This window comes from Garra rufa, chromosome 6, assembly GCF_049309525.1.
Source record: "Garra rufa chromosome 6, GarRuf1.0, whole genome shotgun sequence".
NCBI lineage: Eukaryota > Metazoa > Chordata > Actinopteri > Cypriniformes > Cyprinidae > Garra > Garra rufa.
The window spans coordinates 28,593,212-28,703,732 of NC_133366.1; the positions used below are offsets into that span (position 1 = coordinate 28,593,212).

The window sequence follows — 110,521 nt, forward strand, 5'->3', positions numbered from 1 at the left end:
GACCTTAATGATATTAATAAGGGAAAGAACTGCATTGCAAATGACATAATCAAAATAAAAGCAATGTATAAATATGAAATTATTGATTTAATGATATAGATTTCACTTATATTAAAAAATATACAGTATATTTGACATTTATGGCAAAATATGAGTGTTGCATCTGAAATCTCGTACTTCTCTACTATATAAAGCAAGCAATAAATAAATAACAGTATGTGAAGAGAAGTAGTATGCCCAAATGTACAGCATCCATTAAATAATATGCAAAAAATAGCCAGATGACTAACTACTCAAGACAAGAATCTAAAGTTCATCTGATAAAGAATTTGTGAATGACAGTAAAGCAACACAACTGATGCTGGTACGTCACTTGTCAATGACAACATGATGAATGTAGTATGTCTGGATTACATTCATACTAAACTTAATCACATACTTTTAACAGTCACAAATAGTTATTCATTTAAGTACCTACTCAGAGAGTATGCTATTTTGGATGTAGCCAGACTATATTATGTCATTTTTATGATGTTGTATCACAGTGATTCTTGGGAATGGTATGGGTTCTTTTGTTGTGATTTGCTTGTTTCGATTCTCTAACTGGTGGAGATTTCTTTGCAGAATCATGGGTAATGTTGTTTTTCACATGGAATTCTGCTGTTGAAAACTTGAACTTATTAAAAATAAGTTGAAACAATTCAGACTGATGACTTCAACAAAAATCATATAACATCGATTAAATACCTCTGTGACCAACTTTATAGTAGTTCTGTCTTTAAAAGTTTAAAATCAATTCCACTATATGGGGAAAATGAATGGCATTTTTACTTCAAGAATCCAATTGTTACACTATAAATTACATTCTCACACATTCATGGCAAACATCAGCTTATTAAACAAAGCCCACTTAGGCTTTATTCGACAGAGTCGAATGAATGAACTATAAGTTATGTAACAGAAGCCCTGAGGAACTAGCCATTAATATACTCTGCTCAAACAGCTATTGACAGATTCTGTGGCATGCCTGAATTTGCACTTCATTTAAGCATCAGCCTTTAGCATTTCTCGTTTTTACTAGGACAGGAATGCTTTTTTATCCTTGTATATGACATGATGTATAATTGATTGGCTAGAATGATCTAATATGTAGCCTAAAGCTCATTTTTGATTAAGATCTTAGAGGGAATGGATACAATGGATTAAGAGAGAGAGAGAGAGAGAGAGAGAGAGAGAGAGAGAGATGGTGAGAGGTGGGGGAAGAATTAGAAAGAGAATTAGGAAGACTTACAGATGTAGAAGAGCTTTATGAATGTATCTGCTTGTCATGTCACTGACATATAATGGACACAAACACGGAAGTCTGTCACTTCCAACCAGTGCTTTTCCTAAGAGATTAATACAGTATTAAGTGTAAATGACTTAACACCAATCCACTTACAAGAACACATGCTAAAATCCTGGTTGTTAGAGTGCTGACCACAGTTCTACTGTAGAGAAAATCACCAGAGAATGAGTTGCTTGTTCTACCAAGGAAGTTGTGGCTATTTTAATTTCACATTAAGAGGAAACACTATGCCCACTGTACTCTTTAATTAGATGCATACTTAGATTGTCCATGAATACAGGAGAGTAATGATAGTAATAACAGTTATGGTGTGGATTAACAAGTCTAAATATTATTGAGACAAGCTGATTGTGATTATTCAATGTCAGATATAGCTAAAATGGTTTCACTTTTGGTTTCACTGATATCTACTGTACTGCATGTACTTTTTACTTGTAACTTTTGAGGTTGGTTTTATACCTATTGATATATGGAATCTGTGTCACCATGCTAATGTAATTAGGTTTCAGAGGCAACACTAATCCATGGTGCAGGAGGCAGCTTTAGAAATCCCCACCACAATAGATCATGATCACAAGCTAGTTGCATAGTAAGTGGATGAAGGATGAATATTCACACAATGCATTCTCATTGAACTTGATCTATCTTGCATAAGGCCAAATGACAACAAATTAAGACTAAACACAAGAAAATCCTGATAACAAAGTTTTTTTATTACAACAGTTTCAATTTTCCATTATTGATAAATGGTTTGTGGCAATATAACATGGTTGCTGAGGTTTATTTCTTTTACAAAACCCAAGAAAAAAAACTGATCTACAGCTGAAAGCGATCACATTGAATTTACATTTTGAAAGGTGATAACCGCCATACAACAAGACAACCAAGACAGGGTGCAACACATAGCAACCCCAAAACCACATCAATAAAAAGGGCACAATCAATTAAAATACAACACCAGGTCCTTAGAAGTGTTTTCACATCTAGACTGAATTTGCTTTTTTTTCTTCCTCTTTCTTACCAATTAAAAAAGCATTTCACTGAAGCAGCACTAACAAGAAGGTGTTAATCATTACCGACAAAAAAAACAAAAAACAAAGATTGTGCAGTGTATCCTAAAATTTGAAATAAAAAAATATGATGCCATAACTTTGTGAGCTGGTCACTTGTCGACAAAAAGCCACGCCTCAATCGGATGATGAGAATTTGGGGATATCCGCTAGGCCACGCCCCCTTGTCCTATGGCAACAGTAGAAACCAATGCAAAACAGCCCACGGTGGGCACCAGATGAATCCATGCCACATGCTCCTGGAATTAGAAGCATTCTGTTCTTCTCATCGCTGGACTGGACAAGGGAGGCGGTCCGGATGCATCTAGGTGTTGCTAGAAGGGTCGGCTCATCCCATCTGACAGTGATGCAGCTTTTTTTTTTCTTTCATATTTTCTTTTTTGACATTTTGGTTACAAAGTTATACTGCTAAAAGAAGTGAATGAAAAGAAGGCAATGCAGGGAAGGGAGTGTGCACAGTGCATGATGGCAGCTTCACGAGGCCGCCTGCTTCTCCTGTTCAATGGCTGCAGACAAAGAAGAAAGAATAGAATTCACTCAGATTCTGTGTAAATTTGATAGCATTCTAGGAGAAAACTACAAATTATAACCTAAGGCCACAGATATCACAGCTTATTGTAGTTATGTAATAACAGACAGAAAAAGTACAGTTTTATGCTGCAATACTTACTTTCTTTAGATGGCAGTGGGTTTTTCTCCTGAGTCTCAGTCTTCTTCAGCTTGCTTTTGTCAAAGCTGGTGACCTCATCAAGGTTTGGTTTGTCAGACATGATTGGTTGTTTTCTCAAGGAACAAAAGAGAATACAAATGTCATTTCTTTTCCCTCTTTTTTGTCTGCAAAAGCATTTATGCAATAGCGAGGGTTGCTCCTCTAAAACACCCGAGGCTCTAGAAATCTATTGTTCATTTAGAGAAGATTTGCATCACATCCCGCTGATGTTCATGACACTGCCACACAGAACTGAACAAAACCGCACCCTTTCTGAATGGCGTCTGAGGCAGCAAAAATTGAATATTTACATAACAATAGCAGTTCCCACGCTGAGGTTACAATATGAATAATTAAACGCGACAGTATTTGTGTTTTTCTTTTAGTTGTATTTTTTCTATACTAAAAATCCTACATACTTTTGCTCATGATTCCATTTCTTTCGAGTGCACGGTCAGGCAAACCATTCAAGGCTGCCTTTTGCAGAATGTGATTGCATTCAGGAAAACCACCGCCCTGTACTGACTGCTTTATCACTCTCAGCACACAATGCTGCCGTTTCTTTCAACGCCCTCTTCACCAATCACACGTTATAACACATTAGCCAACTGTGCTTTTGATACAAGGCAGCAAATGTGCCAAGTGACATAACGAGTCACATCCTTATTAATGCATTTGCAGCACAAAGAGGCTTAACAAAGGAAAATAGGTTAACCGCCTTGATCGCCTGAAGGTATCGACTTTAAAGCAACATTTGCCTATTCGTTTTTACTATTTGTAACATTCTAAAGATGTTTGAACACACCGCATTTTCAAATAAGGCATATGCTTTGTATCCCAGTATTATTTGGAAAAGATTTCACGTTCAATAAAAATTGTGATATAACGGTTTGCATTTTTACCAATTGTTAACACTGTACCAACAGCATTATTAAATATGCGTAGCTCTAAAATACATACCTTTGTAGACGGATTAGAGTTTGAAGTCTTACGCTGAATAACGTTGCAGTACTGTGGCGCGCCAATGCGCAAGCATGAAATATATAGAGGGAGATATGCTAATCAAACGCTGACGTCACTTCTCTCGTTCTCTTGGAGAACAGAACAGGGTTCAGGTAAAAGGAATTTAATATTATCCAAAGTATTCGTTTTAATCAGAGACATTCACAAACTGAAAGAAAGAAGTGACGTGGTTTATGGCAAGGAGGTCAATTCATCGATCATTTATTTTTATTTTTGAGTTTTGAGTTTTGCGTTGAAATGATTTCAGTATCGTGCCGACACCATCTGGTGGACATGTTGGACTGTAACTTTTAATTTCATGCAAACTCTTTATTTATTTATTTAGTTAGTTAGTTAGTTAGTTAGTTAGTTAGTTAGTTAGTTAGTTAGTTAGTTAGTTAGTTAGTTGTCAGATAGCAAAATAAGTTGCATCGCGTTAGATATGTGTATACGCGTTTTTTAATAAATAAAAAAGTAGTTACTTAGCGTCTACAAATGATATATTAAAATTAGGAGTGAAATTCATGTTCCATATGCAATGTAAACATTGAATCTTTATTTTTTTGTCCACCGTTTGTACTTATTTTTTCAATATTTTTATTTTATACCTTTCGCAATAACTTTGGGGAGATTTTTATGTGCCGATGCTGGGTGCTTTTAATTTGGTATTGACCCGGAAGTGTTTTTGAACCCATGTGCGTTCATGTATTTAGAATTGTTCACGTGTGGAACGATGGATTTGTGATGTTATTGGATATTTTGTAATATAGCATCTCAGAAAACATGAAGTTTGCATACAAGGTACTACAGACACTATTTTACTTTTGATGCTATTCTCGTGAATAATTGTATTTTTTGTTAGACATTTATGTGAGACCTTACCTGCTGGTTATCATATAAGCAAATAAACCTGATCGTTTGTTTGTGAATATTTTAATTTAACGTGTTCGTGTTTTCTTCTAGTTTTCCAACTTATTAGGGGCATTTTATCGCCATGGGAACCTTTGTTTCTCTAAAGATGGGAATTCTGTCATTAGTCCTGTTGGCAACCGCATCTCCGTATTTGATCTGAAAAAGTGAGTATAAGGCCATTTCATAATAACACTGATTTAATTGCCAGGCTAACTACGTTTGTACGTTGAAAATGCTCACTGAGTTAAAAATCTCATTCGCAAATTTTACTGTTTTAACTGACGAAATGTTGTGTTTTGTATTTCTTCAGTAACAGATCAGAAACCTTACCAGTGTCCACCACAAAAAACATCAGCTGTTTGGGAATCTCTCCTGATGGGAATCTTGCCATACTTATAGATGAAGGTATGGAAAAGTCCACCATTCTCCATTGCATATTTTTTTCTGTCATAAATACTTGGAGACCATTTTAAAAATAATTGAATCTAATTTAAAGAGTTAAATGTTGTGATGTAAAATCTTAATCACAACAACAGAAATGATAATTGTTGATAAGTGGAGTAATTTTTCATTATGAATTCTCACCAACAGTGACATTTCAGGCCATATGGCTCTTCTTCAGACAATAAAAATATTAAAAAGTAGGCACATAAATGCATCATTTTATGTGATTGTTTTTTGTGGTTAAGCTCCCTCATTGAGCTTTTTTTGCCTGCTGAATGTGCACACTTTTTGTCTCATTTTTGCTAATGCAAATTCAATTTCATATTACAGATCCCATACCTTTTCTGTGTCAACTTTGTGACACATGCCATTTTAACTTTGTACAGAAGATCAGATTTCCTTGCTTCCAGTGAAGCACACTTTGCTGTATTAAGATGATGGCACTACTGTCTTCTGTAAAGCTGCTTTATAGCTGAATCAAATTTTTGCAACATCAGCACTGTTATTGAACTTAATTAAGCTAACACTGAATATTGACACTGTTGTTTTTAGAGCTGCTTTACAGCAAAATTTGAACTGTTTCCGTTGATGAATTTCCATAATTAATTCTGCTATTTTCCTGTTTATCACTGTGAAGATTGCTTTGACACAATCTGTATTGTATACAGCATATAGCAATAAAGATGACTTTTTTTTTTGGAACATGCTGGATATCATGGGTCCGCAGTTTTTTTCACAAACTTGTGGCTTTGAAATGTTGTTTAAGTAAATGCTAATGGGAGATTTTGAATTTAATGTTAATATTTTAATTCAACTTTCATCTGTAAAGGAAAACAGATAATGAAATAATAAATGACAATAAATGAGAAAACAGAAAGATTTTACAAGTGGATTTTTGAACCTCACTTTTTAAATTGCTATTTTTTTTTTTTTTTTTTTTGCTGAGAGAGTTTTAGATTTAACACTGTTAAATAAATGTGTTTCAGATGGAGCAGCCATACTGGTCAGTTTGGTCACTCGGGCAGTACTTCACCATCATCACTTCCACAGTCCTGTTCACAGCGTGTCCTTCTCCCCTGATGGAAGGTCAGCTATTACACACAGCACTTATTATCTTTGTAATATGATTTTATTACAGCTCTTATTACATTTTCCCTGGTCTTGTTTCTTTGTTTTTAAAGGAAATTTGTGATAACAAAGGAAAACGTGGCTCTAATGTATCATGCACCTGGAAGAAACCGAGAGTTTAATGCATTTGCATTAGACAAGAGTTATTATGGACCATTTGACGAGACAACATGTATCGACTGGACAGATGATTCCAAGTGCGTAACAGCTTTTTTCCTCTATCATTTGATGTATGAATGCTGCTAAAAAGAGCATTCTCTTTTTTAACAGCATACTGTGAATTTTAGACTTCCTTGGACTCTTAAAGGAATAGCTCAGCCAAAAATGAAAATTTGCTGAAAATGTATTCACCCTCAGGCTGTCCAAGATGTAGATGAGCTTTGTTTCTTCATTGGACACATTTGGAAAAATTTAACCTTAGATCACTTACTGGATCCTCTGCAGTGAACGGGTACCATCAAGAGTCCAACCAGCTGATTGTAAAGTAAAAAGCTGTATGTTTGAAAAAAAAAATGCATCCATCATTTGATGTTTTAACTTTAAATTGTTGCTTATGGCCAAGTCCATCATAAATTCATCTTAAATAATAAAGCTTCCTTCAGTGTTTTCCTCTCATATTAAAATCCACCACATATTTGTTTAGAACTGTTGTACCTTGTAAGCAGTGCTTGATCTGTGCATATTTCTTTCCTGATTAAGATGAGGCATCTTTTTCACTGGAGAAAGTAATGTTATAATAAGATGACTGGAAATAATGGTTAAATGTTAAAATGTCTTAATGATGGATGTTTCTTAAGCTTCACAAGATGTAAATTCATTGACCATGTGGATTGCTTGTGGATTATTGTGATGTTTTTATCAGCCGTTTGGACACTCATTCTGATGCCACCCATTCACTGCAGAGGATATATTAGTGAGCAAGTGTTGTAATGCTAAATTCTCCAAATGTGTCCAATGAAGAAACACAACTAATGTACATCTTGGATGGCCTGAACTGTTCCTGTTAGGGATCTTCATAGAGCATGTATAAAAATTTGTTTAATGTATTAATATAAACAAATCACATGTTCAGTGTTTGTTCATTTTTAATACTGATTTCCCACATAATGCTTTAGCCCTGATTTTTCTGTGAATTTCTGTAGTAATGTGTTTGAAATTTAATGAACTGCAAACAGTGCAGATGGAAATAATTAAAACATTTATCGGACCATTTTTTACTACTATGTGACTGATTAAACTCTCGCTCTGCTGATAACTAGGTGCTTTGCTGTGGGTAGTAAGGACATGACAACCTGGATCTTTGGAGCAGAAAGATGGGCGAATCTCATCTACTACTCGCTTGGTGGTCATAAGGACATCATAGTGGGCTGTTTCTTTGAGAAGGACAGCTTAGATGTACGTACACATTTATGTAGCTCGGGTGAATGTTTTTGCATTGCTGTAATGACATACCTGTGCTCACATATGCCACCTGTAAGCTGTTTCCTTTGTTTTCACAGATGTACACAGTGAGCCAGGATGGCACTTTGTGTGTATGGGAAAGTGACACTAAGCTTGAGGAGTTAGTTAAGGGCCCAAAATACTCTGAGAGAAAGAAGATGGAGGAGGAGAAAAAAGGGAGAGAAGAAAGAGACGGAAATGAAAATGATGATGTTGAAGATATTGTAGGGGAAGATGAAGAGACCAGAGGAGATGTGATTAAAGGAAGTGCAGATACACCCAAACAAGTGGAAGGCATCAAAAATGCCCGCTATTCACAGAGCAGCAAGTGAGTTTTTTCCTCTCTGAAACCATCCTTATTTCTTCTATCTATAGGACTATTCTTAAGACTTGTTCACACCAAGATCATTATTCTTGTTATGAAACATGGCAAACGCTCTTATGTCTCTGTAATTAAATTTAAAAGCTGTCTTTTACTGCAGACACTATTTTAACAAGGAGGGTGATTTCAACAAGTTGACAGCTGCAGCTTTCCACAAGAAAACACACATCCTTGTGACAGGTTTTGCATCTGGAGCATTCCACCTGCATGAGCTGCCAGAATTTGACCTCATTCACTCACTCAGGTTTGTCGCATATTTCCAGTGAATCTTGTATTTGTCAAAAATCTCCAACAGGGCTGGGAGTCAAAGCTATTTTTTTGTGAATCAGACTTCACTGTTTACAGTGTATGTTATTGTGTGCAGCCTGTGAGGTTTTATGTCTTTTATATAGAGTGAAAGATCTTGGGAGTTGTAATTGTAAAACATTCAGATGAAGATTGCTACATTTTTGCCTAGCCCTAACAAGCAGAGTATTGTGTATTTAATGTATCTTCAGTCTTAGTAACAAGTTTTTGTAACTACATTGCTGTGGCTTTATTCCATGCTGAATATTGAATTGTAATGTAGCATAATATCGAATCTAGTATTTCAGATCAGAGGATTTCTGCCATTGCTATGAATCCCACTGGTGACTGGATTGGCTTTGGCTGCTCAGGTATTGTTCTCAACTAGGTTTGTTCCACAGAGCACAACAGCATGCTGCCCTTACTGTAATGCTTTGTTTCTGTCCTGTATTAAAGGTCTGGGCCAGCTGCTGGTCTGGGAATGGCAGAGTGAGTCCTATGTGTTCAAACAGCAGGGACACTTCAACAACATGAACTCTTTGGCTTATTCACCTGATGGTCAGTATCTTGTTACTGGAGGAGATGATGGGAAGGTAAGTGTTCTAACACTAGGTTTTTGTCTAAGGAATAAAGAAGAGAGATATAGTTAAACTGTTGCTTTCCAGGTTAAAGTGTGGAACACCAACAGTGGACTGTGTTTTGTGACGTTCACTGAACACTCCAGCAGTGTCACCAATGTTGTCTTCACCTCCAGTGGCTTTGTGGTGGTCAGCGCCTCACTAGATGGCACTGTTAGAGCATTTGACCTGCACAGGTATCAGCTGTTATCCATTTTAAACTATGTACTCATGGTTGCACAATACTTCATGCTTGAGTTTCCTCTGTAATGTTTATTACTTCAGCCCATATTCTTTTGTCCTTCTCCTATGCCATATTATAAATATAATCTAAAAGTATAAATATAAATGTTACTATAAATAAGATAAATATGATTGTTTAATTAACTATTAAATAAATTGTATTCTCAAGTTTGGTATTGGTCCAAATGAAAACTTGTTTCAGTTTAAATGTTTAAAAAATGTCTATTTTATTCATCACTAATAAAAAAAAAAAAAGTCAGCCTGGTTTTGTTATTCAGCCTATGTTCACAAATTAGGTGTTGAATCTATTCATTGTGAGTCAAAGTAGGCTGCTCAAAAAATGATTTGCCAATTTCTCTAGTTAATAGCTCTCTTTACTTGTACACTTATGCTTGTAGAGATATAGCTTGAAGTGAATGTTTTGTATGCAAATTTTGCATTGCTAAACACCGTTCTATCTTTATTCTTACTTTGTTCTCATTCTCAGGTACCGGAACTTCCGTACCATGACGTCTCCACGTCCGGCTCAGTTCTCCTCTTTGGCAGTGGATAGTAGTGGGGATTTGGTGTGTGCAGGTTCTCAGGACTCTTTTGAGATCTTCCTATGGTCCATGCAGACTGGACGACTGCTAGAGGTCAGATACCACCTAATTAATGTCCTCGTTTTTGATCATGTGACAAGTGCACTTAATTGTTTTTTTTTTGTCAATAAACAGAATACTAGAAATTACAGTTATTGGCGAACTTAAAGGTAGATTTAGTATTTAGGATTTTCTTAAGGTTTGGCTTTTGGCCCAGTTGGTCTATAATTTTCCATTTCAGCCAAGAATAATCATTACAGTGCAGTTGTCATTGCTGAGCCTTAAAGTTGATATGTAATTGAGTTCTTTGTCAATCTTTACTGTTGGAGCAGGTGCTCAGTGGTCATGAGGGTCCTGTCAGCAGTTTGTGCTTCAGTCCAGTCAAGTCTGTGCTCGCCAGTGCGTCATGGGACAAAACAGTCCGTCTGTGGGATATGCTGGACAGTTGGCAGACCAAAGAGACCTTGCGGCTCACCTCTGATGGCAAGTTCACAAAGTGACCGTTTATGTAAAACTGTTTAGAGAGAAATGGAGCAGGTGGTTTGGAAAGAAAAGGATGTGTTATTTAAAGATGTCTTGCACCTGTTTTTATTCAGGACTTGCTGTAGCATATCGTCCTGATGGTCAGGAGTTGGCAGTTGCCTCTCTGAATGGTGAGATCACATTCTGGAACCCTCAGAGTGGAGGACAAGCTGGCTCTATTGCTGGGCGTCATGACCTGCAGATGGGTCGTAAAGAAACTGAAAAGATCACTGCTAAACAGTCTGCCAAGGGAAAGTAAGTTACAGCACAGATAGCTATATATACACTGCCGCTCAAAAGTTTGGGATCTGTACGATGTGTACGTATGTTTTTTAAAAAGGTATCTTATGCTCATCAAAGTTCCATTTATTTGATCAAAAATACTGAAAAAAAGTAATGTTATGAAATATTATTGCAATTCAAAATAATAGTTTTTTTATTTATTTTAATATACTTTAAAATATCATTTATTTCTGAGGTGCAAAGCTGAATTTTCGTCAGAAATCATTCTAATATACTGAGTTCTTACTTTTATTGTCAGTGTTGGAAACAGTTTTGCTGCTTAATATTTTTTTGAAACCTATAATATTTTTTTCAGGATTCTTTGATAATTAAGATGTTAAGAAGAACAGCATTTATTAAAAATAGAAATCTTTTCTAACAATAAGTCTTTACTATCACTTTTTGTCAGTTTAACCCATCCTTGCTGAATTAAAATATTAATTTCTTTCAAAGAGAAAGAAAGAAAAAATGTACTGACCCTAAACTTTTTACGTTACTTCCAGTAAGCCTAATTTACCCTACTGAACCTAGATGTGTATGAAACCGACATTAATCACTTATTTCCTCCAACTGATTTGTAGGTCCTTCACCTCCTTGTGCTACTCAGCAGATGGTGAATCAATCCTTGCAGGTGGGCAGTCAAAGTTTGTGTGCATTTATAACATCAAGGAACAAGTTCTGATGAAGAAATTTGAGATCTCCTGTAACCTCTCTCTGGACGCAATGGAGGTACATACACTCATATTAAGCAAACTTATTTGTTTGTATTCACTGCAGACATAAAAAATCTATAACGCAAAACTTACCATTTTGATAATGTTAAGACTATTTCTTCATAGCATATTCTAATTATTTACTTATTAAAAGGGTTATGAACTCATTATGTGACATATAATAGAAACATACTATACATTTCAGAACTCACAACATCCTCATTAGTCCAAAAACTTTAGCTTTTACTGAAACCAAGCTTCCTAAATGACTGATTTAGTAATTTGAGTTTTTATTACGATAAAGAGGTAACACAAATCAACATCTAAATCCTACTAACATTGTACGTGCACCTAAGGAAACATAAAAATGAGAAAACTCTAGCTTAAGTAATTCTGCCATGTTCTTTTTTCAGGAGTTCCTTGACAGGCGTAAGATGACTGAGTTTGGTAGTCTCTCTTTAGTGGATGAAGGCGCAGGGGATGGAGACGGAGTGGAGCTCAGTCTTCCTGGAGTCAAGAGAGGTGAGTCCACATCTGCCAATCAGTATAGCTGAGCATTTTGTTTTTAAAAGAATTGAATGAATTATTAGCTAATGTATACTGGCTTTTGGATGCAACTCTCATGCCTGTCTCTCCTCATCTATAAGGTGATATGAGCTCCAGACACTTCAAACCAGAGATCCGTGTTAGCTCTCTCCGCTTTTCTCCTACTGGTAGAGTTTTTGTCTTTACAGCACAACACACTGATAGAGATTTCAGTATATTGAACTATTCTGAATCATGTTTATCCAGACTTCCTAATATTTTCATTCAATACGGAGCGGAATGATGATGTTTTGGCCTACTTCTCCATTCAGGACGCAGTTGGGCGGCAACTTCCACTGAAGGGTTGTTGGTCTACTCTCTTGATGCCTCGCTGGTGTTTGACCCCTATGATCTAGACATGGATGTCACGCCGGCAAGCATACGGCACCAGGTGAAGAAAAAAGAGTGGGCATCGGCCATTTTGCTGTCTTTTCGGCTAAATGAAATGCCACTCATAAAAGAGGTTCTGGAGGCAGTTCCTTATGACCAAAGTATGTTCCCTCCTAAACTTGTCAATACATATTCAAAATACATAATTTTGTTGTCATTCCTTTCATGTTATTGTTTGATATTTCAGTTACAGTTATATGTAGCTCACTGCCAGATGTGTATGTGGATAAGCTTCTGAACTTTGTGGCCTCAACATTGGAAAAGTCCAACCACCTACAGTTCTACCTCAGCTGGGCGCAGTGTCTGCTTACCTTACATGGACAAAAGCTCAAGAACCGGTCAGCACCATAACTTTTTTTCAGAATGAGTGTACAATAGTTTTGAGTTATTGAAATTATACTATATTTGCTGTCTTTAAATTGCCCATTTTTGCACTTAAAGGGATAGTTCACCAAAAAATGGAAATTCTGTCATTACTCACCCTCATGTCGTTCCAAACCTGTAAGACCTTCGTTCGTCAGAACACACATTAATGGCGCTTTTCCACTACACAGTACCAGCTCGACTCGGTTTGGTTTTCCACTGTGTAAAAGTTGTACCTGGTTGTCATAGCGACGCTGCAAGAAACTGCCGTGATGTAATCTTCTACGCGACACACACCCGCTGTCTGCACCTCCTCGTTTGACCACGGCGTATTCTTCCGAGTTGCCATAATATGTAATGGATTGGATATGTCACGCAATCTCTGGCCAAACAGCAGTCTGCTGTGTTTTCACGTCACATTTTAGTATCGCCTTAGCTCGCCTCAGCTCGCTTGGAACCTCGCCGGAGGTGGTACGAAAAAAAGTACCTGGAAGCCGGTACAGGTACAATTTTTACACAGTGGAAAACCAAACAGAGCCGAGGCGAGCTGGTACTGTGTAGTGGAAAAGCGCCAAAAGATGCTTTTGATGAAATCTGAGAGCTCTCTGGCCTTCCATAGACAGCAAGGGTCCTACCATGTTCAAGGTCCAGAAATGTACCAAAAACATTGACAAAGTAGTCCGTGTGATATCAGTGGTTCAACCGTAATTTTATAAAGCTACGAGAATGCTTTTTGTGCGCAGAAAAACTAAAATAACAGCTTTATTCAACAATACTTAAACGTATATGTGTGGTGCTGCTGATGTATAACATGAATGCGCTGCGCCTTGTTTGCGTTCAGAGGAATGTTTGAATAAATTTGTTATTTTAGTTTTTTTCCCATGCAGAAATGTGAGGAGAAATGGTTCATGCCCTATTTTGCAGTGTTTTAACTGTTGTTGAGCACTGTTAGACTGTTAATGTGTCTCATTTTCAGATCTGGAGCTGTATTGCCTACTGTACAGCAGCTGCTGAAGAGCATCCAAAGACACAGTGATGATCTGTCCAAACTGTAAGCTTTACATAATTCTATAAAGAAAGCAATGTTAGTTTTTCTTTATGGGTCAAGTTTAAATATAACTTTTGCTTTCTTCCTAGTTGTGACTGGAACATTTACAACATTCGTTACGCCGCTGCGCTGTCTAAACAGAGAGGGATGAAAAGAGCAGCAGCAGAATCCCTTAGTGATGAAGAGGAGGAGGAGGAGGCAATGGATTCTGGAGGTGATGAGGAGAATATATCGGATGAGTCTTTAATTGTGGAAAACTGATCATGAACACTTCAACTGAAACATAACAGCCACTTTAGGGCTTGGACAAGCAGTTATTGTGCAGATTTATGTATTTTGTCAGTGTAAACATGGACAGACAGCATTTACAAACTTGTAAAACATGATATGAAACAGTTTAGATTTTTATATGTAACAAATAAACATTGGCTCAACTATTGATAAACGTGTTGTTGATACTTTTTTATTCTTGTTTGATGAATGATGTGGAAGCTAGTTTCTGCCGCGGAGTGAAAAAACAAATAAGGTAATTGCAGCATGTTTGAAAATTCTGACTTTTTGTCCTGGCAATTCTGACACGGTTAGTTCTGTTTTAGTTTATAATTGCAAGGAAAATGTCTCAGTTTTGAAAACTTGCAATTACCATTTTATTATTTTTTGTTTTATCTCTGTTTTTAATTGTGGTGGAAATAAGCGTATATAGAAAGAAACGATTTTTGTCTTATTATAGAGAAACTGTTGATTGAAATATAGAAAGAGTGTTCACAGGGTTTGTTTTGTTGGATTGTTTTCAAATATGAATAGGCCACCGCAGCTTCTTTACATGCCTAATAATGAGCACAGTGTCTCCCAAATTATTTATGTCCCATTTGGCTGTAGCTGTGATGGCAGACTGACCATAACATTTGCATAGAATTGTATGCACAGTATTGTTTCCATAATGTATGCTTAAAATTTTCGGTGTAACAGTATAGTGCTTGAAACATCAATCCTTTCCACAACCATTCCACATTCATGAGGACTGCTGATGGTGAAGTCTCTATCAGTGTTTTTTTTTACATTAGTCTTTTATAAGGGCTGCACAGTTAGGGAAGAGTAGGGTAAGTTGTGCCACTAGGCACAGAGAATAAACCGCTAACCCCCAAACCATACTATGAGTTACTGTGAATACTATGGAATCAGTTAATCTCTTTATGATTTTAAGTGTTAAAGGGATAGTTCAAAATTTGATGTTTATCTGCTTACCTCCAGGCATCCAAGATTTAGGCGAGTTTGTTTCTTCAGTAGTACACAAACAAAATTTTTTAACTCAAACCTTTGCAGTCTGTTAGTCATACCAAATTTTGAGAGTAAAAAAACAGACAGAACCAAATTAATCCCTGTGGCTCGTGACGATACATTGAGGTGTGTGACGTAGTGATTCTAGATAGGCCTGTAACCCCAATCACGCTTCACAGAACAATACAAATATACAAATACAAAATAAGCTCACTTTTACAATTGAAAAATTTCTTTTTTAATTTAACTCAAAATGGGGACTTGTTTCTTTTTTTCCTATAGCTTGCTTATTCAAAGCATATCAAAGTGCAAAATCAATTACAAGAACAAAAAAAAATTATCTTATGACATAATCATCATATGAGCAATCATTAGATCACAATCATCTTTTTTCAGAACAGATAGAAGAATTTACGAGTCTTCAAAGATAAATGACTAGAGATCAAAATAATGTTGGTCAATATTCAGACAAAATGCTTATCCAGAAGTCCTTTTTAGTTCAAAGTCCATAATGGAAGCAAACCAAACAATGCATTTGAAAGTTTGTGTTCTTAAGCAAAGGGTTCAAGAGAAGGATGTTTGTGGGCTTGTGTAGATGTGTGTGAATGTGCTGTGTGTAGTATGGGATAAAAGTCCGCTAAACCCATCTTTTCCAAGAGTCAGTGGTGATTTAAGGCTCCATTTAGGAGCGAGGATGAACTGTTCAAGGCCTACCTGAAGTCCAACGTACAATCAGAATATCTGCGGCCTGTCCGAGACTAGACGAAACTCACTCACGGTCACAGCATTTCAACCCCATGTAGTTCAAAACACAGCTGATAAACGAATGGCATCGCGAACATCCGAACACTCGTTCACTGTGTAGCTGGCGTAAGCCTTGTGACCCGAAAACCTTCAGTCTCGTTGATTCATGATCAGCATCATACTTCACAGTGCTTACTGTCTGTTGATTAAGCATTTGTGTATCTCAAACACTGCTATGGAAAGGAGCAGCTTGCTGGAACCTTGATAGTCGACACACTCTTCCGCAGTGCAGCAAACAAAGCTTTTAAAACACAGTAATATCAAATCTTGTCTAAATTCTGGCACATTTTAAACGTCTAAAGACTCCAGGCAGTTCAAACTGTTTCAACTTTGGCACTTGGTGTAGTGGAAAGAAGCCTTCAACCACATGCACACACACACCTGCATCTAAATTAACCTGATTCCATTTCCTTCTGGTTGCTGACTCCTCCTACTTGTTGCAGTGCATTATGGGTTCTGTAGTTTTTTTCCGTCACAGGTGTTAAGACACAAAACGATCGGTCTGTACAAGAAACTGAACAGTATTTATATAATTTTTTTACCTTCTGATCCATGTCAACATTCAGCTGTATTGAGTGCGTTCACAACAGCCGGCGTGTGACGCGGCAACGTGATCTGCCATGGTAGATGTGTGCGTGGAAGTGATCTATCTCGTGTAGACATTACTTGTGCTTATCCTGATTCTAGCAACTGATTAAAAACTAAAAGATTACGTTTCCTTGTGCAAACTCATCCAGGAGTGTTGACTTTTCACCAACTACATTGCCAGAGCACGTTGCTCAATACAGTTCAATGTTCCGGTGGATCAGAGGTAAATAATGATATAAATACTATTCCGTTTCTTGCACAGATCATTTTGTGTCTTAAGTTTACACCTCAGTGTATCACCACAAGCCGCATGGTTTTATTTGGTTTTGTCTGTGTATGTTTTTTTTTTACTCTCAAAGATTTGGTGTCCATTGACTGCCATTATATGACAGGTCAGACTGCAACAGCGAATTTTTGCTTGTGTTCTACTGAAGAAACAAAGTCACCTACATTTGGGGGTAAGCATTTTTGGGTGAACTATCCCTTTAAGATAAAATCTACAAGACACGTCTTCAGAATGTTTGAATCTGTACTGAAAAGTTGAATCTCTTTAAGATCTCTTTTGTATGCACAAAACTTCAGCAGGTTTCTGTATTTACTGTATGAACTAACACCTTATCTATCTGTGATATCAAGCCATCAGAGTGTGAAGATGTTTTTGAGTGACTTTACAAGTCTCTTTAAAGGGATAGTTCACCTAAAAATGAAAATGTAATTATTTACTCAACCTCATTGTTCTTAAAGCCCATATGGAACATGAAATGTGAGCTTTTGAACCAATTTTTTGGCCACCAGTTTCAATATTTGTTAAAATAAACATATTTAAGCTGAAAATGTTGATTTGTAATTAGAGAAGTAGTGATTAAGTCAGGTGATGGAATTCAAAAAAACAGCCTAAATGAAGATGCAAAACCTTCCTTTTTTAAAAGGAAGTTAAAATGGACAGTAATCAATTGATCTGTAATATATAATGGAAAGAAGCAGGCTATGAAGTATTATCATCAATGAATGTCTATTTGAAATCTATGAGAGTCACGAATTTCTGCTAGAGAGCAAGAACCAGTCAGTTCATGATTTAATTGTACGTTTGGAACACTTATTCTGATGTAAAGCAGACTGTATCATTCAATTCAATTCAGTTTCATTTATAAAGCACATTTAAAATCAATGTAGTTGGTCAAAGCGCTGTACATAAAGTTGCAATTGAAATTATTCCACCCCCCAGAGACTGCATGGCTTTCATGTTGGGGCATCTTGCCGAATGAAGAACATAAAACGCTGACTTGATTATACTAAAATGAATTTAGATAGATAGATAGAGAATAAAAAGAAAATGAATGTTTTGTGTTTTGTGATGTGACCAAACTGAAACTTTTTGGACCCATGGATCAGCAGTATGTCTGGTGCAATAAAGGGCAAAACTTATGAGCAAATGAACACCATCTCCAAAGTCAAACATTGAGGTGGACCAATTCTGTTATATGGTTGTTTTACTGTAGCAAAATTTGGAAATCCTGACTGTATGAAGGACATCATACATTTTTTTTAAGTATCCGGCCATTTTGGCAAGAATTGTGATGCCTTTAGTGAAAGACTGAAGCTAATAATCAATGGACTTTCCTGCAGGACAAGTATACATCCAAATCTACGAATGCTTGGTTCAGGGATCAGTCATAGAATATTCTTAAGTGGCACGTTCAGACTCCTAATTTAATTCTCATTGAAAATATTTGATTGAATTTGAAGAAAGCAGTGGGCAAAGTGAAAACCAAAGATGATTTTCAGGTGAGGAATGGCCAAGATTGCAGTAGAGAGGTGTCAGAAGCTTCTAAGTGCTTCTAAGCAGTGTTTATTGGCGGTTTTAAAGAATAAAAGATTTTTCACCAAATTTGGGGGTTGAATAATTTTGGACATGAACGTTTAGAACTAATTCGATTTTTTTGTTATTATTATTCATCAACTAGCGTTTTCAGAATTACTCAAATGTGTATTAAACTTTCTCTAATAGTGTACTGATGCCTTTGTTGAATGGTTTGTACAAAATGTTGTTCTCTGCCACAAAATGCCTTGCAGGTCAAGGGGGTTGAATAATTTTGATGGCAACTGTAAAAGTGAAAAGCAAAATTAAAGCATGAAAACATAAACAAGTACAAATGATTAAAAAGCAAACGAAAAACCATGCGTTTTTAACATGGATTTGAATTCAGCTAACATAGAAGCAGTTTTGAAAGGTAATAATGCAAAGACTTGTTTCCCCAGTGTTGCAGGCGAGATTGTGGTACCAACAAAAGATGCCTATGACCTGGAGTCAATACTGTACAGTACAATACAATACAAGCTTGGTCTTGGTTTATTTCCAAGATACTTATACTTGGTTTATTTTCTTTGTGGTGTTAGTTGTATTGTTGTGGCTTTCAGTTATTAAAATTGTTTGGAGAGGAATGTTTGGATGAATTTAATATTGCCCAAGTGTACAGACAAAGCTCTCTTTTGTATTATTTGTGTAAAGAACAAATATCATGAAATAGATTGCATAGTAATGTTTATTATTTAGAAAATTGTATTCATTAGTACATTTTAAAAAAAGCAAACATTTTAAACAAAATAAATGTTATGATCCCTCTTTTTAAAAGCCTTACATGATAAAACACAATAAAAGTTTTAAGAGTTATGCACTCAAAACTAATCTAAAATGCCAAATCTTCTACAGTGGATTTATTAATAAGCAGAAAAATCATAGGCTATAAAAAGGAATTTATTTTGGTGTGCTATAGCTTTAAATTACGGTGACGCATTGCTGCCGCACACTTATTTTTTTTCCCACTCAGCTATGTCGTTATAACGACATCTTTTCTCGTAAAAACGACATCTTTTCTCGTAAAAACGACATAATTTTCTCGTTAAAACGACATCTTTTCTCGTAATAACGAGATCTTTTCTCGTAAAAACGACATAATTTTCTCGTTAAAGCGACATCTTTTTCTCGTAATAACGACATATTATGTCATACGATCTGATATGATTAATAATAACAATCATTGATTATGTTATGAGATGTTATGTTATAAGCGTTTGTCCGCGCTGCCTTTACCACAGTCCTGACATAAAGGAGGATGCACGCTGCTGGAGTTAGAATACACTAGCAGCTATATATAGAAATAAACTGTTTTAATAATTTTAATGTAATGGTTTCAGTTGTAGCGGCATGTTTATTAGGATTAATCTCCAATCTGCCCTCAGACCCAGAGGATTTAAGATGATCAGATCAAAACTGTTATTTCTGAATAATCAACTCTGAGCTTGGAATATTATTTGGATGAAAGTTTGATTTCACAGAAAATTGAAATAGGGCCTACGATTATAAAGAAATAAAATAGAAATGACAAACGGTTTGATTGTATTATGATAATAATAATTTCGTTCTGTTTCAAAAATGGACAAAATGAATGAAAAAAAAAATTAAGTTTAAAAATAACTACCTTTTAGTATTTTTGTCCGTGGGTAAAAAGAGAGCTATGCTTTAATTATAAGTGGGCGGCAATGAAAAGCCATTTTTCAACTCATGCAGAATAAATACAAATACAAAAATACAAACAAATCTAGCTTAATTTCGTTTTTCTGTTTCTCAAACAAAACGAAATAATAATAATAATAATAATAATAATAATTATAATATTAATATAATAATCTATTATTATAATAACCTATTATTATTATTACTATAATTATTATTAGGCCTATTATTATATTTTTCTTATTATGAATTCTATTTATTTCTGCTCGTATTTCGATTTGCTGTTAAATCAATCAAAAATGTGATTATTCAGAATTAATAGTTTTGATTATCTTAAATAAGATTTTATAATAAAAAAATAATACGCCTAATAATAATAAGCACAATAACAATTTGAGTTATTTGAGTTATTAATATTAATAATAATATTATAATAATAAGCATAATAACAATTTAAGTAGGCTACAATTTGAGTAGCCTATTATTATTATTATTATTTCATTTTGTTTGAGAAACGGAAAAACGAAAAGCTTGATTCTTCGTATTTTTGTTCATGGGTAAAACACATGAGCTTATTGCTTGAATATTAATTTAACATGCCTGGGCTGTCTTGATACTTAGTATGATTATATACACAGTATACATTATTTATTATATATTATTAAATTTTATCTTTAGCTGAATCAAGCCACGAATCCGGTTTTTCATCTGGATTATACTGTGGAAATATGCTGCGCTGGCTCTGAGTGTAAGCACAATGGTTACAGATAATGAACTCACACGGGAAAGACTGTACATTACTACCTACCTCTTGTTGGATTTATACGAATTAAATAAACACAATTTTGTTTTCGATTCTTTTATTGAAGTAGACCTTTCAAGCTGCATAGAGAGACATAAATTGCGAGAGCGCACCCTGTATTTTTACAAAGGCAATTTGTAACGTTTTGTTGTTATTGTGGAAGTACATAAAATAAAGCAGACATTTATATTTCTTTGCTCTGTAATCACAATGTAAGGGATCGCGCTGGTACCGCCGACCCGAGAAGTGCAGTGCGCTTTATATATGAGACTTGCAAAGAAACGTTATTGTGACTAATTTGCAGAGCGGTACATCAGACGAACATTATTCTGCATGATGGGACAGACCGTAAAGACAGGCTGAGTCGAAAAGTGGCTTTTCCGGGCTGCTCACGCACAAATATTAAAGCATAAGCACTCTTTTCATGAACAAAAATCTGAATGGCTTTATTTATTTATTTTCATTTTTTAAACAGAACGAAATCATCATAATCATAACACGATCAAACCGTGTGTCATTTTTTAAATTTATTTTCTGATACTATTTAAATTTTTTGTAAAATCAAACTTTCATCCAAATAATATTCCAAGCTCAGAGTCAGAAATAACACTTTTGATCTGATCATCTTAAATCCTCTGGGTCTAAGGGCAAATTAGTATGGAGATTAATCCTAATAAACAGCTGCTACAATTGAAACCATTACATTAAAATGATTAAAACAGTGTATTTCTATATAACTCCAGCAGCGTGCATCCTCCTTTAGGTCAGGACTGTGGCGAAGGCAGCGCGGACAAACGCTTAGCTCCCTCACATAACATAATCATATCATCTATAACAGGAACATCAGATCGTTTTTATGACATATTATGTCGTTATTACGAGAAAAAGATGTCGTTTTAACGAGAAAAGATGTCGTTTTAACGAGAAAATTATGTCGTTTTTACGAGAAAAGATGTCGTTTTAACGAGAAAATTATGTCGTTTTTACGAGAAAAGATGTCGTTTTTACGAGAAAAGATCTCGTTATAACGACATAGCTGAGTGGGAAAAAAAATAAGTGTGCGGCAGCAATGCGTCACCGTATTAAATACAACTGTTTTGTTGTATTATATAAATCTCTCTGTTTGCTTTCTCACTCAGAGGGTTTTCTCGCTACAAGATGAAAAACGGCCTCAAAGTCAGACACAGCGTTGTTCTGCCTGTCTTCTGCAGGCAGTATAGTAAACTCGTTGATTGAGAAGCCTAAACCACTGAGCACTTCCTTAATATTATCCTGACTCAGTCTAAGACAAGAAAAGAGCTGTTCATCCACCTTGTAGAAGCTTTCACCCAGAACACCTATCATGACCAAAAGTCCACCAGGACGCAGAAGTTTGGTCAGCCCATGTAAAGCACGACAGTATGTTTGGATGTCTTTACATGCTGCTTCCAGACACAGAGATGTAATGACACAGTCAGCTTGTTCCAGTGTGTGAGGATAGAATGGATTTTCCAACCGGACATCACATTGTAACACTTTTTTGATTCGTTTCTTCAGTGTAGCCTCCAATTCAGACGGGCTGCCATAAAATAAATAAATTAGAACAAAATACGAAAAAGTTTTAGGAACTTGGTGTGTAAAAATGTAGGCTCTCATATTTATAAATAGGTGTTTCTTTACACAGTTTTACTAGTGGAATTAGTCTTAGCAAGACAAAGTTTAAAATGTTACATTGTTTGATATATAACAGAAATGACTGTTCTGAACAAAAAAAAACTTGGTTATACAGTGCTATTAATCAATTAAGATGTTTTGAGAGTGAGTGTTTTTCTAAAAAAAAAAAACAAGGCCAACATAGTTTGGAAGTCCATTTCTGCCACAAAAAAAATCCTAAGTATAATTCTGAGAAACTTTATATAAATATAAGATTTATAATGCAAGAAACTCTAATAAAACAATCAAAGAAAGGTAAGTTTGTATTGTGAGATGTAATTGTGAGGAAAAATGTAAACTTAGGATTTATTTTTACTGGACAAATAAAAAAAAAATGCTCTAAATTATAGTATTTCCCATTAATTTTATAAAGGTGCACACTTTTGTCCATGGAGAAATTAAGTTTTAATTTAATTTAAAAAAATATATTTTTTTTCAACCACATCCTTGCACCGCTCAGATTAAGGAAACTATTCAAAATAAAACTAAAAATGGTTTTGCCCAAATTTGTCCCGAAGGATTCTTGAGGATTAAACTGAATGTACAAAGCAAACAGTTAGCTGAAAAATCTAAAAAAACAACAACAACAACAACAACAAAAAAGGTCAGTTCAGTCAGTCAGATACTGTTCGTTACAGCAACAGTAGTGTTTTCTTTCAGAATTATCCTGGGTCCAGTTCGATTTATATTAAAATAAAGTAATTTTAATTTATTAATGAGACACCCAGCGCTCTGATGCTGCTGTAAAGTTGTTGGTCTATAAAATCAAAATTGTGCAATTACTGTCTGTTAAACATACTAACATTAGAAAAACTCTGTTAATGGAGTATGAATATGTTGGCTACCATAAGCTTTAAATAAAGACTTTTAATGACATGAAACTGCGGTCAAAGTTCAATCATAAATGCTAAAATAATTGGGTGGTTGGGCGCTGGGTGTCCACGCCAATGTCAAAAGCAATATATAATATAGAAATATACCTTTTCCCCTCAAGTTCACAGACGTACTGCAGCACAGGTTTCCAATCTAAACTGTCTTCTTGATTTTTTAGCCACTTTTCAATTTCTCTGCAATTGGCACTTGAGAAATCAGACAGCACGATCTCGTCATAATGGTCACACGCACTTAGGACGCTGTGGATAGATGGACCACTGCCCACATCGACCAGCAGCTTGCCTTTATGTTCTCCTTCAAAACAAACATTTGTGCCCAAATTATTTAGGAAAAATAGAACATCTAGACATAGAACATGTGTTATTGATTGATAGGGGTTGCTTACCCGCTGAGAAAACTCTGCTAAGGCATCTCAAAACGAAAGTAAGTAAATTATTCTCGTCAGCGTGACCGCTTGAGCAGGAATAAAAATTCTTCACATACGCTCGCGAGTCAAAATGCACCTCATAGAACTCTCCCTCAGTGAAGGTCGTGAATTTACTCATAATTAGCCAACAACACGTATTATATGAATATAACTTTAAATAAACTACGACTGTGCTGTAAATATTGTAAGAGCAAACTATCCTGTTGTTACTGGAACAGCGAAGGCGCAAATATGGTTTCCAGCCTTGCGCAACCGGTAATCATCGGTGTTCAAGCAAGAAACGGTCATTCACTGCTAAAGATTAGGTAATACAATTTGAATCTTATCTTAAAAGTACGGAGCCCCTTACGTCACCTGTAGGAAAAAAAATAATTAATCCGTGGGGACGGTTTTGCAATTCGTTCCCTCAGTTTATAAACCGTACTCACGAATTCCTAAACTGTTCCCTCGGTTTAACAAACCGTGCCCACGAATTTCCAATCCGTGCGCTCAGATTTTGTAAACCGTACCCTCGGATTTTGAATCCGTACCCACAAAAATCATAATCCGTGCGCACGCTTTCGCAATCCGTTCCCACAGTTTGTAAACTGCTCTCACGGATTTGTGATTATGATAAGCTTTTCACCCAGAGTTAGATGCATGCTGCACTATTAATGTTATTATTAAATAAGGCCTATTATTACATTGCATTTAGTTTGAGAGCAAATTAAGGAATGGCAACATAACCTGTACATTATTTGTTTTGTATTGCTCCTCTCCAAAACTCGTTTTTTTTTTTTGTTTTTTTTTTTTTAAATTCAGGTAATTTTACATTTTGAAAAATATTATATAAAACAAAGCCGTTTAAACAGCACTCTTCACTTATTATTTTATTTTGGTACCATGACCGCACTTACAAAACAGGCTTCTTTTTATCGTTTTACATTAATAACCAATAGGTTAAAACACATGATGTTTTGGCAGCTAATCTATTGGTGATTAATATAAAATAAAGCTAAAAACTCTGTTTTGTCAGTTGCATAGTCTCATATAGCCTACTGAGAAATAAAGTTTAATAAATGCAAAACAATGCATCCAGCATATAAACAGGTGTCCTGGTTGAATTTGGGGGCGGGGCCACAAATCCGTGAGAGCAGTTTACAAACTGTGGGAACGGATTGCGAAACCGTGCGCACGGATTATGAATTTGTGGGTACGGATTCAAAATCCGAGGGTACGGTTTACAAAATCTGAGCGCACGGATTGGAAATTCGTGGGTACGGTTTATTAATCCGTGCGCACGAATTGTTAAACCGAGGGAACAGTTTAAGAATTCGTGGGTACGGTTTATAAACTGAGGGAACGAATTGCAAATCCGTCGCCACGGATTGTTTTTTTTTTCTCCTGCAGGTGACGTACGGGGCTCCGTAGTACGGGGCTCCGTATTACGGAAACATAATAGTTTCTTGAATTTAACTGGGCAATAGGCCTATATTATATTTGGCATGTTGACAGACTAAACAGGCTTTTCTTTTAATCCTCAGAAGCATTTTAAAGACAGTGAAGTACTAAAAGTAAGAAATAGACATTTTATTGATGTAAATTTACTGGAAAATCCTGGGGAAAAACTGAAATGCAAGATGTGCTAATGAACATCAAAGCATCACTCATACATGTAATTTGTGAAAGCATGCATTTTGATATCTTGATTGTTGAACGAGCATTCAAAATAAAAACCATATACAATGAAGAAAACGAATTACTTAAGTTTAATACTGGCTACTTATGTAAAACATTTTTTAAACATCATTTTGTGCATTTCAAGTATTCATGTACACAAATCAAAGACAAATCAAGGAAGTACCATTCAGAGTTCATGACACAAATATGCTTGGCTTTTAAAAATGCAAACTTATGCATTAAAGAAGACCACTAAATTGGCAATTGTATTATTAAAATTAGCAACAAAAAAAAATCTGTTTATGTTTACATCTGTTCACAAATTGTTCATTGTCATGGAACTTGTGACACTTCATTACACAGACATCAATATGATAGAAAACCAGGTGCCAACTATTTCATTTTAAATTTAAGTTAGATATTTGAACAGAAATCAGTTTGTGGAACTGAAAGGAAATACTTTTATCAAATTAATTTTATATTTTAACATCATTGTTTCCTTGAGCTGCACAGTAATGTAATTTACACGCACATTTTCAAAAATGAAATTACAGTGACTTGACCAAAAATAAGACAAAACAGTGCTCTACAATTGATAACAAAACAGTATGTTTGTTCAAATATAATTACACAGACATTCTCAGTAATTTTTCAGATGTTGACTCAATACTACTCAAGTGACATCCCATTTAATGGTCTCTCTTACAGGAGGCAGAAGCAATGCAGTAGTGCAACTTCTATCAGGAGGGCCACAGTGTTTTTGGACTGGTTAACTTGGTTTCTATGCACAGTATTTTTGTCAACAAAACGACAAACATTTCCAACAGGCATATGAAATTGTAAAAGAGGAGGAAAAACATCACAACATTATGTACATGAGATTGTTCAGTTCCCTTGCTGTTACACATAACAGCATAATACATTATAAAGTGCACTAAAACTCTTCCTGAATAAGTTTGAGAAGTAACTAAATTGTACTTATAGTACATCTTGCTATTTTAAACTTCAAACTAAAACTTCACCACCATACACAGACACTCATCTGTTGATGTCTGACCATTAGTGCCATTAAAAAAAAAAAATTAAATTAACAATAACTGATTTGCACAGCCGAGTTGCTTTGACAATTCCATTACAATGTACCGTACATGCAAAATACCAGAAACACCAAGCCACAGCAGCTTCAGCACCGGTATGTAGTATGGATCCAAGTATGGAGCTCCTTCTAGAGAATAGTGTGTGAAAACTACAGTAATGAGGATGTGAGAAATAATGATGTCATCATACCAGATATGGTCAATAAAACTTCCTGCTGCATGGCCAGAAAGGTCTTAATCTATCATTTTGAGGTACCATGTCTGCAGAATGCATTAACAACTTTCAGTTGGAATGTCTTTTGCCAAGGGCACTCTAGCACATCTTGAGTTTGAAGGGGTAAGCCATGGACCTTCTAAAGACTTCATCTCCCATCTTCTGAAATGCAGAAAGGTTCGACTCTACTTCTGCCCTGCTGTAGTGAGGGGAAAATAGAAATGTTAGAAAAATGTTACAATAGCAAAAATGACATGTTTGGTCAACCGATAAGCAGAGAAGTTTTCAGCATGCACACAAATGTTTAAGATAGCGTGACACTGGATGGAAAGAGAATAATGAAAACTATGAAGAATGGAAAACCAACACTGAATAGAAGTGACAGCAAAGGCTTGGGACAGACAGGGAGATTCTTAGAACAGGTACCTATCCCCCCCATCAAATTCATCAAACCAAGCCACAAAATTGCAAACTGTGGATTTTTTTGTTGTTGAGTATATCCCATCACACATGAGCAGGTCCTGTTCTATAATTTCCTCTTTACAGACTCACATAGAATGCTATTCTACGCCATTCATTCACACTGCTACAAGACATCCACTAAAAGAAAGCTAATGCGTGGTGGTTACCCTGTGAGCACACTCATGTTCACCACTCTCTCAGGCCGATGGACTTTAAGCAGGACACATACAAAAACATGCATCTGTCTCTTTCACCATCTCTCATTCTCTTGCTCTCACACTGACCTGCAATGTACTTTGCTCCAATTAACATAAACATGCTACCCAGAATGTAAAAGCCCAAGGGAACACTACTGAAGATACTAGTCTCCTCTGTTGATTGTCCAGAACACAGGTCCATGTCACGCAAGACAGTAGAAAGAAAGAGAAAACAAGTGGGACAATTAAGAAACTACTGATTTTGTCAAACCAAAAATACTTTATTCTTCGCCTGGATATTTATTTTACTACAGTTATGTTTTACCTGAACCAGATAATAAATAACTTATATAACTTATATAAATAGATATCAAGAAAAAGGACTTTGTACCACTGCTTAAAAAAAAAAAAAACACACTTGCAAAACATCCCTTCCCCCTGACTTTGGACATTCTGGGTCAATACCTTTGGTTATTGATTACAACAAACCTACATCAATCTTTGACTACAGTTGTGGGCCTGTTTTTTTGTTTAGTTTTTTGGGGGGAAATGAAACAAACTAATTTAAGCAAAAAAGATTATTTTTTTCCAGATTAAAAAAAAAAATTTAAATATAAAACAAGAACATAATTACATGTAATGTTTTGTTGTTTATTGCATTTGTATAAGCTGGTATAAGAGGTATTGCTCTGATTAGCTGATTAATTGGTCAATTGAGTCAAATCAAACAAACAAAAAACAACAACACACCATTTCCATTGTTGACTGGCTCTGTGGTTTCCCAGTTCATAGCCCTCTGAACAGCTTTCTTCCAGCGAGCATATCGCAGTTCACTCTCTGCACAGAGGAAAAAAACTGTCACATTTAATCTGCAACTAGAGTGCTAAACAATGGCCAGTTTTTGGGATTTAGAAGTTTTAACTTGATTAAAGTCATCGGATGCAAAATTTACTTTTACTTGTTTGAACAATGCCATTTAGTTTTAGTCATATTTTAGTTATCTGAATAGTTTTACTTCTGTGTCTAGTTTTAGTCGACTAAATATCATTCTACAGTAGATTTAGTCGGCTAAAATCTAATGGGTTTATTTACAGTGTAATGGCTTTATTAAGCATTACCCTAAAATTGTCAAATGCTTTGTATAGATTTGAAGTTAAGGTTTTATCATGATAGGCACAGATGCAACATGCCTTTATTCTAAAATTACATGAAACCACTTCTCATAAAGAAACAAGAAATACAAAAAAGACTGTAAATTGACTATGATGCATTTGCTGTTTTGGCCCAGCTCAAAAGAATCAAACTACACACCCTTAGTTATGAACACAATGTTATGGCCTGACAGAATCTGAAAGTTTGTCAGTATTACACTGAAACATGTTGCAAATTTAATAATCTCAGCAAGTGTTAAGCAAAACAAATATACTGTACATACAATTTACATTAGTTATGAATTGGAGTGTGGTGCACTTTAGATTCTTTTACCCTCTGGGTTAATCTGGGGTTCAAATTTTTCTGAAGTGACTTCTGTGAGATCTTCTGGGTTCAGGCTCCACACACTGACCCCCTCAGCTGCCCCTGCTGCCATGGCAGCACCCAGAGCTGTGGTCTCAGGCATGGACGGCTTTACTGAAAATAAATATAAATTACATCACATTTCTGCCCATTTACAAACACCAGTAAAAATACATTTATGTGCATCTTACCGACTGGGATACACAGTATGTCGGCCTGCAGTTGCATCAGTAACCGGTTGGACGTCATGCCTCCATCAACCTGGAGCTGGGACAGATGAATACCACTGTCTTGGTTCATTGCATCCAGAATCTGAAACAAATTTGAACATCCTTTAGCATTTTACAATTTTTGCTTGTGACATACTCAAATTTAGAAAGCACCTCTATCCTTAAGAATGTAAAAATAAATTAAGGGATAATATACAGTGAACTGACCCTGCAAAGTAACCTCAACAGGGCAATCAGTAAATTAACTGGACTGTATATTATCCTGCTTATTAAACATCTATTTATAAAACAAATGAACATAAAATTAAGATTTGAGTAGAAATGATGTATTCGTTTGCAGAGACCACAGATGCTATGTAGAACACAGAAACATTTCCTTCAACAACAGAGCCATGTAATAAGAACTTATAATCATGCAGAGGCCAATTCATGAAGGTATACCTCTCGTGTCTGGAAACAGACAGCTTCAAGTGCTGCGAAAGCCAAATGACTCTTATTAGTGAACTGTGTTAGACCGCAGATGATTCTGTTGTAAGCAAGAGACAGAGGTTCATTGTTGTATATTTCACATGTAATAACTCAAAAGGTGCAAATGGACTTCACATAATAATTGAAAATTATTATGAAATTCACAATAGAATCTTGTAAAACTCTACTGCCTTTTACTAATGTGATGCTCACTCTTCTCAAGCTTTAGAGTTTATACATGGCTTACATCAAACAAAAATTATTTTAAATGGATGTGTCAGTCACTAACCCTCTAGCACTTGGTTCCCAGTATGGCGCATATAATCCAGAGAATGCAGGGACAAAATAACAGCCATATGATGTGCCAACATCAGCAGCTAGTTTCTCTGGGATGAAAAGTGAAATGTTTAAAATGAAATATTCCAAACTCGGATAAATGCGCTTGTATCAGGGTATAAATATACATTTTACACAAACACACCTAGTTCTGTAGAGGTTTGGATAATTCCGAGATTATCCTTTAGCCAACGCACAACTGCTCCTGCAATGGCAACAGAACCCTAGGAGAAAAAAGAAAAAAGAAAAAAAAAACAAACAAAAAAAAACGCCAGATGAGCAAGGGTGAAAGATTGGCTACATCACTCCAATTTACAAAGTAATTATGAGAACACTCTTCATGTTTTGGAAAGATGGAATAGCTGCCACATGAACAAAACACAAACATTGCTTTGGTAAGAAATGCTCTGTCAGGAACATGCAATAAGCAATGTCAACATTCAACAACATTACCTCTAGTGCATAGCAGGCTGGCTTGTCACGCCCTAGTTTATATGCGACTGTTGTCAGAAGTCCATGGTCCGACATTACAGGCTTCAAGATACAAAAAAGACAATATAGATTAAATAAAAAAATACAAAAATACAAAAAATATTTTTGAGGCTATATGCATGTTCAATACCTTTGTTCCTACATTCTTAAGCAAGAAACAACCGGTCCCATAACTGTAATTAAAACACTTAAGTTACACATTGTAATCAAATACACAAATCACAACATCCTCATTTAGTCGAAGTATACATTTTTGCATGTTGACAAATTAGGCTATGTGGAGAACAGCAGAATACGCTCAGTGATACTACTGCATATGAACTGAGAAGACAGATTAACAAAACAAAATCATACGTATTTTTGGCTTGTCCGTCCTTGAAACACATCTGTCCCACCAGCGCAGCAGACTGGTCACCAAGACACTGTAAACAGAAGTAAAGGTACTTTAAAGACATCAGAAAGTATGTGAATTTCTGTATTATATTTAATGATCTGAAGACATTATATTTCATGTTCATTATAGTCAATTTAATTGTCCAACTCAACAAATTAACTCAATGACACAATGTATTATATACACATACAACTAAAAGTTAGCTAAATAGGAGCAAGACAGAAAAAAAACGTAGTCATTCTAATAATAATCTAATGATCTTACCCCTGATATGGGGACACCAGTTAAAGGGCCAGATTTCTGTAAGAAAACAAATAAATATTAAAAAGTAAAACATTAGGGGAAGAATTTAATAATATACAAATAAATGGAATAATTAACATGCATTATACAGCCCCCTGCTTAAAGCCAAAACTTAAACACTTGAGTCAGATTAATAATTATCAAGTCTAATATTTTAGTGGACATGAGCATCTTTGGCAAATTATCTGCTGCGGTATGCTGCAAGTATTTGCTTCCACAGAAAGGAAGAATCAATGACTCTACATGTTTGAAAAAAAGCTGGTTCATCTTTACAAATCAAGATGGTGCGGCTTCAGCCATAGTGAATAAATACAAACGAAAAAAGGCAACAAAGAAAAGGACCATAGCCATAAAATAAAATAAAAAAAGTTTAAGAACTTTAAGAACTGTTGGGAAGAACAGGCAGTGCATCGGGTGTCAAGCCAAAACACAATGAAAAACAAAGACAAGATCACCCTCCGGTACATTTCCAATAAGACCTTAACTCAAGAATATATAAAATGCACTTACAACCAAAATATCAAAAACATGTTTGCCCCATATTGGAAATGTACCTATTTCTGTGATGACAGCATGACACAGTAAGGTTTTCCCAGACATGACACTATGGACAGCTAGAGATACTCACCAGATTAGAGCTGATTTTCTAGCAGTTAGCCCAAAGAGATCACAGGACACAAAATATAATCAAGATAAAGAGGGACACACTAAAAATCTCCAAATGGTGTAATGACTGCTCCACAGTAAATTTAACTTTAGATGGAAAGATGTTATTGGGGATTTTGTGTATGTACTGTTAAAGAATAAACAGTTACTGTTTAACAGGCTCTGCTCTGGAGCAAAGATCATTTCTCTCTTGCCGTGCATTCAAAGTAATACTTATATTGCACACTGAATACGACACATTAACAGCAATGTGAAAATTTACCACAACAGAATCCTACCAATGCATTATGTAACACAAGTACAAAAAGCAATTCTCTCTTTGCAGTAAAACACTTACCATTAAACCATAAATCTCTGAAGAACTTCTCACTTTTGGCAGAATTTCCATTGGTATATCAAAATATCTGTTTAGGAAATATATGTTATAATAAATATATCTTTAAAAACAGTAAAGGCTAGAATACACTACACAATGTCAGTCAGAGTTTTTATAAAGAAAAAAAAATGATAGACACAGACAAGACTTTTTAGCATCAGACTACTTCACAGAGTCAGGGGATGTCTAACTAATGTATGACGTTTGACATTTTGGGCAAATTTTAGAACAATATTGTTTTCATTTGTCAGGCGTCTCCTAGCTATAAGGTGCATGCTTCTGCAGGAGTTTATTATGACCTAAAAAAAAAGTCTGGTAGTGTTTGATAGTCAGTCATTTAGTGTATGATGGTCAGTTTTTTTCTGTAACCATTTACAAATTGGCAAGTGTGTAATGTGTAGCATAGATTTAAAAGTCAAGAAGCATATTCAGGTCTTAAAGAGATACTTTATATCCAAAATGAAAATCATCTCATAATTTACTCACTATCCTGCCGTTCCCAATGTATGACAAGTAAATTTCAAAAACCACACACACAAAAAAACATGGTCAATATGTCCCCAGTTTATGTCTTCTGAAACAAAACAAAAGATTTATACAAGAAAAATATAAAATTTTAAACATTTGTTTCTGTTTCAGAAGGAAAAACGTCATTTAGATTTAGGACGGCATTAGGGTGAGTAAATGATAACAGAATATTTTTTTTCGGGAGGAGTATCCTACATTCTTTTTCATATTTGAATATGCCAATAAACATTGGTCCAGAAAAATATATATTAAAAAATTTTATGTATGCACATTAGTACTTACGTGCAGAGCTCTGGATCCCAGTCCATTGTGTGAATATTAAAGAGCATTGTTCGGCTGGCATTGGTCACATCTGTGCAATGAACACCTCCCTTCTTCCCGCCCGTCAGGCACTAAAATGTAGTGGTTATCATAGATCATTTAAACAAGTTAAAATGTTTACATCATGATCACTTCATACTGAAGACAGCAGTGGTTTCCAACCACATTCCTGGAGCCCCCTCAACAATGCACATTTTTCATGTCTTCTTTGTGTGACACATCCATTTCAGGTCTTAGAATCTCTACTAATAAGATGATGAGCTGAATCAGAAATGCTTCATTAAAGATACATGCAAAATGTGCAGTACTGGGGGGCTTCAGGAATGTGGTTGAGGCCCACTGGATTAGAGCATCTGAAATCAATCCATGACCAAGTGAATGAGTTTATTTTGCAGTATCTGCAAGCATTAGTGTTATCATTAAGCAGTCTGACAATCTTGGATTGCCCCTAATCCATGCACTGATTTCTTCTTTTCCCCTTAAACCTCAAAAAACGTATACACAAACTCTATAGAGACGCAAAAGTGAAATCACACTGGCACTGCTCTTACCCAGATAAGCCAGGAGTCCACTGTTCCAAACATGGCCCTGTGAGAAAGCACAGCTTCATGGACCTTTTCCACATTATCCATCAGCCAGCGTAACTTCACTGCGCTGAAGTACGTGCTGATGGGTAGGCCAGTCTTGTGCTGTTTGAAGCAAGAAAAGTAAAAAATACGATTCACTTTTGACAACTTTAAAATAACAGAAATAAAAATACCTTAATACAGTTAGAAATGGCTTGATAAGTGCCATTTTTCTCATTGTTTTGATATATTTTGGTTTTAAACAAGAAATCAGGGTGGGACAGGGCTAAAATAGCCAGACTTCAGCCGAAACATCAATTTTGATTTCATGGGGATTTAAAAAAACTTCCTGTCAGACAAAACTTTTTAACAAACTAATGGATTATGGATGTAAGTGTTCAAGACAATTTCAGTCTTATTTACAAAAAGTCACTCTCACCTTGAGGTGGTTTTTGTTTCTGCCTGGAGTTTTGTTGATTAGCCTTTCCACTGTTGACTGGGTCCGCAGATCAAGCCAAACTAAACGCAACCAAACAAATCAGGAATTTTTTGGTTATTTTATTCCAGACTTTAAAGCAGTAGATTTGATTACTCATATACAAAATTATGGTCATATACAGGGGTTGGACTTGGACTAACTGAAATGTTGCATAGAGCTTTTTTTGTTTTATCTGAAATAAAAAAAAGCTTAATAACATGAATGACTGACATTATTTTTTTTAATTATAATTTAATAATACATGCCAAATAAAATAATTTGTACACAGCTCATTTCTATACAGGGTCACTAAAGTTGAATTACACTATAAAATCAGCCCATATAACAAAATGCTCTTGTATGGTTTCAGAAGATTATGAATTGAATAAAGTGCAGAAGTCATGTGGACTGTCTTTATAGTGCCTTTCTAGAGGTTACATTTGTTCTTTTTGAAGCTTGACAGTCCCTGCTCACTATTTCCTATGGAACAGAGAGAATTATTTTTTTTATTTTATAAAAAAACTGCCACATGTGTTTGAAATTATGTAGGGTAAGTAAATGTTGACAGATTTATCATTTATAGGTGAATTAACCCCTTAACTGGAGGTTTCCTTTCAAGTACAGACCTGAAAAGGACAAACCCAAAATAAAATTGCTGCAGTTCATGAACCCTGGTCTTTTCTCAAAGAAGATACTTGAATTTATTTGGTCCAAAATAGAGACAATAGAGTAAATAAATACAGTAAATAGTTGAAGAACACTTATTTACAATAAAATAATGCATTTGAACAATTTGCAAATATTTTTTTTTATTTTAATATATGACTGTCCAAAGAACAACAAGCTTGAGCGAAAGCCACAAGTTTCCAAGTTTAAAGATGATAACTCTCCCACTTTGAGTTCTATGAATAGTTTCCTTAGACAAGTGAAATCACCAAAAGGCTACCACAAAAGCCAAATAACATTCACAATATGCAAACATTCACTCTTTATCTTACACCTGATATGCTGAAAATGGCTATGACTCTGTTATTGCTCATTACACACAATTAAGAATTACACAGTGTGATAATTAACATTAATGACATTAAAATTGGAAAAATCTGCCAAAGGTAAACAACATTAGTTTGCATCCCTGGATATTACTCTTGGTTTAACATTTTTTTATCGTAATCAGTCAGCCAATATTTCTAGATTTAGCCTCATTATATTCAGCTGCTTACTGTTCTGGAATTCCTGCTCTGTTTATATGAACAATGTCAATCCCACCTTCTTTAATTTGTTTGGCCATCTCAATCATTTTCACATTGACAAGCACTGTTTCACTGCTGCACTGAGCCTGAGCATGCTAAATAGATAAATAATTTTAATTTAAGTGTGCTGTGCGGGCATTTGCCTGGGTCAACTAAGGATACGTAAATGTATTCCAATTTATTCTTTATGCATTTGCGTAGCACGGGACAGCTCACATTGTCTAGCAGCCCACCAGGAAAACTCCCAGTTGCCCAGTTGCTTCCTGGAAGAAGGTAATGTTACTTACCTATAGCATTATAAAGTGGTTCTCCTGTTTCCTTGTCCCAAACAAGGGTGGTTTCCCTCTGATTGGTCACACCAACAGCTGTAGACAGATTAAAACACGTGAAAAGAAAAGAATGAAAAGAAACAACAAGCAAGTAATAGAAGGTGAATGAAGAAATAATCAGTTGTCTTGATACCTTTTATATTTGAGATGTCAATGTTGAGCTGGGTCAGTTTCTCACAGGTTCTGTCCATGCACTCATACACAGACTGAAGAATCTCTTTTGGATCCTCCTCCACCCAGCTGAGGGAAGACAATAAATTTGATACTTTTATATAATTTTATTTTATAAAATATTTCTTATTTTCATTTTCTTTTACCTTAACCTACTAAAAAACTAACTAAAAATTAATAAAAACAACAGACAATGACAACAACAACAAAAAATCTAAGAAACTTTACAAAAAATTCAAATTCAAATTCAAAAATTCAAACTATTAATAAAAACCATAACAGTATCTCAATGATACTAAAACAACACTGGTTCCCACTTCAACCAGCCACATGAAATTCGCATGATTCTTAAATATAGCACACTGTGCATAACTGAACACAGCTGACATCTTTGCAATCAATGTGAATGGAAGAAATCCAACTCAGCTATGAACATTATGAACTTGTGAGTTAAATCACAAGTTGTACTCTTACTTTATTGCACAATGCATTGCCCCATTGAACCGGCGTGTCAACACAAAGGACATAATACTCACCCTTCTTTAGGAAAGCTCTGTTTGATCTCAACCTGATGGTGACTGAGAAGCTCTGCTGTTTTTGCATTGAAAACCTATAATTAAAAGCACAAAGAACTTTTAAGTTATCAAAAAAGTTTACGTTTTTCATAATATAAGAGTCAGTTATTTGTTTTTTCCACCCAATCTGCTTCTGTTCAATGTACAGTATTAGAATACCAGAAATCACAGGTATAAAAAAAAAACAGGAGTTGTGTTTCTTTGACTTGTACCTGCGGCATATCAGCATAGTACTGCAGTGAAATGTCAGTGATGTTGAAAACTGGAATTTCCATAAATTACTTACAAAGGAATTAACCAATGTTTGACATCATTCTGAGCTTTTTTGTTGAGTAACAATTCTGTCTGCAACATTTTAACAATATCAGGAATGTTTGTCAGGCCCTGGAATTACAAGCACACCCTCTTTTAACACAAACATGCATTCTTATATGCATTTTGTCTTCCTATTGGACACACAAACAGAAGATATTGAATTGTGTTGTCCACTGTTAGTGGCACAACCTTGTCAGATCTAAAACATACGACCCACAGTAGCCAACAGTGACATTTCTAACAGAGCATCACAAGCAGGATTTCTGCAGGTTTTATGAAGGTAAACATCTCAGACCTTCTTAAGAAAGTTTAAGGAACACACATTGTATTAGCAATGCTTCAAGGTTTGAAAACACAACTTCCTAGAGATCTCCACTACTATTTTTAAAATCATTTTACAAAAGAATATATTAAGGCTTGAATAGCTCTGCTACCAAATACTAGAATATGGAAATAAATGTACTGTACCTTCTGATCACACTGCAAAAAAGTTCTTGCTTAAGTAACCTATATCTGTCCTGTTTAATTTGTGGAATGGCAAATTAAAACTTTTTTTTAAGCAGCAGAAACACACACTAGACAAGAATAGAATCACAACACCTACTCCCTACCTGGACAATGTATTTTACACTGTATGGAGAAACTGTCATTTAAAAAGTTCCAGTGTTCACAACAAACATCAAATAGCAAACATTTGAACTTTGTAATGCTGCTCAAATCCAAACATTGTGTAACTAGGTAAAACAAAGATTATTCGTGTTCACTCGCCTAGTGTCAAAAACAGCCCGTAACAACAATATCACGTCCGGTATATTAAAATAAACCTTGCATATATAGATATTCTGAGACACAAGCACTGAGTAAATAGAAAGCTACCTATAAGGATTAGTTTAGCGTTCAACTGTCAACGTGCAAACAAGCAGAATCAGAAACTAAAAGTAATGCACGTGGGTAACTTGTATGACAACTCCAGCTTAACCGGCTTCGATATATTTACCCGCACATGTTGGCAAGGGCACGGAGGACTCTCCAATCATTGTCTGAATGAGAGCCACTTAAGCTCCGCCACAACACGATGACATGTCTTCAAGATGCGACTTACCAGAAAACGTGTGGAACTCGTGCCTTGGTCGATAGCAGCTACGAGGGGGCCCAGCATGATCCTGTTCGACGATGCAGCCATTGTACCGTTCATTGAATCAGTGAATGACCACAGCAGCCAGATATATACGACTGGACACTGGCCTCACCGCTCTGCGCTCCGCCCTTACTCCCGCTTCAGACGTCTGCGAGTGCGCGGCACTGACGGCACGTGATGACGTAAACACACGCCCCGCTGCAGTAGGAGGGTTTTCCCAAGAAACATCATGGGAGTACGCTATTCCAAGTACTGCTCACTGCAGAGCCAAATGGCATCCAGCTCCACCTCTCTTGATGTCCAGCTCCACCTCTGATTGAACAAATGGGTGGAGTTAAGGTTAGGGATAGGGTAAGGGGTAGGGTTAGGGTGTGGTTAGGTGTCTATCTCAACCCCTTACCTCCAGCGAGCGCTATTCACCAGAAGTAGGCTATCACACGTTGGAATCTAACCTTTGGAGTTTAAACTTTTTTATTATAGAGAAATGTAATAAAGTTTGTAATCAAAATCTACAGATGCAATAAATTATGTAATGTGATGTTATGATGGGTATTATGTTTTCGTGATTAGTAACACAACGTTTTATTATCATTTGCTCATATTTTTAAATTCTAAATTAGGTATCATAATTTATGTTTTATTTTATTGTTGAATATAAGATAATGTTGGATTAGTATTGGTTCTACATAATTTATGGTTAATCATTTTATTAATACATTTATTTAATATTTGGACCAATGATGATTCTGAAATAAATTCTGAAAGAAAAAAAAGCACCATTTTCACTGCATAATTTAGAAACGCCCACTTTTGTTCTGCAAAAACTTCATACTCTTACGAAAATTAACAATGGTTTTACTACAAATAAGTCAAAAAACATGGTTACTATAGTTGAACCATGGTAATCACAAACTGACCATGGTTTTGCTACACTAACCATAGTTTAACCATGGTATTTGTAGTAAAACTGTGGTTATACAAAAGGTAATCAATAGCCTACCCTAAAACATGGTTACTACACCTTTACTGTGTTTAAAACCATGGTTAATTTTAGAACTGTATCTTCATATTTACAAGTAAAGCTTCAGAATATTACGAATGCCCGTCCTTAGCAGGGTCACTGTAGTCACCTGGATCAAGTCCGTATCCAGATCAGCACCTAGATATGACCACAACAGCCCTGAATGTCAGCGGAGGCCACAACAACTAGGTGAACCCCAGAGACAGATCCCGTGCAAAGACCTTGTCAGTCATTGGCACAAATCCAGACTATGAAAACCAGAAGAGTCCTTTGCAGTCTGACTTGTGTTGCAGCCACACCATGCTGGTTTTGTCTAGCCATAGGAGAACATAGGAGTTTCTCCAAAGGTTTTTTCTCCATTTTTGTCACCGATATATTTTGGTCCCTTGCCACTGTCAACTTTGGTTTGCTTAGTTGGCAACAACTAATTGTTGTTGACTTGATTCCAAAGAACTGAACTGCTGGATGATGACATCACTGAATCAGCAATGAACTGACTTGACTATTGTCCTCTTTTTAGAACTGCTCTACAACAGAATTGAATTTTGTTTGCATTATTGACACTATTTTCTTGTTTAACACTGTAAAGCTCCTTTGACAAAATCTGTGTTGTATAAAGCGCTATATAAAAAACTGCAACTTAAGTTGACTTGACGTGTCTTCAGCTACTATTTCAAAGTTGTTCTGGCCTCAGCAGTTTGGGTGAAGGTTGGAAGAGCATTCCAACATAGAGGAACAATGAAGGTTTTGGAAAGTGACTTTTTGCCTCATTGTGTAGGAACATCTAGACGCCGCTTATTCAGTGACCTGAAGTGACAGGAGGAAGAATATGCTTGAAGTAGTAATTGAGGTAGGGAGGTGCTGTTCTAGTGGCAGTCCTGAAAGGCAGTGTCAAAACTGTATTTATTTATTTATTTAAATTCTGGTCACAACTGGCAGCCAGTGGAGTGAGATCAGAAGGGGTGTGACTTGGGTTCTATTTGGCAAAAAAATACCAGTTGTGTTGCTGCATACTGGAGTGAAAATATAAGCTTATTTGACTGAACTGCTGAGAGGCCAGAGGGAGTTGGTTGTTATCAGTCTCATTTTTGCCTATAGAAAGCAGAGCAACAACAGGTTTCTAATTTCTAACTGATTCTGATGTTGGATTCAAGGGCATCTCTTCCATCCATGTTGTCAATGACAATATGAGCACCTTCTTATAGTTGGATTCCATTACTGTTTTTGACTCGCTACAGTATTTCATTCACTCAGATGAGAATGGAACATTACTTCCTGCTGAGGTCATTTTGTGTAAAAGCTGCGATTCACAATTTGTACTCATGGTGTTGCTATTGGTCTACCACAGTAATTACAGCGATAGCGGCACATGGAGCACTGAGGAGTGTTGTCTGTGCTGTCAATTACTTTTTTTTAAGTAGTGCTGTTGGGCATGTTCTCACTAAATGATTCGGTTTGACTGGAATAACGAGTAATATGAGTAATATTTCACAAGCATTCAACATTTCCCGTCAATCAGATGGCTACATAAATCCATTTTAATATCCACTTGAATGTATAAATGCACTGCACTGGTTAATCAAATAATGTTTCTTGCTTGAGCCAGTAATGAAAAACTTACTGGTGCATCAAATTTGGCTGTAAACTTCATAGTATATATTTCACATAAATCAGTCAATATTCACAGCCATTTTTATTACTGGGTTCATTTATTCTTGCCTGCTGTTTGCCAAAAGTTAACTACCTTATCTGGTATGAATGAGGAATAGTAGGCTGTTTGTTACTGTCTCTTGGCTCTTTAAATCTGTCTTACATTCCAGAGTGTTCTAAGCATTACTGTACATCAGAGAGAGACCCAGCTGTTGTCACATCTTGTTTACAGAGGAGATCTAACCCAGCAGCTGACAAGCTCAAGGCATCATCCCTGCTCAATATGCTGTATTGTCAAAAAGTAATTTTACAACTATCCTCCTCGTGACAACATCAAACCTCAGTGAGTAGTTATACAGTTTTTGTCTTTGCAGGTCTAAAAAAAGTTTGTAATTTGTGCTTAAGGCCTTATAAAGGTCTTAAATCAGAGCAGAAAGCCGTAAATTCATGACATTAAATGTTGCATGCATTGCAAAAAATCTTGCTCAGTGTTTTGTTTGCTTTCCAATACAAATACCCAAAGGTCCAAGATACATATCCACCATTTTCCCCGAACGCAAAGTCACATCTACCTCATAACAGAAAGATGCTTTACATTTCTGGTCTCTGGTGTTTCTAGTCAAATTAATGCACAGCTTAACCTTAAAAAGTTTTAGTTTGATCAATTCAGTAAATCTTTTTACCTCGTTTTAACATGGCTTTCTATGGAGGCCAGAACATGAGAGCACCCAAACGGAAGTTAGAATCCATCATGGGGGCTCTCATCATTTCCCTTTCAGGAAAAAGGTGGATACGAGGTCTTGTTTTCTGATAAAATAAACAAAACCGAGTTTATGCTTAAGAAAAGAACAAATATCTGTCAATGGGAATGGGAAATGAAAACTTTTCAAAGTTTTCCTCTTGAACCAAGTAGATTTTTCTGACCCCATATGCAGATATTTGTTCTTGTTAATCTCAAACGTACTTAATTTTGATCAATTTCTTATAAAACAAGGCTTATTTAACAATTTTGCTTTACAAGTAAAAAATCTTGATGTAAGAAACTTTTTTTGCAGTGTAATCTGAAGGTACAGTTTTTTCCATATCCTAATGTTTGGGAGCGGAGTTATTTACGTCTACTGCATACTGTTATTTATCAAAAAAAAGTTAGGAAAAAAGAAATATTCTCTCACTTTCAACTGCTTTTATTTCCAGCAAATTTCTTAGCACATGTAAAACACTTGTCTTAACATAATATGTTAAATAACTGTACTTCCTGTCTCTCTGTAGCCCTGCCTTAGGTGTCATACATTACAGACATTGCAGTTTATTGCAGTAAATTAAAATACAGTATCATAAAAAAAATGGATGTTTCTTTTTTCACTGAGTTTATTTGGCACTGATATTTTACATTGGTAACAACATTTGTTTTCTTGTAAATGTGTGTAATCCAAATACTTTATCAGCTTCATCAATTTTTTGCAGGTTTTAAAATAATTAGGGATATGCACATAACATTTGCATTTGAAAATAAATATTACACTGATAATGATAGTGATTGACACAAATACTGGGAGCAGGTACCAGGAATTTTAAACATAGAACAAATAGAACATCCTAGAAAGATCATAGTCAGAATGTTCAGCAAGAGGATGAATTTTCAAGTCTCTTATGTTACTGGTTGTCAGAGCTCTTGGTTGCACCTTTCTCATTCCTAGGTTGACTGAGCAGCTCCTCTATTCGTTGAAGATCATTATCAGTGTCCTGATGTTTCTCACACTTCATTTCTCCAATGAAATCATCTGTAAGCTTGAGACGAGCATTCCTGTAATGGAGACAACAGCTCAATTTTCTGTTCAAAGTGACCAGTTTATCAATTTTGTCCAAGTACGAAAATAATCTATTTTGCTGGTTAAACTAACCATTCAGCGACTCTCAGCTCATGTAGTTCTCGTCTTTCCCGTTGTCTCTTGTCATGCAAGGTCTCGCCTCCCAGCTTCTGCAGACCAACAATTAAAACTCCAGCCGGCAGCCTGTTATAACATCACATAAACTGCTGTGAATATCAGCACAGACATATAGTAAATATCAGGAAAGATGTAAACACAATGTGCACAGGTAATCACAGTCATGCTGATATTCAGAACAACAGCAAAAATTATTTTTCTTTTGTTCCTTAATTTACATTAATGACTCAAGACAACAGCAGGTATAATATCTGGTATATCTGCTGTCACTTTAAAGAGCAAATGCGTGGATCACATATTTTCTTCCAACTGTTCATGTTGATTTTAATATTAATTTTAACTTAGTTACAAATGTGCTTACAAGGATACTTACCAAAAAAATGGGTATTTTTACTTAATTTTGTACATATGTCCTTTATACAACACAAAAGAGAACTTTGAACAGAAAACAGACCAAATAATAATTATCTTTCATGTCGTCTTATGCTTGAATGATTTCAACTCATCTGAATGCTCAAACATTCTTGCTGTTTAAAGTGATACTCTACCCAAACATGAAATTTCTCTCATCATTTACTTACCCTCATGCAGTCCCAGATGTATGTGACTTTATTTTTTCAGATGAACATTTTTTTTGTTTATACAATGTAAGTGTAACTACACAAAGTGAACACTACTGTAAAGTTTAAAATATTTAAATATTTTTCTTACACATGCCTATAATTTCACTTAAAACATCGATTAACCAAGAGGGGTCGTATGGGTTACCGTTGTGTTTACTTTGTGTAATTTTAGAGGTGTCATCTTTGGGTGTTCTGTACACTTGCATTAAACTTTGTATCCATCATATACATATGGAACGGCATGAGGGTGTAAAGGATGGAGTATTCCTTTAAGGCCAGGCGTTTTTCTGTTCCACTGTGCTAGATAGATGTTTTTGACCTTTGCCATTGCATTTCATTTTGCTCTTACCCTTTAACCAAACCTTTGCACTTTTTTGTATTTTACTTGGTATTGAGAAGATGATTCAACATGATGAAACAAAAATCTACTTAATTTTTGCTAGAAATTTTTTAAATACTTGTACTTTTTACTTATACTCAAGCATGTTTTTGGCCAGATACTTGTATTTTATGCAAGTAAAATTTTCCATTCAGTACTGTACTCTAACTTAAAGTGCACATACTGAGTATACAACTATATACTAGCTGAGCAACAACAGGTTAGCTGAGGTAAGGCAAAAAAGGCATAATTTAGTCTGGCTTTAATACAGAATTGAGTCTAAGCAGGCACAGAGCAGCTTTAACTGTTGAGTCTGCAGCCTATTCAATCAAATTAGACTGTTGTAAATACAAATTCAATATGACTCATTATTATTAGTAGTAGTAGTAGTAGTATTGTTTGTGTGTTGTGTTCATTAATAAATTGGCAAACTTCTAAAACATGTAGCCAGTAATAGGTTTGGAATCATTAAAACTTAATGTATGTTTTCAGTTTGTTTGTTTTTTTTTAGATTAAAATCAATAAAACTGATTAATTGCTTCATGGTCTTTTACAGAACCATTTTAAGTCCAATTATAGTGAGCATGTTAGCGTGTAACAATCTTCACACTATGTAGAGCATAATGTACTATAGCCTTTTTTCACTTTGTTGCACCTGACTGAGGCATTAGGGTCTGTCTGCAGGCACACTGTGAGCTCCAGGTGTGTGTTAAAAAGCCATGTGAGGCTCTTCTAACTTATGCATCTCTGCTAATGAGGGGAAGAGAAAGTAGCAAAAAGAAAAAGAAACTGAACAGGAAAATTGAAAAATAAGTAAATAAAAAGAAAAAAGGAAGAAAAAAAAAACAGCACAGCTGATAGTTCTTCAGATCAAAGACCTCTGTTCAGCATATGGGTACCTCTGGTAATGAGTAAGGAAGAGAGAAAAGAGGAGGAATGGAGGAGCAAAAGGGGGGAAGGGAGTTGTTTTGGCTGGGGGATGCAGATGTAAGACAGAGGGTTACAGGGAAGGCCACAGCTGACTGACAGAATGCCCTAAGAGAGGGAGGGAGATGGTAGTGTGAGGGGGCAAAGAGTGCAGTGTTGCTCCAGGGTAGACACATCTCTCCAGAGATAGTAACGGCACTGATACTGACTGACTGAGATGTGTGCGCACACACACAGACACACTCTCTCTCTTTCTCTCTCTCTCTCTCTGTTCTACTCACCCCAGTGCAGCTCCTATGGCTGTGCCAGCCAGCAGCCCTCTTAATCCCAGATTCAGCCGGAACACTCCTCCTGTGAGAGCTGAACACAGTCACATGTGAATATTGTCGTTCTTTCCTGTCATCTTAGTATGACAAGCAAAAATGCTTTTAAAATCACAGGCCGACTAAAGTACCATCATCCATAGACCCAAAGGATAAGGAGTTTGTGAACTTACCTCCTGCAACAGCAAAATGGCTCATAGCATGTTTGTCTCTGTACACTGTCAATCCAGTACTTACAGTGCTGTAAAAAAACAGCATAAAGTGTTTTTTCATAATTGGGGGAACTGACAGGCTATTAACTCTTCTGCAGCAAATCCTAGTACTGTACTTCAAATGTGCTGCTCAAATAATGCTGCTCACTGGAAAGGTGTAGTTTGTAATTTGCAAACTAGCAATATCTAAAGAAATTGCAAAATAATGACTGTTTCCAAATAGGTTTCCCAAAACAGTTCTACCACCCTTTTCAGCTTTTCCTAAAATCACACCATTGGGTGAATCAGTAGTGGCTTTCAAAAGGAGGAAAAAAATAGAGAGAGACTGATATCGGCAGTCACTCCCATAGACACTGTATTAGAAACACCCGTACAGCAGCATATTTTTTGTAATTTCATGCAAAGATAATTATAATACAAAGTGCTATAGATGTACATAAGTTATTTTAAATGAAAATATAAAAATTACCTAAATTGTAACATTATAGAAATAGTTCACCCAAAACTAACATTTGAGAATGTCCTGATGAGTTTGTTTCTTCAAATGAAATTTAGCATTAGATCACTTCACAGCAGTGAACTGGTGCCATCAGAAAGAGAGTCCAAAAGACTGTTAAAAACATTACAATAATCCACAAGTCACACAACTTACATGACAATCTTTCAAATAACGTCTTGTGAAGTGAAAAGCTGCATGTTTGTAAGAAACAAATCCATCAATAATTTTAAATTGTCACTTTTGGCTAAAATAAGATTCCAAAATCTATAATATTTTTTCTCTAGTGACAAAGTCAATCCCCTGTTGTCCTCTCAGATCAAAACCCATCAACATATTTGTTTAGATTTGTTTTGGCTTAACAGAGCTTGATCTGTGCACATTTCTCTCCTTGTTCAGACAAGGTACCCTTTTCACTGCAGAAAGCAATATTATGGACAAAATGTAAGACAAAACAGTCCAGAACAGTTCTAAACAAATATGTGGGTGGATTTTAAAATGAGAAGGCAACAAGGGATGGACTGGAGGAAGCAATATTATGAAATATGGGTTTGTATTTTAGCTGGAAGCAATGGTTTAAAGTTAAAAAAGTCTTAATGATAGATTTGTTTCTTACAAACCATTAGCTTTGCTCTTTACAAAAAGTTAATTGATGGACTGCAGCCATGTGGAATACTTGTGGATTACTGAATCAGTAGTTTGGACTCTCATTCTGACGGCACCCAGTCACTGCAGAGGAGGCATTGGTGAGTATATGATGTAATTTTAAATTTCTCCAAATCTGTTCTGATGAAAAAACAAACTAATCTACATCTTGAATTTGATGAGGGTAAGTACATTTTCAACAAATTTCCATTTTTAGGTGAACTATATAAGACAAGTTTATTGAAACATGTAATTAAACGTTTCTCAAATTAAAACTTCACATATCTAAACTTACTTAAACATGGTCACAAAAGCTGCTATCCTCCAGCTCCACCTCCAGCCAAAGCGCACAAACCCACGAATAGCTGCATTGTGAGCGGAGCGCTGGAGAGGCAAAATACACAAAGCATCACTGTATACACAGTTCAGTCCATAAAATAATAATGCGCTTTTCTCAGCTATATGAAATGTAAAAACAAAAGCAATTCCAGCATCAAAAAACATGTTTACAGTTGAGACAATGAGAGCAGATGTCTGTGCACTTGTCTACAGAACAGACATATATGATACTGATATTTTCAGCCTCTGTCCTTTCTGTCTTACCACTGCATCCACTCTGTTTTGGTAAATTTCAGCCTGGTTGAGCTGGATGAATCTCTCACGGGCATGTCTTGCTCCTGGTAGGCCTCCATAGACCATCCCAACCATGGCTGCAGCAATGCCACTTTTCACTATATTTCTTAACTCCTCTGAGTACATCTGACCCTCGCTGTGTGGAGAGCAGAGCAAAGTCAAAAAGAGGCAAATGCACCATGACCACAAATATTTCATTAGTTAAGTGTCTTTGATATTGTGTTTTACAAATATGGCATATCATGTAGCCGTGGTTAGTTTATTGTTAAATAAATGTATGTGTATCAAACAAGACCAGTGAATAGTTAAGAAAGACATATTTAAAGCTTAATTACAACTGCAGAGCAACACAACAATGTGTTGTGCATTCCAGACACATCACTGATACTTACCCCCTGTAGAAAAGATCTTTGATACGATCCCATCCTGTGTCAGGGAACTCTGGTTTGCTTAGGTGCTGTGGTAAGGGCTGTGTGGAGGTGCTATCAGATGCATGGACACTAGGAAGACTGCACCCCAGAAGACTCAGATGTGAGCCCTCAAGTCTATGTGCATCTGTCCCCCCACATGTGGGTGATGAATCTTGCCGGCCTGCAGTACGCATCAACAAGCTGTTCAATCACAGAAACACAAGGCCAGAGGTATAAGAGCGTGTTTATGCATGTTCATCCACACTGACACGCATGCCCTATGGTTAAACGACAGAATCATACAGACAGGCTGTATTTAACACCTGAAGCAACACAGCTGTCAAAAAGAGTTTCTGCATCACAGATGAATAAATTATGGAAGCTTGTTTCCGCCACGGGATAAAAAAAAAAAGTTTATATATTACAATTCAGAGTTTATTTCTCACAATTCTGAGAAAAGGAGTAAAATAAAAAAATATATATATTTTTTTACCTTTTTCCTTGCAATTATAAGTTTACACAGTGCCGATCCTAGACTTCTGGTTTAGTGTCAAGCCAGAGACTATACGACATTATGATTTGACTGATTTTTACACAGAAAAGGCGAGAGCGCACCGCATAAAAAGAAATGAACATGAATGTTTTCATAACCGCTGGCCAAATTCAAAAACTAAACTAAAATTATACCCCCCCCCCCCGATATTTCGGGGGCCCTACGCAGCTTGCGTATTTTGCATATAGGGAGGATCAGCTCTGAGTTTACATCATAAAAAAATTATAGAAATTGCGAACCTCCCTGGTGAAAAAAAATACAAAAAAATATTTTAGATATATATATGTATGTGCATCTCAGAACAGAGTGGCTTTACATGTGTGGAGCGTCTCAAACTCTATCTCTGCACAGTGCTGAGTCTTGGTTTCTTACAATGTACTTCTGGGAACTACTTTTTAAAGGCTATTGTTCGCTTAGATTAATCAATTAATCGATTATTCAGAATAATCGACCTATTACTAAAAAAACAACTGGTATACTTAAAGAGAAATTTTACTAATTACTTACTAATTTTGTGCTTAATGCACTTTAATTGTGCAGAAGTAGTGCTGAGGTCCAACTAAAGATATACATAGGTATATTTGATTGTTTTAAAGTGAAACTATTGCAAGCATACTTCACACTTTATATATCTTGCATTATAAGACTGATATTATAGAAATCATACATTAAAACACATTTTAGGCATATTATTAAGAAATGTTTATTGTGCAATAAAGAAATACTCCAAATAAAATTTTATTATAATTTTATATCAGTAAATCTTAAGTGATATCAATACATATGTTAATGGATTTAAAGTAAACTTAGTATAAAATAAATGTATTTTAAATCAATTATACCATACCTTTTTTATTTTTATTACTAGGGTTTTTATCTCACAATTCTCTTTTTCTCAGAACTGCGAGAATTGTCAAACACAAAGTAGAATTCAACATATTTTAAACAAGTGCAGAGAAGCATGTTTAACGAAGCACAATATAACAATATTCTCCATTCGAAACAAGCACTAAATAGAATTCTAGTCGTACGTACTCTAAATTACTGAGCATATTTTGACATCGCTTGATAATTTAGGGTCATTTGTAAATTCCAGAAAGAGTAACGTTAGATTTTCTTACTGTAAATGACAGTATATATACAGCAGCCAAACGTAGCATAAATCTATACGGACTAACTCACAAACTCCAACATATCTCACCTGCTTTCATTCAATGCTCCTTCAACGACCATTACAATGTCAACATGTTCACTTCCTTACACAATGGCCCAGTTGCGCCATCTAGTGGTGGAGGACCCATCTAATTGTTAAATCAGATATATTTTTAAATCAGATCTTACCTGATTGTTTAAAAGCTTAAAATTAATAGAAAAAAAAAACGTGTTTTAAATTAAAGTGTGTAATGTCTTCATTGCTTGTGTCGTTGCATTTGAAGACACTCAACAACATTAAGTCTTGGATCTTCCTTCCTATTTCTTGAAAGTTTTGTTTATCAAAATATGGAGGAAAAAGATAACATTTTCAAGGTTTAAAAAAAACTTTTATTTATTGAAACAACTGACTAGTTTGAGGTCATAAAAAATGATTGTGAGAAATTTTTAAATCTACAGACACAGTGACAATTATCTATTGGAATACTAGAACATATTCAACACCTCAGTATATCAATTCAGCTCTGCTTACATTCAAATGTTTCTCTAATGGCACTTAAGTGTGCAATGAAAATTAACAATCAATACTTCAGTACTAATACTGTTTTACTGAGGTTTTGCTGGTAATAGTGACAGAGATTACATGTAAAAAAAAAAAAAAAAATGTTATGAGCTCATCCAAATTCACAAATCAGCAACCAGATCCAGAGATTTTTACGACAAAATTCCACATTGTGTACTCTATCAAAGTAATATACTGACATTGTTTCACATAAATGTAATGAATGTGGTCTTACAGCATAGATGGCTGAGCTGGCTCCAATTTTGCCTCTTTAAATAACTAGTCTTAACTATTCAACTGAAATATCACCATACATCTGCAAATGGAAGAATGTCTACATACAAAATATTTGACAGGAGAAAAAAAAAATAGTGTTGCTTAAACAGTAACAACTCCACCATTCATTATTAAAAAATGTTTTTTTTTGACAGGACATTATCTGTTGTTTTACAATAAATTCTTTTTACAGTGTGTTACACCTGCATCAGATTTAACATCACACTTCAGATTGACTTCTTATGACTTTAAGAGTTTGTTGTTAATTCTTATGAATTAAGAATGTTGAGACTGATGAATGCTATGAAGAAACCAAGCATATTTTAGCTGTGTAATATTTCTGACATCCAGAAGATGAGGGTCTGGACAGGTCTTTTTTTATTTATGCAGATTGCTACATGGTAACTTAACTGATTTTAAAACATTCCTTGAGTCTCAGGATGGAAGCAATATAGACAGTCTTAGAGACATTTGGCATTTGGATTCACTGGATTAACCACACAGAGCTGCCTTTAAATGCTCTTTTCAGCTAGTTAAGATCAGTTTACAGAGCAACTGAATGAAAAGCAAGAATAAAGGCAAACAAAAACGAGGAAGATCTTCCCCAGTATGATGTCCTCAAGTCAGAGTTCAGTTCTGCTGGCTTTGTGGATGATCTGATTGTAATTTGATTTTCTCTGGGGTTTGTATTTGAGCAGCTTGCTGAAGTCAGTGAGAAGCCTCTCCCAGTAACAAGACACATCCTCCATACGGAGATGATCCAGAATAAAGTTTTGGCCCCTAAGGAAGTACAGAACCATAAATATCAGCATTATCACAGACATTGTCTTAAAGGTATAGTTCAGCCAAAAATAGAAATTCTATGATCATTTACTCACACTGAAGTTGTTACAAACCTATTTGTATTTTTTTCTTCTGCAGAACAAAATAAGCTTGTCTAAACAATACTGGCAATCAAACAGTTTGGTTTACCATTGACTTGTATTATATGAACAAGATAAACACTAATTTTTTTTTTTTAAATATCTTATTTTATGTTCGAGAGAATAAAAAGTCATACAGGTTTGGAACAACATGTGTGAGTGAACCATGACAGAAATGTATTTTTTTTCTCTTTCTCTCTTTAAATTTGTATATACCTTACACACTAGAATAAAGGATAAACTCATTAAAAGACAGAACAATGTGTTACCTTATAGCAATTTCTTCTGCAACAGCATCATTTTCTTTCACAAACTGAAGCAACTCTCTAATAAAAAGAAAAACGGTTTAGATACAGTTTTTCTGTTCAGTTCTTACTTACATTTCTATGAACACATTTCACTTGTTTGATGATAATTACTTTAACAGGTCTAGAACAATATGAGGGTGAGTAAACAATGACAACATTTAAGCTGAAGATATCACACAGATCATGTACATCCCCCTAATTGTTAACATTTCCTTTTCCCCTTTTGTTGTATATGTAAGAATGAAATTGGTACTTTGATTGCTCATGGTCATGTCATTTCATATAAAAACACAGATATAACATACTTTGTGAAATTCAAAAGATTTTTAGCACAAACTTAGATTTGAACCCGTACCAGGCCCATTGATAAAGCTTGGCCAAACTGTTAATGGAGATTAATGGAGACATCCAATTTTAGTGAAGTATGTATAGGTTTAATCATAAACAAACAAACAAAAAAACCTTAACCTCCAACTGCTAATATATTTCTGAATGTAAAACACTTTGACCGTAAAGTCACAACAGGGTACACAGGGAAACTGTGTGCACAGGGTGGATATCAGATAGCCAGAAAAAAAATATTAAAAGCTACCTGAGATCAGACAAATCCTGTTTGACAGGAATGTAGTGAACCCAGGGCTTGAGCTGAGGGTAGAAGAACTCAAGCCAGTCCTCGCCGACATGAAAAACCAGCGATCCACACAGGAACAGATGCTTCAAACGGAAACTAGCAGCTACACCTCTAAAGTTAAAAAGGTATCTGGGAGATACAGAGAACAGACAATCTTAATACAAAATGTCTTAATGCTGGTTCACTGATGGACATCTGTTTCAGTATTATGGCTCATGCAAAAGCAGAAATGAGACAGATCTTACTTGTATTCACAGTGGTCAACTAGGGGGATTTCTTTGGCTGGGGGTCTACCCAGAGTGTCCTGAGAAAAAAATAAATAAATAACTGTAGTTCTGATATGACAAAGTCTAGAGCAGAAAGATGAAAAAAAAAAAGATTTGCTGAAAATATTAAAGCACCTCTAGCTTAGTGTTTCCCAAGCCTGTCCTTGTATGTCCCTCAAACTTCAAGCAATCACGATACATACACTCGGAAATACGTCACGATACAGAAGAAAAGATCTGATGCTATATCATGCTTTGTCAAGCCTTTGTCGAGTCAAATTAAATTTATTTCTATAGCACTTTATACAAAACAGATTGTTTTAAAGCAGCTTCACAATAACAAACAAGAAATAGCAGAATCAATTATGCAAGCTTTATTAAGGAGACATTTCAGATTCTTCCATAAAGCACAACAGTGACAGAGACAACTGTGCTATTACTTAGCTCCAGTCAGTTCAGTGCTGCTTCAGTTCAGTCCATCAATTAGGAAACAAATTTAATTTTGAATGAATGATAAGATACTGATCGAGGATGCCTTTTATATGTTAAATAAGAATAAACAAACCTTCTCTGACTTCCACGCCTGGTTCTTGGTGTACTCGGCATCCACAAGGTCTGGGGCTTCTCTTGAGAGAAGAATCAGTGGGTCCCTTTCTGAACTGGTCCTACAAATGTTGGCAAAACTAATCAGCTTAGGCTAAAATCAACACTGCATTTAAATGTATGTTGGAGACACAACTGACCTAGAGCCTCTAAAGTATCCTTTTGGACTTTTTTTCTTCCATGGCCATCGAGCAGCTGATCTAAAGAGTGTCAACTAAACATTAGAATATATCTAACAGCCTGAAATGGACTGTAATGCAGTTAAGCCTCTGTATAATCTCTAGTATTTTTAAATCTTTGTTACCCACTTTTTCAGGTCATCCCTCATGAGGTCCCATCGGCCCAGTCCAGTGGGGTAAATGGGCCATACAGCAGGACCTCCCTCCCAAAACGTCCATGCAGGGTACATGATGTCCTGGTAGTCTGCCGTCTAAACAAAAGTAAAACTATGTTAATAGACATTAATACAACTGGAGCCCTACTAATATTCATTTTGTTGTGGAAATAAATAAACCAAGCTATGGGATCAGTCAGTGTTAGTAATCTGAAGGCAGAGGCACATGTAATGTCAAGTGCCCTAATATTAATTAAGCATGATAAACCACATACTACTGATATACCATAAAATTTATTAGCAAATTGCTCAGTGGCGCTAAACTGGGGTGTGGTTGTACATACCTTACTGAAAGAAAGTACAGGCAAGACTGGTTGAGCCCATCCAGGAACCTGTGGATAGTCACGCACATTAATCACAACCTCCAAATCTGGCAACCGGTTAATCACTTTTAGGATGAAGTGCTCAACACCACTGCATCTGCAAATAAAGAATAAATGTATGATATTCAACATCCACATGCACACAATAGGATCATGATTTTACAAAAAAAAAAAAAAAAAACATGTAACACTTCATCAACCTTGCTGGAAACATGCAGCTTTGTTCTCTGTACAACTTGTTTCCGATGATCTGGTAGTGTGTACCAACACCTTTGTGGACTGTGTCTGCCATCAACCCCTCAGATATCCCATTTTTAAATGGCCTAAGGTCATCTTTCAAGACACTGCAATCAAAAGAGCGATGGAGGAAAGTCTACATTACACAGCTGCATGCATCCGCAATGTGTGTATTCTTTGGTAAGATCTGCTATGAACAAAAAGCTACTTTATATTTGTGAAGCTGACCTGAGATGACAACTGCAGTTCTCCTGAGTGCATTGCTGGTAATTATTTGTGCCTTCTGTGATCTCCGTGATGAACGACTGCCAGCGTTTGGCTGATGTAAAGATAGAGAAAAAAAAATCTGTTCAAAACACTCTCTGTTCATTAAATATTTATTCTAAACACAAATCATTGACTGTAACAGTAAGACATGCTGTATTTTCAAAACAGGGTGTTTGCAGGTTTTATGAAGGTAAATTTAAGACTAGGAAAAAATATTTAAGAAATAAATTAAATGGAACACAATACATCAACAGGGTCCCTAAATGCAAATGTCATAAACAATACTTACAATTTTTCTGATCACACTGCAAAAAAGCAACGCTCTTCCTCAGTATTTCTTTCTTGTTTTTCAGTGCAAATGTCTAAATCATGACCTATTTACTTGAGAAGCAAAAAGGCAAAAGATATTAAGTCTTGTTTTTTGAGTAACTGATCAAAATGAAGTGAGCTTATGATTAACACAAAAATATTTGAAAGTGGTCTAAAAAAATCAACCTAATTCAAAGTAAAAACAAGTTTTCTTTCCTCATTAAAATATATTTATTGTTTTAAGCATAAACTAATTTCTTAAACTTCATTTCACATCTGTACCTTCATTTATGCATGACTTTTTACTGCAAAACAAGACAAAAATACTAAGAAAGATATTCTCTCTTTTTTTGCAGTGCATAAAACAAGTAATGCTATGACTTTATAAATTTAGTAATTCCCAAACATCAGTAACGTTAGATTTGCTGTCTAAACTTCGCTAATGCTAAAGACACAGGTACAGAAACCTACAGTATTAAGATTCAGATGTGAAAATTAACAAATTAAAACGCGACCGACCAAGGACAGATAACTCCCAGCATCAAACCAAAATTCTGTAAGTTCTTACCGTTTTCTGAGAGACACAATTCAACTCCATTCAGCAAAAGGATAAAAGACGGCATGAGCAGCCATAGCAGCTCCATTTTTCTGCATCAATTAAACTCGACTGGCTCGATTCTTCTTCTTCTTCTTCTTCTTGTTTTACGGCGGTTCGCAGACTTATAAGTGCGTTACCGCCTCCTATCTCTCATATGGACCATTGACACTCTAACTACAAACTTTCCCAAGTAAACTTTCCTAACTTCCATACCAACCCACATGCAATCCCCCTCGAATCTTATACCCGTTCAGAGTCTTCATAGAGCTTCATTCGGCGCTGCGTGTTCAGCTCCTCCGTCCACCCTCAGCCCTCTTAGCGGTATTTAGATTAGAAAAAAAAGAAAAAAAAACCCACTTATACTCGCTTGTGCAATTCAGTACTTGCCAAATATTGTAATAATAATGATTTAATACTTCTATCTGAATTTAATAAATTCTTAATTGAAAACTGCTCTCCCTTATTCTCTATTTCGTCCTTTATTTTATTTCTTTCAACATATATTTCCTGCAGTACAGTATAACATGTTCGACTGTTTCATTAACGTCACATACCTCACAAAGCCCTGTTGGATGTTTGCCTATTAAGTGCATTGTACTATTCAGTCTTGTATGCCCCAATCGTAACCTTGTGATTATGTTCTCCTCAGCTCTGCTCCATCCTGTTACTCTTCCCTTACCCGCTGTTGACTGTATTTGGTATAAATGCCTTCCTTTTGGTATCAGTGTCCCAATACTGCTGCCATACTGCCAAAATGTTCTTCTTGATAATTGATTTAATTTCTGACCAACTAAAAGGAATCTGGATATCAACTTTTTCTCGTTCTATGGCTTTTTTTGCTAAGTTATCTGCCTCTTCATCCCCTCTCAACCCAATATGTGCCGGAACCCACAAAAACTGTAGCTACTTCTATACTGTTTTGCTTAAGTGTATATAATTCCTAAATAATCTCTATTATCTTTCTTTTTCAGAAAGATTTAACAATCTTCTTCAAATCTTTAAAAATTATGAATCATAAAAAGCCCTTAAACTGTGTGTGTAATAATGTATATTATTTTTATTATGCTGCTATTTGGACTTCTTGACGTGTATTAAGATCTTTCTTATTGTTGTTTATTTGGTATTTTGTATGTTCTCTAAGCAAATAAAAAAAATTCTTATTCACTTTTAACTTGGGTATTACAAATGCAGAGCCCACATGACTTGTTATTGGATCTTTTGAAGCATCTGTGAATATGTGCAAATACTCTCCATACTTTGACCCCATGTATTCCCTTACATCATATACTTCTGTTTCATATGGCCCTTCCTTTTGTCTTCGTTCTAATGAGCTTAGATCAACTTTTGGCTGAGGCATAACCCACAATGGCACTGGTGATAGAGGAATTATTGGAGCATGTTCAACCTCTTCCAGTCTCATATCTCTTATTAATTTCCCCACTCTCCATCCAAAACTATTGCACTCTTTCTTCTCATGTTCCCAGCTAGGTTTCAGAACTTTTTTATTAGGGTGATTTTCCCTCTGACCTCTTAAATTTGCCCAATAGGAAATTATTAATTGTTGTCTTCTTATTTGTAGTGGCATTTCTCCCATCTCTACTTGAAGAGCTGAGACTGGAGAGGTTAGACATGCCCCACAGCTAATTCTTAGAGCTTGAGACTGAATTCTATCCAATTTAACTAAATTTGATTTGTTCGAAGAGCAATATACTAGACAACCATAATCCAATATAGATCTTATCATGGATATATAGTTTTTAAAGCCAATCTATCTGCTCCCCATTCCTGACCCGATACACACCTCATCACATTCACTACTCACTTACATCTTCCCACCACCTTTTCTATATGTTCTCTCCATGTTAATCGACTGTCAAACCATACTCCTAGAAATCTTACTATATTTACACGTTCTAGTTCTTCTTTATATAATTTTAACTTAATATTTACATTCCTCTTCATTTTTGTAAAAAGTATTATTTTTGTCTTTTCCACTGAAAACTTAAAACCATTTCCCTTTGACCATTTTTCTACCTCATTTAATGCACATTGCATTTTCTTTATATTATACTCCATATTCTTTCCTTTAAACCAAAGAGCCCCATCATCAGCAAACAATGATTTCCCCAGACTTTTATGTACTTTTGAGAAAACATCATTAATCATGATGATAAATAACAGTGGGCTTATTACACTGCCCTGTGGTGTTCCATTATCGATTGCTCCTCTGGAGGATATCTCTCCACCCACTTTCACCCTAATACTTCTTCCAATTAAAAACTCCTTAATCCAATTGTACATTCTTCCTTTTATATTCAACTTTTCTAATTTAATTAATAATCCTTCTTTCCACAACATATCATACGTCTTTTCTATATCGAAGAAAACAGCGATGACACTCTCCTTATTTATGAATGCTTTCCTTATTTCATCTTCTAAAGATACTAATGAATCCAACGTCCCTCTTCCGCACCTAAACCCACTTTGATAAGGAGAAAACCAGTTTCTTTTTTCCAAATGATATGTCAGTCTATCAGTTATCATTCTCTCCATTACTTTACAAAATTAGAAGTTAAAGCTATTGGACGATAATTCATAGGATTACTTGGATCTTTCACAGGCTTTTTAATCGGTATAATTAATGCTTCCTTCCACCCTTGAGGAAGTATACCTTCAAGACTGGCTCGATTTGAGGAGAAGTCGATGAATGTACTAGTATGGTCTGAAACTAGATTAAAAGTCCCCCACTTTGACATTGTATTTTAGTGGATCTCTAAACATTGGAATAACTTGGGAATTTTAGTAAAGTAATCATGCTGCATTTAAATGGACGCGCAAAGTGTTCCTCAGGGGCTCAAATGTAAACAAAAAAATAGGCATTTATCACTACGGAGAAATCCCAATATAGCTTAGCAGTTACTATATATAATTTGAATTGTTCCATTATTAACATAAAAATTATAATTTAATAAAGCCATTTTACGTCATGATCTCGTTTGTTCTTGCCCCCTACACTTCACATCAGACAAAAAAAAAAAAAAAAAATAGGCCTGTAGGTGGCACTTGGGCTCCATTCATGGGTGGTTTTTATCAAACTGTAAATCCATATGCAATGAAGTAAATAAGTAGTAATTGTGGGCCGTTATTATTAGACAATAAGACACATGCACGTGTGCATTAAACTACGAGGTCAAAACGCTTCACCTCATTATTTTTTAAAATTGTCATTACCACATTAGTACCATGCCCCAAGTTGCCCCACATTACCATGCCTTGGTTTACAGTGAATTTAGAACAGCTAATGTAGTTAGAACCCCTTTAGTTGTTCTAAATGACTTTAATTAATAATAAAAAACTTTTTTGAATGCTTTAATGCTATGAATTATTTGAATGCTATAAAACTATCTACATGTTATATCTTACTCCCATTGTTTTTGCCATCTGCTCTTCATTTCTTGTTTAATTATGCTCTTATTATATGTAACATTTATGTATATATCTTTTTTCTTTGCAAAGTGCATCTCTGTACTCCATTTGCTATCGTCTTCCATTTTACTCTAAGCTGGCACCCACCATTTCATTCAAGATGTCTGTTCTTCTGCCAGTTTGTTCCCAGGGTTAACCCTATATTCTTGTTATACGCTCAGAAAAAAACTAGGATGGTACCTTTTTGAAAGGTACAAATATGCACACTTCTGCACATTTTAGGGTAAATAAGATACAAATGTGTAGCAGAGACAGCTTTTGGTACCTTTTTTTTTCTGAGAGTGTACCCTAACTATAGGTACATAGGACTCTTTGTCAAGTGGTCAGGTGACCTATATTTTAATTTTTTTTCTCCACAATGATTATCATCTACATGTTGAGAGACTTGTACTGTCATTCCCTATGGTCTGTCCTCCTTTTCTTCAGATCATGATTTAATTTTAGCTTTTAAATGACTGGGTCACTAAAAGAGGCCTAAATTCACCAGGGGAATACTCATTGGAATGTCTATCAAATGTCTTATCCTATCATGTCTTTGCCTAATTGTTGGGAAGAGGAAATGTGGTAGAGTGAGGAAGAGAGCATACAATGTTTTTTTAGTGCTGAAGAATTACACATTGAGTCTCAGTGTCCTGCAGGATCTTACCTGGACTCTTTCCATCAGACACTTCTTTTCATTCACCTGTTTAATCATTGCTATTATGCTGTCCATCTGGCTTATTTTGGTTTCTTGCATGTATTTTCTCCGGTACTCTTTTGCAGAGGAGGGTCTGGAATTTCCCAGTTTTGATGGCAAGGACAGAGTTCTTAATATCAATGAGAGGAACTATAAGAAGGCATTAAAGAAGTATGACATGATGTGTTTGCTGTTTCACGAACCCCTGCCTTCAGATAAGGAGCTCCAGCAGCATTTTCAAATGAGGGAGATGGTTCTGGAGGTAAGAAATCATTGGGAGAAAGAGGCGACTGAGGAATTTATTACATACTTTTTGAACAGACCATCAAATGTATTATAATGAACATTTTTCTGGTGGGAGGAGGTCTCACATTGTACTCACAGCATTTGAAAACTGGCAGGATTTTTTATTATTAATTTTAAATCCATTTTAGATTTAAAATAAATGCTTGAGCCTTAATTATTTATTGATTTGATGATTTGATTTAATATATAAAACAGTAAATTAGAGAAGACCCCTGAATACCATCTGTGTCGAAGTCAAGAAGTATCTTAAAATATCTTGTAGTTTCAAATTTTCTGACATGACAAAGTTAGTTCAGGTTAGTTCAATATTTTTACCTTTTTAAAAAATATATAGCAAAACTCAGAATGGTTCAAATGTGTTTTCAAGGTGTATGAAAAATATGTATCAGTTTTTACTTGATGGTCATGTAAGGTACATAACTTAATTATATTTTTATTTAAAACTATACTAGTTTTTAGTATGATACAAACATTACATTTATACCAACTTGGCACATGCATTTACAGTGCATTTTTAAATATTTTATCTTCTTTTTTTTTGGACACTAACTGTTTGTCATTGACCCAGTTTTAGTTTATTAACACCCTTTTTTTTTTAAATCTAAGTGATCTCTGCAACCTGCATAAGTACCCCCTGGTTGGAAATCATTAACTTAAAAAATATGCTTGAAAATACTAGATCTTCAGGATAAGCAACTGAGTGAAATACTATAACCTAAAAATTTAAAAAATGGTTTTATATGTTTGCTCCATAAAATTTAGTATAGAGTTACAATTGACTGCATCACAGTGTCAGAGTGTACATCTGCTTTCTGTGTCTAGACAGTACCTGATGTGCAATTTAGTGTAAAGACTGACCTGATTTGGGGGCTGACAAAGGCTCCACAAATAATTCTGGGTCTGCTAATGATAACAGAGTTGACCAAATATAGATTTGACTAAGCAGATATCGGCCATATATTATATGGAACTCCTTAGATATAATGTGGAAGTGTTGTTCTAGACTGAATTACTGACTATTAAACCTGTTAGATCCTTATATAAACAAACACTAAAAGTTTTGGATAAGAAACCAACCAGATGGCATCACTGTAATATTTTACAAAAACATAGTTTGCTTAGTTTTGAAAATTGTATAAATTCATCTCTTATTAAAATGTTTTTTAAATGTTTAAATAATCTTGCGCCAAAAGTTATATGCACATTAATATCAAAACAGAGTAGTAAGGGGATCACTACAAGAGGTGCAACTACACAGAACTGTATAGCACCACAGAGAAAAACTAAATTTGCACAATTTACATTTTCAGTTCAAGGTACATTGTTATGGAAATTGCAGACACAGTGGAATATTTTTCAAACAAAACTGAAAAAGTGGTTCAAACAAAAGCAGATGTGTGAACACTGATGGTTGTACAGAGTCTCAGCTGTTTATTCCATTTTATTTTATTTGGTTTTGTATTATATGTATATTTTATCAGGGCTAAGCCTAACCAGGGACTGGGGCTGCAAATTAGCCTTTGGCTAGAAGCCTATATGTAGACCATCGGCTGCATGAAATTGTAGCAATGTTATACTGCATTGTCCCTGTTAAATAAACTAATAAAATAAAATAAAAATATTATAGACAACAGTTTTGTATATATTCCTCACACTATTAATGTACTGATGTGTCTCTTTCATGCATCACCAGCTTGCTGCTCAAGTTCTTGAAGACAAGGATATTGGTTTTGGATTGGTAGACTCACATAAAGATGCTAAGGTTGCCAAAAAGCTTGGTAAGTGGTTTTGTTCCAATGGGTCATTGTGCTAATTAATTGCTTTTTAGAAAATAAAGTTTTCTTACATTATGTTTCAATAACAAACAACTAATATGTTATGGTATTGTTTTGAGATTTGACACACAACATCCTCACTGAAACATTTGATCTTTGTCTATTAGGTCTGGAGGAGGAAGGAAGCATCTATGTGTTTAAGGATGAAAGAGTGATTGAGTTTGATGGAGAGCTCTCTGCAGATACATTGGTTGAATTTCTGCTGGATGTGAGTGAAATTTGCTGGGCTGGATAAGTGTCGGCTCTGGCAGCAGCTGACTTTTGTGATTTCTTAGCAGAGATCATACTGCTTCAAAAACAGCACAAATGTATAATAAGATTTAAGTTCTGGAACAGTATTATTGTATTTTAAAGTTACTTATTGCATGAATATAATTTTAAACAAAGTTTAGGCTAAACAATTTTGTGCATATACTGTGGTTGTGCTTTCTGATATGTTTTACTGTTTAAAAATCTTTGAGTTTATGGATCCTACTAACATGGCTCTCTCACTGCAAAAGTGTTAACCTGCAATTGTTACTTTAAAGAGTCATTTCTACACAATTACCTTATATGATTAGTTTTAGTAAATGAATGTATTAAAGCTGATTAAGCAATATTAAATACAATTACATTTTTATTTCATTTATGTTATATATTTTTACATATAAATAATATTTTGGGCTTCATTTTGTAGTTAATTTTCCATGCTGTGTGTGTTTCACATCATCCTTTAGCTGCTGGAGGACCCAGTGGAGCTGATCAGTAATCCCATGGAACAACGTGCCTTTGAGCGAATGGATGAAGACATACGACTTATTGGCTACTTTAAGGGCGAAGAGTCTGAACGTAAGTGGTCTTTTTGCTTCCGAATAAATGCTGCATGTAAAATTATGATTTTGCGGCTATGCTCTAATTAGTAGTGTGTTTAGGCACCACGCAAACCAGTGCATTGGGCCCCACAGTCCATTGTGGCCCCCCGGAATGCGAAAAATCGAACAAAGAAAAAAGGAAAGTGTAAAAAACCAACTCAAAATCCAACTCAAACTCAGACCAAAATGTGATTTACTGTGACATCACCCCCCCCCCCCCCCCCATAAAAGGCGTGTCCACTTGATTTTAACATAAGTCCAACAGAGGCGGGAAGCCAAGGGTGAGCCAAAGGGTCAGAGGACCAAGGTGGTGTCCAGGGCTAGGAGACCTGAGGTGTAGCCAGGGGACAGAGCTGGAGACCTGGAAACGTTTGATACTGGGCCCAAACAAAATTTTATTGAAGACCATTTTTTTAAGCTTAAAAAAAAAGAAAAAGAAAAAAAGAAGACCATTTTTTTGAGATCAACCTCAAATTTGAAGCACAACACAAACACTTAAACACAAACACACATTTATGGCTTTGGTTTTCTTGCAGTTTCAGAGTAAAACATGTTTTGTTATATACATAAATATCTCATAAAATATGTATATTCTTTTACATTTTTCATAACAATAAACGGTAACGCTTTAGATTACAACCTGCAAAGATCTACGTAAGTAAACTGAATTTATGGTGTATGTTTTTGTAGTTATAGTGTACCTACATAGAACGAACATGTAGGTATAAGGGAACAATATGTTAAATTTGGTTAATAAGGGCGTAACAACCCAGATATGCAACCTGCAAAGAACTACATAAGCATACTGAAATTACGATGTACGTTTCTGTAATTATAGTGTACTTATTAAAGAACTTACTTGTAGGTATAAGAGAACATGTTACGTTTTGGTAATTAGGCATAACAACCAGATATGCAACCTGCAAAAAACTGCGTAAGCAAACCAGTTACGGTGTTATTGCTGTGCTGTGCCAGGCTTAAATCGTACGTTTGGCGTATCTATAAAGTATACTCTTGTTCCATATAATTACAGGGTAAGTGCGACATCTGCGGGTTGTAAATTAAAGTGGCGATTGTTACCCTCTTGTTCAACGAAATTACAGGGTAGGTACAATACAGCAACGTGACCTCATTATTCGTATGTATTTTACGTCAAATGTGGTTCTACAAAACGTACATTTACTTAAGTTTTTACAGACACTGACGTATTTACATCATCTAACGTTTAACGTTTACCTATTATGAAATTATAACATTTCATTTTGTTCTGTGATTTCTGCTGCCAGCTCTTTTCCAAGAATAGGTCTACATAATGTTATCAAGACTACACTTTAAATCTTAAAATAAACATTTCTGCAATCGTTTAGCCATTCAAGTAAGTTAATATTAACGTTACAAAAGGCGTTTTCTCTGACATGCTGTGACTAACAATATAACTATAAAATACACCGAACACGCATCATAATTACAAAATGAAACAATTTTATTTGTGCGCTGTGATCCAGATCTTCAGCATCCATACGATTTGCCAGGACCAGACCCAAATTCAAGCCTTTATCCGGCGATCTTCATCTCCATCCCGAACAGCGATGCTGCGTCCCAATTCGCATACTAGTATTCGAAAATAGAACGTTCCAAATCGTAGTATGTTCAAAAAAGTATTCCAAAGAGTCCCGGATGGTCTACTACTTAACTTCGGAATTCGAAGTGCGGATCAATGCACACTCTAACGGCTAAAATCTTGCGCCGGTGAACGAGGATTCGATTAGAACTACAAACACGCATAAAAAGTGTTAAAAAACTACAAACATGGAGGATATGCAACGGACAGGTAGAGAGAAAGAGGTTTGAGTGATAAATTATCAATGTGTAACCTGATGAAAGATTTTTTTTATGTTATCCGCGTTATATTTCATGTGCAGCAACATTATGAACTTTTATAATGATAGGTTTGGTCATTAACGTTTAAATGCATAATTATGCAAACGCAAAAGCATGAAAGACTCGTGAAAGAACGTGCCTCTTCATTTCTCTCTAATACGTTAGGAAATTAAATTAAACGAAATGTAGATAATGTTAACTGTGATGATTGACATTGCAGTTTAAACAGTGACAAGATTCAGGTAAGTTAACTAATGCTGCGTTCCAGGCAGGTTTTTTAACTGGTAAATCACCACTTCAAACCACGACTCACGACTTTGTAGCGTTCCAGGCAAGTCACGCCAAACTGCCTGGGCACATTTATGAATTATTATTATTATTATTTATTTGATTGCAACGTTATATTGTCCTAAGCTCTATTTTTCCACCGTGTGCCACTTGCATAAACACCGCACCCATTAGGGCTGACTTTGTTGTTTCGCGGGCTATGTTACGTCAGAACTGGTAACTGGGAGTACATTGATCTAGTACGAGTTCACGAGTGGGAAGTCACGGGTTTGACTGCCGTTCCAGTGCACTTTCACTGGTAGAAGGTCGGAAAAACACGGGTTATGGGTTGTCTGGAACGCAGCATAAGCAACAGAGCATCCGTTAAAGACAGTTATGACGAAGTAGTATGTCCCAAAACGTGCCTACTATTCTGCTACATACTCAAAAGTATGTACTTTTTCGTCACAAAAAGAGCACATACTTTTAGGGCATAGTATAAGTAGGCGCGAGTCCAGCAGCAACAGCCATAAACCCATGGTAAAGTGCATTTTGCGACAGGAAAATCGGACGTTGGCTCTCGCCTGCATTCGTCACAGATTACTACATGCCGTGTTTCTGGTGAGATATGTTGGAATGATGCGCGGGCGCCTTCGAGGAGTGGATCGACAATAATCTGGATAATATTTTCAGCGATTAACAGTTTAAATTCTGCTCTCATCCTACTGCACCTCAAACCACTGTATTCCGCCAGAGAGGAATGCGGCTGCAAACACATTGTTATTTGAATTAGCCTACTTTTTGGTTACTTACGGCTGTTGGCATTTTTGCAATAAATAAATGATTGTGATTGCACTTTCCTGTCTTTCATATTTTTATTACTGTACAGAGATAGTTAGGTTTAGAGGTATGAGTGGGATTAGCGACTATAAAATATTTTTATATATTGCAAATGTATTTTGAAATAGGTTGTTTTTTTAAATAAAGGTTTCAGAGTCAAGGATATCAGATTGTGTGTTTATGTATTGTACCTACCCTGTAACTTCGTTGAACAAGGGGGTAACAATCACCACTTTAATTTACAACCCGCAGATGGCACACTTACCCTGTAACTACATGGAACAAGAGTATATTTTCCCAGTAATTTTAAAAATCTTACGTATAGATACACAAAACGTACGATTTAATAGAATAGGTACTTGTTAAGTTTTTAAGTAATTCCATTATAAATTATTTGTATATCCGCTTGCTATATTGTTCCCTTATACTTACACGTAGATACAATATAAATACAAAACATACACCGTAACTTAAGTTTACTTACGCAATTCTTTGCAGGTTACATATCTGGTTGTTACCCCGAATAACCAAAATGTAACAGCCTATTGTTCTCTTATACCTACACATACGTACTTTAATAGGTACACTATAATTACAGAAACGTACACCGTAAATTCAGTATACTTATGTAGTTCTTCGCAGGTTGCATACCTGGTTTGTTACCCCCCCATATTTAACATATTTTTCCCATATACCTACATGTTTGTTCTATACAGGTAGACTATAATTACAGAAACATATACCGTAAATTCAGTTTACTTACGTAGTTATTTGCGGATTGTAATCTAAAGTGTTACCCAATAAACTTATATAGCTTTCTTTCACTAAAAGTGTCTTCCAATTGTCTTCTTTAAAAAGAGACCAAATTGTTGGCACCAATAGCTTTGTGGGCAGCACGCCAACATATGGCCCTCTCTATGTCCCACTAGCTTCCTGTCAAATCTTCACTGATCCTGGCACTTCCAAACTTTATAATGGCATGGGCAGGTGTTTCTCTGTAACAGTCCAAAACAAGTCCAATAAAAAACATCCATCCATAATAAAAAAGTGCCTTACATGGCACCGGGGGGTGAATAAAGGCCTTTTGTAGCGAATCGACGCGGTTGTGTAAGAAAAATATTCATATTCAAAACGTAATAATCACTTTAATCTAGTTTTCGGCAACTGGCTGGATGACATAATATTTCGAACCATGAGGAGACTGGTTTTCCTTTGCTAATATGTGACCCTGGACCACAAAACCAGTCATAAGGTTAAATTTTACAAAACTGAGATTTATACTTCATATGAAAGCTCAATAAATAAGCTTTTTATTGATGTATGGTTTGTTAGGATTGGACAATATTTGGCTGAGATACATCTATTTGAAAATCTGGAATCTGAGGATGCAAAAAAATCAAAATACTGAGAAAATCACCTTTAAAGTTGTCCAAATTAGGTTCTTAACAATGCATATTACTAATCAAAAATTACATTTTGATATGTTTACAGTAGGAATTTTACAAAAAATATTCATGGAACATGATCTTTACTTAATTTCCTAATGATTTTTGGCATAAAAGAAAAATCAATAATTTTGACCCATGCAATGTATTTTTGGCTATTGCTACAAACATACCCCAGCGACTTAAGACTGGTTTTGTGCTCCAGGGTCACATATAAGAAAACTTTGCATCTTTCCTCCTGTAAACGAACATTGTTTTTTGCGAGACTCATTGGCACAAGCTTGACGCTAACGTCCTATGTCATACACCCGGAATGGTTTCCTTGTACGACCAGTTGGCGCAAGCTATTAAAGTGATGTTTTAAATATGGATATTTTTCTTACACAAACGCATCGATTCACTACAGGAGGAGGAGGCCTTTATTCACCCCTGGAGCCGTGTGAGGCACTTTTTATTATGGATGGATGCACTTTATTGCACTTGTTTTGGACTATTGAAACACTTGCCAATGCTATTACAAAGCTCGGAAGTGCCAGGATCATTTTTAATAAGTCCGATTATATTCATCTGAAAGAAGGAAATCATGTACACCAAGAATGCCTGGAGAATGAGTAAATAATGGTCTAATTTAAATTTTTGGGTGAACTAACCCTGTAAGTCGGAAATTTCATTTTCAGGTCTAGGCTCAAAAAGTGGTTAACGGGTAATAAATTAATTACTATTCCATAAAAATTATTTAGTACCCTAAAAAATACAAAATATGGAAAAAAAAAACACATTATCAGTCTAAAATATAGGCTATATTCATTTAATTGGAGAAAAAAATGGGGGAGTGTTAACCATGTGCTGGGATAACCCCACTAACTATTAAATGCTGCCTAATTGGTCTAAGATTTTTCTTACTTTCTTTTTATTTCTCAGATTATAAGGCCTTTCAGGTGACCGCAGAGAAGTTCCAACCTTATGTGAAGTTTTTTGCCACTTTTGACAAAGGGGTGCGTACAGTCTATTCCTTTATGATAACAAGAATGAAACCATGAGATATGTTATTTTGGTATACAAGAATGTGTATTTATAAGCACAAGAGTGAGAGGATACTTGTGTGTTCTCTGTCTTTGCTAAAAAATTATTATGAATTGGCTGCATTTTGTAACTGTTCATGCTGCAGGTGGCTAAACAGCTGACTCTAAAAATGAATGAAATTGATTTCTATGAGCCCTTCATGGATGAGCCTGTTACCATTCCTGGCAAACCCAACTCAGAGGATGAGATAGTGGATTTTGTCAATCAACACAGAAGGTGATATTAGTGGAATCCTCAGAACTTTGCCATTGCCAATGATGCAATTTTTATTCTAAAAACAGAGTGTTTGATCTTCACTCAGGCCCACTCTGAGAAAGCTTCGCGCTGAGGACATGTTTGAAACTTGGGTGAGCAAGACTGGACTGTGGGAATGTCTGTAGGCCTATTGAATGTTAACTGTCAGTTAAATGACAGCTGGTTTGCTTCAAGTGATCTGTCTCTGTTCAATCAACAGGAGGATGACATGGATGGAATCCACATTGTTGCCTTTGCTGAGGAGGAGGATCCAGGTTTTCAATTCCTTACAACAGAAAACAAGCAGCTGAAAATTCTTACTGCATCACCAAGATTAGATTTAGTATAGCGCAGAAGGATTGTCTTAATAGCATTTAATTTGTGCTTATTTCTTTTTCATTTCATAGACGGTTATGAATTCCTGGAAATTCTAAAGGAGGTTGCAAGGGACAATACTAAAAACCCAGATCTCAGCATAGTTTGGATTGATCCTGATGAATTTCCTCTGGTGAGACAATATTCCACCAATTGCTACACAGTGTTTCTATGTCTGAACTGAAACACTTTAACAATGTTGTAATGGTTATTTTTTCTGCAGTTAACTACATACTGGGAGAAAACCTTTAAGGTGGACCTTTTCAGACCCCAGATTGGTGTGGTGAATGTGACTGATGTAAGATGGTTGTGATGTTATTCTATTCTTTCTATCCTCACTTTCATCACTTTGTTAAAACACTTTCATTTAAAAGAATATCTTTATACTACATTGAGATGTATGTTACATCACACCCTTTTAAGTGAAAGCTTCAAATAACATATTCATGATCTACAACATAAACCATTTCATCACGTTTAAGCATTTTTTTTTTTTACTTTTACAATAAAATAATATACAGAATAACATTGCTACACAAATTTGTGTGTGTGCTCTAACCAGGCTGACAGTGTGTGGTTGAACATGCCTAATGATGAAGCCCTACCATCAGCAGAGGAGCTGGAGGACTGGATAGAGGATGTTCTCTCTGGAAAGGTCAACACTGAGGATGATGATGATGATGATGATGACGATGATGATGACGACGACAACGACGACGATGATATTGATGATGATGATAGTAGCGATGAAGACCATTATGGTGATGATGATGATGATTAAGTGGTATACAGAAAAAACTATAACCACAGATCTTTCCAGAGTTTGTATTGATTTTATTCATTTTAATGACTGATGGTTTATTAATTGCAGAGTTTACTTGATTTACTATAGAACTGTCGGCATTGCCAGCAAGAGAAGTGATAATGCAAAATGCAAAAACACATAATGACCTATTATAATTCTGGTGCTGGAACTGTATATGAGTGGAACTGTAATATGGCTGCAAGAAATAGGGTGTTCTGTATTATTACTTGTGTTTTTTTTTTGGGACACTTAAGATGTATCAACATGTTCAATAAAGAACACAAAATATTATACTGTTATATAGTCAGTTTGTATTAACATTGGTTTATACCTGTATACTTAATTATGTTTGAGGGACATACACTACCGGTCAAAAGTTTAGGGGTCAGTACATTTTTCTTCTTCTTCTTTTTTTTTGAAAGAAATTTATACTTTTATTCACCAAGGGTGTGTTAAATTGATTAAAAAAGTGATAGCAAATACTTACATTGTTAGAAAATATTTATATTTTGAATAAATGCTGTTCTTTTGAGCAGATCTTTTGAGTTCTTTCTTTTTTTTATTCATCAAAGAGAAAAAATATCACAATTTCTAAATAAATACTTTGCAGGGCAACTGTTGCAATATATAATACAATATAGGTCCAATATAGATCATTCTAATAATAAATCAGTATATTAGAATGATTTCTGAAGGATCATGTGACACTTAAGACTGAAGCAATGGCTGATGAAAATTCAGCTTTGCATCACAGGAATACATTAAATTTTAAAGTGTATTACAATAGAAACCATTATTTTATATTGTAATAATATTTCGCAATATTACAGTTTTTTTTCTATATTTTTGATTAAATGAATGCAGCACTGATGAGCATAAGAGACTTTCTTTAAAAACATTACAACTCTTACTGACCCCAAACTTTTGACCGGTAGTGTATATCTAGAAGTGATCTTAATGTGATTACATTTCCTTTTGGTGGCATCCAGCATTTACCCTAATTTGTAAAAACAATATATACAAATACAGGACGTTTTCTGTTTGGATTAAATTATAGTATTAATAGCTATGTATAAAAATATCAGAAGACTATGAATCGTCTCTATTTAGATACAGTTGTGCTCAAAAGTTTACATACCCTTTGCAGAATTTAAAAAATATGTTAATAATTTTATCAAAATAAAAGGGAACATGATAATTGCATTTTTTTTTTTTACTTAGTCTGTACTGAATATAGGCTATTTCATACATGAGATGTTTATATATAATCTACAAAATAATAACTGAATTTATAAAAATGACCCTGTTCAAAAGTTTACACCCTTGAATCCGACTTGAATGTGACTACATTGTTGTTGTGTAAACTTAGCCTTAATACTGTGTGTAATTTCCTGGATGATCCACGACTGTTTTCATGTTTTGTGATGGTTGTTCATGAGTCCCTTGTTTGTCCTGAGCAGTTCAACTGTCATTTTTCTTCAGAAAAATCCTCTAGTTCCTGCACATTCTTCAGTTTTCCAGCATCTTCTGCATATTTGAACCCTTCCCAGAACCCAGTGTACTCACCCCCTTGTTATCCAAGATGTTCATGTCTTTCTTTCTTCAGTCATAAAGAAATTATATTTTTTGAGGAAAACATTTTAGGATTTTTCTCCATATAGTGGACTTCTATGGTGCCCTGAGTTTGAACTTCCAAAATGCTGTTTAAATGCGGCTTCAAACGATGCCAAATGCGGTTGTAAACGATCCCAGCGGAGGAAGAAGGGTCTTATTATTATTATTTTTTTAATTACAATTTATTTACTTTTTAACCTCAAGTGCTTGTATTTTCTTTGCTTTGCCTGAACTCTGTTTTTTCCAGTTCACGACAGTTAGGGTATGTTGAAACACTCCCATCTTATTTTCTCCCTCAACTTCAAAAATAATTTCAAAATTATCCTACATCGCTGCAGAAGTACCAACCCAGTGTTTGCAAAGTGAACATGCAAAGAAGATCAAACACCCTTAACAAAAAAGGTAAAACAACGATGCAGGTTTATTTTGAAGTTGAGGGAGAAAATGAGATGGGAGTTTTCAACATATCCTAACTGTGTTGAACTGGAAGAAACAGAGCTCAGGCAGAGTAAGACAAGACGAGCGTTTGAGGTTAAAAATGATATACATTGTAAGTAAAAAAAATTGCTAGATAAGACCCTTCTTCTTCGGCTGTGATCGTTTACATCCGCGTTTGGGATTGTTTGAAGACGCATTTAAACGTTCAAAAAGCCCCCCAGTTCTTTATGTATTGTATTGTGTTGCCTTCTTAAGTATCAGTAAATGTTTTTTATCTTTTGTAATAGTTATGAGTTCCTCATTTGTCCTCAGTGTGAAAAGATGGATCTCAAAATCATACACTCACTTTTGGAAAGAGTTCAAATATACAGAAGATGCTGGAAAACCAAAGAATATGCATGAGCTGGAGGATTTTTCTGAAGAACAACAGGCAGTTGAACTGCTCAAGACTAACAAGGGACTCATGACCAACTATCACAAAACACAAAAACACTTGTGGATCATCCAGGAAACAACACATAGTATTAAGATACAAGGGTATGTAAACTTGAGTCATTTTTTATAAATTCAGTTATTGTGTCTTGTGGAGTATATATAAACATCTGTTATGTGAAACAGCTGATTCAGGACAGTACTAACTAACAAATTGCATGCTTACATGCAGTACTAACTAACAAATTAAATACTTTTTAATTTGTTAAAATATTAAAATTCTGCAAGGGGTATGTAAACTTATGAGCACAACTGTAGCTATGTTAAAGTGTTTACGTAGCTACACATTTATGTCTAACTTATTTAACATCATTAACTCAGCAGTATATAAACAGTGGCGGAACAGACAGAGCCACATCTACAGACAGAGCCACAAAGTAATTTAATTCAGTAAGAACTACATCTGTGCACCATCAGACTAAGCGATTAAACTGGAATGCAGAACACTCACACTCGTCCTCAATTACCTTCACCTCAATATGGATGCTCTTTCCAACCAGATTTATGACATGATCCAGATGCCGCCCATATGACTCATACCCATATGACTCGCCCATTTGAACCAGACCAACCACATGACTGATGTGACCTTTGAGGGCAGCCAATCTCTAGCAAAGCTAAGGTGAAAATCCAGTGTGGCAAGTTTCAAACTGCACCTTTACCTCTGTACCTCATTGAAAGGCTTCTTGAGTAATTTACTGCCATGGCATGTGTTTGCACATACTGTACAGTGTCTCACAGGATTAGAAGTACACTCTAAATTTAGAGCGTGACATTGCTGATTGGTTTACACTTTCATTATTCGCAATCAGAAGGAATGAATATTTATAATCTGGCCCACATGAGCAATAAGCTCATGAACTAGTTCAGAACAAAAGATCAAAGTATAGTTGTTGTCATGTGATCAAAAATGCATATAGTTTAACAACCTCAACAAGTACTTAGCAGTAAGAAAAGTTACAGATGAATTTCAGTGTTATTAAAAATGTATGTTTTATTCAAATGTTTGATGTGAGCTTTGAAGCATGTGTTATAGCAAAATCAGGCATACAAACAGTGGCCTTCGGCAAGTGAGATGTGAGTTGTAAATTGTGAATGACTTAATACATACATACACACTGTGTAAAAGCAGAGGCACAGTCACATTATGAGTGGTTTATATAAAGTAACTCAGTCCACATCATTGTCTTAAAAAACGTCTTATTATAAAAGTTTTAGCAAAAAAATAGCATTTGATAACATTGGAATATAGAATAAGGGACAAGTGAAGACTAATAATAACCCATGATAAAAACCCACAATAAAAAGTGTAACTTTAAATGCCAGTCTACATGAAAAAACAAAACAAAAAAACAGGTCAATGACAATGTTAACACATCCATTTTCCCCCTCAAGAGGGTGCTGTGATGGTTTATTCTTCCAATGACAGAAAAATGTAAAGTGAAGAAAAATTACATCCTTTCATCAAACTTGTATGAACAGACTTTCTTCTGTGTACCACAAAAGAAGATATTTGGAGAAATTTTTCAGTGTTTCTGTTACGCATATAATGGAAGTCAATGGAAACCAAAACTGTTTGGTTACAAACACTGCTTCACATACCTTTTGTATGTTTGTTCTTTAGAAAAAAGAAAGTCAAACAAGTTTGAAATTTAGATTTTTGGGTAAATTATCTCTTTAACTGATATAGATTTCAAGCAGTCTTATGTTTCAAAATAAAAGAAAATACAATTTCTATTTGTTATGCATAAATATGACATGTTACTTGAACACTTTATCTTGTGATAATTCCCCACTCTGAAAAAAAAACCATTTTTGTTTAAAACCAATTTTGCTGTCCTTAACAAGGGCTGACAGCAACAACATTCTAAATCCAGGTAAAATAACCAATGGTCATAACCAGTCAGTTGTTTCTCAGCAGTATCTCAACATTGGTATACAAAACATTCCAGTTCTCTGAGGGGACATTCTTTAATTTCATAGACCTAAATGACATTCTCATGAGCCGTTCATGACAGTTTTTATAGCTACACTGCTGTGAGGCATAGAAAAAGAAACAGGACAGGACACAAGAGATCACACATCATCTCTACTCATCTGAACAGCTCAAATTGAGTCCATGTCCAATTACAACTCCCTACAGTCTGCCGTAAAGAGCACCTCCTAAAATATATGACATGCAGGGTACAGGCCAAGCACCTCTTTATTCAAAGAGATCTGGGATTTAGGCATATGGTTTTAGTGATCATATTTCTGATTGCCATGAGGAAAAAAATACATAAATAAAAAAAAGAAGAATTGTGCCACAAAGCAAAGTCATAACAGTATCCTTAAGCATCATTAGCTTAACTGTATTCTTATCCATTATATCTCACCAAAGCTTTTCATGCCATAATTATTAATTTTAACTTAATTTATTTCCTCATAATTTCATTTCATAATAGATTTTTTAAATCTCATAATTATGACTTTTTATCTTATAATTAGAAATCACAATTATGAGATTAAAAAGTTTGACATACTTTTTCATAATTTTGACTTTTTAGAAATGAGGGCCAGTTCTTTGACATTTACTAAACAGTATGCATAATTTTATAGTGTGCTATAAAATGTGTCTAGTTTGAACATTTACCTTAATGCTTAAGAAAAGATTGTGATTTTTGTTGTTTTTGTTAATTTGTCATCTCTCATGCTTAATAATCCAAAAACGATACAATCTTCACAAGTCCAACATTGGCTAATGAGAGAAATGATTATGTAAAAGCATTACGTCTGATCAAAAAATTGAACAAAATTTGTACGTGGATCACTGTATTGATTGAGCAATGTCTCTCTCTCTCTCTCTCTCTCTCTCTCACTCACACACACACACACACACACACACACACACACACACACACACACACACACACACACACACACACACACACACACACACACACACACACACACACACACACACACACACACACACACTCTTTATATCATCAGACATTAGAAAACAAAGACTTATAAGCAGAAAAAGTTTGTTAAAAATGTGCACTGGAAAGTTCTGATGTGCATTTACAGTAGTAGAAGGTCATTTGGCTGAGATGATGTGCTTGTGAACCTTACAACGTGAAAACCTGTTGCCATAATGATACAGTAATTGGCAATGTTTCTCAAAGTCTCATCTGTGCAGCTCCAACTGCACTATGGTGGATCTTGCAGAAAGTCTGAAGATTACATTCCTAGAGTCTTTATAAAGAGTAGTGAGGCAGAGAAAATGTGCCCATTTGAGTCCATCCATCTCTCTGTGGTCCATTGAAAAATATTTAATTGCACCCACTATCCTCCATCCTCTGCTGTTTTTGTATTTTACAAACATTGATAAGTAGTCTTCAATAATTGTATTCAACCTCCATAACCTCCACTTATCTAATATAGGTTTGACTGCAAATGTGTTAACATGTAAGCACAAACAAAACAAACTGATAAAGCAAAAAGGAATATACTGAAATATTTGATATATATATATATTATTTGAAAGTCAAATAAAAATACATCCCAGAGGAAAATAAGTTTTTGCTGAGAAAAAATTGAAAAAAAGAAAATGAAGAAAAAAAAAAAATCTTTAAACTGAAGTCTCAGACTGCAGTCGAAGGACAAACTTGTGTGACTTTGGGTCGATGAATTCTTCAGCAAGCTGAATATATGGTATCTTTTTGGTAGTGACCACTAGGTTAAAGTCAATGCATTTGAGCAGAAAAACGGTCCCATCTTTCAGACCACTGGTAACTGACGCTTCACTGATAAGGGTCCATTGTCTGGCAAGCCAGCGGTCCTTTCCATACTGCAATGTAGGACCTGTGGTCAGATAACTCTCCAGAAATGCCTGAGAAACAAAAAAACAAAATATACAGCACCTAGCATTACTTGCATTCAGTTAAGGAGAGCTTGATAATGAGTCAAGCAAACATTTAACTAACATACAACAACACTGAAACACTCCATTAAAAGTTCCACTGACTTGTTCTGAAACCTAGCACATTATATCAGTCTTAATCAAAACATTTTGCATCCTAGATTCTGCTCAATCATGGCATAGTGCTATCGAATATTTCTGCATTATATGAGCAAAGCTGTATATTTTTCTAGTTTTAAGTCTCTTGTAGCACTCACATAATAATTAAATACACTTAATGTCTATAACTGGATCTAAAAGGTTTGGCGATAAATTTCGGACACCATCTTTATTTATATGTTCAACTGTTAAGGGAAAGAATGCGCAGTATTGTGGGAGATCATAGACTGCGAAGGACACATTAATGCTGCCTTCAAAAATCGATCAGATGAAAGCATCTCATAAAGGATATGACACATTCGGATATGCCTGGCTGCCTTCCTACCAGTCTTTATTGTAAAATAAACTGCTTAGAGATTATACATGATCACCCTGACTGCAAATATTTTGCGATAAAAAGCACTTTTTTCACTTTTATTCTCACTGTCAGTGGCCTCTCACCTTGGGTGTCATGTTATTTGTGATGCAGAAGGCCAAGTGCTGCTGTATGCTCTCCATGCTGTGGAGGTGCTGTTGTCTGGTGGTGCGGAGGTATTTCTGCAGTGCTCGGGCCATGGAAGGGAAGATGGCTTGAGCCGCTTCACGTGGGTCCATCACATCACTAGGTGCCGTCTTCTGCTCCTCCTCTTGCATGCGACGGATGTGTGTAAATGCCTCCTCCACTGCCACCACCAGCCTGTGAAGGAAAGAGTGTCGTCACACAGTCCAGATCTAACATTTTTCATTTCACAATCTTTCAGTTCTCTAGAGCAGTGGTTCCCAAAGTGTGGGGCACTGTAAACTGAAGAATGCTTACACTTTACACAGTAAAAAAAATAAAAAATTCATTGTAATTATTTGTAAAAAATATATTAGCAATTTCTGAATTTAAATATTTCAAAATTAATCTTACATCAGTTTTTTTTAGTGTAGTTCTTAAATCATGTTCACATTTAAATAATTAGTTCACAAAATTAGAACAAAAATTTACAGATAATGTACTCACTCCCTCGTCATCCAAGATGTTCATGTCTTTCTTCAGTCATCAATTTGTTTAGAAAATAACAGATCGTTTCACTAGATAAGACCCTTCTTCCTCGGCTGCGATTGTTTAGAGCCCTTTGAAGCTGTATTTAAACTGCATTTTGGAAGTTCAAACTTGGGGGCACCATACATATCCATTATATGGAGAGAAATTCTGAAATGTTTTCCTCAAAAAACAATTTCTTCATGACTAAAGAAAGACATGAACATCTTGGTTGACAAGGGGGTGAGTACATTATCTGTAAATTTTTGTTCTGAAAGTGAACTAATCCTTTAAATCTAGTGTTGACAATATATGTGGGAATGATTGTGCAGTTTATTCTACTCAATCTTCTTCCCGTTATGTTAAGTGCTTATGCAAACTCACATTCTCATGTGCGTCAGATTCGAACAGGGGGACAAAAATGTACTGCTCTTCTACTAGTAGAATGTAGAACCATCAAACATACGAGAACCTCTGCTCTAGAGACTGTGTAATCCAATCTTTTGTCTTAATCCCTATTAGAAATGATCCCATTTCATGCTGAGAATCTATTTCTATGATGATTCATTTGTGCATATTTCAAGTCTCTACTGAATGTCATATTAAGCTTATCTCTCCATCTTAAATTGCTCAAAAAGGTTCAACCTTTACAGATAATTTATTCTGTTAGCAGTTTATTTTGAGGACCAATTTCCACTACTATTTGCTTATTAACATACATATTACTAGCATATTTGCTGTTTATTAGTATTTATTTTAGTTTATAAAGCATGCATTAATGCCTTATTACCCAATACTTAAATTTAACAACTATCTTAATAAGCAGCAAATTAGCAGTTTACTGAGGGAAAACTTTTAGTTAATAGTGAACATGTGTTCCCTATTTTAAAGTATTATTGTTATTCCTTACAAGTAAAATTATTTGCAAAATATATTTTTAAATCTCTAAACCAAAGTTCTCTCACCTCGCCCTGCGTTTGCGTACACGTCTCTCATGCTCTGCCTCCTCGTAGTAGAGTTCGTTATGACTGCTGTCTCTGCGGCGGGCAGCAGCAGCAATCATTGCTCGAGACTGAGACTGGGCTATACCAGCAGCTGCATTATTCCCTCCTGGACCTGGTCATGATGGGATACACATGCATTCAGATTGTTTAGTCAAGTCACCTTGATTAGTATAGTGCTACATTTACAGATTGTGCCAAAGCAGCTTCACAGTGATGAACAAGAAAAAACAGCAGAATAATTTATGAAAATTCAACTATGGAAACAGCAGTTCTAAAGACAACAGAGTTAAAGGAGTAGTTCACTTTCAGAACAAAAATTTACAGATAATGTACTCAACCCCTTTGTCATCCAAGATGTTCATTTCTTTCTTTCTTCAGTCGTAAGGAAATTATGTTTTTTGAGGAAAACATTTCAGGATTTCTCTCCATATAATGGACTTCTATGGTGCCCCCCGAGTTTGAACTTCCAAAATGCAGCAGGGCTCTAAACGATACCAGCAGAGGAATAAGGGTTTTATCTAGCAAAACAATTGGTTATTTTCTAAAAAATAAAATACAATTTATATACTTTTTAACCTTAAATGCTCGTCTTGTCTAGCTCTGGGTGTATTCTGTGTAAAAATTATATAAATTGTAAATATTTTTAGAAAATAACCAATCGTTTCGCTAGATAAGACCCTTCTTCCTTGGCTGGAATCATTTAGAACCCTTTAAAGCTGCATTTAAACTGCATTTTGGAAGTTCAAACTCAGGGGCACCATAGAAGTCCACTATATGGAGAAAAATCCTAAAATGTTTTCCTCAAAAAAAAATTTCTTTATGACTGAAGAAAGAAAGACATGAACATCTTGGATGACAAGGGAGTGAGTACATTATCTATAAATTGTTGTTCTGAAAGTGAACTACTCCTTTAACTGTTGGTTCAGTTGAAATCAATAACAGTATGAATTTGTGAATTTCATAAAAGTCAGTAATATCATTATTCAGCTTTAGTCAGATCAATGTTGATTCAGCTCAGTTCAATAAAAGTGTCGATGTTGCAAGATGTGATTCAGATGTGGAGCAGCTCCACAGAAGACAACATTTCAGCTTGATTCAATACAAGTGCTTGTTCTTGTCTGGTGGTGTCAGTTTAATAGGTTTATGCTGAATCACATAGTCTGTATGAGAAGTTACTGCGTAGAGAGGTGTGTATAATGGGTGCAACTTAAATTATCATAATAGATGAGATTATGATCCAGAAAATGAGTAATGAGAGAAACATCTGAGATGTACTGCATGAAATCTAAAACGAATAGTTCACCTAAAAATGCAAAGCCGTCTTTTACTCTTGCGTAATATGGTTACATAAGTTTCTTTTTGTGCACATCGGCACTCTGATGTCAAGTAAAAATGCTATTTAAACAAAAAGTTTTAACCAGAAACTATGATTTTTGACTAGAACAATATAAAAGTGCACTTTAAATAAAATACAAAGTCATTTCACTCTTTTCAGTGCACTGGGAATACTGATACTGAGTAACAAGGTTTGTGTCAGTATTGATAAGTGCAGATTGATAAAGTGTAGACTGTACTTTTGGGACATTTACCAGTCAAGCAGTGAAATATGTTTTGCCTTGTAATATATGGCCAGTTTTCATGCCTGGCAGCAGGTCACTGACATGTTTCCCCCCATTTTTTTAATGCTCAAAGTTTCAATGCTTTTGGGATGCTTTTGATTCACAAAACTGGTATGAATGATTTATTCACGATTTTAGTTTGTTCTGCACACAAATCTTTGATACTGCTTTCAAAGTCTTGGAATACGGAGCACAAGTTGCCTGGATTACTTTACAGTGCTTTTGCATACTTGTTAAAGCTTAAAAGCTTCACCACCATTCGTTGTAACTGCATGAAAAAATGCTACCGGTAAACTTCTTCCTTTGTATTCCACAAAAGTAAGTCATGTGGATTTCATTTAGTGATGAACTATGCCTTTAAAACTCCATCACCTTACCCACTATTTTAAGGTATTCAAATTCAGCCTCTCCTGTGTCTAGTCTGTTCCTATATTCATCTATAGAAACTTCAAAGATAATATTTTTTTTGCATGTAATAAATATGCAGCTGGTTAATATGCAGCAGAATCTGTGTCTACCAGGAACTGCTGTCAGTGTGTGTTGATAGTGGGCTGGATGGTGAATAAGTCATGAAGAAGTTCAGAATTCATCTGTTTCTTTATTCATCTCTGAAATTGAAGGAGACAAGCTGAAGAAATATACTTAAGATTATTACTATCCATGCAAGAAAAACTCTTGTTTATCTTTAAAAGCCAAGACCAATTAGTGTATACAATATAATTGTTACATCATGGTGGGTATAAAGAAGTGCACAACAAGAATCCAAACTATTTTTAATAATAAATTGGACTACCCAGGAAACAGGGGCCTCTGGAGACTCTGGAGGATTTTTTGAGCTGGACAGAACCAGAGGAAACATAGGACACTTTGAACTTGGCAGAACCAGCAGAGTTCAGAAGATTTGTAGTTGTCAGGGACCAGCGGGGACGGGAGATTCAGGATAGCATCCTCCTCCAAATCATCATGATAAATTGTTGATTATGGGTGGGAATCTTTTGGAATCTCACAGTTTCATTTAAATCTATTATTGGGGTCATGATTTGATTAAAAATCGAATTTAATTTAATTGAAATGAAATTAATTGTCCTTTACTGAACCCTTAACAGACACGGGTGATATGAAACTGTGGATCTATTAAAGATTTATTAAATACAACTCATAAGTGTAATTAAATGTTAATTAAAGTGTTGAATTATTGTTTTTCAGTGTCACGTTATTGTTTTACTTATTATTATCTAGGCTAAATATTTTATCCTGAACTATTTTTAATCATAATAAATCATATAACTTTTTAATTCCGTAGGTTATTGGTAACACTAGTTACATTGTTTAGATTTATTCCACTGGTACAGTCCCTGGTACATTCCCATTTAACAATGGCTCTGAGGATTGTATCTCAGTACCCAACAGCAGTAAGGGCTTGCTAGCACACTGAGGACTGTTTAACTGATTTGGTATTATACTGTGCTATTTACACCAATCAGACATAACATTATGACCACGTTCCTATATTGTGTTGGTTCTCCTTTTGCTGGCAAAACAGCCCTGACTTGTCGAGCCATGGACTCCACTAGACCCCTGAAGGTGTGATGTGATATCTGGCACCAATATGTTAGCAGCAGATCCTTTAAGCCCTGTAAGTTGCGAGGTGGGACCTCCATGGATCGGATTTGTTTGTTCAGAAAATCCCACAGATGCTTGATTGGACTGAGATCTGGGGAAGTTGGAGGCCAAGTCAACACCTCAAACTCATTATTGTGTTCCAACTATTCCTGAACCATTTTTGCTTTGTGGCAGGGCACAGGCCACAGCCACCAAAGAATACCATTTCCATGAAAGAGTGTACATGGTCTGGAACAGTGCTTAGGTAGGTGGTACGTGTCAAAGTAACATCCACATTGATGGCAGGACCCAAGGTCTCCCAGCAGAACCTTGCCCAAAGCATCACACTGCCTCCACTGGCTTGCCTTCTTTCCATAGTGCATCCTGGTGCCATGTGTTCCCTAGCCAAGTGACGCAAACATTCCAGGCCATCCACGTGATGTAAAAGAAAATGTGATTCATCAGATCAGACCACCTTCTTCCATTGCTCCGTTGTCCATTTCTAATGCTTACGTGCCCACTGCTGGCACTTTCGATGGTGAACAGGTGGCAGCACTGGTCTGCGGCTATGCAGCCCTATGTGCAAAAAACTGCAATGCACTGTGTATTCTGACACCTTTCCATCAGAAACGGCATTAATTTCTTGAGCAATTTGAGCTACAGTAGCTTGTCTGTTGGATCGGACCACAAAAGCGGATGTTCTAGTGTGTGCCAGGGCCAGACGCGTTTCCACTGTCACTTCTGGGACTTGATCGTGCTTCGTCAGGGCTTCCTTGGGGCCAACGTCTGTTTTTTTTTGGCCCCGTCAAAAATCTTGGGCCAAATCAGGCCAGCTCTTTCTCTGCGTTTGAAGAGCATCAGCGCTGCGGATCATTTCATATAGTTAACAGCTATAACACCAACATTAAAAACTGTTAAAATAATTTTAGCTGAAAACTCACTTTCAGACAGCAGCGAGTGTATGAAATAACTTCTGTTTGAGATACAATGTGGCATAGGATACCTATAAGGCAGTTAAATATTTATAAGCGATGCAAAATACTGCACGCTAGCCATTACCATAGTAAACATGCTAAATACATCACTTATTATTGTAAAACGCCTCGTTCCTCGAGGGAACAAGACGCTGCGTCGGAACGCTTTGGGAACGCCCCCAGTGTGACCACGCTCTGATCACGTGTATAATCCGTCCAATAGGAAAGCGCGTGTGACGTCACGGACGGGGTGACGTCAGGAACCAGGAAGCTATAAAGCACATGCGGTGAATGCAGCCAGCAGCTTCTGCCACCAGGAGCGCTGCAGGGATGCCGGAATTGTGGTAGGTGACGCAGCGTCTCGTTCCCTCGAGGAACTAGGGTTTCATACGAAACCCGAGGCGTTCCCCTTCGGGAACGTCGAGCTGCGTCGGAACGCTTTGGGAACGATATACCCACGCCGCCAGAATTCCAAATCCCTGCTCTGTGTGAAGCAGGAGGAAAGAATAAGGGCAAAAGTAGCCCGAGTGAAACGAGTGGCCTCAGCCCACTCGTGGAAGGGCGAAAGTAGCCCAAAGTGATTGCTGCTATTCAAGCAGGAAAGTGCGGCCTCAGCCGTCTTATAAAAGGGGCGAAAGTAGCCCGAGTGCAACGAGTGGCCTCAGCCAACTCGTGGAAGGGCGAAAGTAGCCCAGAGTGATTGCTGCTATTCAAGCAGGAAAGTGCGGCCTCAGCCGTCTTATAAGAAGGGCGAAAGTAGCCCGGGTAAAACGAGCGGCCTCAGCCCACTCGTTAGGTTAAAAAGTCCCACTAGAGGTGGGAGCATCAGAACTGAGGGCATGAGAGCCCGGAGTATGTGGGAGGTCTAACTCATAGAACCTCACGAAAGTAAGTGGCGTGGACCATCCCGCAGCGTTACAAATATCCTGCAGGGACACCCCTGCCAGGAAAGCCTTGGATGCCGCAACTTTGCGGGTAGAGTGAGCCTTGGCTTCCATCGGGGAGGGAAGACCAGAGGACTCATAGGAAATGGTAATGGCATCCAAAATCCACCGACTTAGTGTCTGCTTAGAAGCTGGAAGACCTCTGTTATGGGGACCGAAACACACAAATAATTGGTCTGTCTTCCTCCACAGGGCAGCTCTGTGGACGTATGTGTCCAGTGCTCGCACTGGACACATACAGTTAAGCTTCTGTTGTCCCGGTTCCTTGAAAGGAGGAGGACAAAAGGCCTGGAGCACTACGGGCCGTGGTACTACTGAGGGCACCTTGGGTACGTAACCCGATTTAGGGTGCAAGAAAGCTTTGACTAGCCCGGGGGCAAAGTCTAAGTAAGAAGTGGCCACAGAAAGGGCCTGTAAGTCACCGACTCTCTTTAGAGAGGAGATAGCCAAAACAAAGGCTGTTTTGAAGGACAAGAGTCTGTCCGAGATTTCCTCAATAGGCTCGAAAGGTGGATTACACAGAGCCTGAAGTACCACAGCCAGGTCCCACGTGGGGACGCGGGAGCGCACCGGGGGCCTCAGCCTCAACACACCGCGGAGGAAACGTGACACCAGGGGAAGTCTCCCGAGGGAGGTAGCACCAAAGGGAGCATGGAAGGCATCTATGGCCGCCACGAAGCCCTTCAGCGTAGAGTGTGCGTTACTGGCCGTAAGGCGGGCTTGCAAAAAGTCCAGCACTGAACTTACTGGGCAGTGAACTGGGTCAATCTGGTGCTGATTACACCAAAGGACAAACATATTCCACTTCCCGGTGTACAGTTTCCTCGTAGAGGGAGCTCTGGATTGGAGGATGGTCTCAACAACCTCGGTTGAGAGACCGGAAGCTAGGAGATGTGCCCCCTCAGGGGCCACACCCATAACTTCCACAACTCCGGGCGGGGGTGCAGGATCGCACCTCCTGCCTGTGAGAGGAGATTTCTCCTGACGGGAATTTCCCATGGAGGGCCGTCTAGGAGAGAAATCAGGTCTGAGAACCACACTCGACCTGGCCAGCACGGAGCCACTAGCAAAAGGCAAATTCCATCCTGGCGCACTCTCTCCAGAACTCCCGGGAGCAGAGCGATCGGGGGAAAGGCGTACAGACGAAGCCTCGGCCACGTCTGTACCATAGCATCCAGTCCCAGGGGAGTTGGATGACTGAGAGAGAACCAAAGGGGACATTGAGTGGTCTCCTGGCTCGCAAAAAGGTCTACTTGGGCTCTTCCAAATTTGCTCCATATGACTTCCACCACCTCGGGGTGGAGTCTCCATTCCCCGGGCCTCAGCCCCTGCCTCGACAGGACGTCTGGTCCCACATTGAGATGTCCAGGTATATAAACTGCTCTTAACGAGAGGAATTTCCCCTGGGACCACACAAGGATGTGGTGTGCCAGCTTGTTCAAGGGGCGCGACCGCAGACCTCCTTGGTGGTTGATGTAAGCGACCACCGCTGTGTTGACGGTGCGAACCAACACATGGTGATCTCTCAGGTCTGGGAGGAAGTGTTTCAAAGCAAGAAACATGGCCTGCATTTCCAGGCAATTGATGTGCCACGTAAGATGGCATCCGCTCCACAGACCCTGGGCTGAGCAGCCACTCATGACCGCTCCCCATCCGATGAGGGAGGAGTCTGTCGTAAGTGTAACACGACGACAAGGAGCCCCCAACATCGGACCTTGAGACAGGAACCGAGGTTTCCTCCACATATCTAAGGCACGAAGGCAGCGCCGCGTGACCTTGATCATGTGGAGTGGGTTGCCCCTCAGGGAAAACCCCTTGGTCCTGAGCCACCACTGTAAAGGTCTCATGTACAGCAGGCCAAAAGGAATCACGTTGGACGCAGCTGCCATGAGACCTAGCAGAACTTGAAACTGCTTTACAGTGAGTGATCGGCCTATCTTGACTCTCTTGACTGCGTTGAGAATCGACGCTATCCGAGCGGGAGTCATGTGAGCCCGCATCGTGATCGAATCCCAAACTACTCCTAGATAAGTGGTTCTCTGAGATGGAGAAAGAACACTTTTCTTGGAATTTAGTCTTAACCCCAGAACTTTCATATGGGCAAGAACGACATCTCGATGTCGAACTGCCATTTCTCTGGACTGAGCCAGTATAAGCCAGTCGTCTTTGTAGTTTAGTATGCGGATGCCCTGGAGTCGCAGAGGAGCCAGCGCAGCATCCACACACTTGGTGAAAGTTCGGGGTGAGAGTGCCAGACCGAAAGGAAGAACCCTGTATTGGTAAGCTTTGCCCCCAAAAGCGAACCTGAGGAACTTCCTGTGTTGTGGAAGGATGGAGATATGAAAATAAGCTATCCTTGAGATCTATCGTGACAAACCAGTCCTCTGACTTGATTTGAGACACGACCTGCTTGACAGTAAGCATTCTGAATCGGAGTCTCAGCACTGCGCGATTGAGCAGACCCCTCCATCCTTCTTGGGAACTTTGAAGTAGCGGCTGTAGAACCCGCACTCCATAAGATGAGGAGGGACCACCTCGATGGCCTCCTTCCTCAAGAGGGTTTCTACCTCTTGTTCCATAATCAGAGCCTGCTGAGGGGCCACCACAGTGGCGACAACCCCTTGAAAAGATGGCGGAGGGGCGCCAAACTGAATCTTGTAACCTCTTTCTACAGTCTGCAGGACCCATTGAGATACATTTGGCAGAAGCTTCCACGCTGCCAAATGATCTACTAAGGGAATCAGCCTCTCGAGGCTGATCTCTGATGGATTTTGAGGTGGCGAACCCCTCTGCACCGCAACGCGCATGGGCGGATGCAGAAAGGGGGATTCGCGAGAGACCACTGCGCCCTGAAGCACCGGAGGTGGCAGGGTTAGCAGCCTGGTCTCTCGAGGGCACTGGGGTACTGATGGTATACTCCCAGGGGGGCCTGCCCTCAGAAGCCCTGAGCCATGATTGTCAGAGCTTCTTTATCGAAGACTTCTTCGCCTGAAGGACGGCCCTCAGGTCGCCCTTCGGCTTAGAAGCCCCCGATTTGGAGCGCCTACGGGACCCCCGCTCTCTCTGGGGAGGAGCCCGAGTGGCGACGCTCCGCTTTTGCTCTTCGCGGTACGAGGAGTGGGTACTCGGGTGGGGCTCCAGCAGCCCCAGGGCTAGAGCGGCGAGGAAGATATCTCTGGAACGCCGCCGCCTGCTGTCGTGCCTGCCTGAACCTGTCGACGACGGATGGAACAGCGTCGCTGAACAGGCCAGACGGCTCAAGCGGGGCGTCTAACAGATCTTTAATGTCCGACAGGGTCAGCCAGAGATGTCTCTCTGCGACCACCATGGCTGCCAATGGCACGGGCGGTCTCCTTGGTGGCACGCAGAGCAAGGTCGGCAGTACGGCGCAGCTCACTGACGTCGACTGCCGCCCCGTCCTCGCCTTCATCAAGCTCTTTCAGCAGGTCGGCCTGGTAAGCTTGCAAGATGGACATTGTGTGTAAGCAAGCTCCGGCCTGACCTGCTGCCGAGTACCCTTTCCCCAGCAACGCAGATGTAGTTCTGAGCGGTTTGCTGGGGAGTGCCGAAGCCTTTAGGGACGATGCCGAGCTAGGGGACAGATAGCTCGAAAGCGTCTGTTCCACCTGCGGCATCGCCCCATAACCGTGTTCACGAGCCCCGACCACATTGCAATAAATGGCGGCGGAAGGGGAGTGAACACGCGCCGAGAATGGTTTCACCCACGATCTCGACACCTCAGTGTGGAGATCGGGGAAAAATGGCAGGCCTCGGCGTGGAGGTGTGTTTTTGGGGAGCTTAGTTGCGGTTTTCTGCTCCCCAGTCACAACGTCCGGCCAACTGATATTGAGTTTGGCAACGGCACGAATGACCACCTCCACTAACTCCTCGTACTCAACAGGCTGGGAGGGCGGGGGACCAGCCTCCTCGACCATCTCCGTTTCCTCCTCCTCAGAGGAAGAAAGACGGAGGGACGAGTGCTCCTCCTGGCGGGAAGAAACCGCAAAACGGGCTTCCACACCAGAGAGGGGCAAGGATCTGCCAGAGGAGGATGGAGAAAGGGGCTCGCCCATCTCCAAACTCGATAGCAGATCCATCTGCGATCCCCACGAATGCAAACACCGCTCTGCCTCAGCAGAAGCGGGGCCCGATCCGCGGGGAACGCTAGTGAGGGCTCCTTCCTCATAAAGAGCCCTCCGTGAGCGAAGTGTGCGGAGAGGAAGCCACAAACAATGCACACAGTCAGCCTCCTCAAAGGCTGACTGGGCATGCCTCGCTCCCAAACAAGCAACACATAGCGAGTGTGTGTCCTCTGCCGTGATGTATCTTTGGCAGGGAGGAACACACTGTTTGTACTGCTTGCGATCGCCCATTTTTATTTCTTTCCTATATAACTATTAGCTCAACCCGACAGTGGAAAAGCAGCTAATGAGCCCTGTCCGCCCATGACCCTGTCGCTTGTTCACCACCGTTTCTTTCCTTGGAACACTTTTGATAGATACTGACCACTGCAGACTAAACAACCCACAAGAGCCGCAGTTTTGGAGATGCTCTGACCCTGTCTTGTCAAACTTGCTTAAATCCTTACACTTGCACTACATTTTTCTTGCTGCCTAATATATCCTACTGAATAACAGGTGCCGTGATGAAGAGATACTCAGTGTTATCAAAGTCCCTTTAAGACAAGTCATTTCACTCGTCCACCATCGTTAACCATTCTTAAAGATTAAATGAGGAAAGGTATATTTGTGAGGAAAAAACCCTTTCCTAAAATGTTATGTAGGCTCTGCATGTTTCTACTTCAACAAATATAAACATCTGTTAAAATGTCCATAAAGTCCTCACAGCAGAATATGCAATGGCTACAGTAGTTATGTTATAAAAGCAGCAACACAAATAATGTACAGATGACTTTAGCCCTATTTGGATGGTAACTGTTTCTCATGTGGACATCTGTAAAATAAATTTACATGGCACCTCAGTGATAAAACTCACAGATGTGGATGGCAATTTATTCACAGTGGAGAAGCGAGTTCTGTTATCCTACGAACCCTTATTCCAAGCATATTTTATAATATATAATCCTATTTATTATTTTCTTGTTTAAATCTCCTGTTTAAAAATAGGAAAATAGATGCCCTATAGTTATTTATAATTATATGTGATATAGATGTATATAACTGTATATAATACACATCTTAAAATCATATTGCATACCTGCTGCTGCCATTTTGAATGTTTTGAATGTGCTTTCTTCTCCTGCTCCCACAGTTATAAAATATTGTTCTTGTAAATACTTTCCATTATAGCGAAGTACAACAGTTACAGTACCGTATGGTGTTTGACAATGGTTAAAAAGGATTTAAACATTAAATTCTGAATCAATTTCTTCTTGTAAACTCAGAGATGTGGACTAGAATGACAATTAAATTACATCTGACCTTGGTGTTTGTCAAAAAACAGTAGGTAATTCGGCCAAGGATTTTTACGCTGGTGGTGAGAGATAAACACAGACATTCTGGATTTGGACAGCAATAAACACACCGAATAACCCCTTTAAATGGTAAAAATAACTTACGTCCCCATGAAAAACAATTACCGTCCGAATAGGGCTTATTACTACGAAAAGTAACATTAACATTAATTAACATTAAGTAATATTAATTGTCTGTTAATTTTGTTAACATTAATCTGATATAAAATCAACTTTCTTTTACTTTGTTAAAACAAGTAACATTTTAGCTTGTAAATTCCATACTTTAGTTTCTCTGAACAATCTCTGCATGGACAGGGGAGAGAGAGACTTTTCAGTGCAGATGTGATGTCTTTTTCCAGTGTCCTGCTCTGAACTACAACATCAAAGCAGTGAGATGATTAAGTCAATAAAGTAAGATAAAAGACTGTTGTTGTACTTTACTGCTGCAGATTTAAGGCCGTGACACATAAAACAACACAGAACTGGCGGTGACAAAAGCCGACTGTGTTGTCACCATGCACCACATGCATCTGGGATAAAAAGTTGTTTAAACACACTGCAAAGACTACAACTAAAGGCCAACTAGCGTGTACATTTTGCACATGTGTGAGAGGAAATAACTGTCTATCTCAGCAGGTGGCAGTAGTCTGTATTCGTCATTCAAAAAGAGAAAGAAAAACTATGGCTGCAGATGTACAAACCCTCACCAAAGCAGCATTTGCATACCATTTTGACTATGAATTACGTTGATCACTTTTTTTCATTCCAGACGGCCATGTTGTTATGAAAATATACACAAATTCATATACTCAGGAAAGATGGAGTAAAATTAGAAGAGCTTCTGTGTGCATCCTCTTGACTTTATTTGCTTATTTTTGCTCAATACGAATTCGACCATGCTGAATTGGCTGAATTAGCTGACTGTCAGCTTGGTATGTCACGGTCTTTATCAGATGCCAGGATGAAGTTTCACTAAATGTCTATTACCATGAACAACTCTGCAAACTATTGACAGCACAACCATCCATTTCCAATGCAGGACAGAGTATAGGGCTGGGCGATATGGCCTAAAAATAAAATCCCCGTTTTTTTCACAAAAAAATCTGATTTACGATTTAAATCGGTTTCCCCCCCCCCTACTTCTTTTAGCATGTAAAGAAACCCCAGCTTTTCCACAATATATATGGGCACCATATATTTTGCAATATACATTGCAACTGCATCAGTGACCCCATTCTTATCATACCAGACACAGTAAATGTTTGTAAGACAAATAAATATGAGATGGGAGGAAAATATATATTGCCATGCTTTTCTCTTGCACTTATATCGTATACAAAAATATAAAATTTTGAACACAGAAATATTAAATGATTTAAAAAACTGAAAATATCTGCCAGCAGGTGGTGGTAAGACACTGATTTAATTACTGAATCATTTCATTCATTTGATTCGTTTGAACGGATGGTTCATTCAAGGATAAAGCAAGTGACTCTTTATGAATGGGAAATTGAATCATTTCACTAGATTCGTTTAAAAACGCAGGTTCATTCATAAACGAAACACCGCTGTGTTTGAGTGGAGATGCGCAGCGGCTCAGCTGTGGCTTGTTTCAGATTACTTTTGACGATGAAATAGAGCAAAATCAGGCAATAGTGTTATAGTCAGACAATGTAAGTCACTTAATAATAACTTCTTGTTTATTTAACTGTTGTAATAAATCAATATCTCGTTTACAAACTCCCTTAAAAATTATTAAAAGCTGTCACTCATCTTAGTTTGCAATCTCACAAAGCTCTATTATAGTAAACAAAGCTACTGCCCATTCAGTCTCTTATTTATACTCTCTCTACACTTGAGATACATTTGTCAGCGTGCAAAACACATAGAAACCTTTGAAGCTCCACTCAGCGCAAATACAAATATGCTGGTCGGGTCAGTCGCACATGGTGCTCCTAAATATTTTTTCATAGTCGCACGTAGTAGTTTCTTTTTGCCCTTGAACGGCGGGTCACACCATTGAGAAATTAGGTCGCACTCTAGAGCCCTGATATGCAAATAATTCGTCATTGTCTTCAATCATCTCTCTACTCTGTTTATGTGGTAAGTGAAATTGTATGTACTGTAATGTAACAGGCTAACAAGCAGCTAATCATGTCCCCTTAGTGACTCGCTTATTTTACCAGAACGCGTTGTTTTCTGTTCTGAATATATATATATATATATATATATATATATATATATATATATATATATATATATATATATTAAAAAAATCGCGATACCTCGATTTAATAAAAAATTAAATCGTCTTAAAACGTAAATTCGAATTAATCGAAAAAATCGAAAGAATCGCCCAGCCCTAACAGAGTATAATTGTTTTGTGGGCATGTTGGACTGTGTGTCTGGTCAAGTACAAAGAGACAGACAGGAAGACATATCAAAGTCAAAAAGAGGTGTGGAAAAGTGTACGGAGTGAAATGTACCAGAAATCACACTTAGAGAAGAGTATTTTCGGATTTTTTGTGGAAACCAGTGTGAAAGTTTTCTCTGAGGGCATTTAAAAAGCAGCCAAAACCTCACAAAGGAGAACAGATTGCGATAGAGTGGTAAATTATTCAGCACATACATTTGATTGCCTGAGCCAAACCCCAGTTGTATTCCAACGCTGAAACAGTTCCTCATATCTCATATATAAAACCTCAGCTACCATTCTTTAATGACCTTGTTTTTCAGGTGATTGTCATTAAAATTTCAGGTGTAAAACAGGAAACTGCTTTAGAACTATTGTACATATGTTGCACTGGTTATTCCTTATCAAGCAATTGCATCAAAAATGTGGCAATTAAATATTTATACAATACACTACCAGTCACTACAACAATTTTTTTAAAGAAGTCTCTTCTGCTTCTGCTTACATTTATTTGATCCAAAGTACAGCAAAACAGTAAAATTCTGAAATATTTTTACTATTCAAAATTTTCTATTTGAATATATTTTAAAAAGTAATTCATGCCTGTGATTTCAAAGCTGATTTTTTAGCATCATTACTCAATCATTACTTCATTACATAATCATTACTTTATCGTCGCTTTTGATAAATTTAAAGCAACCTTGCTAAATAAAAGTATTAATTTCTTTCCCCAAAAAAACAAAACAAAAAAGCTCAAAGCTTTTAAATGGTACAGTGTATAATGTTACAAAAGCTTTTTATTTAAGATAAATGCTGATCTTTGGATCTTTCTATTCATCAAAGAATCCTGAAAATAATATTCAACTGTTTTAAATATTGATAATAATAATAATAATAATAATAATAATAATAATTAATGTTTCTTGAACAGTAAATCAGCATATTAGAATGATTTCTAAAGGATGCTGTGACACTGAAGACTGGAGTAATGATGCTGAAAACTTACGTTTGATCACAGGAAAATGCACCAGTTACAAAGTCACACACAAATTGAAGTCCATCTATATCTTAGCTGCAGACATATACATATTCTTGTAAAAGCATCAATTGCTATTGGTGACTCATTACAATAGCTTATCTGAAACTTGGGGGATGTGAGATAATTATTATGCATTCTGTGCAGTTTTTAGGGATATATGGGATTTCCCCAGTGCAGACAAACAAATAAATATATGAACAAAATTCTTACAAAACTTCCACTTTGGTGCCCAGCAAACGTGCTCATTTATCAGGGATTACTGTGCAGCAACAAAGTGTTCAGGGCTAAAATAAATGGACAATAAAGTTTAATGATCCACTTACTGTCCAAAAGGTAAGCTTTCATTTTCATTTCAAAGACTTTTAGTAAGGGACACAAAATCAGAGAAGATACAAGTTAACAGTAGCATAATCAGTACCACTGGTATAGTCATGTCAAAGTCAACAAAGCTCTGGGGTCTGAGTTAAAATCACTGAACTAGAAAAGCATTTGACAGGAGAAAAAGAATTTCTGAGCAAATTGAAATGATTCCTGCATACTCAAGTGATTGTGAACTCACCATCCACGTTGTAGACTTTGAGGCCTGCCAGGTGTTTGGCGGCACGGGACTTGGAAGCTGTTAGCATCGCAGGGTTATGGACAGGGAAGTCTTTGTAGTAGTTCTCTAATATAACCACTGCTGCCCTCTGGATGCTACACATGGAAAAGACAAGAAAAGGAAGTCAAGTCATCTTTGTTTACATGGCGTTTTATACAATACAGATTGTAAAAAACAAAAAGCAGGAATAAACAAGACAATAACTATTTAATGATGCAAATAAAGATCAATTCTTCCCTAAAAAAAGACCAGAATTGTTCGACTGTTGTCAGTTTAGTGTTGATTCAGATTCGTTCAATAAGTGTGTAAGGTAAGAATAGTGTGGAGTTATATTAATAGTGTCTTTATATTATTGAAACAATTTTGCATGAGGAATTATATGTTCCAACATCATAGTGTTACATCATTTTAATGAAAAATATAGTACATTTCTGTCAGTGATTTTAACACACAGAAATCCAAGCACTGATACTGTTGTGTTTTTAGGAATAAAAAAATATATATTTATGCACATTTGTTTTTTTGGGGTTGTGGTGGTTCTCACACGCTGCAAAACTGCAATGTTGCAACATTTTACCACTGTTATAACTATCCAGGTACCTATAGTTTTGTTTCTAGAGTATTTTATCTGTGATTTAAAGTTTTATTTAGTTTTATTATCTAAGAGTTGTTGTTGAGAGTTTTCTGTGATATATTCTGATTTATTAATTTATTGTTGATTCTGCTGGATCATATTTTGGGATATATCCACCACCATTTCGTTGGAAAAACGATAACTGAGAACAGTTGATTACACTTAATTAAAATGTTATAAATAGCAAATGTTTATTTCGAAAATGTTTGGAGTTTGATTAAAAAAAAAAAAAAGAATGACTTAACAGAAGCGGTATAAAATATGCTGTTTTAAGAACTGTATTCATCTAAATGAAATCATGTAAACACAGTGATTATATAGTACATATATACTACATTTTACAAGGTTTAAGTTATGAAATATGAACCCATGTATGAGGAAAAAATCAGCTAGTAATCCTATTTTAAAAACTAGCATAAATCAACCAATTATTATGTGTTAAATTAAAATAAGGTTTGTCCATATTTGATTTATCTGTGGGTTGCAAAACAACTCAAATAGGGTTACTTTCAACCTACTGGTTTTTAGAGTGCAATGTGTTTGAGTTTTGCTGCTGCCATTCAAAAACATTAGTCAAACAAAAAGGAATTTTCCAACTGTAGACGTTACACAAATGCAATGCCGCTTTACTGGAAATCATGTGTGCTTTGGGTTTATGCCATAGAGTAAACATAGTAATATAATGTTGTTCATGTCTCCCAGACAGAAGAGAAAATGACACACTTGGCCTCAAATCAGGATAACAGACTCCACCAGCTGCTAAGTGTGAGTGAGTTTGGGTCACTCATCATGACGACAGTTATACTGGGGCCAGATGCCTCAGCCAGAAGCTTGTGTGATTTGTTAAGCCATGCTAACCTGATTGTAGTGAGCTTGTGCTTGATCACGGCATGGGCTTCCTATTTACATTCATGCTACAGATGCTCTACTGTCCACCCTGAGGATGAGCAGACACCTCACCACACAATAGAAACTCAGGAGGAGAGAAAATAAAAGGGAGAGATGGCCTACTTTTCAAAAACAAGTTTTTGTGCCTTTGGCACTTGCTAAGTGCTTTAGGATCTCTCCTTTTGGAGCTAATCTGGGACTAGGGTTGCAATGTTTTCAGGATGTCAGTATGAAGATAAACAAGCCACTGCGTCCATGGAGCTGTATAATTACGAAAACTTGACAGCATCCATGCCAGACGCCTAACAAGAGACAAGATGCCTGTGCTCCAGCACTCTAATGGTGACAAAGTGGAGCAGAACAGAAACACCAGGAAGAGCTTCAATATAATAACATTAGAGGGAAACAGAAAGGATGTGTAAATCTGAAAGGATCTGTGTGATTGGTGGATTTGGCATAGATATATCATATCATAATTGCAGACAAGGTGAAGGAAGGGAAAAAGATTAGAATATGAAAAGAAATAGGAAGACACAAATCTGAAAATGCAAACACAAAGCAATTGTTTAAACAATTGATTGAAAATAAAATGTACCAGTGAATCCACATCCATATGATTTCATGTATGCATTTCTTTCACAAAAGAAGATATTCTGAAGAGCATTAAGTAACATCATTAAACTTTCATTGTATGGAGTAAAAAAACTGAAACAATTAATTTCCTTTTTTATGCTCTACAGAAGAAAGAGATGCACACAGGTTTGATTCTTGTTAACTTTTTTCAAAATTTATGCACATTTTTATTCTCAAATATTTTGACCCTCAATGGACATCATATAAGAAAGAGAATGAAGTGGTGATTGCAGCCTAAAACTAAACCTACGCTGGAAACTAGTGGCATTTGAGTGTACGTCATACTTTAGCAACAGCCTGGAGCAATGAATGAATCTAGCTTTGGGTGTGAGTGCACAGCAACAGTGCATGGGTCTCTTTTGTGTCTTCTTGTGCATGAAAAGTTAAAAGTTATTTGAATGCTTACACTGACATCACTTTCAAACACCAGTATTTGCTAAACTTTTGTGACAAATCAAAAATAAGGAATTAAGTTTAAGGGGAAATGTTTCATAACAAATTGCAGGAATTGGTCTTATCTAATAGTGTGAAATGTAACATCTACACTGTTGTTCAATTTATACTGGACATGATTTTTTTATTTTTTTTATTATTTTTTAAAAAATTTTATACATCTATTATAATATTTCCTAAATCTTAATCTACTGGCATGTTTGTCTTTCTTTACTAGTAATGGGCTTAATTAGCTTAAAATGTTCACCTTGTTACACACTGCATAATAAGGAAGACATGAATTCCAATAATGTGAAACATTTGGTCAGGATAATTAGGTCATTAGCCTGAGCTTGTTTTTCTGACAGATAGTTTATCCCTATGATAACACTAACAATAATTTAATTTATTTATTTATTCTACAAACCTGCTCAACCTAAAGTCCACAAATATGACTGTCATGTAATGTGAGGACTGGACACCCAACAAAATGCACACTGATGAAATCATGTATACATATATCTAACCACTCATACAGCAGCTGAGCTCTCTATGATCAGTGTCTCTTTCAAGGGCTTCCTCAAAACCATCCTCATATCTGATTTTACAAAATGCCATGTGACCATGTCTGAGTTTAAATGATTTACTGAAACACTTTGATCACATGGGTAAAGCTGAATGTAATGTACATTTTCGTAAATATTTACACTTAAATATCTTCTAAAACCCTAATCACTTTAGATGCGAATTAAAAAGGAATGCTACATAAATGTAGCAGTTTGGTGATGATGTTTTTACCTGAGTTGACCCAAGTTATAATGTTGTGTTGCTCCATCTGTCGAGCGTGTGACACACAGAGAGAAGAACGGTTGTAACTGCCTAAGTTCCAGCAGCACGATGGCCAGGTAGTGAATAAAAAGCAGAGCGTCCACTAGTGAAACCGCATACTGCACAATCCCCTGGTAGTCCCCATCCTGGAACAGAGAAACTGTCATTGCCTGTTATGTATACTAGGGTAATGTGAGAATTAGCTGGTACATAATATTACTGGAAATGTTTCTCTGTGCTATGTTAACATGTTGGTATTTTAGCTACAAAGTTACAAAGTAGATGAGATTGGGACTAGTACTCACACAGAGAAAAGTGATTAGAGTTCAGCAAGAATGGGTCATGCTAGTGAGCTAATTATTTTTTTGTGTTGGTGCAGTTAAGCTTAAAGTAAATTGTGTTCTGTTTATTTTACATGTAAAGGCAGTTACACTGCTTGTTTTTGTTCAGTCAGCCACATATTTTAACTATAGGTGATTTTATTATTATTTAAACCTCCTCATCTGCAAATGTAAAGTTCATTCTTGACTGAGATTTAAATCTAAGGTAAAGTAATGGAGGAAAAGGATTAAAGATAATAAATCAAAAAATTAAAACCAGGATCAAAATGTAATAATCTACATTGTTGCAACCCACCCTTATTCACAAATGTGACTCCTAAGTTAATGAGTACTAATAATTAATAATTTACACTTTTCAGTTAGTTACTGTTAGACTGAACAAATAAGGAAATATGTGACCATGGACCACAAAACCAGTCATAATTTATACATAATGAATAAATAAGCTTTCCATTGAAGTATGGTTTGTTAGGATAGGACAATATTTGGCAGATATACAACTATTTAAAAATCTGGAATCTGAGGGTGCAAAAAATCTAAATATTGAGAAAATCACCTTAAAAGTTGTCCAAATTAAGTTCTTAGCAATGCATATTACTAATCAAAAATTTCATTTGGATATATTTACGGTACGAAATGTACAAAATATCTTCATGGAACATGATCTCTACAATATCCTAATGACTTTTGGCATAAAAGAAAAATGTCTAATTTTGACCCATATTGTGTATTTTTGGCTATTGCTACAAATATTCCCATGCTACTTAAGACTGGTTTTGTGGTCCAGGGTCACATATTTAAAAATATGTTTTTGTCCATATCAATGACTTAGTATGGACAAAACAGTTGAATTAAAACATTGTTCAAAATATCTTTGTTGTATGTGAGTCATAAAGTTTTCAATAAAAGGAGGGTGAGTAAACAATTACAGAAGTTTCATTTTTGGAGTAGGCACACTTTTAGGCTCACCTGTGAGTCCAGGATGCGTACTCCATAAAACAGCCAATAGGAAAGCACAAATAGTAGCACCAATGTAGCTAGTAAGGCTCGAAAGACGAAGATTCTTGGCAAACCAGCCCTGGGTGGCCTGAAGAATAGAGCCCACACTGCCAACAACAAAATCAGCAGTTTAAATGCCACAGATATAAAGAGACCTTCACAGGCCGTTCCACAGGCTTTCAGTCTATCAGGCCAAAGGAGGTGAGGCAGGATAAGGAAGGCAAGTGGAGTCAGAAGAACCACGAGTCCCAGAAAGACAGATAGAGCCACATTCAGATAACGTTTGCAGTCCAGGCCCACGCTGTCGTCGAGGTCTTTGCTGATGCGAACAATGTCCTCCTGAGATAGAGAGTGTTCTGAGGTGCCAGTGACAGCTGTCGTAGTCTCACCCCAGTTATCATCCTGGAAAGAAAGAGGGATGAGGGCATGGGGAAATAGAGAGAGATTAGAGTCTAGTCTAGTGTATAGTTTAGCATCATTGGTGCATGAGGAGGGTTAACCAATGGGACGTGACAAATAAAAGCTATAGAGATTAATATAATATGTAAATCTTTATCCAGCTGTTGGCACTTTTGGCCTTGTAGACTTTAGTTAAATTTGCCTAAAATACCATTTGCAAGCAAAATATTAAAAACATTTTAAAACATATTTATTTTCTTATGTCTCATTATTTTTCAAGCATGCTCTTCACTGACACTGTTGTCTTTTTGAAAAAAGTACTCTCACTTGGAAGAAAAAACCCATTGGCAAAAATGTATGGTGGCAATGATACCATATTTGAAAGGAAAAAAAAACAGATTGTGTCTGTACAAACCGCCTTTTGGCATTAAAATAATACTGTCAGGATTTACTAAAGACATGCATGCAGTGAAAAATTAGTGCTGAAATGGCGTAGACACAATTATTTTTGCGCCTGACCTTACTGAATATGCATTAGTAGGAGTTTCACTTTCAGAAACAAGATTTATGGGAGGAGAGTATTAAAATAAGACTCCGTCCACACGAAGCCGGTGCGTTCCCTATCCGATCATTTTTTTTCCTCGTTCTAAAAAAAAATTCCGTAAACACGAAACCACTGAAAACGGTGTAGTATATATGCCAGACCAGTGTGGGGTGCTGTAATTCTGCCATAGAGATACGCTATACACGGAGAAGAAGACTTTGAGCATGCGCATAACCTTGCGCGCTCTATACGAACTAAGAAGAAGAAGACGAAGATGCGAACATTATCGCTTGTTGCTTATAACAGTTGCATAGAAGCAATAGATTTTGCTGTAATAAAGCTAGTAGGCTTAGTAGCAACACGAACACAATCATGTAGTCCGCCATTATTGTTGTTGCTGTTACGTGTGACGCAGCCGACACGTGATGTGATGACATCATCGTTTCACAAAATATACGTATTGGCTGTACACACGAAACCGCGAGGGTGTCGTTTTCAGATTTATCCACTTTGGGACCCGGTTTCAAAAAATAGCGGATTCAGTCTCCTAAAACGCCGGATCCGAGTGGATGAAACGCCAATACGATAAAAAATGTATACGTATACAGCGAAACGCGTCTCCGTGTGGACAGGCCCTAAATCACGCAATGCAATTTACTAAAGTTTGCAGACATAAAATTACTGGTTTGTGCCATTATTTAACGCCCACAAAAGCATGTCTTCAAGCAGTTGGTAATCTGCCCTGCTCTTGGTAGATTGCGCTGATCATTATTGGAAATAAATAAAGAAAGAAAGAAAGAAAGAAAGAAAGAAAGAAAGAAAGAAAGAAAGAAAGAAAGAAAGAAAGAAAGAAAGAAAGAAAGAAAGAAAGAAAGAAAGAAAGAATGAAAGAAAGAAAAAGATGAATGATAAAAAATGCCATTTAAATGTACTCTTTATATAGCAAGAAGTTTAAATCTGTTTGACTTAATACACTTTTTATGGCCCAGTGGTAGATTTTTATTAAAACTAATAAAAATCTACCACTGGGCCATGAAAAGTGTATTAAGTCTAAGAGACTGAGATGTATTGATTTAGTTTGTTCTTGAAGTAATCTTTAAAGGGGTGCTATTATGCTTTTCCACTTTTTGAACTTTAGCCAGTGTATGGTGTGTATGTTTGGGCATAAAAAACATCTACAAAGTTACAAATCTCAAAGTCCACTCCAAAGGGAGATATTTAGTTTTTAAAAAGTCCCTTTTCAAGAACTACAACGAACTGCTCGTTTGGACTACAGCTTTTGTTTTCCGCATGCAATGATGTCACAACGCAGTATCCCGCCTACGGAAATTAAATTCATTAGCTGGTGGGGGAATTTGCTTAACTTTAGCGATGTATTATGGACAGCTGCTTCTGGGATGCTTCAACGAGCCGCAGGTAGTCTCAGCTTTAACTAAAGAGTCCGCGAACTGCTCCGGAATCCGTGCTGGAGCCGCGCCATAGGCGTGCAGTATATACACGCAGAGTCGCGGCTGATGTAAACACGAAGACTGACTAGTGATCGTCCGTGCACGCGCCAAAGTCGCGTCGTAGACGTGCAGTGTGTGGTAAGACATTTATTCATCATTCACTAGCCTTATGGTTTCGGGCATGTAAATAATAAATACATTATCACAATAATGATAATATCATGTATCTGCGATCTCGCAGGCTGACGATAGGACCAACAATACTGTAGCGTTTTATTTACTCACCCTTCATGCATCCTAGGTGTATATGACTTCCTTCTTTCAGACGAATGCAATCGGAGTTACATTAAAAATAATCCTAACTCTCGCAAGCTTTAGAACTGAACGGTATAGACAAGTGTTTCTCTCCATCAGTCCAAAACAAGTCGATCCATAATAAAAAAGTGCCTCACATGGCTCTGGAGCGGTCGGTAAAAGCCTCTTTTAGCGATCCAATGTGTTTTTGTAAGAAAAATGTCCATTTAATATCCATTTAAAACGTAAGAATCACTTTAATCTAGTTTGCTGCTTTGTAAAGGGGCGCGGCAGGGCGGAACGCGGTCTACGCTGTTTGCCAATCGCAACGCAGTGGGACTGCTAACCAATCACAATACATTTGGTTTTTCGGAAGGTAGAACCCGGAACTAATCGAGCTGTTTGTGCCAGCCTAAGGAAAAAGCTATTGTAATAATATAAATTATGTAAAAAATTATGCGTTTTTCGAACCACCAAGCATGACAGCATGTTCAAGTACACCCCCAAAACAAATTAAAGACTTTGTAAAAGAGCATAATAGGACCCCTTTAATAATCACATAGTCTGTTTTAATCAGTTTTAAGATGTACAAGAAGCCAAATGCTTAAGTACTATGATGACTGCAATACTGAGCTGGGGAGAGTTTCCTGTACAACGCCTTAACTCATTGCCTAAACCATTGGGATGATGCACGTCTGGACAAATGAACTAGTCAAGAAATCATAGCAACATGGTCACAATATTTAAGTCTTATGAACAGGTTCCTGCCAATAGTAAAGCACTCATATGTGTTGCACACATAAGCAGTGACACAGCGATCTTCAGGACTACCAGAAACTTCCAAGCAAGTGTGTTGAATCTAAACTCTGCAGAAAGGTGACCCTCCAGGAGAAGGACTGGACAGCCCTGTCTTTCAGTTTTGTGTGTATTTGACAATTTTTTTTTTCCAGTGAAACAGTGAAATGCTGGTGAAGTGACTTTCAGAGCAGCTCCGGAGATGAAGTTTGTGTGTTCATACCCTCATTTAGTGAGATGACAGATGAGCATCACACATGCTTCAGTAAGTGTAGTAGAGACTAAAACTGAGACCGAGACACACACACACACACACACACACACACACAACTTGCTTCAGATTGCTTCAAGATTCACAGACACTAGTCCATATTGTGATTTGAATTTGATTAACTGTCCAAAATATGCCAAATTCTGTGGCATATTTCAAAGACATCATCAAATGAAACAAAGATAGATAAAGCACTATAATCAAACTGCTTCTACAAGCAAAAAAATTGACATAAATGTAACAGAATCTTGTTTCCAGCCAAAATATCTAAAAATTCTTAAATCAAGAAGGATTTTCTAGACGAGGACGACTAAAAAATATTTTCTTGTTTTCAGAAAAAACAAGTTAAAATTAAGTGAGTTTTTGCTTAGAACAAGCAAAATAATCTGCCAATTGGGTAAGTATTTTTTTTATTATTTCAAACAGAAAACAAGATTATTTTTCTTACCTCATTGGCAGATTATTTTTCTTGTTTCAAGCAAAAACGCACATAACTTTGACTTGTTTTTTTCTGAAAACAAGACAATAATTTTTACTTGTCTCGAAAATCCATCTTGACTTAAGAATTTTTAGATATTTTGGCTGGAAACAAGACAAAAAAATCTAAGTAAGATAAGCATTTTTTGCAGTGCTGGATCATAGTTTTGTTTACTTTTCCTCCTCGCTGAGTATAATATAAACAGCCTACATTTATGAGATCACATCAGCACACGCTCAACCCAGAAAAAGAGTCACTGATGCATTCAGTGCCTTAGGCTAAAGTGATAGTGGTGTAGTGAATACAGGAGTGCAAGGGAAACTAAGAAGGGTTGTCTGTGTATTCAAATATGCTCAAAGACTGAGAGATCTGAAATTAGTATGTTGGTTTAATTAGTCTGAGGAGAGCAATGTAATTCAAAATGAATGATATAAAATTCATAATCTGTGACTCTACATAGGATATACGGTTTGGAAAATAGAGGGATTTGATGGAAAATGCACTACTGTCAGGTAGCAGACATAGATGAGTGTGAACCAATTACAAGGACTTTATTAAGGGTTTTGTAGAATGCATAGGTGAGTAACAGAATAACAAAGAGTAGAATACAATAAAAACAATAAATAAGACAAAATTATTGAAAAACTAGTCAATTTAGCTTAATTATCTATCTTTCTATAATCATTTAATAAATCTGTTTATATTATCTATTTTAACTATTTTAAAAAGATGTGTTTTAACAGTTTTTAACAGTAAAAACCTATGCCTAATGTGGAAGCATTTCTAACAGTAAAAGGAAGTGCATTCCAGGCCTGATGTAAATTTGATGAGCTGATGCAAATTTGGGTATAGTTAAAGTGATACCCTAAACCATATTTCTTGATAATTTGCCCTAGATACAGGATATAAGTAAAAAGCACAAGACAGATCCCTGAGAAACACTATGGCAGATCTGTTTTACAGGACAACAAACTGGGAACAATCAATAAGGTAGGATTTGAACACTGCACTCAAGTCAATAATAATGAGTGAGTGGTGCATTGGTATTTTCTTGAGGATTCCATAAAGGGAAGAAGTGATATGGAAAGAGAAGAGATGGGGAGGGAGAAAGAGCTGGCTTGAGACATTTGAGATAAAATGTATATTAATATAATCTCCATAACTAGAGTACTGTAACACAAAGACATGCATTAAATGACTGGATTCCTTAGAGGTGAAACTTTATACTGCGTCTGGGGTTGAGAGACACATTAACATGGTTTCCACAAGACCTGCAGAGCATTCTGACTTGACCACTGGAAGCATATGGACTGAGACCATGACAACTTCATAGATCAACATTTTAGTTTTGGCCTGCAGGCCAAGATTTTCAAAGGCCCTTTTTTCACAGTCTTATTTCAATGTCGATGTTGGCTTTTAAGGAGATAGAAAACTATATCTACATTTGCAAGTCTAATATTGTCAGCATGGACTGCTGAATTTATAGAAGTGTTTTGGTGGGTGATGAAGAAGATGTGGTTGTTTTTGATTTCAAGGGCCAGGATAATTTTCTTTTATACTTTTCCTAAGGCATCAAAAACACATTGCAGATTCACTACACTAAGGGACTGAATCTACACATGATCCTGCACATCATAAATGAAAATCTGCCCTAGGAAGATAAAATCATAAAATCTGCCCTAGGAAGATAAAATCATGTGTAGAAGACACATGATTTTATCTTCCTAGGGCAGATTTTCATTTATGATGTGCAGGATCGTACCAATAAAAACAAAAGAACAGAGTAAGGGCAAAGACACAGCCCTGTTCAACTAAACTAATGCTTAGTTTCACCACCACAGTGTACCCTGGCTAACATTTCTTCATTCAGCAACCTCAATATGCAGACGTACAACACTCTATATATATTCTACTGTAGTTTTACAATATTGAAAAAAAAAAACAAGCTATTTGGTTTCATATTTTGTAATTTTTTTATATTTATATTGTACTGTTCTCATTTAGAGAACAAACACATAAATCATTCACACAGTAACACTGGTCTGACTGTAGCATTGACACTGTTACTGGCCTGTAGTTCTGAAGCGTACATTTGCTTTGAGCACTTTATGTACAGAATAACATCAGACCTACACAAGGGATGTGATGAACCTCAACCTGATTGGAGCTCTTTGTTTAAAGCTTTGTTCAGAGGTGCACTTTAAAGGCTAAAAGGAAAGAGAAAGAGAGAGAATGTAGATGCTCTCAGATGGAAGATAGTGACTTATATATAGCACAAAAAAGGACAGACACAAATTTCAGCCATTGTGATTTCTTAAATAACAGACATGTATGAGACATATGATTAACATGAAACATATGAGTAATACTATTAGATATGTGATAGTCAAAGGAGAACAAAAATATGCAAGCAGTCCTCAATAACAAGCAATAAGCTATTTTTTATCGACAGTTTCAAAAGAACAATAACCTATAGTCTTTTTACATTTGTGCTTGTCTCATTATCTTTAACCATAGGCTACCTGTCTTCAGGGTTATGTAGAAAAAAAAAAAACACACTCAACAGTGACATACACTCTTAAAAAGGGGCGATGCCATAGAAGAACCATTTTTAGTTCCCCAAAGAACCTTTCAGAGAACAGTTTTTAAAAGAACCATTTTGAAGAACATATATCCACTATAAAGAAACTTTTCTGCATTTGAAAGGTTCCATGGATGTTCAAGGTTCTTCATGAAACCACTGCTAATAAAGAACCTTTATTTTTAAGAGTGCACACAGCTCTATGAAAGTAACGAGAATTGTTGGCACTCCTCAAGCAGTCAAGAGTTTTCATAGCAGGCACCTGGACAACATACTGTAATTTCTTCTGAATTAAAGAGCTACATGTCAATAGTTGTCCTACCTGACGAGGTTGTGCAGGCAGTGATCTGTGCTGTTCTGAAGGTTCACTGTCTATCACTAGTTCTTCCATACTGATCTCAGCCTTCCCAGGTTCTGCCATTACAATGGAAAAATTTGCAATTGTGGTTTTCTACTCTGAGGCAGCAAGTAAAGCAAACACTCCACTCAAAATCCAGTCATTGCTCACTGACTTGCCTTTGTCATACTGCAAAAAATTACCTGTCATGCAATCTAAGCTGTTTCATGCCCATGTTCTGAGGTTTAATAAAAGGCTTTGGAAGAGTCCAAGAGATAAGGGAGGGTATGCCACATGTGATGTCCAAGGAGAGGAAAGAGAAGTAAGGAAGGAGGAGGAGGGAGGCCAGTCCATTAAATAAACTATTCCACTCGCCAGGGAGAGATGGCAAACAACATAATCGACCAATTAGGGGCTGTGTAGACGCCCGTTGTAATGCTTCCTGTTACATTCAACTGTTTCTCTTAGAATATATCGCTTGCAAGCCTTGTTGATGTTTAGACAACATCTCTGTATCTCCCCGTTCATCACTTACTGTTGTCTGTTATGTTCCTTTCAATTTCTTCAGAGTCATATTATTTCTCACACATATCATGTTACTAATATTACAAACTGTATTAGTCTGCAGGCTGGATGAGAAAGGATATGTGTGTGAGTGAGAGAGACTTGACTTTTAAATGTCTTTTATTTATACACTAAAAAATATTACACATCTAAAAAAATTATAGATAACAAAAAAATCACAAACAATATTATACATTTAAAAAATGTTTAGGTTATTTATAATCTCTTTATAATCAATGAAGCTGATATAACAAATGCACGACTCTTACTCTGGTAAAGTAGGCACATCTGTACTGCCATTTTTAGGAATTGTGGCTGATCATAAAGGTGTGGATTTTTTAAATGTGACCAATGAAAGCAAAAGTCCTGTGTACACAAACATTCATGTGTTATAAGCAGCCCCCTGCCTCAGGGCAGCTTTCTGCCATATACAGAGCACAGAAAGCTTTGGCCGCTCACTCGTTCACTTGGTCTAAGCAGTCCCCTGTGTCAGAACAGTGGTCTGCCGTGTAGAGAACACAAAAACCACTGGCCATTCACTCATTCACTCAATATACACAGCCCCTCACTTCAGAACGCTGATCTGCCATATACAGAGAACAAAAAGCTTAAGTCACTCATTCACTCAGGCAGCCTCCTTCCTCAGAACAGCAAAGTGCCTTGCATACAGCACAATGTCAGATGATACAGAGACCAGTCACAACAGCGTGGGCCATCTGAACAATCAGAGCAGGTTCACGAAAAGGAGAGACTGAATTGTTTGAGAATCACTGAAAAAATAAGGTGACATTAAATGCATATTTTAAGAAAATGAAAGTCTTGAATGCATGCATGTAAACTTATTGTAGGAGACTCCTAAAATATTAGGAACCTTAAAACTGGCATAATAGGGGCACTTTAAGTAGCAAGCTCTCTATAACAAGCACAAAGTCCTCCAGCCCCTTTCAAATACACAGGCACGACATGCTCTGCTGGTGAATCCAAAGTGAGTTATGAAAACAATAAGTATTGTATGGCTATACAATTCTTTTACAGGATGCCCCATTAAAAGATGTTATTCCATGGAATGTCTGGATACTGGATTCTGATTGGCTGGCAGGTATGCAGTAAAACCGTTTAATGCACAGGTAGTTCCAAGTCAGTTTATTCACCGTTCTATATTAATGCGCTGCTTTAATTGATGCATTACAGAGAGATAGAGAGAAAGGTCGGAGATTGCGTTGTGCTGCGCACATACATAAACTTCTTGTCAGTGCTTCCCCGCGATTCTTGTTAAAATATCCTAGATACTAGATCGCTACATTACATTCCTCAGCAACGAGGTGGTAATCTGCTGTTTCTGAATGAATTCGTTGTTTGTAGAGAGAGAGACGCCCAGACGCACAGCATGTACGTTAGGCAGGTACGCATACAAACACACACAACTGTCATCACTCATCACTATCTCGCCTTCTCTCTCTCTCTCTCTCTCTCTCTCTCTCTCTCTCTCTCTCTCAGTCGATCGATAGTTTACTGAAACAAATGCTATATTTTATAGAAATAAATGAGATCTTACCGCACTATTTCATCTCTGTGTCTGATTTGAAGCGGGCAGAATGCTAGAGCTGCGTGTCATAACTGACGAAAATAACCGTCTTTTTTACCCAGTCGGTCAAATATTGCGCTGCAAAGAGCAATACTAGTTTAAACTTGTCTATAACTTGCTAAATGACCATGGAATAAGCGGGCACTTCGCGGAGGCAACCACCCTCCGCCACCCTCCGCTTCGCGTCGGGCGGTTATTAGCCTCCACGTCGTGCATTTAAAATCCTTTAACGCACGGCAAACCGTTGATTATCCCTTACTTATATGCCTGTTGTGCAAGCTCTAAAATGCTCCTGGTGTTGATGAATGCATTATCTGAATGCTTCCTCAAACTGTTCATACTGAAACAGATCCTCACACATACTGGCCTGGAGCACTGATTATATCCAGGGTGTGTATTTATTATTAAAGTTATTATTAAAGTTAAAAAATGTAAGGTTATCATTGTGTTAATTTTAGAAAAGCATTACTTACAAAAAGTAGCTTTATAAAGAAATATTTTAATTCAACAGACAAAAATACAAATAAATACTGAAATATGAAATGATAAAAAAAAACAATACTCCAAATATAAAACTAAAAGCTCCAGCAGGTGGTGGCAAATCACCTTAATAAGTAAGTCATTTAGTCATTAATTCAGTCGATTTGTTCAAACGGCTGATTCATTCAGAAAGAAAGCAATTGATTGCCTTTATGAATGGCTCACTGAATCATTGACTCACTCAATTTGTTTAAAAACATAGATTTGATTCATTCAGTAAAAAAACACTGTTACATGTTGATCAGAGACACACAACAGTTCTCCTAGGGATTTATTTTCGTTTGTGATTTTATTACAATTAATTTGTGAGTTGTGAATTATTAACAATGTGTCTAAAATGTAATTATTTTCATCTTAATTTTTAATAAAACATTTTTGTTTCTTTTTACCAGCCAATGATGATTCTGAAAGAAAACACACAGTGTTTGTAATAGTAACACATGCAACTTTCACAGCTTTCATCTGACTGGCAGAAGCATGCTTGTATTTCAGCGTTGCTGCTAATGCTATGGTTATTTTAGCACATAGTTTGCTTCGCAAATTCAATTTAACTGCAATAAGTTGAAGAAAACTTTAAAATGTAAGGTAAACTTTATCACTCGACTAAACCTGCACATGCAATTTACAAGGTGTTTTGCAATAAATGCACATCTTTGAATGAGCGCTGTAATATTCTTCAACCGCTCTTTGTCAGTACAACCCATTTCAGGGGCTGCCAAAATTACATTTTAAAATCAGTCAGAGCTATAGAAATGCATCTTTATATTTACAAGTAAATCTCAATATTATGCGTATAGGCTACTTTCTATCAAACATCTAGTTTTGATGTCCATTGGAGGGATCAAGCCTTCTTTAGGGGGGGTCAGACGACACTAGATCTTGAAAATAAATCAATTATGTATGTTAAAACTGTAAACTCATTGTGAAAAAAAAATATATTAAAGATAGTATCAGTCACTCAGTAGCTATGTACTAATGTTAAAGGGTTCAAAATGTATGAATTAGATTATAAAGTGTGCAGTGCACTTCCAGAGACAGCCCATCCACACACTCTTCTGATTGGCTGTGATGTTTGATCAAATTTGTTGCGTCACATAGCTGTGTCGCATCTGGTGTGGATAGACAAATTGCTTGTCGCTAGAATTGCATCGCATCTGGTTAGGACACAGTTTCAAGATTAAAAATACTCCCACATCTCAGATGTTGCAGTCACAGCCAATAAGACTTTCAGCCTACAGGGGCTTTTTCCTAGCCACACACAGTGATTCAAGCTCTTGTAATAATTCATTTGGTGATGAATTGAAAGTGAAGAAAGCAGTCAGTGGTGAGTGAATGAATGGATGACTAAAAAAAGGGCAAATAATATCTGCATGTCTTCAGTGTCTGCAGGAACACAGGATGGAACACCATTTACCAAGGAGGGCATAATCTCATCTCCCCGGGGGCATGGGTGTACTGCACTGTTGGACATGGGTTCCACATATTCCACGCTTTGGTGTTCAGCACATTTTAGCAAAAGGTAATTTGAGTATTCTACGCATACAGAAAATTTCCTTACTATACTGTATTGCCATAATGCACTGCAAACTATATGAAATATCTATTAAAAATATCGCTACTGCTACTGCTATATTTAAACTTCTGTTAAGGCCAATTCACAATGCACTGACAGACAGTGACAGATACTTTTTCGGGTTTTGTTGCATTAGGTTGTTACCCCTGTCTGTTGGCATGTGTTGAAGCTTGTTTTTGCTGAAGCTTGTTTTTTGAACATGCTGAATTGGTGCTTGTCGGGTCGTGGAATGTCTGAGAAGTGACATACTATAATCTAGTGATTGTCCACATTGGTCAGCATCTGTCGATGTGACTTGGCCTTAATACAACTAAAGTCGATTGTCCCCCAGATGTCGCCTGCCAAGTCAACGTCATCTTCCTTGAACTCCACCATGGGCTATTGTCCTGGTCATGCTCTGGGTCAGCACCATCTGGCAACTTATCTTATCTCAATGGTCTCAACTACCTGTTTTGACCATCCCCTCACTATCTCCTCGTCCTACCCCTGAACCGCTTCTCTCACACCGCGGTTTTTCACACCAAAGCCTTCTCAGGGAGGATGTATGTTTCCTTTAGTTTTATTTTCACTAACTTTTAAGTTGTTTCTACTCAGTTTTCTTTTTCCTTTGTTCTAGGATCTTTGTAATGTGTAGAATGTCACATGTTGTTATCTCGAAATTACGGTAATTACAACATGGCATGAATGCAGCATAAGTTATTCTTGTTTCAGTTCAGTTGGTCAGGTCTCGTCTATGTTATGATCGTGTTTACCCTGTACCTGTTCCTGGACCTATCTTTGTGTTTATTAAAAGACTGTTTGCTTGTATCTTCATGTTTTTTTTCCATGTAACAAATCAGAAAAATTGCTACAATCAAAAGGTTTAACAAATACGGTTAAATCAAAGGAAATCTGTATTTTTATTTAAATGTAATAGGATCTATGTTCCAAACAAATATCTCCACATAAAATACCAGTTTAACTTGTACAGAGAAGTCAACACCAGTTCTTAAAGTTATGGAGGACAGCTAAAAATAATCTTGTGTTTTGCCTTAAAGGCTTTAGGAACAACAGCTCTACACATTAATATTACAGAATCTCATTCTCTTGGCACTAGTCAAACATCAAAACCTGACCATTAAAACACTGCAGCCAAGTAGGTCAAAGAGAAAAAGAGTAAGGTAAGAAAAATGAAAAAGAGAGGGTGTGTTTGGGTTTTAGAGGTGGATATGTTACTAAGGGTTTAGCACCATGTGTAACTGGCTGGTTGACAGTCTAACATAGTAGATGGTGGATTTGCACCTTAACACTGGTTAGCACTTGCCATAAGGCAGAAAAAAGATGATGACGACACAATGTGTAGTTACTAAAAACAAAACAAAAATCTGACATTGTGACAGCCATAACTTAAAATAAAGATCTGTAAATTGGTCAGTTTTTAGTGTGCTCTCAACTTTAAGGGGATCTTTTTTGACATTACGTGAAACTAGAACATTATTTTTTTTACTAGGTTAAAAACAATAGTGAGCAATTTGCTTGTTGTGGCACATTTAAATTAAAGTCTGAGTCAGGTCTAATTTTTTGTGACTCAAGTATTACAATCATATTGTTCTGAAAGCAAACTAGGCCAAACTGCATCATCAGTGTGCCATTGTTTCCCAGCCTTTTTTGTCTTGTGTTTCTCCACTAACTTAACAGTGATTTTAGTAAGGTGGTATTTCAACTTATTAGTCCAAAATAAATAAATATTTAAACAAACTGACATACAGCTGCACTATAATTTGCACAAATAAGAATCTGTTCTACATTTGTCCAGTGAGTTTCACTGCAAATTTTATTGTACAAACACAGTTTTTTTGCTTATATATTCTAAATTATTTACATATTTTTATTTTTTACACAGAATCACATTACAAAGGTTATAATGATGCCATTTTAAAATGATTACTGTCCCTCCAGGATTTCACTATTTTTCCCCATGATTTTTGTGATCAAAATTACTGATCTTGTGGGAATAATTTTCAAAATTTGTGCAAAATTTGTGTTTGTGTGTGTTTTTTTGTTTGTTTTTGTTTAAATAATTATGCTAGTATGTTGCACCACAATCATACATAATACAAAAAACAAATAAAATGTATGAAGCTAGCAAATTTTTCAAAGAAACAAATGACAACAAAACAAATTGCCTTCGCTATGAAT

General features: G+C 36.6%; 7 protein-coding genes across 11 annotated transcripts; 2 read left to right on the plus strand and 5 right to left on the minus strand.

Moving 5' to 3' along the window:
- The first annotated feature begins 4,808 nt into the window (after positions 1-4,808).
- LOC141336484 (periodic tryptophan protein 2 homolog) lies at positions 4,809-14,509 on the plus strand. The gene is made up of 21 exons (XM_073842134.1): positions 4,809-4,930; positions 5,093-5,205; positions 5,352-5,446; positions 6,472-6,571; positions 6,667-6,810; positions 7,873-8,008; positions 8,113-8,381; positions 8,536-8,679; positions 9,021-9,091; positions 9,177-9,313; positions 9,386-9,534; positions 10,068-10,215; positions 10,494-10,644; positions 10,758-10,938; positions 11,547-11,694; positions 12,092-12,200; positions 12,326-12,391; positions 12,536-12,754; positions 12,841-12,991; positions 13,993-14,067; positions 14,154-14,509. Exons 1-21 carry the CDS (start codon positions 4,913-4,915, stop codon positions 14,323-14,325), a joined length of 2,796 nt encoding a protein of 931 aa, XP_073698235.1. The 5' UTR covers positions 4,809-4,912; the 3' UTR covers positions 14,326-14,509.
- A 7,641-nt stretch (positions 14,510-22,150) lies between these two features.
- On the minus strand, positions 22,151-24,299 carry LOC141337198 (nicotinamide N-methyltransferase-like). Its single transcript, XM_073842973.1, has 3 exons — positions 24,022-24,299; positions 23,723-23,930; positions 22,151-22,608 (listed from the first exon to the last, which is right to left on the minus strand). The coding sequence occupies exons 1-3, from the start codon at positions 24,179-24,181 to the stop codon at positions 22,182-22,184; spliced, it is 795 nt and encodes a 264-aa protein (XP_073699074.1). The 5' UTR covers positions 24,182-24,299; the 3' UTR covers positions 22,151-22,181.
- A 1,318-nt stretch (positions 24,300-25,617) lies between these two features.
- LOC141336386 (glycerol kinase-like) lies at positions 25,618-38,280 on the minus strand. Of its 4 annotated transcripts, XM_073841974.1 has the most exons (21): positions 38,111-38,280; positions 36,655-36,728; positions 36,081-36,187; positions 35,906-35,983; positions 34,327-34,406; positions 33,873-34,010; positions 33,283-33,392; positions 32,434-32,500; positions 32,059-32,076; positions 31,392-31,427; positions 31,088-31,155; positions 30,864-30,906; positions 30,695-30,775; positions 30,387-30,465; positions 30,195-30,291; positions 29,879-29,963; positions 29,399-29,519; positions 29,178-29,321; positions 28,443-28,529; positions 27,780-27,866; positions 25,618-27,232 (listed from the first exon to the last, which is right to left on the minus strand). In XM_073841974.1, exons 1-21 carry the CDS (start codon positions 38,201-38,203, stop codon positions 27,219-27,221), a joined length of 1,707 nt encoding a protein of 568 aa, XP_073698075.1. In that variant the 5' UTR covers positions 38,204-38,280; the 3' UTR covers positions 25,618-27,218. The 4 variants fall into 4 exon arrangements, with proteins under 4 accessions (XP_073698075.1, XP_073698076.1, XP_073698078.1 ...); XM_073841975.1 differs by lacking the exon at positions 32,059-32,076; XM_073841977.1 differs by lacking the exon at positions 27,780-27,866 and having other exon boundaries at positions 25,618-27,229.
- A 3,887-nt stretch (positions 38,281-42,167) lies between these two features.
- LOC141337240 (complex I assembly factor TIMMDC1, mitochondrial-like) lies at positions 42,168-49,217 on the minus strand. Its single transcript, XM_073843022.1, has 8 exons — positions 49,166-49,217; positions 47,394-47,612; positions 46,972-47,137; positions 46,664-46,752; positions 45,189-45,256; positions 44,974-45,052; positions 42,719-42,829; positions 42,168-42,621 (listed from the first exon to the last, which is right to left on the minus strand). Exons 1-8 carry the CDS (start codon positions 49,195-49,197, stop codon positions 42,471-42,473), a joined length of 915 nt encoding a protein of 304 aa, XP_073699123.1. The 5' UTR covers positions 49,198-49,217; the 3' UTR covers positions 42,168-42,470.
- A 266-nt stretch (positions 49,218-49,483) lies between these two features.
- LOC141336711 (protein O-glucosyltransferase 1-like) lies at positions 49,484-54,906 on the minus strand. 2 transcript variants are annotated; one of them, XM_073842432.1, is made up of 11 exons: positions 54,784-54,906; positions 53,868-53,958; positions 53,603-53,746; positions 53,364-53,499; positions 52,994-53,115; positions 52,826-52,885; positions 52,648-52,747; positions 52,062-52,120; positions 51,778-51,945; positions 51,147-51,203; positions 49,484-50,734 (listed from the first exon to the last, which is right to left on the minus strand). In XM_073842432.1, the coding sequence occupies exons 1-11, from the start codon at positions 54,857-54,859 to the stop codon at positions 50,578-50,580; spliced, it is 1,170 nt and encodes a 389-aa protein (XP_073698533.1). In that variant the 5' UTR covers positions 54,860-54,906; the 3' UTR covers positions 49,484-50,577. The 2 variants fall into 2 exon arrangements, with proteins under 2 accessions (XP_073698533.1, XP_073698534.1); XM_073842433.1 differs by lacking the exon at positions 54,784-54,906 and adding an exon at positions 54,196-54,300.
- Positions 54,907-58,868: 3,962 nt separating this feature from the next.
- On the plus strand, positions 58,869-69,188 carry LOC141336528 (calsequestrin-2-like). The gene is made up of 11 exons (XM_073842197.1): positions 58,869-59,237; positions 60,975-61,059; positions 61,224-61,324; positions 61,833-61,944; positions 67,322-67,395; positions 67,569-67,699; positions 67,785-67,830; positions 67,938-67,992; positions 68,125-68,225; positions 68,316-68,390; positions 68,655-69,188. Exons 1-11 carry the CDS (start codon positions 59,001-59,003, stop codon positions 68,871-68,873), a joined length of 1,236 nt encoding a protein of 411 aa, XP_073698298.1. The 5' UTR covers positions 58,869-59,000; the 3' UTR covers positions 68,874-69,188.
- Positions 69,189-72,438: 3,250 nt separating this feature from the next.
- Positions 72,439-104,165, minus strand: LOC141336901 (vang-like protein 1). The gene is made up of 7 exons (XM_073842621.1): positions 104,067-104,165; positions 96,905-97,336; positions 95,565-95,740; positions 92,141-92,274; positions 77,476-77,626; positions 75,946-76,180; positions 72,439-75,315 (listed from the first exon to the last, which is right to left on the minus strand). The coding sequence occupies exons 1-7, from the start codon at positions 104,163-104,165 to the stop codon at positions 75,055-75,057; spliced, it is 1,488 nt and encodes a 495-aa protein (XP_073698722.1). The 3' UTR covers positions 72,439-75,054.
- Between the last annotated feature and the right edge of the window lie 6,356 nt (positions 104,166-110,521).

Bases quoted from the DNA above. Each gene is read 5' to 3' on its own strand.
- LOC141337198 (XM_073842973.1), bottom strand. From the start codon at position 24,181: ATGAGTAAATTCACGACCTTCACTGAGGGAGAGTTCTATGAGGTGCAT. The intron at 23,931-24,021 runs GTAAGCAACCCC...TTTGTTTTGAAG, and splicing joins TAGCAGAGTTTTCTCAGCGG to GAGAACATAAAGGCAAGCTG. The intron at 22,609-23,722 runs GTATATTTCTAT...ATTTTATGGCAG, and splicing joins TGTGAACTTGAGGGGAAAAG to CCCGTCTGAATTGGAGGCTA.
- LOC141336901 (XM_073842621.1), bottom strand. From the start codon at position 104,165: ATGGCAGAACCTGGGAAGGCTGAGATCAGTATGGAAGAACTAGTGATA. The intron at 97,337-104,066 runs GTAGGACAACTA...CTTTCTTTCCAG, and splicing joins TGCCTGCACAACCTCGTCAG to GATGATAACTGGGGTGAGAC. The intron at 76,181-77,475 runs GTGAGAGAACTT...TTTCCTTCACAG, and splicing joins GTACGCAAACGCAGGGCGAG to GCTGGTGGTGGCAGTGGAGG.
- LOC141336711 (XM_073842432.1), bottom strand. From the start codon at position 54,859: ATGGAGCTGCTATGGCTGCTCATGCCGTCTTTTATCCTTTTGCTGAAT. The intron at 53,747-53,867 runs GTCAGCTTCACA...TTTTGATTGCAG, and splicing joins AACTGCAGTTGTCATCTCAG to TGTCTTGAAAGATGACCTTA. The intron at 52,748-52,825 runs GTCAGTTGTGTC...CAACATTTGTAG, and splicing joins GGATACTTTAGAGGCTCTAG to GACCAGTTCAGAAAGGGACC.
- LOC141337240 (XM_073843022.1), bottom strand. From the start codon at position 49,197: ATGGTCGTTGAAGGAGCATTGAATGAAAGCAG. The intron at 47,138-47,393 runs GTAAGTATCAGT...CTCTCCACACAG, and splicing joins AAAGATCTTTTCTACAGGGG to CGAGGGTCAGATGTACTCAG. The intron at 46,753-46,971 runs GTAAGACAGAAA...TTGCCTCTCCAG, and splicing joins AAAACAGAGTGGATGCAGTG to CGCTCCGCTCACAATGCAGC.
- LOC141336386 (XM_073841974.1), bottom strand. From the start codon at position 38,203: ATGAACGGTACAATGGCTGCATCGTCGAACAGGATCATGCTGGGCCCC. The intron at 34,011-34,326 runs GTGAGAGTGACT...TGCTTCAAACAG, and splicing joins GAAACAAAAACCACCTCAAG to CACAAGACTGGCCTACCCAT. The intron at 30,292-30,386 runs GTGTGTTTGTGT...TTTTCATCCCAG, and splicing joins CCAAACCTCTACAGAACTAG to AGAAACTAGCTGCTGATGTT.
- LOC141336484 (XM_073842134.1), top strand. The intron at 5,206-5,351 runs GTGAGTATAAGG...GTATTTCTTCAG, and splicing joins TCCGTATTTGATCTGAAAAA to TAACAGATCAGAAACCTTAC. The intron at 12,201-12,325 runs GTGAGTCCACAT...CTCATCTATAAG, and splicing joins TCTTCCTGGAGTCAAGAGAG to GTGATATGAGCTCCAGACAC.
- LOC141336528 (XM_073842197.1), top strand. From the start codon at position 59,001: ATGCTGTCCATCTGGCTTATTTTGGTTTCTTGCATGTATTTTCTCCGG. The intron at 61,060-61,223 runs GTAAGTGGTTTT...TTTGTCTATTAG, and splicing joins TAAGGTTGCCAAAAAGCTTG to GTCTGGAGGAGGAAGGAAGC. The intron at 61,945-67,321 runs GTAAGTGGTCTT...TTTATTTCTCAG, and splicing joins TAAGGGCGAAGAGTCTGAAC to ATTATAAGGCCTTTCAGGTG.